This window comes from Periplaneta americana, chromosome 11 (assembly GCF_040183065.1).
Source record: "Periplaneta americana isolate PAMFEO1 chromosome 11, P.americana_PAMFEO1_priV1, whole genome shotgun sequence".
Lineage (NCBI taxonomy): Eukaryota > Metazoa > Arthropoda > Insecta > Blattodea > Blattidae > Periplaneta > Periplaneta americana.
This window is the reverse complement of record NC_091127.1, coordinates 35,148,444-35,292,622: the sequence shown is the minus strand read 5'-3', so window position 1 is coordinate 35,292,622 and position 144,179 is coordinate 35,148,444. Positions and strand designations below refer to the sequence as shown.

The 144,179-nt window shown below is 35.4% G+C and overlaps 1 non-coding gene across 1 annotated transcript; it reads left to right on the top strand.

Moving 5' to 3' along the window:
- Positions 1 to 57,251: 57,251 nt before the first annotated feature.
- On the top strand, positions 57,252 to 57,325 carry TRNAS-GCU (transfer RNA serine (anticodon GCU)). The gene has a single exon. It is a non-coding gene; the product is annotated as a tRNA-Ser (tRNA).
- Positions 57,326 to 144,179: the final 86,854 nt, after the last annotated feature.

Sequence of the window (144,179 nt, the reverse complement as noted above, 5' to 3'; positions counted from 1 at the left end):
TATTACTTGACTTACATAATTAACACGAGTAAGTTCCGCTAGTTAATCTATTACTTGACTTACATAACTAACACGAGTAAGTTCCGCTATTTAATCTATTACTTGACTTACATAACTAACACAAGTAAGTTCCGCTAGTTAATCTATTACTTGATTTACATAACTAACACGAGTAAGTTCCGCTAGTTAATCTATTACTTGACTTACATAACTAACACGAGTAAATTCCGCCAGTTAATCTATTACTTGACTTACATAACTAACACGAGTAAGTTCCGCCAGTTAATCAATTACTTGACTTACATAACTAACACGAGTAAGTTCCGCAAGTTAATCTATTACTTGACTTACATAACTAACACGAGTAAGTTCCGCTAGTTAATCTATTACTTGACTTACATAACTAACACGAGTGAGTTCCGCTAGTTAATCTATTACTTGACTTACATAACTAACACGAGTAAGTTCCGCAAGTTAATCTATTACTTGACTTACATAATTAACACGAGTAAGTTCCGCAAGTTAATCTATTACTTAACTTACATAATTAACACGAGTAAGTTCCGCTAGTTAATCTATTACTTGACTTACATAATTAACACGAGTAATTCCGCTAGTTAATCTATTACTTGACTTACATAACTAACACGAGTAAGTTCCGCTAGTTAATCTATTACTTATAATCAAGTGTTAAAAGTAGTGTACGCAAGATTCAAAATGGACCAAATAGTTTTGTTTCGTTGTATGTCTGATCATGCGCAATGCCTTCTTTCTCGGATTTACAAAGTATCTCTGTGACAAAACTTTTTCCTAAGAAAGTTCATGTTCATTAGAAACATTAAATCCAGACGTATGAGATGGGCAGGACATGTAGCACGTATGGGCGCATCTATAAATGCATATAGAGTGCTATCTGGGAGGCCGGAGGGAATAAGACCTTTGGGGAGCCAGAGACGTAGATGGGAGGATAATATTAAAATGGATTTGAGGGAGTGGGATATGATGATAGAGACTGGATTAATCTTGCAAAGGATAGGGAACGATTGCGGGCTTATGTGAGGGCGGCAATGAACCTCCGGGTTCCTTAAAAGCCATTTGTAAGTAAGTACATGTTCATTCGACTTGATATATTTAAGTCTCACTAATTTGCTTAAGGAATTTCCTTTCCCCATTTCGTATAGTCCTCTATTTATTTTTACTTTCTTACTTATGTACAATTTTTGTAGATTATTTTACGACTTTGTATCAACATATTAGGTTATTTAGCGTCTGAATGAGATGAAGATGATAATGCCAGCGAAAAGAGTCCGGGGTACAGCGCTGAAAGATAAGCTTTGGTTTTTCTGCCTTTAAAAATTACATAATGAGTATACTGTATTGCTTTAAAAATGATCAATATACGTTTAGATGCATAAAGTGCACATGTAAAAATAACTATGACCGTTCTTCTCTGCCTGCCTGCCTGCCTACTATTCGCAGCGAAAAAAATAGTTCATATATCAATGATTTCTTCTGAACTGTTAAACATGATATGTTCATATTCTATATCCAAGAATCAAGTAATAAGCACATAAATTATAGCTTGACTAGAGTTTGGACCTCGATACTTTGGAATATTTTAGAGCAATCAACAATTTTTATAGTTCCATTTCGTACAATATTTTGGTCACGAGACATGATCATATACTTTGTGCGAGATCGTGCGTATTTGCTTGGTTTCCGCACAAAACCAATCTGCGGTAAGTCTAAAATTCCACATTCAGTATTCCCAACCAACACACATAACAATTTCCCTCTTCTTACAGCTTAAGTGACATATTGATTTTACTGCTTTAGGCTTTTAACATATTATTTGTAGAGACGTTCAATATAGTAATAATTATAAATTGGAAACTTACCACTACAATTTCACCTAAATTGCACTGTTAATTATTGTTTTTAAATATTTGCAAAAATTAAGTAAACTCTACAACTCCACTAAAGTTACTGGATTCGTGATGCAAGTAACATTAAGGAAGCCATGAAAAAATCAACAAGATTCCAGATGCCGATGTTATTACTGCAATATGTTATATAAATAATATTGTTAAAATAATAAATTAAAAATAAATCATTACATAATCTTACCGTTTGTTTCAAGTTCGCATTTATAGACTGGGGGAAAAAAAAGACAGACGTATATCACGGCTTGCTGGAGTATAGTAAACACAGAAAACATTTTAAAGCAACAATGTTGAAGATAGATATTTTTGTTTTACAAATTTGCCGTCATTGAACAGAAACCAAGATGGAGAATTCATTGCAACTAATTAGAAATTCCTCTTTCAGGTATGTAATAAACGATCTTCGCACAAAATAATGTACGATACACGAGCGGTATGTTTTCTTTCAATTCTCGGAAATTAAAAAAGCTCAACTACGTTTCGCTTTTTCAAACTTTTCCTCGAACATGAAAACTTCAACATACCGCTCTTGTAACGCATATTACTATTCTCTTTTCGGGATTTACTTCCAAACCTATCACTTTAAAGTAGAATTCCCGTCTTTTCTTTAATCGTTGTGGATTTTCTCCTAACATTTCACGTCATCCACATAGACAAGAAGCGATGTAACCCGTTCAATTCCAAACCCTCTCTGTTATCCTGAATTTTCCTAATGGCATATTCTAGAGCGAAGTTAAAAAACAAAGGTGATAGTGCATCTCCTTATATTAGCCCGCAGTGAATTGGAAAAGCATAGGATAGCAACTGGCCAATACGAACTCTCCAGTAAGTTTCACTAAGACATATTTTAGTTAATCGAACTAGTTTCTTGGGAATATCAAATTCAATAAGACTATTAAATAAAAAACTTCTCTCTTAACCGAGTCATATGCGTTTTTAAAATCTATGAATAACTGATGTACTGTAACCTTATACTCCCATTCATTCTCCATTATCTGTCGAATACAAAAAATCTTATCAATAGTCTAAAACCACACTGATGATCCCCAACAATTTCATCTACATCTGGAGTTAGGGACTTAGGAAGAATAATTAACCGGGAGAAATCAAAGCCCTGCAAGTCAAGAAGCAACCTCATGGCTCGCTATGAATGCCTGTAACTTAGGTTTGACTCATTCTGTATAATATTTCTAATAGCAGGGTAGTCACATTGCAGCCGTTATCTTAGTCAATACATCATCACATTACTACATATGAGCGTATTCCGAATCTCAGCGCTGAGCAATCTGATGGCATCACGGTGTTCCGAATTTCACCGATGGCTTCACTGATGCTCCACCGGTGTCGCACCGGTGCCATCAGCTTGCAAAGGTGGTGGCAGTCTCCATCAGCCGCCATCAGTGAATCTGATTGGTTCTTGTATAGGGCGGGAATTAGCAGACGAATGACATCGTGCACTGTTGTGTCATGGCGATGTGTTCTGCTTTAGTTCTGCTGTATTGTTTGTAATGAGCACAACGTAAAAACAATATGTTAATGTCTTATGAGCGAACACGTCAACGGACCAGTTATTACTACCGGTTCAAGAAATAAATTGTTTATGCTCTCTTTTCTTTGAACGAGATGGCAGTACGGAAATTTCGCAAAATTTTGCTAGCGTAGCACAGACAACAAATTATACCCGGCCCCGGAACAATTTTTCTCTTAAAATTATTCAAATCTGCTTTACAGGGAACTTTACCTGAAAGACTAGATTTGCATAATATATACGTCACTGTGTACGTTAAGAGAAAACCACAATTCCAAGTCACACAGAGATTGTGTGCACTCGATGTGGGTCTCTGGCGTTTCGTCAGCCCACGCGAGTTGTGTGGATATAAAGGGAAAAGTTAAGACGGGTCGGGTGGAGTTCCCGGGTAGCTCAGTTGGTGTAGCGCTGGTACGTTCAACCAGAGATCCCAGGATCGATACCCGGCCCCGGAACTATTTTTCCCTTGAAATTATTCAAATCTGCTTTACAGGGAACTTTACCTGAAAGACTAGATTTGCATAATAACTTATACAGTCGCCATGACAGCCATCGATCCTTCCAGCAGTTTTGTTCCTATTTCGCTGCAGCGTGACGTCATTGTTGGCCACCGGTCCGGTGAGATTCGGAATACGCTGTATGTGTCAGGGACCAGGAGTCCAGAATAGGTCAGTCATTTGCCGACTTAACTGCAGCACCAGCACCATTAACAATATTTCACTTTGGTGCACACCCAGAAGTTTCCATACAGACCACATATAGCCTAACTTCAAGAAACAAAATTACAAAGAAAATCCCCTTTGTGGGAACATTAGAACGTGAGAAAACAGAATCGCAATGCTGTGGGATGAAGGCAAGATTGAAATTACAGAGGCTGCTGGAATCCAAATTCCGTTTCTGCAGACGTCGGTCGGTGCGTTTGAAGTGCTCGACAGGGAATTACCTGCTACCCCCCATTTAGTGTCGGAGAATGGCTTCCTAACGTGTATCTCTCTCTTTCTCTTCCCCCTTCTAACCCTTCGAGGAGGAGCTGATTGAGAAAATCCTTAGGAGACTCAACCCCTAAAGCCTTGTACCTTGGGGCTCCATCATGTGTGGCTGCAGGAACCCCTGAGGCAGGGAGTGAGGAAGGGTTGAGGGGGAGATATTGATTCAGCACCACTCTGCTTTCTCTGAGCTGTTCCTCGTCAACAGACATATTCCTGCTCTGGCTTCGATTCGCTGTACATGCCACTACCTGACTACTCTGAGTTCGACTCTCTAGAAGTCTATGTTTCTCATCAATTCAGACACTAAAGTTTCTTGTCAATTCATTGTCAACATCGAAACTTTTATGGCTTCTCAAATAGGCATCACTTTTATTTACACAGAGGTTAAGGATATGAATTGATTATTGCTCTTACTAATGCGTATCCACTAATTAGGTCGATTCTGCAGTGTTTTGACGTCGGCAAAACTCTGCACCACTTAGATGTTAGTTATTGTTTTCTTACTTACTTACATATAGCTTTTAAGGAACCCACAGGTCCATTGCTGTCCTCACATAAGCCCGCCATCGGTCCCTATCCTGTGCAAGATTAATCCAGCCTTTTGTCATCATATCCCACCTCCCTCAAATCCATTTTAATATTATCCTCCCATCTACGTCTCAGCCTCTCCAAAGGTATTTTTCCCTTCGGCCTCCCAACTAACACTATATGCATTTCTGGATTCGTCCATACGTGCTACATGCCCTACCCATCTCAAACGTCTCGATTTAATGTTCCTAATTATGTCAGGTGAAGAATACAATACGTGCAGTTCTGCGTTGTGTAACTTTCTCCATTCTCCCGTAACTATTAAAAATATGATAAATTCCATTAGAATTATCACCACCAACAATTGTTTTACTTCAACCAATACTGTGTTCTGAAAGTGTCGCGATTCAATTCGGAGTAAATCATTAAGAAAGTGACTGATTGCTTTTATACCGATTGAATAATAACGTTTACCACAATCGTATTTTGTTTCTTAACTTTCTGTTTGTTAAATTGCCAAAAATAAATAGCGTTACTTGCAATAATTACGATTATTCTTTGTTCGACATTACTTATGGATAACCAACGAATATAAATGATTTACGATAATTACCTGCACTTTTAGTTAGACACTGTGGAAAATCAGAAAATATTGATAGAACTGTGTTGAAAGGCTACTGGAGTCAAGTTTTTCGTGGAAGCACTAAATTAGAACGTGTAAATGAAACTATGTTTTAAATTTGTTTATTTTATGAATATTAATTAATTAACAAAGACATTCAGTACTACACAATGAATAATATGTATCATTATATATATATATATATGTTTTAATATATATTTTTAGTTAGGCCCTAAGTAAGCGCACTAAGGTAAATTGAAAATAAACCACCATCTACACGTGTCACCTCAAAGAGATTGATGAAAATAGCAGTGTATTTCCTGTCAAATTTTACTTTAGTATTGCCTTCACCCATACGCTTTCTTTCTACTTACTTTAGGCGAAAATAAAAAGTGGCTCAACGTCACATATTCCATTCCCAATATAATTATTTATTTACATTCTGAAATACGTAGCAGCTATTCGTCACTTTGAAGTGCTTTTTGTGAAATCAAGAGAATAACAACATTAAATAAAGTTATGGAATCATAGTTTCAAAAACAGGGACGACAATGCTTTGGTCGGCGGGAAAAAAAAATAATTTTTCAGGAGAGACTTTTACTCTTAACTGAATAGCCTATAAGTATAATAATGAAATTCGTGTATGTTAAAGTAAGAACCTTTTCAATTTAAAATACAAGAAATTTTATTATTTCAAAAATTAGAAAAAATATTAGACTTATGTGATTAGGTACAACAGAAAAATCGACTTTTTTTTACTTGTGTGCCTTTTCCCGCCGACCAAAGAATGATAACTCAATAATAAATTTATCACCTACATTTTATTCAGCATTCGTAGACCTAATAATGTTTTAGGAATAACTCATTTCACCAATAATAGTATTTCACAAAAGATAATAATAGGCTATCCATAATGTTAATTGTTCACCGTTTCCATAGCGCACTTTAAAACCAAACGCTTCACAAATCAGCTGATCGTTCTCTAATGGCGGCTAGGCTCAAGCGTGTATGCTACGAAGGCAGAGCTCTTAGGTAAATCCATGCTTGTGTCATTCGTTCATTTACATCAAGAACGTTTGATTCAGTCAGTGTTTGTAGTGATTTCCGAGTTATTCAGATGAATGTTCATAGTTTAGAATATAGAAAACGCGTTGACTACAGAAAGAGACAATATGTGTACGTATTCTAAAAACTTTTGTCGTCAGTAGTAGGCGCTGTGAACTAAAAAGGGAGAGAACAATTTTCAACGTAACAACAGAAAATTGAGTGTAGTGCTGTATGGTGTTTAAAAGTATTCCGATGTCATTACAGTGCGTAGGAATGTGAAGCATGAACTTTACTAATGAAAATGAAGGTAATTTCTTTATAAACATTAAGAACTGTTGCTAAAAGAAGAACTGCATTTCCAACCACACAGATTTGTAAGAGACAGATACAATCAACTTGAGACGAGGTAAGAAACAACTAATTATAATGATGTATCATAGATTAGACAATCTCCTAATTACATGATTATAAGCGGTGTACTGGATCCTAGCCATCGGGGATATGCGTAGGATCTGGGGGTTTTGTTTGGGACAACGCGTCATAACAGACGTCAAAATAAGTATAGTAGAAATACGAAATATTTATAATACTTTATTTCTCATCATTTCTCTTATTTTTACGCCATTAAATAATTGAGTGGTTAAGTTTAGCAAATGGGGCTAAACGCTGGACGAATTTATCATCTTTTATATAAATGAATAAAAGGCAATAGTTTTCATCCTTTCTTTCTTTCTTTCTTTCTTTCTTTCTTTCTTTCTTTCTTTCTTTCTTTCTTTCTTTCTTTCTTTCTTTCTTTCTTTCTTTCATCATATTTTACATTAATCTTTCCTACCGACTTATAATCCAATGCGGTTAGAGTAGGGTTTATATAACTATGTACCAAATATTTTGATTGATGGGCACATCGATGGGTAATAAGTGATACCTCGTATCTACAAAAATGGTAGGCCTAATTTAGTTTAAATACATTACTATTTAGATTAACTTTATTATTATTATTATTATTATTATTATTATTATTATTATTATTATTATTATTATTATTATTATGTTCAAAATTGGACACTCAACTAACATTTTGTCCTGGGACAATAATCATCTTGTAAAACAGAAGCAGAAGTTTGTCTATTTCGAGAAAAATTGATTCTTAAATCAGTTTTTTTATTCACCTGCTAATTTACGTATACAAGATATCATTTCTTAGCCATCGACATATTGCAGGCATCACTACTCGTGTGGTCAGCACGGTACAGGCCACCGCTGAGACAACACAGGACAGTACATGACAAGGATAAACACTCGGTACGGTCAGCGCGTCTGGCCGCGAAACCAGGTGCCCCGGGTTCGAATCCCGGTCGGGGCAAGTTACCTGGTTGAGGTTTTTTCCGGGGTTTTCCCTCAACCCAATACGACAAAATACTGGGTAACTTTCGGTGCTGGACCCCGGACTCATTTCACCGGCATTATCACCTTAATTTCATTCAGACGCTAAATAACCTGAGATGTTGATACAGCGTCGTAAAATAACCCAATAAAATAAAAAAAACTCTCAGTCCCTTGGACGGAAGGTAAATTTTTTTACCATCGCACATGCAAGAAATCGAACATTAGACATCTCACACGCGGCTCTCCCTTGTCATTACTCAGGGCCACCGCTGAGACATTACATAACAGACAAAAGACAATAGACAAACACTCAGTCCACTGGAAGGAAGGTATATCTCTTTCATTGTCAGCGGAGGAATCGAAATCTACGGTCGCTTTGTTGGGAAACTCGCACGGTATCCATATGGCCAGAAAAGCGGAAACCATAACAGTATCAACAAATGAAAGTAAAGGATTGGGTAAAATAACAATTGGAGAATAGGCTACATTAAATATTGAAAAAATGTTGAAATGTGAAGGCCTGTAAATAAAGACTCTTCCAATAAGAGTGTCCTACATTTATCATATAATAACTGCCGTGTTTATGAAAATATAGCAGCCATATTTTTCATGTGGTTGCAGTTGTTGAAAAATAATCATGGAACGTTACACCATTCCACAATGTGTAGAAATCATTAAAATTTATTATAAAGTGCTCATCCGCTCGCCAAGCATTCCGTGCATTACGTGAAGTGTACGGTGTGTGTAAGATACCGCGCTATGATAAGGGAATATTTTTGACCTCAATTGGAAGGTATGGACCTCAGAAACGTCTCGTTTCAGCAAGATGGCTCCACGTGTCATACTGCTCACGAAACAGTCGGCCTTTTGAGGGGGAAGTTCAGAGGTTTAGTACCGGTTTCTGGTGCACCTCAGTTAACTGTCAGTTACTTAACTGCACTTATAAATTTAACTGCACTGATAACTTTCATGAGTTTCCGAAAAATTAAATGTAGATTTATCAGATCTTGTAACTAGCAGTTGAGGTAACTTCAAGTTCAGTATATCTTGTTGTCCATAGATGTCTCCACTAATATTTGGTTAGTGATTTTTTTTAGTTATTTATAGTTATTTTTATTTGCAGAAGTTTCCAGTAGTAATATGACAGTGAGCTCTGTACTAGTAGGAGCAGGCTTTTTAATTAAGAAACCGTGTGATAAACGATAATGTACACTTCCATCTCAATCATAATATGATTAAGAAAGCAATAATTGTTAGTATTTGGCGTGATCATCGAGGTAAATATTACTAGTGGAGAGAGGGCTAGATGTAATTTCTGCTACAAAACTGCAACCGCATTCAGCTGTGGTGGTTATGGCAGCCATATTGGTAATGTAAAAATATGTTACATTCGTCCATATGAATGCTTTCATGTGTTCAAATGGACTTTTCGGAGACCGAAATACCATTGGCACTGGTAGAGCACCCAAGAATAAAATATTCCTTGACTGACGACATAGAATCTGAAGTTTATGACGAAAATTAAGCTAAAGATATTCGAAATTGTCTTTAGAAACACACATTATTATCCTAATATGTCGTAGAAAGTACAGAGTTGTGAAAATTATTAGAATAATCTTAATTTTAAAGGTTTTTTAATAGTTCCTTCACAAATATTAATTGAATTGATGAATATTGGTATATATTACTATACTGATGTAGGATATATTTACTACTAACAATGCCGGAAAGCATTGTTGTACATTGGTATTTTTCTTATTTTACAATTGTTATGGGAATTCAGAAATTATTATATTATGTTGGCGGAATTGGAAACATAAAAAATTATATGCACAAAACAGATGTATACGTTCATTTGAACCTTCACAACAATTTAAACGCAAAGAACAATTTGTTTAAAGCATTTCTTAATTAATTTTTGATGTTTCCAATTCCGCCAACATAATATAATAATTTATGAATTCCTATAACAATTGTAAAATAAGAAAAATACCAATGTACAACAATGCTTTCCGGCATTGTTAGTAGTAAATATATCCTACATCAGTATAGCAATATTATATACCAATATTCATCAATTCAATGAATATTTGTGAAGGAACTATTAAAAACCTTTAAAATTAAGATTATTCTAATAATTTTCACACCTGTAGAACATTTACCGTAAGTTACGTAAATAAAACGCCAAAATTTTTTAACTATACCGATAATATAGTAAATTAATTAATTCCGGTTTATATTATTATTATTTAATATCGGTTATTATAACTTACGAAACAGTAATGCAGTAGCGCCGCATGTCGGTATTTGTTCGAATCAGTACTAACAGCCAGGTAACTACAAGCTGAGGCACAGTTACCAGTTGAAGTACAGATAACTGTAAAGATGACGATAACTATTGTTTCGGAAACTCTTTTCAAACATATCAGAGCGTTAAATCGTAGATAACTATATATGTACAGGTAAACTGTCTTTCCAGAAACCGGATATTAATCATTTCGCGTGGTGGTGATGTTAACTGGCACCCGAGATCATGTGATTTAACGTCGCTGGATTTCTTCTTATGGAGTTACGTTAAATAACGGGTTTATGCCAACAAGTCATAAACAGTTAATGATCCAAGGAACAATATCAAGTGCGTTATTCGTAAAATTGAACCTGGTTTATGTTTGTCTTTTATTTAAAATTTTAAGACACATACGCGCAACCCAACGAAGTCGCAACGGTCATTTAACTGACGTTCTCTTCCATACGTAATGGCATTAAGTGTGCTTCAAAATAATAGTAATTCAATAAATAAACCTCTTTCATTTATAAAATTTATTTAATTTAAAAGTGTGACTCTCTTATTGGAAGACCTTTTATAATCCGGAAGATTCCTCATTTTTTTTATTTAAATTTAAATATACAGAATAAAGAATATAATTACAAAACAAACAAGAGAAATAGAAATAAAATAATACAAGCAATATAAAAAGAAGATACAGTAGTATTAACAAAATTTGAGACCGAATGAGCAGCGCTCGTGCTCGGTCGCAGTTCAGATATAATATTAAAATAAAAAAAATAATAGTAATAATAAAAATAAATAAGTAAAATAAAATAGGAACTAAAATATAATTACAGCGGCAATGGAATTACATAGGCCTAATATAATATTAACACTAGAGAAGAATAATATCGCACGTGAAAAGTAGGACTAATATACATTTCAAAATTATAGAATACAAATATAATATAGGTTGATTAATTCATACACATAGGCTATAAATTTATTTAATCAAATTGAAGATACTAACACGTTTCTAATTTTCTTGTTATGTGTTAGTGGGTTACATGTTAGAAGTTCTGGGTGTAATTTAGTTAAAGCATTGTACAACCGAGGGCTTATATTGTTCTTATAGACTATGTCCAAGTTTTTAAAACGTTACCATATTCTTTCGTTTCCACACGGTTCCGGATTTTAGTTCTGTGTGAAGATAAATCAGTTTCATTTTCTGCGTTCTTCCCAAATACTAAGCAAGTGCCGCATCCCAGCGCCATACGTCAGATCCTGGGATGTTCCGACGTGTGTAATTCCTCGCTCTTGATCCAATTGATTGCTATTGAGCCCCCCGCCCCCTTCCTATTCCAAACACAGGATCGCCGCTTCCAACTGAGCCCATTAGACCGGCCCCCTTTTCCATGGGATTGAAGAACAATTGCAGCCTGGCCATTCATCGCGCAGTGAGTGTGTGAGTGTGGGATTAGCCCGGCCTCTCTCACTCTCAATTACACCCCGGGACTAATTACATGGGTCCGGCGTGTTGGAGCGCTGGCTCGGCTCCGATCCTTAACAATAAAAACGCTACAGACTGGAAGGAATTTAAATTAGGCAACACGTCCTTAATCGCAATGATGCTTTAACAAGGACAGACTTACTTGACTTGGCATAGCGTGGAGGCAGTTCTGTTTCGTGAGTTCTGTAAAGAATTCTTCGTGTCGTGAAGTGCTACATGAACTCCTATAGGTGAAATTTGAACCAATCTTGTCGCGTGGTTTCCAAATTGTTTACTGAACTTGGCCAAGGCCAACAGTTGGTGCTGCACCTGAGGAGAGTATGGTTAAAACTTGAAGGCGATGTTTCAACCGGAAATGTTCATGAATAATTTCAGGAGAAAAATTGTTCTGGGCGGGCATCGAACTCGGGACCTTTGGCGGAGCGCGCAACGCTCTACCGACTGAGCTACCTAGGAACTCTACAAGCTCCCGGCTCAATTATTCCCTTTATATCCACATACTTCAAATGGGTTTACAAGATGTGAGAGACCCAACATTGAATGAACATTTTCTGTGTAACTTAAGTGTTTATGAAGGATGGGTGGAGCGGAGAAAAATTCTCTCCGGCACCGGAACTTTGTGATAATATTCTTTGCAGAAAAGTTATGAGACAACCAATTTTATAATTTTTTTCCCTAAAACTCAGATGTCAAAATTTAAATTACACTATGCAAGCAATTCCCACAGAATATGTTTATTAATATAATTTTTGACAAAATTTGTTTTGCAGTGAAAGACCTGCCATTTGGCAGAACACTGTGTATGTGTGTATATAATATGAATGTTATGCAGTTAACCTTAGAAACATTTTTTGCTGTTCCTGAAAAGTTTACCTTCTGTGACTCATCCCCTTTCTGAAATAACCGGTTTTTATCTTCGAATGACAAAATTTTGGTTTCTAATGCAGGTAATTGTATAAGTATTCTTCTTGAGATAGTTCACCAAAAGCTGACGAAGCCCAAAACCAACTGTCCGGTTGCATAAAGTAAATTGTCTTTTTAAATAATTTTAATACTTTTAAATATTTTAAGTTTTTTTAAGATTCATGTTCTACGGCAGTAATTTTATTAAAAAAAAAGCTATTTTCATTTTTAAAAGTATGTTATATCGTATAGACCTGTGTCATATATGCTTGTAGCAGATTATTCGATCTGAACTATAACCACAGTCTGGTATATAAAGTCACGAAGCTCAATACGTAGTAAATATGCATCAATAGATAGTTGCTCACTACTAGGATCGCTAATATCGCCTCATTACAGACAATGCAAAATAGTACCTGCACAGTCTATTGTTCCTAGCACCCTCACAACTCAAGCTTCGTGACTGTATACAGGGTGATTCATTATTACGTGTAAATATTTTTTGTGTGTATTGTAGAGGTGAAACTAAGACTAAAACGTTCTATACAACTTTTTCTCAAAACCTTTAATTCCAGAGTTCCAGTAGATGGCACCTACGTCATAGTAACTGCATAAGCATTACTGTTCTCCCACACATTTGGTGTGGTATTGTGGGGAATCAGTTACTCGGACCTCGAGTTCACCTCTGCGGTTGACTGGGGAAATCTACCGCGCATTCTTGGAATGCGAATTGCATGGTCTGCTACATGATATCCCTTTTCCAACGCGAGTGAACTTTTAGTTTATTCACAATGGTGTTCCTGCGCATTACTGCCGCAACGTAAAGGCGTATCTCAATGCTGCGTATCCAGGTCAATGGATAGGTCGCGCAGGGCCAACTCCTTGGCCAGTCAGATCACCGGACATGAACCCTCTGGACTTCTTCAAGTTGAGAGACAGCACTTTGAACATGCATTACACTAAGAATTGTGCAAATGTGTAAAGTCTAGAAGAAATTGCTTTACATTATTTACTGTGTTTGGTTTTAGTTCACAAAACGTGCATAAGTGGACTGCCGAGGATATGGATTTAGTGACTTTGGTTATTTTTGTATTGAAGTCCAAATGCACTGTACGAAAGTAATAATTAGTTTACATTTGGCGTGTTATCCTTTCTTTGTTCGGGAGCGCAAGTTCCACGAAAAATGGCGTTAACTCTGGAATTAAAGGTTTTAAGAAAAAGTTGTATAGAACGTTTTAGTCTTAGTTTCACTTCTACATTACACACACAAAGTATTTACACGTAATAATGAATCACTCTGTATACTAGAGTGTGCTATAACTGTAAAATTTCGTTGTTTTAATAAATTCTCGTGTCTATTGCGTCTCTCTACACAGAGTGCTCTTCGTTGAGATGGACACCAGTAACGCGAGTATTGCGTATTAGGTTGAGCTTGTTAAAGTGTCTCCACATTTGAGTCAGCGTACTCAACTCTTCGGAGTTTCTGTAAACTGTAGAATGATGAAGAGGGGACAACAAAAGAAGAAAAGAATCGAAATGTACGAAGGGGGAGGGATATTTTATGCATTAATGCTGAAAATGCGAGTTGGCGTATTCTTCTGCATAAAAAAAGAGAAGAAAGAATTGTATAAAATACATTAAGCTATAGCAGCACATCTTTATGAATACTCCATTTAGTAAGGAAGAAGGGGGAGTGGAGAATATACAATGTTGAAGCGTCTACTGCGAAGTACAATTCTCCACTCGTATACTGCGAACAATGGGTATGACTGGAAACGTTCATCTCTAAAGGAAGGTGACAAGTTTTAAGATACGTGAATATTTTTCCACAATAAAGACTATTGTTTGGAATTCGCAACTCTACCGCACAGCGAAGCTAATTTTGCTAGATTCACAAATAATCGTAATTTTCTATATTGTTATATATCAATATTTCAAGAAGTAGGCTAACTTTGCCTTGATACTTATTTAGAAATTAGTGAGCTCTATATGTAGAATCCTCAGTCGTATTGTCAAAGTGAGGGCGTTAGCTGCACCATTATATCTGGAGAACAAAGTGGATTCACTGCAGCCAGATCATGCCTGACAATATATTCTGTCGGAGGCAGATTGTAGGCTACCATTCCAGGTCAATTCGTCCACAGCATGATGTCCAATATACAGAAAGTCCACTACAAAAATATCTACAATTAAAATGTCAAATGAAATAAGGCCATTAGTCAAAATTTTCAATATGCAAGAATGCGTAGAAGTCAAAATATTAAAGATAACCTATAGCAGAGCCATCTTCAGTTACAAGCCGGAGCATGGGTAGGTTTGGCAACTCTGAGTGGAGGCGGGCGGAGGCGAAATAAAGGCATGACGTTTGACGTTTTAGTGCTTTGATTTCGTTGTCACATGTACATTTTCGACATTAATTGATACAAAACTAAGTGCATATGGTCAAGATTCAGTGTATTGATGTACGTAATTTATTACGGAATCCGAAATAATATTTTGAGTTTCAGAATACCGCGTAAGTATTTGCATACAACTTTTAAAAAATTTAAATGATACGTGTTTTTTATTGATGGTATTAGGGAAAATAAATAAATACTTAAAGAAATGTTACTTGTACCAAAAATAAATAAAATAACGACGTACTTTCGCAGTACCCTATTCCAGTCACTTAACCATTATGTGGGAAGTAAATTGACAATGTTTTGCCGCTTTATGTTGTTTCACCTCTGACATGAAAGGTCTAGGATATCATATACATTTTAATTTCATGTGATATCTGTCGTTCTTTTGTATAAATATTTCAGATGCCCAAGAAGCCAGTTTTAGTTTGAACTCGCCAGTCACCATAACAATACTGTTATCTAAATTAATTGTTACAAATTTTCTAAAATATAATTTTAAATAGGCCAAGGCCAAGTATAAAGATCTATGAAAAAGTGAAGAAACATACCTTCAACATAATACGTAACAAAACATATAATTATCTATTAAGTATGTGCCGATTAGCGTAAACTCAGTTAACTTTAATTCCTATAAATATGAAGTGAAAAGAAATATGTTTATAACTAATTTATTACAAAAGAAATAATATTAATAAATAAACCTTGAAAACCAAAAAAGTGAGTGTATGCATCTACAAATTATAGGTAGTTCTGATGTATAGCAGGCATTCCGAATCTTCAACAAAACTGCAACATTTATGGGATTACAATTAACTTGAAAATCAACGGCGTAACTTTATTGATATAGTAGGGGAGACCCAACAATTTGGCTAGAATTCTGATACACCACAAACCACAAGTAAAACTATAAAAGTGTAGTTTATACAATATTATTTTAATATTTAGAAAAATTGCTAAAGACTGTAGCCATATTTTCATTTATTGTCTTGTTTTATCGCCAACACGCACTTAGTTTATAATAGGCCTACATCAACAATAATTAACGTTAGGACGACCGCGAACATAATTCCATCGACACACACTTATATTATAACATTAATTTACATTGAAAATCGGCATTAGCACGAACACGTGTTCTGGATAGTAGGCCTCCGTTTGACAGTTAATTACAGTGTTGCCGACGTATGGCTCCGGCTTGCAACTGAAGAAGGCTCTGCTTATAGAAATGTTCACAAATCAAAATGTGCAATACAAAAATATCCACAAGTCAGAATACCCAATATGTGGTATGCACAGAGACGATTATTCAACATTCTTTTCGGACAGCTACACCGCCAAGATTCACACTTCCTATGTGGAATTCCTATGAACAAGCATTGCAAGGCGGTTATAGAGCCAGAGTTATTGCACTCGTCAAAATTAAGAAACTCACTTCGCTTGTTTCCTAAAAATTGACTCGTACCATAACATATAACATTATGAACTTGTTTCATGATATACAGTGAAACCTGTTCAAATCGGAACCTGAATAATCCGGAATCCTGTCTATTTCGGAACAATTTATTGGTCCCGGCGAAATTCGTATGTATTATGTGTAATTTTTGCTGAATAAAACGGAAACTGTCCAACGCGGAAACGGAAACTGTCTGCTACTGTTCAAAACGGAAATAATATTTTCGACACACTACTGTAATGTAAACTATATTTTGAAACAATATGTGCTTTCAAGGAATGTACGAAATACGTAGGTCACTAAGATAAAACAAGTTTTCTTCGCAAAATTTTTGAGGCTGCGAGGGTGTGTTGGCCTGGTGGTCATAAATTTTATTACCCTATTGACTAGGTAGGGAGTCCCTTCAAAGAAATTCAATGCTTCACCCCTGTATACTGTCGTAGCTGGGTAGAACGCAAGTCTATTAGTGATTTCGTGATGAAAAAAAGTTGCGTTAAAATGTTGCACTATCATTAACTGATGAAGTAAAAGTTATCGAGGAAAATTAGAAACAAAGTGTATGGAAAATAATGTTGAAATTTAGGAATGGAAATCTCAGGTGTAACTTAACACTTTCAAAAATAAAGGCCGCATCATGAGTGAGTGGCTTGCGGTCAATAATGGTGACATAAAAGGAAACAGAAAACAACTGGTTACATAGAAATAAATGAACTGTTGTGGGAGTAGATTGTTCTTTCTCTTTCAAAGATCATGTCAATTTCTGGATCTATTCTGCAATGCAAACCCTTGAACTGGAAAAGAAATTAGATAATCTAGAATTCAAGGCTTCTAATGAATGACTTCTAGTCCAATTAAATAATGTGTTGTGATATACAGTACAGTATTATAGTATAGGGTCAGATATTAAATTTAGTGTAATTAATAAACTTTATAGTGTTTAATGACTGAGTTACGATACAATTTATACAGGAAATGAGATTTTCATCAAGATTATTCACCAATTAAATAAGCGAAAGGAACCTAATTTAATGTCAGTAGTGTTAAACGGAATATTTTGTGATTCCTAAAATTTTCGGTATGCCATTTTGTTTTTTATTTATACAAATGATAAAATATTCAATTTTAACTTCACGTCTGAATAACACGGAAACCTGCCCACAACGGAAAAAAAATTAGGACCATGTCACTTCCGTCTTGAACAGGTTTCACTGTACTATTTATTCACTATTATGTGAAAACATATTTTTTTTAATTGCATATATGACTATGGATGCACATTAGGGTGAAGTGAAAATATGAAGTTTATGGACTCAAAATGTAATACCAGGGAAAAGTTGTGGGGTGATATCATAAAGAACAATGCAATTTTTTTTTCTCTAGCTTAATATTTAGAGGTGCCCAAAGAACGCCATATTTTGAAATTTTCACAAAATTTTGAGGTTCAAATTTTTTCATGAGAGAACGTTCTCCAGTGGTTTAATCAGAACAGGATACTAGGTAAATGTTTAAAAAATATAAGTTAAAAGACACTGCATATTTTTGGTCCCCTGTTATTTAATTTTGAAATGTCACAGAAACCTCAATTTATAAGAAAATTGGACATAATCACAAAACTCTTAGGTATGCTATAATAATCCGTGGCGCTACAGCCCGTGAAGGGCCTAGACCGACCAGCCGGCTGCTGGCTTCACGCCCACATACCGAAGCAGAGGTGGACGATCATCCGACCAGAATGGAGGTATCGTGTGGTTAGCACGATGATCCCCCCAGCCGATATAGCTAGTATTCGCAACCGGATTTCGCTACCTATTGTAGCTCCCCAAGTGCATCACGATGCTGGGTGGGCACCGATCCCATACGCTGGCCGAAATTTTATGAGAAAATTTCTTCCCCCACGAGGATTCGAACCAGCGCGCATTCCGTAACGCGAGTCCTAGGAGGTATGATATAATTAATATAATTAATGGAAATTCATCCTTCTGATGTTGCAGAGTGTTTAAATCAGAACAATGGCTCTAATTAAGACAAGAAATCTGATCTTTTGCCCTGCATTCAATAATGAAGGAGGCTGAACTCATCACAATTACCTACTATCATGACGTAATGAAATATTATCTATGGATAAAAAATGAATTAAAACCTGACTTCAAATCAAAAGAACCTACTGTTGGAGAGATTTCAGAAAGAGTTGCTATCAAAAGTAAGGAAATCTGGATAAAGGCATCTATTTCGACAGTCAGCCATACAAGAACATTAGAACTGATTCGTGCTTACCATGATCAATACAGAAAAATACTGTTTACTGCAAACCCAATTTAAAGTCTTCCAAATAAATTTTAAATATGTTATTTTACAGCATTTCACTAGCTATATAAAGAAAAACAAAATAATAGTACAAATATACAAAACGGCAAAAAAAATTATAAATTTAAGAAACTTCAAAGCCCTTGGGGTACCTCAAAAATTAAATATAGAAACTCCATATTTTTCACATTCGTAAGTTAAGTGAAAAGACAAATTTTTGCAACTATTACATTTGGAAAACAGATAAAAACAATTTCATGTATAGATTCACTCCACCCTAATGCACATATCTGATAAACGAATTACGTAATGACTTTAAATTTTTGCTGGTAGTTTGTAATCAATAACATAACGTTTAATTTAGTCTATTACATACAATAGGCCTAATATTTCTGTGACGTTGAGAAATATGTTTCTTTGCTTGTAAAGCCAAATTAATTAATATTAATCTCATTTTTCTTCCTCTACACATGAAAGCTGGTAGCTTATAGAGTGTCATTCACTTCAGCTCCTCCAGGGTATGATAACATTATTACATCGTGGCTGTGGTCATCCTAAAGGTCTCTTTATCCGACGTATCCAATCATGTACTCTTTTCATTAGTCTGTTGCTCTCCATTCTGTAGATGGGTTCGTTCCAATTTAGTCTCCTATCAGTCTTCCAAAGGTGCTTTGTTCAATTTTACATTCTTCTCGAATAACTACGCTGCAAAGTTTGTTTCTCAATGATTTCAGTGCCATTTTTTAATTTTAATTTCTATCCTTCCTTTGATTAAATTTGTTTTTTAGTTTCTGTTCGACATTAACATTCAAACGTTAATTCTGGTCTTAAAACAGATTTATATATTCTTACTCTTGTTTCTGTTCTCAAAATTTTATTATTCCAATTGTACTGTTTAGGCATCTAGATATTTTAAAATTGAAGACCTCCCTGGAATAAGGATGTAACCAACAAATCTACAGGGTGTTTCCGAAGTGGTGTTACAAACTTTCAGGGATGATGGCAAAGGGCACATGTATCAATTTGAGATAAGGAACCCTGGTTCGGAAATAACTGAGTCGAAAGTTATAAGCAAAAACAGTTGTGTGGAAATGGAATTGTAATTTGGCACCACGTGCCCTCCTTCCCTTAACTTTTGGAACAGTCGTGGAAAAATGGTACGGGCCGGATGTCTCCTACGTGGGTACTTGCACCGATACAATCTGTGAGCTTGTCTACTGTTCCCATTGGCTCATCCGTATTCGAAAATCAGATCTGCTTATTCCGCTCTCGTGTACTCCTCCATTTCACTAGGACTGATCGACTGGACACTGCAACTTGTACACATACACTGCTGTCTACAGACTTGCATATCAGGACCTACCATGTCCGTTACACATTACGCTCTCTGCATTGCTTTAGTGTAGTTTCCTGTCCCCATCCCTCAGACAGCGCACTGAATGGAATACTGTAAGTAGACAACGTAAACAACGTAAGATGAATACAGTATGTGTAAGATGTACAGATAAATACAAATAAATAGGGTGTACAGAGGAATAAAATTATTTCATTTCCACAGAACTATTTTTGCTTGTAACTTTCGACTCGATCATTTCCGGACCAGGGTTCCTTATCTCAAATTGATACATGTGGCCTTCGCCATCATCCCTGAAAGTTTGTAACACCATCTCGGAAACACCCTGTATAGTTAATGTTTGAAAAAAATGAAAATAATTTCAGGGGCATATATCATTAGGCCTATATTTACTAGCACAACCATTTGACTAATCAAACATATAAGTTTATTCATCTATAGCATGCAATAATTTATTACAAATAAATACTTCAAAATTACTTTTTCCAGCTAAATCACATAAGGTAAAGTTTGGTAATATTGTAAAACTAATAATATTGTGATAGTTCTTTTTGAGAATATTTTTAAATACTGAGCGAGAGAAGGACCGGTTTTGTGCAGAAACTTGTCCACGAACATTCCCTTAATAAACATCAAGAGACATTGATGCCCTATAAAAAATTATATATTCATTATTGTCAGTCCAAAATAGAAGGTAAAATAATGTTTAAATACGTGGGCACAAAGTGCCCACCCTTGGTCCAACATGGAATGGATCAGGGCATGGACCTGCTAGGGTTAATACGTTGACGCAAAAAACTGATCTTCCTCTCGCTCAGTAAAATTGTAAAATACTCTCAAAAAGAACTATCATAATATTATTAGTTTTACAATATTACCAATCTTTACCCTATGCCAATAATTTGATGTTACATCCTTTTTCAGGGAGGATATCAATATAGTAACATTAGCCTACTTTCAAACGTATCTGATTTCTAAATGTTTACATAAGATTTCAGGCTTCTAAAGTAATTTATTCTTAATATCTTCACACTTAAGACTATGTGTCAGATGTTATGTAATAGTGGGCAAGGAAAAGCCTATGCATCTAAAAATTGTTGCACTCTTTAGAATATTCCACTGTTGTTGAGTAACGGTTAGTACGTCTGAACGTGAAACGACTGCACTGGGTTCAAATCCTGGTTGGGACAAGTTACCTGTTGAGGTTTTTCAGGGGTTTTTCGTAAACTCATTAAGAACAAATGTTGGATAAATTTCGGCACTGGATTCTGGATTAATTTTACTGGAATTATCACCTTCATCTTACTCAGACGCTAGATGACAACAGCAGCTGATAAAGTGTGATAAAATACACCTTTAAAATATTTCTAAATTATTCACTATGAAGTTGAACAATGGTACACAGATTACTCAACATACCCATGAGCCAACAACACTACAATGAAGAAGTGAACACAATCAAATATATAGCACAAGAAAACGGTTACAACCCAAACATAATAGACAACATCACAAGGAAGACAAAACAAAAACTGAACAAACACAAAAACACACACAACACAAACACAAGGACACAAGAAATACATCACACTAACATACGAAAACAAAATCACACACAAGATCGCATCCTCATTCAGAAAACAGAAATACAACATAGCATACATAACAGAAAACATACTACAAAGACATCTCAACACACAAACAACACAAACAAATAAATACAACCACACAGGCATATACAAGCTCACATGCAATAGTTGCGACAGTTTCTACATTGGACAGACAGGCAGATCATTCCAAACTAGAACACATTAAAGCAATAACCAGAGGACACAATACATCTACATATCCCGAACACATAACTAACGGTAACCACACATACAATAACATAAATACAGACATGGAAATCCTATACATACAACCCAAAAACCAAAAACTCAACACACTGGAACAATATGAATTATACAGACACACTAAAACACACCCTAATCAAATACTCAACACACAGATCAATTTCAGAACATACACACTATTTGACACAACTCTTCTTCACACGAACGCACCCACACAACAGGCAGCGAAGTTGAGATGACGCCGAGACACAGAAGGCTCTGAGGATGGTGTGAAGTAGCACCCAAATAGCTGTAAGCCGCAAATGCTTACGTAATTAACACGAGTAAGATCGCCATTTAATCAATTATTTTGAAAAAATACTTTACTTATGGATGCAACTTTGTGCATTTTCAGTTCAATTATTATTAGAAAGTTTATAGTGACATACGAGTTTCATTCTACCCTTTCTTTTCGCTCTGCTTCATGTACTAATGTTATTGGATTTTGTTTGAAGCGTACAGGCAGCAAAGAGAAAAAAAAATGCTAACATAACATTTGGAAATTTTAATTTCTCGCATCAGTTATAAAGTAGAGGCAAACGAAGAAAAATAAAGTTCCTACATCTTCTGTTTATATTCTCAGAACATGCATCGAAGAAACACGAGGATCTTGTACGAAGTTGGACTGTAGTCATATAAACGGTGCGTTAAGAAAGTCAGATGTTTCTTGCTCCCTTTCGCTATTGGTAGTGCATGGGTTTTCGCTACACTGAACCAGAAAATAAAACTAGAAATATATTGATGTTCTTCTCTTTCAGGGAAAAAGAAATGTGTTGAACATCTTACATGGAAATAGGAAAGAACCAAAGCTACGTATATTCTCAGAAATATGTACAGCGAGAAGTGGTACACTACCGTGAACAGAGTTCGTGGAGATATGAAAACATTTCAGGAAACCAACCCTGTCAAGCGACCTCTGGACAAGAAAAAATATACTATCGAGAATCTTGGTAAAGAAATGTACTTTTTATTTCGTACAGCTTTGAAGGTGGTCATTTTAAAATTAACTGTAACGTTTTTACTTTTCAAAGACGAACTGTGAACTATGAAATTGATTCTAATGTTAAATGGAGGATAGAATCATCATAATGCATTCGTTTAAATATCAAAATACAGTAAGCGTCAAAGAAAATGTCATAAAATGACAAGTTGAAGACATCGGTATAAATGCTTTGATTAAGAAGTGGTTAACGGATACAACGTCGCTTTGGCGATACGCTCCTGAACTTTGCGAATGTGTGAGGATTTACAGAGCTTGAAAGATGTCGAAGTATCGTATATCATCCATGTGACGAAGTGCAAGAAAAAATGTGACAAGAATGAAGTAAAATTTTGTAACGTGTAAAATGTTTCTGCGTAATACTCGAGAAGAATATTAGTGTAACAAAGATTGTAACATTGCCACTTGTGGATGTTGGGTCAATGCTATCCGCAATGCGTTCGTTAGTGAACTTCATTTTTTTTTTAATTCATTGTACTTACTTCTTCTACAAGCGAGTTTGATGACGAGAGCAAACTATTTATTTAAAATGTTTTTGCTGAGATCAGAACTACCACTGCCCGACAAAGATCACTAGGTAGCGATGGAGGAAATAAATTAATTACCGATATATTGATATTGCAATGTATTGCAAACCTAATTTCGATAAACGATATATATCGCAGAAAATATATCGATATATCGAACGATTATCGATATTCCGTAAGCAAATTGCATTTTCAGGCGTACATTTACTGTATTATAGTGAAATTACTTAAATTTTAATATTCCTTTTCACCATTGAAATTAACATCATAACAGTCAAAAGCATAAATGTAAAATTGTAACAATAAACAATACATTTTCAATACCATATGATGTAGGTCCTAACTTAAATAAAAATTATGGTGGAGGTAAGGGAGCTTAAATGATATAGTGGGAAAGAGTTAAGTGAACTCTACATGGTTGAGTATTTGATATTGGAACACGATTCAATTATTCTAATGTTATATAGGATTCAGTCCAGGATACAGATACAATGCTTTTTTCTACCTAACAGCGTAGTCATTTTTAAACGTAAGTAAACAGAACATGTACTTATTTTTAAATGTAAATAAGCCGTACTTAGAATGTTACAATTTTCAACAAACTTCACAGTTGATTTGATACAACCCTTCTATAGTAAGTTCCCATTGCAAGTTATTGTTACACTCCAACATTCCAAACAACTATGATGGTGATTATAGGGATATAATTTTTATGCACTAAAAATATAAGAAAACAGAATGTCAGCACTAGGTAGTGCATAGAAATCATAGACTAAACACATGTCACGTCGATATTAAATCCTTGTTTCTCTCTTCATTTCAGAATATAGAAATAAAAGTTTTGATACCCGTTTTGAGGTCAGACGGTTCCCTTTCAGGGTTGGAGTTGCTCCTGCCTTGGAGAACATTAATAACAATATTAAAACAGTAGTGGATCAACCTCCCGTCTGTCTCACGTTCGCACACGCTGCATTTTGAATTTGGTGCTACTGCACATTAAACAGTTTGAATTCGAATTCCAGTCCAGCCAATTAGAACAAGGTATTGAGTGAGGTTGCACAATTATGTAATTGTCCACCTCCAATAGCGCCATCTCTCGGGAATTATCGGAGTTGTCTAGTGTGGATTTTGTTGTTGTTGATAATGATAATAATTCCACAAAAAATCGATAAATTTATGAGATAACCGATATAGCTATTATACAATATATTGAATCAAAATTTCGATATCGATATATCGCTATATCGAAATGAAAATGTCGGTTATCTCGTAAAATCGATATATCGTTCCCATCTCTGTCACTAGGCATTAAGAGACTTCTTTGTTTATATTAAAGGTTTATCTTAAACTTCGGTTAATGTGTCAGGTGTAGAAACCCCAAATCAAGATTTGTTGATTTTAATGTCGGTAAAGAAATACTAAATGGTGGACCCTACTATTTCTAACACAATATTGAAGAAATTCAGATACCCTATCACTTATGGTAACTGTCTGAGAAAATTTAAATTTCATCACTATTTTATGATGAACAGTTACGCCAACAAAAATGAGGATGGCGGGAAATTTGAATAATGAGGTGAATGGTGAAATGAATGACATTGTTTAATGAGTGAATCATGTATTTTATAATGTTTTTTTATTTTATTTTTATTTAGACGTTTTATATTAATATTGACTTTTATTGTTAATTTAGAGAGAAATATTGCTGATTTCATATCTATAAAAATAAATATATTTGTTGCATATGCGGTCACGTGGTATTATTTGAGCTAGTCAGCTTCAGTCACGTGCAAATGATTGCGCTCTGTATATATCTGGCCAAATTGTGATTATTGTGTATCCTTAATCGTTTTATATACTAATATTAATAAATTAAAAGCATCATAACACAATTCTTCTTGTTCTTCTTCTTCTTCTTCTTCTTCTTCTTGATGTAGGCTAAAGACCTGTTAGTTCCAGGGAGTCGCTCCATCTTCTTTCAGGACGACCGGGACTCCTCTTGCGGACTGGTATGCTGTCTCTTCCTATTCGAGTCATACGATGTTCAGGCATCCTTGACACGTGTGCTGCCCATTGCGATCTTCGTGTTTCAACTAATTCATCTGTTTCTTGTATTTGGCATTGGTTCCTTATGTCCGCATTTTTTATTTTATCCACAATTTTCCTTAATGTTTTCATTTCTACAGTATTTATCAATTGTTTTGATTTAGTTGTTTGGCTTTTGTTTCGGCACCATATGTTGAAATTGGCCGTACTACTGTTATATACATACGGGTTTTCGTCTCTAATTGTAGATATTTATTATTCCAGATGGTATCGTTCAGGGATCCTGAGATTCGTGATGCTTTCACTGTCTGTTGATTAACTTCAGCTATTAGATCTTTATGGCTTGTTATCATAACACCAAGACATTGGAAGTGATTCACTTGTTTTACGACCTTATCATATAATATTGCAGTTTACATCTGATTGGTTCTTTAGAAACAGTTAATACTTTAGTTTTCTTTTTAGATATTTTCATGTCGCATGTCTGAGCAAATTTGTAGATAAGTCGCTGAAGCGAATCCTCTGAATCAGCTATTAAAACTGTATCATCAGCATAACATACATACATTCACGTTCTTATTTCCCATTTTAAAACCACGAAGTCCTTTCAATTCTAAAATTATATCATTCATTAAAATGTTAAAAAGGAGTGGGCTGAGAGAGTCTCCTTGACGGATTCCCTTATTTGTTAGTAGTATTTTACTGAGTTTACCATCCAATTTTAGTTTACAAGAATTATAGGTATATATGTATCTTGCCCATTAGGTGTATTTTGTTTTTCAAGACTTTGTATGACACGTTTTAATCTAATATTGTCAAAGGCTTTTTCGATGTCAATGAAACAGATGTTTGTTCTTACCTCCACTATCATCCCTGAAAGAGTTGTGAAGGAAATTTTTTACTCTCTCTATTACATTTAGGAACTTTATTTCGTGCTGTTAAATGTAATATGGGATTTATCTGACAAAACACAATTTTTTATATTTTAAACCTCCATCGTGTTAAATTTAGTGAGAGAATTCTTATTGACTTCGTTAATAACAGCGTGTTACACTAGAAGTGTGTTGGTTACTGACGTTTGGTACTAATTGTGAACCAGACGATGCATGTTACAGTGGATATTAAGCGTATGCCCAGTCCCCCGTTGAATTAACTCTGATTTGTTCGAACTATACGTTAGCGTTCATTCAGTGAATCCGCTTCAGTATCCTAATGATCATTTCATTTCCACTAGAACACACATTCATTCCAGATAATATTCATTTGAAACCATTTAGAAATGCAATGGCTGGCTAGTTTACAATAACAATGCATAAACCGCCTTTAAAAGCACTTGTTTACCGGGAGAGGGATGCAGCTAGAATATTTGATCTAACAGAATTCCGATTCCCAGCGGTTAATTGGACATATTCGATGTTTCGCATTGAAACCGGCCGCGGCGGTATTAAGAACCGTGTCATTTGTCGTGTCCATGGAACATTGATATCGTCGGTCCGATGTCTGGATTAAAGTTGACGACTCAGTACGGAAACAGAAGTCTCCTTTAAGTCTTTCTGGGATTACATTTCTGTGCATAGGATGATTCTGAATAGCGGTAATGTTGGTTTTCATCTACATACCATGTTTAAAGTACACAGTAATACGAGTAATTCTTCTTCTTCTTCCCTTCAAGCATTAGACCATATTGCCTGTTACGATCTCACAGTTATATTTTCAATCCAGCGCTTTTTTGGACGACCGAGAGATCTCTTCCCGTTTGGACGATAGTGGAGCATGACTTTTGGGATTCTACCTCTACGCATGCGATGCAGTTGATTTTTTGCAGATGTTCCGATAATGTTTTACTTACTTACTTATTTACTTACTGGCTTTTAAGGAACCCGGAGGTTCATTGCCGCCCTCACATAAGCCCGCCATCGGTCCCTATCCTGAGAAGATCCCACCTCCCTCAAATCCATTTTAATATTATCTTCCCATCTACGTCTCGGCCTCCCTAAAGGTCTTTTTCCCTCCGGCCTCCCAACTAACACTCTATATGCATTTCTGGATTCGCCCATACGTCCTGCATGCCCTGCCCATCTCAAACGTCTGGATTTAATGTTCCTAATTATGTCAGGTGAAGAATACAATGCGTGCAGTTCTGTGTTGTGTAACTTTCTCCATTCTCCTGTAACTTCATCCCTCTTAGCCCCAAATATTTTCTTAAGCACCTTATTCTCAAACACCTTTAACCTAAGTTCCTCTCTCAAAGAGAGAGTCCAAGTTTCACAACCATAAAGAACAACCGGTAATATAACTGTTTTATAAATTCTAACTTTCACCACGGCATGGCGCGTCCTCAGGTTGCGGATCGAGGAGATGGCCTCCAGATTTGGAGGGTAGCTGTGAATATATTGAATAAGCAGTCGCGGACAGCCGATGAGGGGTGGTCCTCCAGCTTAGGGGTTGGGCGAAGGGCTAACATTCCATCACCGTAAAAAAAGAGCTTGTTACGAATCCTTCAAATAAACCTCGGAATGGGACTGATTCTCCGGTAATGTTTTACGTGATTAATTACAGGTTCTAGTTGTAATTCTTTCATTACATCTTCATTGCGTTTGTGATTCCATTTCTTATATCCCGCTGTATATTTCATAAATATCATTTCATTGGCCGTTATTCTGTTTTCGTCTTTCTTCCTCAATGTCCATGCCTCACTGCCGTAACAAAGTACAGGTCTCGCCAAGGTCTTGTAATTCAAGAATGAAAATTATACACAATACAGTAGAACCTCTATTACCCGTGGTAATGAAGGGGGTGGGCTGAACGGTTAATCGAAAAAATCGGATAATCCGTACCATAGAAGTCTTTTATAAATTAAGTGTTGCATAATTCAGTTTCATAATTTTCTCTGTGGTCATGTGTTTTAACACATTAGGTACTGGATTAGAACTTTTAAGTATAATAGTTCTCTTGGAAAGAGTGAGTGAATAAAGAATAATGCTGAAACTGATCAGGAAGAGAAATAGGAATTGACTGGGTCACTGACTGAGAAGAAACTGCCTACTGAAGGATTCACTGGAAGGAATGGTGAACGGGAGAAGATTTCGGGGCAGAAGATATCAAATAATAGAAGGCATTAAGTATGGATCATATGCGAAGACTAAGAGGAAGGCAGAAAATAGGGAAGACTGGAGAATGCTGGGTTTGCAGTGACAGAACACTATGAATGAATAAATTAGTGACTGGTTTCTAAGGGTTAAGGAAACTTCCTATGGTGGATTTCCGTGGAAAGATAGGAAAAGTATAGGTCTCATGTTATAGATTGAAGTAATTTATACACTTTATCCTTATTTGTTATTAAATCTCGCACAGTTGTAATTTCAATCTCGTATTTCGATGTGAGATGAACCACAGTTGCTCTTTTCCAAAACCACTCAATTATATGCACTTTTCTTCGGTTCTTAACACAGCATGTATTCTTTTGGCACTTCTGAAAGAGGTTTTGCAGAGAAATTAAACAGGTCACTCGAACAGTATATCATAATGTGTAAAGGGCAAAAACATGTAATATCACTCTCTATAAAAAAATATGTACTACTGTATTGTGCAGTACTCAGTATTTTTTCTGTAACAAAAAAGGAGAGAATGACAGCGGATAATCCAACAATCGGTTAATAGGGTTACGGATAATCGGGGTTCTACTGTAGTACTAAAAATTATAAAACATAATGGATACTGTCGGCCTGGTTGACTCAGTTGGTATAGCGCTGGCCTTCTATGCCCGAGGTTGCGGGTTCGATTCCGGGCCAGGTCGATACCATTTAAGTGTGCTTAAATGCGACAGATTCATGTCAGTAGATTTACTGGCATGTAAAAGAACTCCTGCGGGACAAAATTCCGGCACACCGGCGACGCTGATATAACCTCGGCAGTTGCTAGCGTCGTTAAATAAAACATAACATTTAATGAATACGTGTTTAGGTTTTTACATATAGGTTTACACATCTTGAATGCATGTATGTGTACATATATAAATACATACATATATGTACCGGGATATCATTTTATTTTTAGTAACATTTTTAATATTAACCTGGCTATACCTTTCTATTAACGATTGAAACAGGAAACACCGTTTGCTACCCCTTCCACGACTGGGGTTCGATGATACTGGCGTAAAATACAAATCACTTTACTAGGTATAGGAGGGAAGAAAAGTAGTTCATCCATTTATGTAAACTAGGAAATATCGCAATTTTGAGTTTGATAATTTTCATTAGGTTTTTGTTTAATCAAAATACAGTACTGTGTTAACACTTAGTGTTTTTACTCACGAATTGAGCTATCCATTCGGACGTATTAATTATGCAGTGTATATTGTACTGTTACAGCACATTAGCGTACAATATAGAGAATGAAGTTAAATTGAAAAATAATCATTATATGGATATTTAAACATATTTTTGAAAATGGTGGCCGTTCATTTCGATACAGACATCAGTTCTTTTGTGCATATTATCGCACTATAGACTATTGTACCTAATTCCAATTACCAGTTTCGTCCTTCGTACGAGCAACTCATGTTGAAATAATTCTATACCTACTCTATAAAATAGTACCTTACGTATTGTAAAGTCAATCTTCACTTCTGCCCGATCCGAAAAGATAAAATTACTCATAAATGCTATCTACTGTCCGTTCAAGTGGTTTTGTCGCAGGGTCGTAGAAAGGGGGGGGGTTCACGTGACAGTTAATTACTTAACGAGGCCCTTTTATTTAAGCCATTTTAAACACTTGTATAATATTACGTAGACGTCCAATTCCGAACAGAAATTAATGTTTTCAGAAAAGAGCTAAGATAGCCCAGCTACTAGACTTAACAGAAGGGCGAACAGAAGCAGGTGGGGGAAACCGGGATGCGACGTAGGCAAACGGACGACAGTACATGTACGAAAATATGATTCAATATTGAAAGCTTTTTCGTCACTGGAAAACGCGAACATATTTCTGGAACGTACTATACTCTCTAACTCAGTACTGCTTACGCGCCCTCGGCTCTGTGTCGTGAATGGTTGGAAGTTTACTAGTAGAAAGGGTGGGAGTGAAGTACATTCAAAAACTCAGGTACAATAAAAATTGAAGTAAAAATAAAATGATGTCCCTGTATAATGTACATTGTAGCATATATTAGGGCGTATCGAAAAAAAGCCTGAAATGCAGAACGTAAGAGTGCACGAAAGTTGTCTTGTAGTTTCTAATTTCATTCCATTTCTCGGGTCTTTCCACATACATTTTTTTGTTTCTTCCTTACAATGAGCGAAAAACCCTGATCATTGGGAAGGAAGGAATGCCCATACATTATTATATTATGATTTTTATATACAGAGTGATTCTCGAAGTTATACTGTCCCTTACGGAGCAAAAAATGCCATATAAACATTTGTCCTAATCTCAATATTTTTAAAGTTTCATTAATTTGAAGTTGTTAGTAAAATACCTTCTTTCTTTAGTTTTAAGGATAAAAAATATTACAAATAGAGACTGAACTATTCAGAACTATCATTTCTCTAATTGGCTACTGTTCTGAAGCTAAAAATGTGTTGCAAATCTAGTCTTTCAGGTGAAGCTCCCTGTAAAGCAGATTTGAATAATTTCAAGGGAAAAATTCTTCCGGGGCCGGGTATCGAACCCGGGACCTCTGGTTGAACGTCACAGCGCTCTACCGGCCCCGGAACAATTTTTCCCTTGAAATTATTCAAATCTGCTTTACAGGGAGCTTCACCTGAAAGACTAGATTTGCATAATATATACGTACGTTACTGTGTACGTTAACAGAAAACCACAATTCCAAGTCACACAGAGATTGTGTGCACTCGTTGTGGATCTGTGGCGTTTCGTCAGCCCACGCGAGTTGTGTGGATATAAAGGGAAAAGTTGAGACGGTGTCGGGTGGAGTTCCCGGGTAGCTCAGTGGTAGAGCGCTGGTACGTTCAACCAGAGGTCCCGGGATCGATACCCGGCCCAGGAACAATTTTTCCCTTAAAATTATTCAAATCTGCTTTACAGGGAGCTTCACCTGAATGACTAGATTTGCATAATATATACGTACGTTACTGTGTACGTTAACAGAAAACCACAATTCCAAGTCACACAGAGATTGTGTGCACTCGTTGTGGGTCTCTGGCGTTTCGTCAGCCCACGCGAGTTGTGTGGATATAAAGGGAAAAGTTGAGACGGTGTCGAGTGGAGTTCCCAGGTAGCTCAGTGGTAGAGCGCTGGTACGTTCAACCAGAGGTCCCGGGATCGATACCCGGCCCCGGAACAATTTTTCCCTTGAAATTATTTAAAAATGTGTTGTTAATTGTTTTGCACTGATTTTGTTTTTCAATTTTTAACTAAAAATGACATCATTCTTACCCACTTACCCAAAAAAATTGTTACAAATAATACGACTTTAGGAACTTGATTTTTTACAGTTTAATACGCGGGGGTTAAGTCAAATTGCAAGATATGTAAACTTCTCTCCTTTGGTACTGAACAAAACCCCTTTGTCACAAAATACGGAGCATTATAACTGCATCATAGATGGTAGAATGACTTAACCCCTTTAACACAAAAGAAAAGTAATTGTGGATAGTTCAAATCTGTACTTATTCCAATTTAGCCAAATCATACTTAACCCCCTTTACACGAGCACCCGCGAATTATGCATCCCAATGTACAGTCTTAAAGAATTTACAAGAGTGTCGTAATTTGTAACAATTGTTGTGATAAATGCGTAAGAAAATGTAATTTTGTAGTTAAAAATCGAAAAAAAAAAATTCTGTAAGGAGAAACTATGGAATTCACAACACATCCTTAGCTTCAGAATACTAGCTAATTAAAGAAATGATACTCCTGAATAGTTCATTCTTTATCTGTAATATTCTTTTACCCTTAAAACTCAAGAATAATGATATTTTACAAACAATTTCAAATTAGTGTAATTCTGAAAATATTGAGATTTTGGCAAAAGTTTATATGACATTTTTTGCTCAGAAAGTCATCGGAAATAAGCTCCGTAAAGGATGGTAAATCCTTGTGAATCACTCTTTATATCTTTCTTTTCACGAAATAAAAATATTGACTATAAGATGATATTTACTCGTATTGTTGTTGCTGGAATACAGAAAATTTCATATAATGTATATTTATCGGAATTATTTTCTTGCCAAGTTTCATTATCAGTATGTAGTTTTTGCCACTAGTGTAGTTCCTGCTACAGAACATCTTTCTTTTCACGAAGGAAAAATATTGAACGTTTGACTATTTTTACGCGTACTGTTTTTGGTATAACACAGAAAATTTCATATAATATAAATATTTACCGGGATTGTTAGTAGTGTAGTTCCAGATACAGACCATCTTCCTTTCAACAAAAGAAAAATATTATTGTCTATATTAATTTATATATTTATTATATCTTACTTACTTACTTACAAATGGCTTTTAAGGAACCCGAAGGTTCATTGCCGCCCTCACATAAGCCCGCCATCGGTCCCTATCCTGTGCAAGATTAATCCAGTCTCTATCATCACACCCCACCTCCCTCAAATCCATTTTAATATTATCCTCCCATCTACGTCTCGGCCTCCCTAAAGGTCTTTTTCCCTCCGGTCTCCCAACTAACACTCTATATGCATTTCTGGATTCGCCCATACGTGCTACATGCCCTGCCCATCTCAAACGTCTGGATTTTAAGTTCCTTATTATGTTAGGTGAAGAATACAATGCGTGCAGTTCTGTGTTGTGTAACTTTCTCCATTCTCCTGTAGCTTCATCCCGCTTAGCCCCAAATATTTTCCTAAGCACCTTATTCTCAAACACCGTTAACCTATGTTCGTCTCTCAGAGTGAGAGTCCAAGTTTCACAACCATACAGAAGAACAGGTAATATAACTGTTTTATAAATTCTATCTTTCTGATTTTTGGACAGCAGATTGAATGATAAGAGCTTCTCAACCGAATAATAACACGCATTTCCCATATTTATTCTGCAGTCCGTATAGGTCAGTTTCTATCTGATGCTTTTCCAATTCACTGCGGGCTAAAGCAGGGAGATGCACTATCACCTTTACTTTTTATCTTCGCTCTAGAATATGCCATTAGGAAAGTTCAGGATAACAGGCAGGGTTTGGAATTGAACGGGTTACATCAGCTTCTTGTCTATGCGGATGACATGAATATGTTAGCAGAAAATCCACAAACAGTTAGTGAAAACACGGAAATTTTACTTGAAGCAAGTAAAGCGATAGGTTTGGAAGTAAATTCCGAAAAGACAAAGTATATGATTATGTCTCGTGACCAGAATATTGTACGAAATAGAAATATAAACATTTGAGATTTGTCCTTAGAAGAGGTGGAAAAATTCAAATATCTTGGAGCAAGAGTAATAAATATAAATAACACTCGGAAGAAAATTAAACGCAAAATAAATATAGGAAATTTCTGTTATTATTCGGTTGAGAAGCTTTTGTCATCTAGTCTGCTGTCAAAAAGTCTTAAAGTTTGAATTTATAAAACCGTTATATTACCGGTTGTTCTGTATGGTTGTGAAACTTAGACTCTCAGAGAACAGAAGAACAGAGATTAAGGGTGTTTGAGAATAAGGTTCTTAGGAAAATATTTGGGGCTAAGCGGGATGAAGTTACAGGAGAATGGAGAAAGTTACACAAAGCAGGACTGCACGCATTGTATTCTTCACCTATTAGGAACATTACATCCAGACGTTTGAGATGGGCAGGACATGTAGCACATATGAGCGAATTCAGAAATGCATATAGAGTGTTCGTTGGGAGACCGGAGGGAAAAAGACCTTTGGGGAGGCCGAGACGTTGATGGGAGGATAATATTAAAATGGATTTGAGGGAGATGGGATATGATGATAGAAACTGGATTAATTTTGCACCGGACAGGGCCCGATGGCGGGCTTATGTGAGGGCGGCAATGAACCTGCGGGTTCCTTAAAAGCCATTTGTAAGTAAGTAAGTAACATTCTCCATAAGTTGGGGATCATTTTGGCGTAGGTCAATTTCTAATGGAGTTAAGTCGGTAAGAAATTGTATTATTTTTTTTGCAACAAATTTTTCGATTTTCAACCTTGAATTATATAAATTGCTTAGTTTGCTCCCAAGAATCATGCCACCAAAGTTTGAAAGACATTAAGGAAAAAATGTGTTTTTTTTTAATCCTTAGAGTCGATGTACACCTTAACTAACTGTATTAATGAGGAAGCTTGTAAGATTTTTTTTTTACACTGTTATTACATCCTATAATATAAAAGAATAGCATTAACGAGTTACTGAAAGATTTTCTATAGTAGAAAGAAAATAGTTCTTGTACAAAAGCAAGTTCACATTGATAAAGATGGGTAAATGTTTTCTTAGAAGCATTTTTGTAGGCATTTCTATTTGTAATATAAAATAGGCAAATTGACTCCCTCTATAGATTAGAATCAAATTAAAATCATGATTTTAGTGACTGATATTGTTTTACTACATACAACTGGTTTCGTACGGATTATTTTTTGTCTACTGCAATAAAATGTTCGAATTTAACTTCTCACAGAAATAATAATATACGAAGGATATTGAATACACTATATAGTACGTCCGCTCAAATGAGAGCCACTTGGAACGTGCGATTGGACACACTTACCGCAGGGAGCAAGTAAGCACGCGACTCTGAACAGGTTCCATGTAAACAACGCTGCGTTGCCATCTCTCCCTTCTGAAGACTGAAGTGAATCTTCGTGTGCGTCTTGTAAATACAGAACTAAAACACGAACACCTCCTGTTCAGAGTCCGTTGAATCACTATTTAAATCAATTACACAAGATTCCAAGCCAGCTTCTAAGGAGCGATAATCACTTTCTTCTATCTTTACATGTTTGATATACCCGCACTTTACCCAATGCTTTTTAATATTAATATCATCCATCACATTTACTATTAAATCACGTACTTCTTGAACAGATTTATTTCCCAATGTATTTTCTGACCGGACATTTCTCTTCAATTCCGACCAAACGAATTCTACGGCTTTGAGACAAGAATGGTAGGGGGGGGGGACAGTCGTATTACAACATGGCCGTATTTTGATTATAGTTCGTCAATTACATACATCTTTTCTCTATGATGGCTACGTTTTATCTCCTGTAACAGATGTAACTTAGTTGTTGGGTCTGGCGTGGGCAAAGTGATGTTATTATCACGTATAAATACTTTTAATGACATCTATTGTTGATCTAGTGGTAGGTATGGGATTCACAATACGGGAATGGTATGGGACATTATCCATAATGATGATTATGCATTGAGAAGTTTATTTAACCTTGGAGCTATTTTATTTTGACTATTACTCTCTTACTACGTCATACTACTTTTGACCAATAAAACGGTACGAAAGGACGTATTTCAACCAATCATGGCTGCTTATCGCACAATTTTATCGCGTCCCTAGCATTTGTTTAATTTTATCGCGTCCGTAGCATTTGTTTCTTTGTTTGCCAACATTTGAAACTGCGCTGGTCTGGACGTCAAAAATATATATAAAATTACAAACCACTCCAGTCGATGCACAGCAGTTTCAAATATGACTCGCATTGGCATTCAAGAACAAGAATTAATAAAAATCACTGATCATACCTATGCATCTTCTGAAATCCGATTTACAAATAAATGAAGAGCACCATTCGGAAATCCTGAATAAGTTGAATACACCATATAGGCCTAAATCAACGAGTTCCACTTCTATTACGCATACGTCCAATATAACATCAATTGAACCACCAACCACATTCAAATTTGAAAATTGTACATTCAATAATTATTCCTTTTAAAATTATTCATTCGGAAATTCTGAATAAGTTGAATACACCATGTAAGCCTAAATCAACGAGTTCCACTTCTATTATGCACACATCCAATATAACATCAATTGAACCACCAATCACATTCAAATTTGAAAATTGTACATTCAATAATTATTCCTTTTAAAATTATTCATGTTTATTTTTTATGTCATCGTCGTTAATTAAAACTTTTCTAACACTTGTGTATATTAGTTAGGTTATGTTGTAGCTTCTGCTCTGAGAGGATAAAAAGAACTTCTGCTATATGATATTATGGATAGTCACGTATCAGAGATTGTTTAATATTAAGATTTATTGAATAGTAATCATTACAATGTCTGTATAAAGACACTACTGCCATCTAGCATGCATCTAGCGTAATATTTGTAATGTTGAGATGGTACAATAATACATTTGAAGACGGTTGTATTTTCGTAAGTCAATTAATATTTTATTGTATTGGAATACTTCGTTACTTCTAATCTTTATATACTTTCTTCTAATCGTGTAATAGTCAATTAAATCCCACTCGAGTTTTGATTTTCTCTAGATAAATCAAAACGTCTAGTGAGATTACTGTTGATAAAACTCATACACAGTTCGTCGCAGTAAGTCCGTTACGAAACCATCGATTTCACGAAATTTTTCTTTCATATTTCGATCAACGTTTTCTTTTGTTGATTTACCTTCTCCAGAGACACTCCTGTAGCAGCACTGGTATTTTTCAGTGGTGTCCGGCACTTACCCTCACCGTCTTTGAAATACGTATAAATATTAATAATAATTAACTCTGTTCTTGTACAATCTTACCACGTTCTAATGGCGATTGTGTGGGTTTACGTCTACGACTATTTTATTATCCGTTTCCCAAGGACGTCACATTAAAAATACAATCACAATGTATGAAACACAAAAGCCACAATATACACTTACAGTCTTCTGCCTTGTTCTGAGCTAGCTGTATTATACTTGCGTGGTCGTCTGAAACCGAATACTATATGAACTTGTTCTCGGAGCACCGACTTAGATCTGTCAACAGCGCTGGCGTACCAACAACCAGCCGCGTGCTTCCAGACTGAAACACCTGACGCTTCCCGCTCAAGGTAGGTGCAAGTGGCTCTCATTTGAGCGGACGTACTATATAATACAGACGTGGACAAATTATTAACAAAATTGACGATTTTTATGATAATTGTGTTTACAAAATTTGACTTTTCAATTTAGACTACAGTTGACAATTTTGGACATTTCCATCATTACGGTAGACAGAAATATGCAAAAATGTCAACTGTAGTTTAAATTGAAGAGTCAAGTTTTGTAAAAATATATAATAAAAATCTTCAATTTTGCTAATAATTTGTAAATTAGCAAACATGTCAACTGCATTGAAGAGTCAAATTTTGTAAGAATATAAAACAAAAATCTTCAGTTTTGCTAATAATTTGGAAATATCCAAAATGTCAACTGTAGTCCAAATTGAAGAATCGAATTTTGTAAAAATATACAATAAAAACCTTCAGGTTTGCTAATAATTTGTAAATATGCAAAAATATCAAATGTAGTCCAAATTGAGGAGTTAAATTTTGAAAAGTATACAATACAAATGTTCAATTTTGCTAATAATTTGGAAATACACAAAAAATGTCAACTGTAGTCTAAATTGAAGAATCATATTTTTTAAAAATATATAATAAAAATCTTCAATTTTGCTAATAATTTGTCCACGTCTGTAATATTAAACTGCCCCCCCCCATTGAGGGTAGCCCTTACGGACTCAGTATATCCTCAAAAAAAAAAAAATTATTATACATATGTAAACATAGATATTAAATTTTAAAAAAGGGAAACAAAGAAAAGGGCGTGAAAAATTGCGATTGCTATTAATGTGGCACCATGGGATTAATTAGGATTTGGCAGGATTTAACACAATTATCACGATGTCATCCCTCAGAGATGTTGGCAGAGCAAACTGCCGTCGAAACTCAGTAGATGGCATGTTATCTCTTTCTTTTTCAAAGAAACTATTATATGCATTACTTAAAGAAGCAGATACCCAAAACTTATTGGTGTTTGTAAGAAAACTATTGAGGAAAATATATGGGCCAATCATAGAGCAGGATGGGAGTTGGAGAGTTCGGAGAAATAAAAATTATATACACTAAATAAACATGGAAACATCATTAACTTCATTAAATCACAAAAATTAAAATGATTTGGCTATATAATAAGAATATCAGGTGACAGATTAAAAGGAAACCAGTAGGACCAAGAGGACAGCGAAGACCAAAAATCCGATGGGAGGATGATATAATCACAGCCTACTATGTACAGTCGCGAAGCTCAATATGTAGTAAAAATGCAAACATGGGTAGTTGCCCACCACTAGGATCACTACTATCGCCTCATCATCGCAGATCTCTCTCCTAGTAAACGACAAAATATGTTACACTTTCGTTGTGTTCTTTTGGAAAAATTAATACCTTCCTTCCATTATTGAAATATTAAATGCATAAAGTTAATTTATTATTTTAATGAAGTATATTAAATTCCACCATAAACTCGAAGATACCTGCAAGAAATAGGTTAATATTATTTTTGTTTGTGCAAAACGAACTGAAATTTACTATAATCGCTTCACTCATTCAAGATTCTAGCGATAATTAACTATGAAACCAATAAATATTAATTTTCATTTCCCTTTACAATAATAATAATAATAATAATAATAATAATAATAATAATAATAATAATAATAATAATAATAATAATAATGGAAATATGAATTAATGGAGTAACTTACGTGTACCGCTACTTGTAGTGTAGGCTTACGTAGTTAACAAAGTGGGATGAGGTTAAGCAATAATAATCACACCAGAATTGGAAATAAAACGTGATCAATAAATTTCTACGTCTCTAGTAAAGTAACAAATAAAAATAACAACAAAATTAACAGCTATATTAAAAACGTATCCTTTGAAAAAAAAAGTAGGCCTAAGCAATTATAATCCCACCAGAATTGAAAATAAAAGGTGATAAATAAATTTCATTAAAACAAACTTAATTTTTCTACGTCTCTAGTAAAATATTATTATTCCAATTATTGTATTTTAGCCATTAACATTTTCATTACAACCAATAACGAACATTTCACAAGCATCAATGTGAAATACGCAACGAGCTAGCACTCGATGGATATACGACACAGTCCAAAGTCGACCGTGGACAGTCTATTGTTTCTAGTTGCTAACCGCTTGGAGCGCTTTATCACGAGATTTGTAAAAAATCACCTCAAGCTTCGCGACTGTATATAGGAGACTGTGATATAATAAACAACCTAAAATAAATTAAGATTAAAAATTGGAGGGTAGACAGGGCGGAAAACTGTGGAGAATGCCAAAACGTTCAGCAAATGAAGCTGTAGAGCCTAAGAAGAAGAATGTCTAATCTCACTCTCGGAGATTATTTTAACAATGAAAATATCAGAAATATTTAAACGTATCTAGTTTCTACGGTTAAATTGAAACTTGGCACCAACACATCTTACGTATAGATGAGAAAGAATTAAATTTAGAGAAGATATCTCTTCAAATCAACAGGATTTCGAAATGTTGGACACCCAAGAAGATTAGAGTTGTAGTCTCTTGAGTCGAAACATTCCAACTGGCCTATCATGAGCATTATGCCTATTATTATTATTATTATTATTATTATTATTATTATTATTATTATCATCATCATCATCATCATCATCATTATAATATGTGTTTGTCAGATCCAAGCTTGAATATGCATCTGTTATATGGAACTCCATTACTTGCACTGACTCGGCTCAATTGAAGAATATTCAAAGAAAATTTATTTCCTTGTGTTCTTATTGACTTTTATCTAATTCTGATTATTATAAATATGAAATTAACTAAAAATATTTCAACTGCAGTAGTTTATTTCCCAGACGTCAAGATCTTGATTATTTATTATTTTTTTTGTAAACTAATTAATGGTGATATTCATTGTGAATTCTTCATAAGCGATAGGCCTATCAGTCTTCGTATTCCTGCTGGGTTTAAGATTTCATAACATGTTTTACAATAGAAATTTTAAATCTCTCTCTCTCTCTCTCTCTCTCTCTCTCTCTCTCTCCGGTCTGCAGATGTATAAAATATGCTAATTTGCATTGATTGAACTTGGATCCATTTAATGTGCAGTAGACTATAATATTATACTTTTTGAAGTTTTACGTCAGTTATTAATTTATGTCTTTTGTTTAGATATGTATTACAATATTATTCTCGTTATCTTTTATATCATTTTTATTATATTCAGATATATGATTCCATCCTTTCATTTTCAATTACAATTATTTTTAATTATCATTATTTTAATAATTATTTCTATGTACTTTTATTGCAAATTCTATTATTATTAATGTTCTTGTTATGAAATTGTCAAGTGCTGAACTGTTATTGGTCCCTAGCTGTTGTACAGCACATTAAATATTAGTAAATATAGTACATTATGCAACGAGCCTATAATGGTAGTAATTAAGACGCAAGCATGATTGTTTATGAAACGAGCGCAAGCGAGTTTCATAATTTTCATACGAGCGTCTTAATTACTGTTACAGGCAAGTTTCATACGACTTTTTATGCTCGACCATATTTCTAACTTGAAAGTATTCAAAATTATGGTTATGTGCGAACTGACCTGAATTGTGAGATGTGCGCAGACGCGAAAGTATTGATTTTTTTCCGAGGCCGAATTTCATTGACCTTGGCACAGAATAAGATGAACATTACTTGGTATAACCTGAAAATTGATTTAGAATTGAAAAACGAGATGATAAATTGAATTTATTTGAATATTATTTACAATTAACTCTAATTATTATAGTAACAGAACATAGCCTTCTGCGACAGTATTGGATTTCCAGCCTCCGTGACTTTTCGCTAATTGTCTTTCGATTGCATATCCGAGAATAATCGATACTTGCGGTTTTATAACGGTACAAAGCTGACTTGTCATTGGCTGAACACCTGTACTTTAATGAGTAGGTGTACTTTAATGGCATGTAGTAAGGGACTGCTACCAGGTGTATAATTACTACATTTCGGCATGGTCGAGCATAAAATAAATAAAATTATCTTCTTCTTCTGCCTGACAAGTGTTAGGTCACAAGGTCTGTTACGGTCTCACATAAAATTTTCACGCCATCTCTTAGCAGGACGACCCACAGATCTTTGGCCATGTGGTACATAATCATAAATTGCCTTTGTGAATCTACTATTACTCATTCTTTCCAAATGGTGTTTCCAATTAGACTGATATTGAACAATGTAATCTAAAACTGGTTGAGATTTTAGTTCCTTTAAAATTTCACAATTTCCTTTCGGATCCCATTTAGTATAGCCCGCTGTTCTTCGCATGAATCACATTTCACAAGCCGTTATTCTGCTTTTATCTGCTTTCCTCAGTGTCCAAGCTTCGCTGCCATAGCTGAGCATCGGTCATGCCAATGTGTTGTAGAGACGTATGCGGCTGTGTTTCTGAACCAAGGATGGTTTCATCACACTATTTATAATGCCCATAGCTCTTGTATATTTATTAATTTTGTGCGAGATCGTGCGTATTTGCTTGGTTTCCGCACTAAACCAACCCGCGGTAAGTCTAAAATTCCACATTCACTATTCCCAACCGAACACACATAACAATTTCCCTCTTTTTACCGCTTAAGTGACATATTCATTTTATTGCTTTAGGCTTTTAACATATTATTTTTAGAGACGTTCAATATAGTAATAATTATCAATTGGAAACTTACCACTGCAATTTCACCTAAATTGCACTGTTAATTATTGTTTTTAAATATTTGCAAAAATTAAGTAAACTCTACAACTCCACTAAAGTTACTGCATTTCGTGATGCATGTAACATTAAGGAAGCCGTTTGTTTTAAGTTCGCATTTATAGACTGGGGGAAAAAAAAGACAGACGTATATCACGGCCTGCTGGAGTATAGTAAACACAGAAAACATTTTAAAGCAACAATGTTAAAGGAAGATATTTTTGTTTTCCAAAATTGCCGTCATTGAACAGAAACCAAGATGGAGATTTCATTGCAACTAATTAGAAATTCCTCTTTCAGGTATGTAATAAGCGATCTTCCCACAAAATAATGTACGATACACGAGCGGTATGTTTTCTTTCAATTCTCGGAAATTAAAAAAGCTCAACTACGTTTCGCTTTTTCAAACTTTTCCTCGAACATGAAAACTTCAACATACCGATCTTGTAACGCATATTACTATTCTGTGATATGTCCAGTTCTTCAAAAATGGAAAGATTGTAACCTAAATATGGGAAACTATTATATCTTTCTAATATTTTATTATCGAGACAAATTTTACTTTTCATTGGGTATTTTCCACAGAATGCCATAATTTTTGTTTTATCTGTTGAAATTTTCATATTGCATGTGGTAAATAAAATTATTATTATTATTATTATTATTATTATTATTATTATTATTATTATTATTATTATTATTAGGTCTATGTTATGTAGGTTACGCAAAAACAGTCCATTTTGAGGAAGAATACTAAAATATTGTTCTCACTTCAGCGATCTTATTGCATGTGGTAAATAAAATTATTATTATTATTATTATTATTATTATTATTATTATTATTATTATTATTATTATTATTAGATTATCAAACACTTCAATGTGACATTAATTCAGTCGCTAAATGGTCGGAAGAAAATAGTATGAAAATTAACGTATCCAAAACTAATTTAATAACCTTTTCTAGAAAAACTTCTTCACTGAAATTTAATTATTATCTAAATAATGTACTAATTAACAGAACGGATTGCGTAAAAGATTTGGGAATATTCTTTGACAGTAAATTGTATTTTCATAGTCACGTTGATTACATTTACAATCACGCAATCAGAATGCTAGGAATAATACTGTCAATAACTTATTCTTTTTCCACGCCCGATTCTCTTTTTAATGCTATACTATACATTGGTGCGATCGAAACTCGAATATGCATCTGTAGTTTGGAACTCGATTACAACTACGGACTCGGCTAAATTAGAAAATATACAAAGAAAATTTATATCCTTATGTTCATTCAGATTTCTGCCCATTAATTCCGGGTACAGTTATGAGAGAAAATGTGAATATTTTAATTGTCAAAATCTATATGCTAGACGCCATGAGCTAGATTATCTGTTCTTTTGTAAAGTCCTCAAAGGTGATATATCCTGTGACTCTTAAACAATATTACCTTACGTATTCCAACAAAAGATATGAGAGCCCACAAACTTTTCTATATTAGAAATTCGAAATTCCTTTCACCAGTCTCCAGATGCATTAAAAATGCCAACATGCATAGCTGCGAATTCGATCCCTTCAATGTATAGACTTAGTTTGCTCTTGGCAACGATTTATCATTTATGTATTCTTTTAGGCATTATACTCAATTATCATTGTCTCATAGTATTCTTAGTTATCCATTCATCTTCATTATTATAATTAATTGTAATTATAATTATGTGTAATAATTATTTTTGTTTTATGTTTTTGTTATATTTGTGCTGAACTGTAATTGGCCACTGGCTGTTGTACAGCACATTAAATAAATATAAATAAATAAATAAATAAATTATTATTATTATTATTATTATTATTATTATTATTATTATTATTATTATTATTAGGTCTATGTTATGTAGGTTATGCGAAAACAGTCCATTTTGAGGAAGAATACTAAAATATTGTTCTCACTTCAGCGATCTTATTGCATGTGGTAAATAAAATTATTATTATTATTATTATTATTATTATTATTATTATTATTATTATTATTATTATTATGTATATGTTATGTAGGTTATGCAAAAACAGTCCATTTTGAGGAAGAATACTAAAATATTGTTCTCACTTCAGCGATCTTATTGCATGTGGTAAATAAAATTATTATTATTATTATTATTATTATTATTATTATTATTATTATTATTATTATTAGGTCTATGTTATGTAGGTTTTGCAAAAACAGTCCATTTTGAGGAAGAATACTAAAATATTGTTCTCACTTCAGCGATCTTATTGCATGTGGTAAATAAAATTATTATTATTATTATTATTATTATTATTATTATTATTATTATTATTATTAGGCCTATGTTATGTAGGTTATGCAAAAACAGTCCATTTTGAGGAAGAATACTAAAATATTGTTCTCACTTCAGCGATCTTATTAGGCTATGTAAGGAATTGGTGCTCTAGATCTGTAGTTTCGCAATGGATCCAAGTCAAAAAGCTAGAATTGACAGTGCGGTGTTGGAATTGTCTGACCAACGAGGCCCTCCAGTCTTTGCCGAAATCCCATATCGATTTATGCAACTCACGACTGCAGCCTGCCACGGTGGGCGAGTGAAAGACCATATTGAATATTGGATATCAAGAAAACGTGCGTGAACCTCTGGAGAATGAACTGCGAAAAGCTTCAGTCGTCCTCCTCCTTCATCTAGAAGCTGCAGCAATACACTTCACCGCGGGTTTACGGCGTATGGAATATTCCAGAAGGAACACACTTCATTTCTTAATATATCTTTCAATTCTTGCCTTTGCGTAGGTCTGCGAAAGTGTGAGATAACCCACAAATCAAATTCCTATGATTTATGCTGCTTTAAAAGAAAGCGACATTTTATAATATTGTCGTTTCCAGGTAATGGAGCCTGAATTGGCTCTGGGTGTTACTGTGGGCAGCGGAGGAGAACTAACGAGACTACAAGTCTGTAACATATACCATCTCTTTTTGAACTATCTGCGTCTCAGTGTGACATTTATGTGTAGATATTGAAGAAAACTATCAACAGTGATCGCACTAGAGGTTTTGATTTATAATAGAGAAAATCAAAACTCGAGTGGGATTTAGTTCACTGTTATACGATAAGAACAAAGTATATAAAGATTAGAAAAAATAATGTATTCTAACACTTACTTACTTACTCACTTACTTACTTACTGGCTTTTAAAGAACCCGGAGGTTCATTGCCGCTCTCACATAAGCCCGCCATCGGTCCCTATCCTGAGCTAGATTAATCCATTCTCTATCATCATATCCCACTTCCCTCAAATCCATTTTAATATTATCTTCCCATCTACGTCTCGGCCTCCCTAAAGGTCTTTTTACCTCCGGCCTCCCAACTAACACTCTATATGCATTTCTGGATTCGCCCATGCGTGCTACATGCCCTGCCCATCTCAAACATCTGGATTTAATGTCCCTAATTATGTCAGGTGAAGAATACAATGCGTGCAGTTCTGTGTTGTGTAACTTCCTCCATTCTCCTGTAACTTCATCCCTCTTAGCCCCAAATATTTTCCTAAGCACCTTATTCGCAAACACCTTTAACCTATGTTCCTCTCTCAAAGTGAGAGTCCAAGTTTCACAACCACAAAGAACAACCGGTAATATAACTGTTTTATAAATTCTAACTTCCAGATTTTTTGACAGCAGACTAGATGATAAAAGCTTCTTAACCGAATAATAACAGACATTTCCCATATTTATTCTGTGTTTAATTTCCTCCCGAGTGTCATTTATATTTGTTACTGTTGCTCCAAGATATTTGAACTTCTCCACCTCTTCATAAGATAAATTTCCAATTTTTTATATTTCCATTTCGTACAATATTCTCGTCACGAGACATAATCATCCTATAAAATATTAATTGACTTACTAAAATTCTATTCCATTTATGTTAGCGTCACCAAAACATTTGAACGGAGCTGCCTTTTTCAGTTCACTACCTATGCGGTAAACAAATGACGATCGCAAAGCATGTTTAATGATACCGTAAAGAATTTGCAGTTTCAAAAGTCACGAAGACTTTATTTTTCCCTTCTCGTTTACCCATGCACCTATGACGTAATGGATATGGAAGAAATGCCGTTTGAAAAAGATGGCGTTGATGAATATGGACCGACTTCGCTGAATGAGCCGGCGAGCACGGCTCACCAAGTAATGAGCCCAAACGGGAATCAAACCCACGCCCGAGTCCAGCTCCGAATCGGGAGGTAAACACCTCTGCCAACTGAGCTACTCCGGTGGCTTTCCGACTATTTTCAACGTCAGATTGTGATACATGAAATATGGAATTGAGATATTTGTCATACCATGAGATCAAGTTTTGTATCCCTGTGTCGTAGATGTCTACCGCCTGAGATCGGAACCAGCGTTTGACAGCGGTCTACACCTCTCTGTTTTCCCACGGTATGACAAATGTCTCAATTCCGGTGGGGAATATGATGAAAAATTAAAAATGGCTCAACAATTATTGCTGTATATTTCCAATTAATAGTTCCATGAAATTGTGTTTTCTTTCTGTAAACGGTCCCAGGAAAACTTACAAGTACTTTCTGGAAAGGCCTCGTAATTGCGCTCGAATGGCTAAAATTTATATAAGTACTTGTTTTGTCATTCTTAACATGGTGGAAGAAAAGAATAAGTTTTTGTATCTGCCTCCATGAGAATATATGCTTGTTACTTTTGTCAATCATTTATATTTCTATAGGCTTAGACATTAAAATGGATTTGAGGGAGGTGGGATATGATTGTAGAGACTGGATCAATCTTGCTAAGGATAGGGACCGACGGCGGGCTTAGGTGAGGGCGGCAATGAACCTCTGGGTTCCTTAAAAGCCATAAGTAAAACTAAGCTAGCCACACCTACAGAGACATCAACACAGACATGGAAATTCTACGCACCCAACCAAAAGGCCAGAAACTAAACACTCTAGAACAATACGAAATATACAGACACATCCAAATGAAATTCTTAATATACAACTCAATTTCAGAACACACACACTCTGTGACTTCACATAAACACACCTCCACAGGAAGCAAAACAAAAGGCGCCAAAACAAGGAACACCAGTTCTGAAGAAGGCCCATAACAGGCCGAAACATGATAACCAAGTATGGTAGAATTTAACACGAGCAAGACATATAATACATATTCCGAAGTGATAGATGTTTGGAAATAAATCCCGAAAAGACAAAGTATAATTATGTTTATGACTCGTGACGGGAATATTGTACGAAATGGAAATATAAAAATTGGAAATTTTTCTTTCGAAGAGGGGGAGAAGTTCAAATATCTTGGAGCAACAGTAACAAATATAAATGATACTCGGGAGGAAATTAAACACAGAATAAATATGGGAAATGCCTGTTATTATTCGGTTGAGAAGCTTTTATCATTCAGTCTGCTGTCAAAAAATCTGAAAGTTAGAATTTATAAAACAGTTATATTAACAGTTGTTCTTTAGGGTTGTGAAACTTGAACTCTCACTTTGAGAGAGGAACACAGATTAAGGGTGTTTGAGAATAAGGTTCTTAGGAAAATATTTGGGGGTAGGAGGGATGAAGTTAGAGGAGAATGGAGAAAGTTACACTACACAGAACTGCACGGATTGTATTCTTCACCTGACATAATTAGGAACATTAAATCCAGAACTTTGAGATGGGCAGGGCATGTAGTACGTATTGGCGAATCCAGAAATGCATATAGAGTGTTAGTTGGGAGGCCGGAGGAAAAAAGACCTTTAGGGAGGCCGAGACGTAGATGGGAAGATAATATTAAAATGGATTTGAGGGAGGTGGGATATGATGATAGAGAATGGATTAATCTTGTTCAGGATAGGGACCAATGGCGGGCTTATGTGAGGGTGGCAATGAACCTCCGGGTTCCTTAAAAGCCAGTAAGTAAGTAAGTAAGATATAGTGTTAAAAGTTGTGTAATCAAGATGTATAAAACTAAGTAATAGTCCTAGACATAAGTCCTTGGTAGAGAGTTTGGCTTTTGCTGACAAGTTCGTTATTGTCTGTGATAAATAAAACAATTAACACAGTAAAGATAAGTGACCAACCAAATGAAACGAGTGAATCGGGTAGTAATAATGGAAAAGTATAATGTGCTTAACATTTGAAATCCATTTGGTAGATTAAATATATAATAACGAGCGAGAATGGGACGAAATTGGTGTAGTTGAATATGGTTTGGAGACAATCTAGTAACTGCAGTATGCAGTGCTGTAATTGATGAACCGATGGGAATTGTATTCAGTCTCGGTCACAAATAAATTACAAGTGCATTTGTGTGCGCTGTGCATTTTCAATTCTAACCACAGCCCATGTTCGCTGCTGATAACCGACCATGCGATGCAGCGACGCTCGAGATTGATTCGACATGAACAAACACTTGTCGAAGAACGACAGCGAGGGCCAGTGCTAATGCTATAATGAACAATAAACAAATTAATAAATGAAATGTCATTGGCCAAAAGGGAATAAGATTTCATTTCACAAATTTAAAATTTCTCTCAGGGTGATTAGATAATGTTATCTATTGGAGCGAAATAAAAAAATAGTTTGCAGCCGACAAATTACTCTTCAAGGAACGACCACTCATATAAATTGAGGGAAAGAAGACAGAGGACGGACACTGGAAAGTTTTCTTTTCTCAATCGTACTATCAGGGACTTGTCTCAGTGAAACATACAGCAGAGTCCGTATAGGTCAGTTTCTATCTGATCCTTTTCCAATTCACTGCGGGCTAAAGCAGGGAGATGCACTATCACCTTTACTTTTTAACTTCGCTTTAGAATATGCCATTAGGAAAGTTCAGGATAACAGGCAGGGTTTGGAATTGAATGGGCTACATCAGCTTCTTGTCTATGCAGATGACGTGAATATGTTAGGAGAAAATACACAAACGGTTAGGGAAAACACGGAAATTTTACTTGAAGCAAGTAAAGCGATCGGTTTGGAAGTAAATCCCGAAAAGACAAAGTATATGATTATGTCTCGTGACGGGAATATTGTACGAAATGGAAATATAAATATTGGAGATTTATCCTTCGAAGAGGTGGAAAAATTCAAATATCTTGGAGCAACAGTAACAAATATAAATGACACTCGGGAGGAAATTAAACGCAGAATAAATATGGGAAATGCGTGTTATTATTCGGTTGAGAAGCTCTTATCATCCAGTCTGCTGTCCAAAAATCTGAAAGTTAGAATTTATAAAACAGTTATATTACCGGTTCTTCTATATGGCTGTGAAACTTGGACTCTCACTCTGAGAGAGGAACATAGGTTAAGGGTGTTTGAGAATAAGGTGCTTAGGAAAATATTTGGGGCTAAGCGGGATGAAGTTACAGGAGAATGGAGAAAGTTACACAACACAGAACTGCACGCATTGAATTCTTCACCTGACATAATTAGGAACTTGAAATCCAGACGTTTGAGATGGGCAGGGCATGTAGCACGTATGGGCGAATCCAGAAATGCATATAGAGTGTTAGTTGGGAGACCGGAGGGAAAAAGACCTTTAGGGAGGCCGAGACGTAGATGGGAGGATAATATTAAAATGGATTTGAGGGAGGTGGGGTATGATGATAGAGACTGGCTTAATCTTGCACAGGATAGGAACCGATGGCGGGCTTATGTGAGGGCGGCAATGAACCTTCGGGTTCCTTAAAAGCCATTTGTAAGTAAGTAAGTACTATCAGGGACTGGAATGCTTTACCTGCAGACTTACTAAAGGCTTTACCAACAACCAAAAATGTATTTGAAAATAGGCTTAAGGACTTTACTAATAGACGGCAATTATACACAGTATCTAAAGGGTGTAAATGATATTTGTTATTGAAGTGTTGTATCAGTGAAGAATTATGTTGTGTCAGTGAAGTGTGTTGTGTGAGTGAAGTGTGTTGTGTAAGTGAAACGTGTTCCTGTCAGTGAAGCTTTATAGTTTATAGTGGCAGTGCAAAGTATTTGAACAGTGAAATGTTTTTGAAGTGTTAGTGAAATCAGGATAGAATCAGTGAAATGTGTCGTAGTTCCAGTGCAGTGAGTGAGTTGACAGCGAAATGAGTGTAATGTTGAAAGGTACTTGTGCAGATATGAACATATCATACTCGTGGGTTTTAGTTCGAACTTAGGTTTAAGATACAAATTAGATTTATTTTAAATGTTATTTTAAGTGATCGTGCTTCATTTAGGATATTCCCTGTTATTATTATTATTATTATTATTATTATTATTATTATTATTATTATTAGTTATTAGTATTATTAAATGTATCTTTAATTAATAAGTTTATTATTGTCATTATTGAGTGTAATTAGTTACCACTGCCACCAGGTATATACCCATTGCAGTGTGAATAAATACATACATACATACAGTTTATAAAATTAAGCGTCCTTTCTATTTGAAAACGAGGTTTTATTTTTCCAAATAAAAATTACCAGCGTCACAAGACATTCCAAAATTACTGTATAAGTTGTTTCCATACTGTAACAAAGGTTTCAGTTTTCCAAATTTATACTATTTTCAATTTCAGGAAGTTTACTGGCTGGCTTCAGTCAATTACTTACCTGTAACTTGTAAACATACTGAAACTGAAGATACAGATAAGTTTATTGACTGAAACCAACTTGTAATAATTATTTACGATATGAGTATCGTAACGTTTCATATTACAATACAAGTTTGATAACCAGTCGAGTATTGTAATATGAAGTTACGATAAGTATATCGTACAAGGTTTTATCCATTCTGATAAAAAATAATTTTTGATAAAATTAATTGGTATTATTATTATTATTATTATTATTATTATTATTATTATTATTATTATTATTATTATTATTATTATTATTATTATTATTATGACTCAGTTAAGAGAGAAGTTTTATATGATATTCTTATTGAATTTGGTATTCCCAAAGAACTAGTTCGATTAATTAAAATGTGTCTTAGTGAGACGTACAGCAGAGTTCGTATAGGTCAGTTTCTGTCAGATGCATTTCCAATTCACTGTTGGCTAAAGCAAGGAGATGCACTCTCACCTTTACCTTTTAACTTTGCTCTAGAGTATGCCTTTAGGAAAGTCCAGGATAATAGAGAGGGTTTGTAATTGAACGGGTTACATCAGCTTCTTATCTATGCGGATGACGTGAATATGTTAGGAGAAAATACACAAACGATTAGGGAAAACACGGGAATTTTACTGGAAGAAAGTAAAGAGATAGGTTTGGAAGTAAATCCCGAAAAGACAAAGTATATGATATGTTTCGTGATCAGAAAATTGTACGAAATGGAAATATAAAAATTGGAGATTTATGCTTTGAAGAGGTGGAAAATTTCAAATATCTTGGAGCAACAGTAACAAATATAAATGACACTCGGGAGGAAATTAAACGCAGAATAAATATGGGAATTGCGTGTTATTTTTCGGTTGAGAAGCTCTTATCATCCAGTCTGTTGTCAAAAAATCTGGACGTTAGAATTTATAAAACAGTTATATTACTGGTTGTTGTTTATGGTTGTGAAACTTGGACTCTCACTTTGAGAGAGGAACATAGGTTAAGGTTGTTTGAGAATAAGGTGCTTAGGAAAATATTTGGGGCTAAGAGGGATGAAGTTACAGGAGAATGGAGAAAGTTACACAACGTAGAGCTGCACGCATTATATTCCTCACCTGTCATAATTAGGAACGTTAAATCCAGACGTTTGAGATGGCAGGGCATGTCGCACGTATGGGCGAATCCAGAAAAGCATATAGAGTGTTAGTGGGAAGCCGGAGGGAAAAAGACCTTTGGGGAGGCCGAGACGTAGATGGGAAGATAATATTAAAATGTATTTGAGGGAAGTGGGATATGATGATGGAGACTGGATTAATCTTGCTCAGGATAGCGACCCATGGCGGGCTTATGCGAGGGCGGCAATGAACCTCCGGGTCCCTTAAAAGTCAATGAGTAAGTAAGTATGATTATTGTAAATCTACTTTTTTTAATTTATTCTGGTGAAATGAATAAGTAATACTTTGGTAGTCAATTAATATTCAAATTAAAATCATATACAGAAATTGTTCATGAAATTCATTTCAATTCCTTGTTGTTATATGGACTTGAATATCTGTTTTCAGAGTCATTTGACTGTATCCTAGTGTGAATACCATCAATACAGTCTATGATATTTGGAGCCAGAAATCTCATGAAATTCATTAAAGATGGTCTTACCTTCATCTCCTGTGGACATTATAACGTATTCATTGGTCACATCTGCAATTAAACATTAAATTCTTTTTGTAATTCTACATACTGTTGTTTTGTGAATTTGTAAATCATCTCCAATTAGTATTTGAAACCAATATTAGATTCAGTTCTTTCTAAAATATTGAGGACTGTAGTTTTTGACAAACGATACCAAAATAAAAACTTCACTTTTGAACATGATTCCAGGTGTTACGTAAGAAAAAATATATGGAATGTATGGTAGAAGTACATAACCAACTAGGAACTTAAAATGAAATCATAAAAAATGAAATAATTACATTTCGCATCTCTCTCGAAATGTTATCTGTCGGCTCCACATTATTTATTCTTTTAACTATGTATATAATTTCATCGGAATATCTAAGAAAATACCTATACGGAAAAAAGAAACACAAAATCTACATGGTACTTTGCCTAACAGCTGCTTTATGTTCGCCATGTTGAATAGTTATCCAACCATCAGTGACTGGATAATTTATCCAATAATTTACCAAAGGATAAAGTTATTTTGGGTTAGTAGAAACACTTTTACAGTAATTTTTATATTTAATATGAGGATAAAAGATATCCAACTTCTATAAACCGGCCTTAAGTGTACAGGGATATCATTTTATTTTTACTAACATTTTTAATATTAACCTGGCTATACCTTTAGAGAACCGGAAACACCGTTCGCTACCCCCTTCCTCGGCTGGAGTTCGATGATACTGGCGTAAAACACAAGCAAATCACTTTACTAGGTATAGGAGGGAAGAAAAGTACTTCATCCATTTACGTAAAATAGGAAATATCGCGATTTTGATTTCGATAAATTTCATTAGGTTTTTGTTTAATCAAAATGCAGTACTGTATTAACATTTAGTGTTTTTACTCACGAACTGAGTTATCCATGCGAAGGTATTCATTATGCAGTGTATATTATACTGTCTACAGCACATTAGCGTACAATTTAGAGAATGAAGTTAAATTGAAAAATAATCATAATATGGATATTAAACACATTTTTGAAAATGGTGGCCGTTCATTTCGATACAGGCTTAAGTTCTTTTGTGCATATTATCGCACTATAGACTATTGCATCTACTTCAAATTCCCAGTTTCGTCCTTCGTACTAGTAACCCATGTTGAAATAATTCTGTACCTACTCTATAAAAGAGTACCTTACGTACTGTAAATTCAATCTTCACTTCTGCCCGACCCGCACAAATAAAATTACTCAGACATGCTATCTACTGTCCGTCCAAGTGGTTATGCCGCAGGATCGTAGAAAGGGGGAAATCACGTGACAGTTAATTACTTAACGAGGCCCTTTTATTTAAGTTATTTTAAACATTTGTATAATATTACGTAAACGTCCAATTCCTAACAGAAATTAATGTTTTCAGAAAAGAGCTAAGATAGCCCAAGCTTTTACAGAGGGGCGTGCAGAAGCAGGTGGGGGAAATCGGGATGCGACGTAGGCAAACGGACAACAGTATCTGTGCGAAAATATGATTCAATATTGAAAGCTCTTTCGTCACTGGAAAACGCGAACATATTTCTGGAACGTACTATACTCACTAACTCAGTGCTGTTTACTATATGCAGCCTTGATTCTGTTTGGAGAACAGTTGGAACTTCATTAGTAGAAGGGGTGGGAGTGAAGTACATTCAAGAACTCAGGTACAATAAAAATTGAAGTAAAAATAAAATGATGTCCCTGTATTATTAAACATTTTTGTAGCTTAAATGCCTTGGGTACTTGTATGAGAAATTAAACTTACTTCAGATTGTTTCTTGTTAGAATTCTTAACGACGTAGTTTACATTTTTATTACGAACACCCCGTATATATGTACACGTTAAGACAACCCGACCCTCACAATCTTTTCCCATGACTCAACAAGTTTCTTGTTTTGTGGTCGACGTTGTTGTTATGTAATGGACGAGTCGTAATCTTATCAGGACAAAAAGAAAATATCCCTCTCTTTTATTCCATCATGCAAACAAAATTTCTTTTCTCATCTCAGAATTCTTTTTTATTTTACCCGTTGCAAATGGGAAATAGAGAGTTGTGAACAACTCTGAATTCATGATTCTTTTCCCTTCTCAGCTTTCCATCATACATTTTTTTTTAGTTCGTCTCTTCTTTTTGTTTCAGGCGCTTTTTTATCCATCTTCCCCTTGGCTTATTCGGTTTGTTATCTCCCACCGGACTGAATTCTCTTCTCAATATTCCTAGTTTTTCTTTGTGAAGATTCCGCATCTGTATGCCACATAGAAAAGTCATTTCAGAGTGTGCGACAAAGTACTGACACCAAAAGTTCTTCCGCGGTTCAATATTAGCTAACGTAGACTGTCAGAAGCTCCTATTACTTATAAATAGCGTGTGAAATTCACTCTTATGAACAAATTTTAATTACACGATAATAATAATGATTTATTTTAGCTGGCAGAGTTAAGGCCGTAAGGCCTTCTCTTCCACTTAACCAGAAAAAAGTATACATACATATGTATGAACTTACAAAGAATTCAGGTCAGCGCGTCTGGCCGCTAAACCAGGTGGCCCGGGTTCGATTCCCGGTCGGGGCAAGTTACCTAGTTGAGGTCTTTTCCGGGGTTTTTCCTCAACCCAATACGAGCAAATGCTGGGTAACTTTCAGTGCTGGACCCCGGACTCATTTCACCAGCATTATCACCTTCATCTCATTCAGACGCTAAATAACCAAAGATGTTGATAAAGCGTCGTAAAATAACCTACTAAAATAAAAAAAATATAAAGAATTCAACAATTTGATTTAGATAAGAGTTACATGTATACAAGAGTTATTTACGAATTAAACAACAAAATACTATGAACTATTAATTAAACACTGAAATACAAACTATGTAGCAGAATTTAGCTAAAATACATAGACTGTTAATATATTTCAAATAATGTTACATAATAGAAAGAGATTATTAACGAAATATATTGGGAATAACTATGAGAGAATTTTCAATGAGTCGCTGTCCCAAATGGCATCAACAACAAACGTCACACAAAGAGCAAGCAAATTGAAGTGGAAGTGGGGAGGCCACATCGCGCGGATGAAAGACGAAAGATGGACATACAGAGCCACCATGTGGGACCAGCACACAGGAGACCGGCACAGAGGCAGAGCAAGGAAGAGGTGGGCAGACTTCTACACAACACATGCAGGTCAGCAATGGTACAGAATTGCAAGAAGCAGGGGAACATGGAGAACAATTGGAAGTCGACTACAAATGAAGATAGTGCCAGCCACAAACAACATCCCAAGTTGACTCAGTGATAGTGCATTCAATATAATCAAAGTGTTAGTGAAATCAAATTAATCAAAGTGACAGCGAAATCAACTCCAACCAGACAAAGAAACACTAGACACAACCTAACGCGGAGTAGCTCACCGCGTTAGTGAAACAGAGCTACCCTCTAGCAGGAGGCCTTTGCCCTTCAAGGGACACATTAGGCTATTATTATTATTATTATTATTATTATTATTATTATTATTATTATTATGAGACAATTTTGAAAATATAGCGCTATCAGTATGCATGTCTAAAGGAAGGAGTAACAATGTAGACAGTGATAGTTTAAGTCAGTATGATTGGAGTGAAATGCTAAGAAGGTTATCTTTTAAGCTGTTTTTAAAAGTGTTTATTGTCTTGCAGCCCCTAATACTTTGTGACAGGGAATTCCATTGTCGCGGGGTGGATACTGTAAAAGATGATGAATAACGAGATGTTCTATGAAGAGGTTTACTTAACGCGCCACAGATAAGTGATCTGGCATTTACATCGTGGTTAGAGTATAGATAAGAGAAACGAGACGAAAGGTAATTTGATAATCTTCTACTATAGGAAATTCTTTAGTTTAAAGTTAATTTAAAAGTTATATATCGTGTCTGATTTAATCTATCCATTCGGGATGAAGTCGGACACCCATACTTTTATACAGGAAACGGACTTTCTCTTACTGGTAGAGTAATTTCGAAAAAAAAAAAATAAAATAATTTTTATTGGTTTCAAACTGAAAATATAATCACAAACATACAAATTCTAAGGAGATCATACAGTATATTTAAGAAATTTTGAACAAATATGTCTATGGTTTAAGGGGAGTGGGTAGTGATGTCTGTGGAATTAAAGAAAATCAGTAAAAACGTTTAGTACAATATTTTTGGGCTTTTAGAGTACAGCGAAGAATAAAAATTTCCATGGTTATACAATCAACGATTCTGAATTCAGTGGTATAAAAGACAACTAATTAGTTGCTTATCCAAGTGCAAAAGAAGGGCCCTAACTGATAACCTGTTTTTCCACTTTGCTAAATGTACCTCAAATCTCAGGTGCACATTACTTGCTGCAATTTTCACTCATATACCTTGTATTTTTTTTAGCTTATCAAGTAATGTATATTGTAAATTCTAAAGCAAAATTTAGTTGAATATTTCACTTAGCGCGCGAACGCTCTACCGACTGAGCTACCCCAAAAACTGTACACGACACCGTCACAATTTTTCGTGTATAGTTCCTGGGGTAGCTCAGCCGGTAGAGCGTTCGCGCGCTAAGCGAAGGGTCCCGGGATCGATACCCGGCCCCGGAACAATTTTTCCTTGAAATTATTCAAACCTGCTTTACAGGGAGCTACTACCTGAAAGCCAGATTTGTATAATACATTTGTTACTGGAGGTACGTTAACAGAAAGCCACAATTTAAAGTCACACAGTAATTGTGTGCACTCACAGTTGAGTTCTGGAATCTTGTCAGCTCATGTGAGTTGTGTGGATATAAAAGGAAAAATTGTGACGGTGTCGTGTATAGTTCCTGGAGTAGCTCAGTCGGTAGAGCGTTCGCGCGCTAAGCGAAGGGTCCCGGGATCGATAACTGGCCCCGGAACAATTTTTCCTTGAAATTATTCTAACCTGCTTTACAGGGAGCTACTACCTGAAAGCCAGATTTGTATAAATATTTCACCCTTATTGAAACAGAAAAATTATTGAACTTTTATTAACCAGTTTTGCCATTCTTTCAATACGTATAGTTTTTTCCTCGTGTGTGATATTCATAAAACCATAGGTCTACTTTGTAGAACACTGGCTGCAAAAAATACTGTAGAGATTTAATGTAAATTGATTCAGTAGTTTTAGAGAAAAATGCAATTAAGTTTGAAATATATTAACGTACGGAAAACTGCATTAAAAGAAGGAAAAATATGTATGAATTATATACGCCGCCAAATTTAAAGAGACAATTTAAAGGGCTTATCTGTAGAGATACCCCCATAATAAAATATTATTTTAAAGAGCAAGTTTTGTAATTTTTAAGCAGATAATAAAAAATCGGATTTTTGACCCCGAATCACTACCTAGTCCCCTTAAAATGAGCTTCCTATTTTTCTTATAGAAATAGCTACAAGTCTAAGAATAAAGGAAAATTACATAACCGATCAAATTGCTTTATTCATGTTCTCTTACTTGTTTCTGAAGACTGACTAGGCTCTGACCTCACAATATACTCGTATTTATCAGCAATGATCGACTTCACCTGTCACCAGATGAATAATCTTATTAGTTTCTCTGCACTCATGAAATAGGGAGACTAACGTATTGACAGTGCACATAGAGAGAAACGTTTTCCAAGGCAATTTACAGATTACACTTAATGGTTAATCGTACAGAGTCATGTCCTTCCCGAAGCGCTTCCAGGACTTTTGTACATAGCAAGTTGTCCTTCCGGTAGGACAGATTCTTAAACAATATTTCCCATATGCTGTCCTTCTAGCAGGACGTATTTCTGTAACGTCCTACCGGCAGTACGCAAGTTATAGGTCCTGCAGGTAGTATCCCTTGTCCTGCCAGAAGGACGTATTGTTTATTTTGTATTTTATTTATTTATTTACTTATTTATTTATTTATTTTCAATACAGTTTACATTAGTTTTATTGACTTTGTAAATAGAAAGAGAAAAGTAGCAAATTAATAATTTTATTTATTATTTTCAATACAATTTACATTAGTTTTATTTGTAACATTAGGATGAGAACTGAATAAATACAGTTTTATTCAATACATATCAGGAAAGTAAATAATGTACACTCGTGTGAATCATAACATTTTCTTATTTAATTTTTTTAACATATTGTTTTTAATACTTGCTTGTGAAATAGAATACAAGGACACATATTACTCGAGATTATTTAAAGAAATTTGAAAGTAAATAATTTTAAAATGTCATTTATATGATTTGACTAGGTCCCATGAATACTAACTTTAATGAATTATGCAGGAATTCCATTCTGAATGTGAAATGAAAAACAGTCACGTTTAGTTTGAGACTACTCATAACTGCTCTTGGGCCACAAGCAACATAAATGTAACTAGCTTTTTGTTGTATCTTCCTGATTCTGGAGCAAACAATATAATATTTTCTCTGGATTCTTATTCTTTCTTGTCAGACTTCGAAGAATTATTGAAGTTAATAGAAGTGCCATTGTTGGCTATATTAGTAATGTCTGAGGCACGAATCCACGTTATTCTGTTTTCAGTATTCCATTTTATTTTAACAAGTTTCCCACGTACCTTCGATACATTTCTTTCACAAACACTTTCAGACCATGTATCACCAAAAACAGACTTACTCCAAGTGTTATTTTCATCTTCATAAAAAAAAAATGCTTTAGCGAAAACTCGCGCACCGTTACTGAAAGAATCCGCCATATCTCAGCAAAAATATGTTGTACCAGCTTTTTTTGCGCTAATAGAGAAAGAAACTCTCTTGTCAATGGTCTAGGTGGACATTCTCTCAGCAGGACAGGAAATCCTATATAATCACTTGAACTTGGTAGGACGATGAGGACATCCTGTCCTGCCGGTAGGACGCTGTACGATTAATCATTAAGCAAACCTATTTTTACACTTAACCCTGAACTGCTCACCTGGGGTAGGCTCTATGATGTCACCTTACAACCTTTCTCTCCTCCCTCACTCCACTACAGGTAATTGAAACTTTCATTGTCTTTGAATAGCCCAAGCAATTATTAGACTATTCGACTAAACTCCAGGGAGCATTGTAATGTCAAAGCTCACAAACTTACCTACTGCAATATGATGATAACATATGCAGTGCGTGATCTCTAGAGATGGAACAATTCCTTCGCAGACAAGATATCAGTATAACCATGACGTGAGTTAGGATACATAGCGATACGGGGTACAGTCTCGTTTCTATAACAGTACTGAAGAGTTTTCTTAAGTGAATGGAGTGATATTTACCGAATGAAGTTACGAGGCGCATCCAGAAAGTAAGTTTCCCTATTAAAAAAAAAAAAAAGAACACACACTTTCAGGAAAACATTTATTGGCAACAGGTACAGCAATGTTTCAGCTATTTTTCAACATAGCCACCATCAGAATTGAGACACTTGTCGTATCGTGGGATCAACTTTTGTATCCCTCTGTCGTAGAACTCTGCCGCCTGTGAATGGAACCAGCGTGTGACAGACGTCTTCAGCTCTTCGTCGTTGCCAAAACGCTCACAGGAGGACAGGAATTTCTTGAGGTGCAAAAAAAAAAAAAAAAGAGAGAGAGAGAGAGGCGAATTTCAATTGGCGCAATGCTTTGTGCATTAAAGAACTTTATCAACGACCGAACCTTGTAGGCGGCGGGAGAAGGAATAAGAGCTTCCATTTCGGACCACTGCTGCCACGCTACTGGCACCAGGCGGGACCTGTCCGGCTGGCATATGATTGATACGTCATAGATCTGTTACGCATGCGCAATTGACACGGCTAATTACGTTTACTTTTAAGGAGAAAAAATCAGGAAACTTACTTTCTGCATGCGCCTCGTACATACAGTATCTTACGTGTATTGCAGTTTTATTAGGATGTAACAAGCAGAGTCAGATATTTAAAAATTGATTGCGGTTATTCCTTCTGCTACCAAGGGGGGTAACAGGAGTACCCCACTGATGATTTTTTAATATTATTTTCATTTTTCTCCATATTTATTTTTGGAATTCCATGTATTTGCTACTTATACAGAGTGTTTCCGAGGTGGTGTTACAAACTTTCAGGGATGATGGCGAAGGGCACATGTATCAATTTGAGATAAGAAACACTGGTCCGGAAATGACTGAGTCGAAAGTTACAAGCAAAAATAGTTGTGTGGAAATGGAATTGTAATTTGGCACCACGTGCCATTCTTCCCTTAACTTTTGGAACAGTCGTGGAAAAATGATATGGGCCGGATGTCTCCTACGTGGGTACTTGCTACAGTTTCATGGAACTCCAGTACCGACAAATATTGTCGATATTAGTCTCAGCTGCCAACATATCTGTTACAAAATCACTACCATTTGCAGTATTTGTCAGTATCGAAATTCGAAACGAAGTTGGCAAAAGAAAATTCAACCTGCAAACTAGAAAATCACCACAATCCACTAGCACAGGCATGTCAAAACCTTGCACATTGTGCAGTAGTGTCTGTGCGATGTGCACTTTCTATTCCCCTACCTGGAGGGAGTGAATCGCCTTGGGGGGGAACGCGACAGGGCTATACAGACCTGCAACAGCATATCAGCTTTTTCTTTCAGTAACTCAGTTTCAGTGCGGGTGCTGATTTGGCTGTCTGTGAACGAGTTATGATAAATAAAGTGAGTAGTTCACACATAACGAAGAAGGGAAATTATAAATCATATAACAGCCAACAATAATTATTTTAAAATGAAAGGTTTTGATGAGCCTATGTCGAGGTAATAGTGTTGTGACAGTTTAGATCAGATTAGTAAAGTTAATCAGTACTCTCACGGCAAAAGGAACTTGGCATTGGCATTGTTTTAGAGTCAGTACTAACACAGCCATCAAAGATTAGACGACTTACGACTTTCATTTCATAACCTGGTAAGTGATGAGAATATTCTGAGGAATACATTAAGGTTCTTGAGGTTGTAAGCAACTATTTGCAAGGCTGAAAAATTTTCTGGAAAAATATATAATGGAAAATTTTCCGTCTCACGTCATTATATTATGTATGCTAATATACTCATATTAATAAATCTTTAAACCTGACATAAATACAATATCATGGCTTCACAGCTTATGAACTATACTTTTAATTTCTTTCAGTAACGCTTCCAACTTGTCGTTACTTGCTGTCAACGTTTTCTAAATAAACTATATATGAATTTAAATTCTAAGTTTAATTTATATCATTTATTAATATTAATGTTAATTTATATTGGCATACAGCAAGGAAATTATTTCAGTGTAAAAACTTCATAATGTCCTACTGCATGTAATTAATTGGGAGTATATTTTCTTTAACATTTGTGTACCAATGGTCCCAATAAATAATAATGCTTGACGAACAATGAAAGGATAGGGTCTATTATTTAAAATAATTAGTACCTACTACATAAAATGAAATACTGTGTTCGTTTTTTGTTGTTTCGAAAATACTGCAATATTCTTTTTCATCAAATACTACTCATATATAAAAATCATTTTAATAAATTATGCTTTGCAAACCACTACTTTGTCAAATATAACTGAGTAAGCTTATAGTAATATACGTTACAAGAGCGGTATGTTGACGTTTTCATGGTCGAGGAAAAGATTGAAAAAGCGAAACGTAGTTGAGTTTTTTTAATTTCCGAGAACATGAAAACAAACATACCGCTCGTGTATCGTACATTATTTTGTGCGAAGATCGTTTGTTGCATACCTGAAAGACGAATTTCTAATTAGTTGCAATGAAATCTCCATGTTGGTTTCTGTTTAATGACGGCAACTTCGGAAAACCAAAATATCTTTCTTCAACATTGTTGCTATAAAATGTTTTATGTGTTTACTATACTCCAGCAGGCCGTGATATACGTTTGTCTTCCCCCCCCCCCAGTGTATAAATGCGAACTTAAAACAAACGGTAAGGTTATGTAATGATTTATTTTTCATTTTAATATTTTAACAATATTATTTATATAACATATTGCAGTAATAACATCCGCATTGGAATCTTGTTGATTTTTTCACGGCTTCCTTAATGTTACTTGCAATAAGTTTCGTGGAGTAGTAGACTTTACTTAATTTTTGCAAATATTTAAAAGCTATAATTAACATTGCAATTTAGGTGAAATTGCAGTGGTAAGTTTCCAATTTATAATTATTACTATGTTAAACGTCTCTAAAAATAATATGTTAAAAGCCTAAAGCAGTAAAATGAATGTCGCGCATAAGTGGTAAGAAGAGGGAAATTGTTATGTGTGTTACGTTGGGAATACTGAATGTGGTATTTCACACTTACCCCGTATTGGTTCTGTGCGGAAAACAAGCAAATACGCACGATCTCGCACAAAAGTTTTTTGTATTGCAATTGTCAAATGTAGACACTGATAATAACCGTGTTTTTTTCTTCTGCTAAGTGTATTTGTAATGTCCAAATGCCTATTTAATCCAACCCTAGAAGCGCAGAATAGATTATTGTACACCCCTCCAGCTAACAACTGGTAAGAGCAACCCTTGAATGATGCAGTCCACACAGACCGGCGATCCGCGCACATAACTACACATTTAAGCTTCGGTTTTTCTGAACCGACGCATGCGACGTGCGAGATGCGAGATCCGCCTCCCACAAATCCGGACTACACGAGAGATAGTGAGTGGTTTCTATAGGTTCGTTCCAACAACAGTCAGGAACCGTCCGTAACCATCGTGAGCATGCGCAGTACAGAAAAAGCGTTCCAACACAATCCGAACCAGTCCTGAACCGGAAACATGTACTGCAGTCGAGCGTTCCAACAAGGGTTTGACACGGGTTCGGAACGGTCAGAAATAGTCCGCGGATTGAGGCATGTACGGAAGAGTACGCGAGACGCGCATGCGCATAAGCTCACCAACGTCTCCTTAATACTGAAGAAAGACATGATCGACTGTTCACATCAATGAGGTTAAAGATGAAAACTGACAGTGCAGACGAATAATAAAACTAGAGATTTAATTTTAATTTTCGCCAAAAAGAAAGGGAATGGAAATTGTTTGGGTATTGAAATAGTTAATTACAATTTCAACATGCAGCTTTGATTAAAAGTATAATAAATAACGTACATACATTAATAATTTATAAAGTACTATTTTAGATGAGAGTCCCCCAGTACAAGACATTGAATTATCGGAATTCTTGCCTTCCATATTTTTTGTCATTTTTTTTATAGAAAATGATCGAAATTCTATTTTCTGCAATTAGAATTAGCTGCGAAACGATAATAATAAGCATCCCGTTCTTAGCAAAGATGATCACAGTTATAGCATCCCTGGATTTAGTACATAACGATCCGTGAAAGCGTTCCAACAGCGTCCAGTCCAGTTTCAATCCCATAGCACAGCCGTGGCGAGAACGTGACTCGCGAGACATTGTGGCTCGCAGTGATAGCTGTGCTTCTAACCTCCGCCAACCCCCACCCTCTCACTCACTGGAGTCAAACTCCGTTCCATTTGTATTTGCATATGTCTCTCTCGAAATCATGTACGAAAGTTCCATGTAGGATGGGAGGACGCATTTTTTTGCTGTCAATATGATGAGTATATTAAATGTATGATTTGTTCACAAGTATTACGGTTGTATAACATAAAACAGCATTATACTACATGTTACTGATGAAACATTAAAAGGTTAAGTGTTATTGTTGTTGTTACCTTCACCATCATCATCATCATCATCATCATCATCATCATCATCATCTCTGTACGTCGACCCTTTTACAGCAAATGTACGAATAATGCGGTTAGCTCTTCAATTTGAACTCACTGATTTACTATGTGATGTCAAATAAAAGCTAGATGTAAGGACTTGACAATTGTTGAACTTTCAAATCTTTGCCAAAAAATAAATTTCCGAAGCTTCGTTCTTTCGTTTGCTCTGTTGAAGCCATGTTCACTACAACTTACGTTTGTAAAAAATTATTTTCAACAAATAAAATAGTAAAAACCAAATTTAGATCACGACTGACAAATACCTTCGTGATCAACTACGACTGGCAGTAAGTGACATAATTCCTGATTTTGAAACTTTGTTGCAGAGACATTCTGAAGACAGTTAATTTTAGGTTGTGATATTGTTCATTTATTGTTCATTTCTTTCTTCGTTACACGTACTAAACATTAGTTTTTAGCCTCGTGAAAATGAAACTCCGTTAATAAGTCAGACAGTTTCTTCACTTCCCCCTCGGGTGTCCGCCTCCCTCCACAGGTGCTATGCACGTTGCAGGTTACACAGCGCACGATTACATTTTCGCCACCGCTGCCATAGCAGAGGCTCAACTAGCGCATGCGCATAAGATGGTACAGGAACCATACATGAACTAATCCATGAACCGATTGTTGGAACGAACCTTATAACTGCGAGATGCGAGGTCTGCGTACCTCGCAACTATAGAAACCACTCACTATCTCTCGTGTTGTCCAAATTTGTGCGATGCGGGCCTCGCACGTCGCACGTCGCATGCGTTGGTTCAGAAAAACCAAGGCTTTAGAGTCTGATTTCTGACATGCCTGCACTAGGGGAAAAATGGTTAGGATTCACCCTTCGGGTATGAAATAAGCTGACCCGGACTATATCTACCTGCCCACCAGCCTGCCCGCTGCCAGCTTCTCTGTTTGCGTAACCGCCCACTACCCTTCTTTTTTCCTGACTGCCTGGCTGTTAGCCTGCCCGTCCGTCGGCCCATCAGTCCACCTACATCAATCTGTGTTTCTTTTATTTTAGTTTATGTAACTTTAATACACTTCCTTTCCTTTGTTAATGTACTTTAATCTATTTCGTTAAATTGATCAGTGAAATACACTTCTCACAGTTGCTACTTTTATCAGTGTGTTTAAGTTAAACTGTTAAAACAGGAAATAAAAAGTTCACAACGTGAACTGCAGTCTAAATAGAGTTGAGGAGCTAGATTTTCCGATGAATGATTAATAAACCGTAACAGACCGTGCACAGTGGAACGTCTCATTGAAGTAACATAGTTGCTATTCCATTAAGGCGTTATATTAAAGTTCTTACTTGCAGAAGCAACTTGCGCTGTGAGTCTGATCTTGATCTGCTACTAGCATGCAAGTCGACTGCTGTTATGAATAACTCGAAAGCTGATAAGAGCCCGCAGAGAGGGAGTTGTGTTGCATCAGACTTATTCAGACTCGAGCTCCTTCCTATATCGATCTATATCTATGAATGACTTAAGCTTCTGTTGCTGCATATTTGAAGTGATCATGGTCTTAGCAATATAGAGGTTTTGATATAGGTGCTCTGTGCAATGTAAAGGATGTATTTTAAAATTGATTACGCAGTACTCAATTAGAAAATGTGTTTGTTTGTTGACTTAATACACAGGGTCCAGCAGAATGATCTCTCCTGTTTGAATTGGCCGCCATACAAGTTTCTTGATAGTTGCGATTGTAGCATATACAGGGACATCATTTTATTTGTCCACACCTGTGGACTAACGGTCAGCGCGTCTGGCTGCGAAACCAGGTGGCCCGGGTTCGAATCCCGGTCTGGGCAGGTTACCTGGTTGAGGTTTTTTCCGGGGTTTTCCCTCAACCCAATACGAGCAAATGCAGGGTAACTTTCGGTGCTGGACCCCGGACTCATTTCACCGGCATTATCACCTTCATTTCATTCAGACGCTAAATAACCTAGATGTTGATACAGCGTCGTAAAATAACCCAATAAAATAAAATCATTTTATTTTTACTTCAATTTTTATTGTACCTGAGTTTTTTAATGTACTTCACTCCTACCCCTTCTACTAACGAAGTTCTACCGTCCTCCACACAGATCCAAGACCGTATATAGGCCTACAGTCATAGTAGCCTTATAGACATAGTAAACAGTAAAAAAAAAAAAAGTAAAGGTATCCCCGTAACATGCCATGAAGGCACTTGGGGGACATGGAGGTAGAGCCCCATGCTTTCCATGACCTCGGCACTAGAATGAGGTGGTGTGGTCGGCACCTCGCTCTGACCGCCTTTTACCCCCGGGAAAGACCCGGTAGGTACTTAATTTTATAGGAGGCTGAGTGAACCTCGGGGCCGTTCTGAAAGTATGGCAACGAGAAAAAATCCTGTCACCACCTAGGATCGAACCCCGGACCTTCCAGTCCGTAGCCAGTTGCTCTACCAACTGAGCTACCCGGCCGCCCATAGTAAACAGTACGTTCCAAAAATATGTTCACCTTTTCCAGTGACGAAAGAGCTTTCATTATTGAATCATTTTCGCACAGATACTGTCGTCCATTTGCCTACGTCATATCCTGGTTTCCCCCACTAGCTTCTATTCGCCTCTCTGTAAAGAGGGCTGTCTTAGCTGTTTTCTGAGAACATTATTTTCTGTTAGGAATTGGACGTCTACGTAATATTATACAACTGTTTAAAATAACTTAAATAAAAGGGCCTCGTTAAGTAATTAACTGTCACGTGATTTCCCCCCTTTATACGACCCTGCGACGTGACCACTTGGACAGACAGTAGATACTATGTCTGAGTAATTTTATCTTTTCGGATCGGGCAGAAGTGAAGATTGAATTTACAGTACGTAAGGTACTCTTTTATAGAGTAGGTACAGAATTATTTCAACATGAGTTACTAGTACTCTTCTTTATTTATATAAATGGAATTTCTAAATCATTTAAGCACTGCAGATATCAAATATATGCAGACGACGTTCAATTGTATATTTCAACCCGTCCTGATGCACTAAATGATAGCATTAATAGTCTTAACGAAGATCTTGATTCCATCTCTTCCTGGTCTCAACAATTTGGGCTTAACCTAAACGTATGTAAATCACAGGCTATTCTGTTCGCGAACCGTAGATTAATTCCTGATGCCAACGACCTGAACATTCCACCTGTGAAACTGAATAAAACAATCATCCCGTTTAGCTCTACCGTAAAAAAATCTCGGAGTGCATTTAGAATCTAATCTCAATTGGGATACGCATATTAAATATACATGTAAGAAGGCATTCTCTATTCGCTAAAAAGGTTGTATCATTATCCATTTAAATTAAAACAGACGCTGGTACAGACATTCATTCTACCTCACTTCGATTATTGCGACGTTTTGTTCAGTGATCTCAGGACTGATTCCGCTGAGAAACTACAGCGTGTTCATAACGCGTGCGTCCGCTTCATTTGTAATGTTCGATGCTATGATCATATCTCACCTTCTTTCAAGAAGTTATCATGGCTTAGGTTACATGAGAGGAGAAATCTGCACTCACTTTCTCTCTTATATCGAATTATGCACACTTCATCCCCCTATTATTTATTCGCTCGTTTTCATACTCTCTCTCGCTATCATAATATTAATACTCGATCACAACGCGATAACACGCTAGAAATTCCACTTCACACATCATCTTTGTATTCCTCATCTTTCACTGTTGCTACCTCTCGTCACTGGAACTCCCTGCCGCCTGAAGTCAAGGGCTGCCGAACATTGAAATCTTTCAAATCCAAGTTAGAAAATTATCTTATGACGAGTTGCCAAAATAACTTACTATTATGACAAGTGTTGTATTGCATGTTTCCACGTATTTTCATTTTTTTTTGTGTGTTCTAGTGATATTTAACTTATTATATATTTTTGTTTTCATATTTTCCGATAATGGTTTATCTATAATGTGATAAGTTGAGCTATATATAATCATAATTTTCCTTACTGTGTGTACTTAAAAATATTGTATTCATTGTATGCTTTGTATTGCACTATTTTATTACTACTACTATTATTATTATTATTATTATTATTATTATTATTATTATTATTATTATTCCTATTCTTATTTTTATCATTATCATTATTATTATTATTATTATTATTATTATTATTATTATTATCAATAATTGTCTTATTTTTTATACCTTGTATGTCTCATTTATTTTGACCCGCTGTTCCTATTTTATTATGGTTTTTTCTTTCTTTCTGTATGTTATATATTATGTCTGATTTCTACTTACTTGTTGTTTACATTTTATTATTATTATTATTATTATTATTATTATTATTATTATTATTATTATTATTATTATTATTCAGTTTTGTGTGTAAAATTGTAGTGTACTTTGTAAATTTGTAGTGTTTTTTGTAACGCAGTTTTACTCCTGGTTGAGTGTTAGAGAAGGCCGTATGGCCTTAACTCTGCCAGGTTAAATAAATCATTATTATTATTATTATTATTATTATTATTATTAGTAGTAGTAGTAGTAGTAGTAGTAGTAGTAGTAGTAGTAGTAGTAGTAGTAGTAGTACGAAGGACGAAACTGGTAATTGGAATTAGGTAGAATCGTCTATATTGCGATAATATGTAGCTACATTAGAACTGAAGCCTGTATCGAAATGAATAGCCACCATTTTAAAAAATGTGTTTAAATATCCATATTACGATTATTTTTCAATTTAACTTCATTGTCTATAGTGTACGCTAATGTGCTGTAGACAGTACAATATATACTGCATGATGAATACGTTCGCATGGACAGCTCAGTTCGTGAGTAAAAACACTCATTGTTAATACTGTACTGAATTTTGATTAAACAAAAACCTAATGAAAATTATCAAACTCAAAATCGCGATATTTCCTAGTTTACGTAAATGGATTAACTACTTTTGTTCCCTCCTATACCTAGTAAAGTGATTTGTATTTCACGCCAGTATAATCGAACTCCAGTCGTGGAAGAGGGTAGCAAACGGTGTTTCCGGTTCTCAGCCGATCCAAAGGTATAGCCGGGTAAATATTAGAAATGTTAGTAAGAATAAAATGATGACCCTGTATCTTGAAACAGCGCAAGCCATGCCATTTCAGTTACCATCATGGCGTGGACAGGTAAACATCGTGCATTTTGTTGTTGAGTACTGTATAAAAAATGATGACTGTGATTGCAATGTTATGGCAATTTCGTACTCATTTTAGAGTAGGTCGACACGAAAGAATTCCTGATAAGAACACCCTACTGATGTGGGTGAGAAATGTCAGACAAAATGTTCAGCTTTCAAACAGAAGTCTTCCGGTAGATGTCGTAACGTTCGGGCTCCCAAGAATATCGCAGCAGTGAGACATGCTGTTACCACATCTTCACGACGTTCAGCCATTAAACATGCTCTGGTATTTGATCGGAGTGTCAGACCAACCTTACACCTAGACCTGAAGTACCATCCCTACAAAGTTACGGTGGTTCAGGGACTAGCCACGCAAAGGGCAGACGTTGGACACTTTTCATCCCTCTTTTCTCATTTCTGTTTTTATGGAGTGAATAGTTCGCCATGGCCAATACAAGGAAAGTCACAAAATCAATTTGTAAGACGGTAAATAAAAAAGTTTTTAAAGTAACTTTTGGACAATATTTAATTTGTTTTGAGTTTTATTTCCAAGTTCTAAAGTCATAGGTTATTTTGATTTTTTTTTTAATAAGTTCCTTCATATTTCCATAATTTTTAGGGCATAGTATCTGATCTTCTATTATGATACCTATGATGAAGCTCTAATTGTTAATATTTCTAATTTATTGTATTGTAACCATCTGATCGATTCTCTCTTATCTGCCAGTTGTTCATCTACATTATTATTATTGTTATTATTATTATTATTATTATTATTATTATTATTATTATTATTATTATTATTCATGCAATAAGAATGTTAGGAATAATTCTTTTTCAACACCTGACTCTCTTTTAATACTATACTATACATTAGTGAGATCGAAACTCGAATATGCATCTGTAGTCTGGAACTCTATTACTAGTTCTGATTCGGCAAAACTGGAAAATATTCAAAGGAAATTTATTTCATTATGTTCGTACAGTTTCCTGCCTAATAAGTCTGGATATAACTATGATAAAAAATGAGAGCACTTTAAATGTCGAAGCCATTGTGCCAGACGTCATGATCTCGATTACTTATTCTTATGTAAGGTCCTTAAAGATGACATTAATTGTCAATCTTTCTTAAACAGTATTAGCCTTCGTATTCCTATGAAGGACATGAGACATCACAAACTCTTCTATATTAGAAATTCTAAATCTTCCTCGCCGGTCTCCAGATGTACAGGGACAACATTTTATTTTTACTAACATTTTTAATATTCACCTGGCTATACCTTTAGAGAACCGGAAACACCGTTCGCTACCCCCTTCCACAACCGGAGTTCGATGATACTGGCGTAAAACACAAACAAATCACTTCACTAGGTATAGGAGAGAAGAAAAGTACTTGATCCATTTACGTAAACTAGGAAATATCGCGATTTTGAGTTCGATAATTTTCATTAGGTTTTTATTTAATCAAAATGCAGTTTGTATTAAGAATAAGTGTTTTTACTCACGAACTGAGTTATTCATGCGAACGTGTTCATTATGCAGTGTATATTATACTGTCTACACTACATGAGCGTACACTATAGAGAATGAAGTTCAATTGAAAAAAATCATAATATGGATATTTAAACACATTTTTTAAAATGTAAGCCGTTCATTCCGATAGCCTACAGGCTTCAGTTCTTTTGTACATATTACCGCACTATAGACTATTGCATCTAATTCCAATTACCAGTTTCGTCCTTCGTACTAGTAACTCATGTTGAAATAATTCTGTACCTACTCTACAAAAGAGTACCTTATGTACTGTAAATTCAATCTTCACTTCTGCCCGACCCGCACAAATAAAATTACTCAGACATGCCGCAGGATCGTAGAAAGAAGGGAAATCACGTGACAGTTAATTACTTAACGAGGCCCTTTTATTTAAGTTATTTTAAACAGTTGTATAATATTACGTAAACGTCCAATTCCTAATAGAGATTAATGTTTTCAGAAAAGAGCTAAGACAGCCCTGCTTTTACAGAGAGGCGTGCAGAAGCAGGTGGAGGAAATCGGGATGCGACGTAGGCAAACGGACAGTACCTGTGCGAAAATATGGTTCAATATTAAAAGTTCTTTCGTCACTGGAAAACGCGAAGATATTTCTGGAACGTACTATACTCAGTAACTCAGTGCTGTTTACTATAAGCGGCCTTGATTCTGTCTGGACAACAGTTGAAACTTCATTAGTAGAAGGGGTGGGAGTGAAGTACATTCAAAAACTCAGGTACAATAAAAATTGAAGTAAAAATAAAATGATGTCCCTGTATTAAAAATGCTAACTTACATGTAGGCGATATCGATCCATTCAATGTATAGAAATATTAGAATATGGCAATGTCTTTGCTAATATTATTTGCATAATCCTTATACACAAATCGGTAGTAAGAATCAACTCCTTTCCCTAATATTTTATAGTATTAATTCTTGTAAATTAATTTATGTATTTAATTTGTACCATAGTTGTTCATTTTCATTTATTAATTGCATCACTGTGCTGGACTTTTATTGGCCAATGGCTGTTCTCCAGCACATACATATCAGTAAATTAATTAATCAATTAATTATTATTATTATTATTATTATTATTATTATTATTAGTTACTAATTTATTACGGATATTTAAAGCTCTGTATTCTGTGCCTTCTGGTACGCAAACAAGATATAAAAGTGGAAAAGTATTTTTCACACAAGCCACAATCCCACATTTAACAGAATCGACTGGCCAGGCGATTCAGCTCTATTGGGAAGACATGAAAACCTCACGCCGTACCAACCAGCCCGGCAGGTTCCCACGTGAGCAACGCTATGTTAAACCTGCAGCACCTTCTCTGCCGGCCGGACAGCCAGCCGTTCCTTCTTGCAGTAATCCCTCCCCCTTCCCTCCACACTCTCACACCACCTCGGTTTAATTTAATCTGGTCCGCTTAATTCGTCTTGTGGCTCTAACTCTGCAGTGCTTAGGACCGCTGCCGTGAGCAGTGGCGGCTCTTCACACACAGACATAATAATAATAATAATAATAATAATAATAATAATAATAATAATAATAATAATAATTAAAGCTCGGAACTTGGGGACTTGTGTCTTTGAACGTGGCTAAGCGACCGGACTTCATTGTCAACAAACTCCCGCTTCCAGCACAGAGGTACTGTAAGGTCTGCTATAAAAGTGGTTCCTGGCTGGAACAACATAATGATAATATTATGATAGGTTGAAACAAGTAATTTTATACATATATATTAATAAACATGCAAAATATATCAAATTTACAGTTCTGCTCTGTATATTTTATTACAGTGTATGACTACATACATTCGAATATTTTTGGAACCCATACCTTCTTGGTCTGTTAGTTAAACATGATTTGAAACGAAAGAAACTTATTTCCACGTCACAAGAAGTGACGGGAGCAAAATTATTTTTTTTATTTTATTTATTTTAACTAGCTACCTACTGACTACAAATTACATTTATAAAACAAAAATGTTTCTAGCCACTACCGTAATAGCCAGGTTCGTGTACGGTGTGGTCTTAGTCAATAATATAACATAAAATTTACAAGGACACCTTACTAAATACAGTAAGTAACTTAATTCAAAGCAATAAATACAACACAAGAGCAAGAATAAAGAAGATAGAGAAAAAGAGAGACAAATGCACATTTAATATAAATTGACAATTCGACAGAAGCCAGTGATATTCAATAAAAACAAGAATATAGTAGACAGAAATAAAAGGTAAAAAAAAAATGCATTTGTTGATATTATATTATATCGTGGATAATTTTACAAATTTATTTTTTAAAAGCTTCAATTTTTAAAAATTTCAAATTTGGAAAATGGTTTGTAATTGTATTATAAAGTCTTAGGCCGAAATAAAGTATTGAATGTTTTCACTGTCACTGTTTCCTGTTCGAATTTCAGTAGTTGCTAGCTGATCTCGTATCTGAGAAAGATAAGTATCCTAAATTTGTCTCGAAAATAGTTTTCAATTTCTATGTCACTACTAGGGAAGGTTCCACTACGACTTGATCCATGGCTATGGACAAATTTTCCACCGATTTAAGGGACTGCAATGTATTTCAATGAATGCCCGTTTCCAATCTCTAGTTTGTGTTTGACAGAAGTTACAAAATATAAACTCTCCATTCGAAGAAAATAATGTATCTCCTCAGAATTCCTCCACGAAATTCTGTACCTAAATTTTAAGAAACATATTTTCAAACGTATACAATACCCATTCGAATAATACGTATTTTCTTATTTTCAAACAAACCGTTTACCTCTAATTAATTATCTGAATGTCATTGGCTTCGACACGACACAGTTTCCTCGTCCGTCTTCCTGTCATTCGATGTGACCACTTTCTTAGTACACACGACTGTCCCTGAGCACTTGCAGGGTGAGCTTTGTGTACGTTGTACCTGTAACCTTACTCATGCACACGACACACAAGTCCCCAAGTTCCGAGCTTTGATAATAATATACAGACACACAAAAACACACCCCAACGAATTCTCGGCACACAACTCAACTTCAAAACACACACACTCTTTGACTCTACACTATACCACAGGAACATACCCTCACAGGAAACAGAACAAGTGGCGTCAAGACCAACAACGAGCAGTTCTGAAGATGACCCATAAATAGGTCGAAACATGTAAACGAGGTACGTTGAAATTTAACACATGAAAGTGTTACCATACATATTCCGAAGTGATACAGTGTTAAAAGTTGTGTAATCAAGATGTATAATAATAATAATAATAATAATAATAATAATAATAATAATAATAATAATAATAATAATAATAATAATAATAATAATATAATTAGGAAAGTTCAGGATAACAGACAGGGTTTGTAATTGAAAGGGTTAAATCAGCTTCTTGTCTATGTGGATGACGTGAATATGTTAGGAGAAAATCCACAGACGATTAGGGAGAACACGGAAATTTTACTTGATTGGTAAAGCGATTGGTTTGGAAGTAAATTCCGAAAAGACAAAGTACGAATATATGATTATGTCTCGTGACGAGAATATTGTACGAAATGGAAACATAAAAATTGGAGATTTCTTCTTTGAAGATGTGGAAAAATTCAAATATCTTGGATTAACAGTAGGCCTAACAATTAATATAAATGACACTCGGGAAGAAATTAAACGCAGAATAAATATGGGAAATACCAGTTATTATTCGGATTAAGAAGCTTTTGTGATCTAGTCTTCTGTCAAAAAATCTGAAAGTTAGAATTCATAAAACAGTTATATTACCGGTTACGTTCCAACAAAGAATTTCTTAACCTGATAGGAGGTCAAGATGTTGTAAAATTTATGAAAGCTCAAAGACTGAGATAGCTAGGACATGTAAACAGGATGCCTGAAATACGCACTCCTATTAAAACGTTAAAGAGTAGACTATATAACAGGAGGAGAAAGGATAGACCAAAGTTAAGGTGGATGGATGGGGTATCCAAAGATCTTGAAATTATGGGAGTGAGAGGATAGACTAACATGGTAAAGGACAGAGTAAGATGGAAGGCTGTTGTTAAGGAGGCCAAAACCCGCCCCGGGTTGTAGCGCTAACTGATGATGATGATGATGATGATGATGATGATGATGATGATTATGATGATGATGATGATGATGATGATGATGTTACATTACCGGTTGTTCTGTATGCTTGTGAAACTTGAACTCTCACTTTGAGAGAGGAACAGAGATTAAGGGTGTTTGAGAATAAGGTTCTTAGGAAAATATTTGGGGCTAAGAGAGATGAAGTTACAGGAGAATGAAGAAAGTTACACAACGCAGAACTGCACGCATTGTATTCTTCACCTGACATAATTAGGAACATTAAATCCAGACGTTTGAGATGGGCAGGGCATGTGGCACGTATGGGCGAATCCAGAAATGCATATAGAGTGTTAGTTGGGAGATCGGAGGGAAAAAGACGTTTGGGTAGGCCGAGACGTAGATGGGGGATAATATTAAAATAGATTTGATGGAGGTGGGACACGATGATAGACACTGGATTAATCTTGCACAGGATAGGGACCGATGGTGGGCTTATGTGAGGGCGGCAATGAACCTTCAGGTTCCTTAAAAGCGATTTGTAAGTAAGTATTATAAAGCTATGATGATAGTAGGAAAAATTTCTTGCTGGTTATATTATAATTAAAAGATGGGAGTTTCCATATATGACAATCAACAATACATATTCTGAAAAGACAGTATTTTCAGATGACATAAGTATCACAATACAAGACAACAATTTTCCCACATTCAAATATAAGATAGATATAACTTTCTTTACATTTTATGACTGGTTTACAAACAATAAAGTAGTACAAAACATTAATAAAAACTAACACAATTCAATTTAAAACCTCTTCATATTTATTCTCTGGAACGTTAAATGCAATTATCAACAATATAGCCTATTCCTAGTGAAAACATCAACAACCAAAATTCATTGTTTGCATATTAATAATATATTAAACTGGAAAAATCATATTCAAGAAATAACCACCAATCTTGACTCAGAATTTTTCCCGATTAAGTCGTTACTGCAATTAGTAAACAGTAGTATTTTAAAGATAATATTTTTCTTATCTCCTTTCCATTATATCCTATGGAATAAACAGAGGCTACCTTCTTCCTCTGTCATTGGCTTAGGACAGTAAATTTATACTCTATACCTGAGATACGTTCCATTTCATCCAAATTTTTTAACAAGTTTACAACACAAATTTGTGCAATTGACAAAATCAAATAGGCCTAATACATATAAAATAAACAACAAAGACATAAAAAACAATAAAATTGTATCAAAGCACTCAACAACATTAACATTAAAAAACTCATTATTATCATAAAAGGGTTTGTTGATCAACCAACCAGAGACAAGTCTGTTAAAAGACTTCCTTTCGAGATTGAAAACATGTGTCAGAAATTTATTTGCAATTTTTAAAAACATAATAAAATATTTATTCATTGTTTTGTTTAGCCTACACTTAAGTATATCAAAAAGGTCACGGTTTCTGATGTTGTATAGGTGAACATCATTTCTATGTGCCAACATTTGTGAATTATCTTTGACAAAATTTAGGGCTTGATAAATATACAGTGATGTTACAGTCATTATTGTGTCATTCACAAATAACGGTCTGCAGTGTGCCTTCATTGATGAATTTGTTATAATTCTAATAGCTTTTTTTGTAACATAACCTTATTAATATGAGTACTATTACCCCATAAAAGTAGCCCTTAAGAAAGTATACTATGAAAATAAGAAAAATAGACAACTCTAATGTAATTCTTCGAAACACACGCTTTCAAATTTCGCAGAAGAAGTATTGCTCTTGACAGTTTTTTACGAACAAAATCAACATGGTCTGCCCAGGTAAGTATGGTGCCCACAGTAATACCAAGAGTGCCCAGTTTGCTACCCCTTAAATACGGCAATGCACGGAGTATGCAGGAATTAATAAATAATTATTTTGCTAATTAGCCATACAGAACTATCTGTAAGGTCTGAATTTCTTTTTAGTAACTCGTTTCCCTTTGACTGCTAACGAGTCAGCTATTCTATGCCACAATCTAGTACGTTTTATAGTTTAAACTAGTGGCTTGTGCAGCAAATGTTGCAAACTAAGTCCATTAGACGTTCAAATAAAAATTTTTCAGATTTATTTTCAATGAAGAATACCAGACATTTTGAAAGTTATGTGCTCCAAAATAATGAAACATACTCCCTCTGAATTGTTTTTTATGCCAAATACTTTCTCTTGAACCTATGCAGCTTTAGTTTTTGAGTTTCAACTCTAAAACGCAAGTAACAATGTCAGGACGATCAGTGAGTTTTTCATGTGGGAGTAAAGCAATAGCTATTTCAGATCATTGTGGATTGTAGACGAAAGTTAAAAAAATGTCAGGTTTGCTATGCTTTCGAACAATAGACATAGCATCTTGGTATAGCTGCTGCATGAAGAGCTTGAAATGTAGAGGGTAAAGTCATTTTATCCTGCTAAGAGATCTTGCTGAAATGATCGGGAGACTACAAAACTTTCTAGGCCTCTTATTTCATTAGCAAATAATACCTTTCGGTCTTTCCTTAGGAACTGTAATTTTTGCGCTCTCTCGAGCCAATACTGAAGAGAATGACGCATATAAATATCTACACCACACCGCCATTAAGTATATGAAAAAGACCCAACTCCACTTGAATAATAACTATAAAAATATTTCATTTGTAATAACAATGTTATTAACCTACGTAAGTTTTGTAGTTATATATATATATATATATATATATATATATATATATATATATACTACATAGCCGCCACTCAGTAAATTATAGATATTCTCTACATCTGTTTATATAACCCCAAAACGTTTTACTTTCATATCATCAGTATAGCATTAATATGTATAATTAATGAAAAATAATCACATCATGGCTTTAACTATAATAATATTTAATGTCTAATGGTAATAATATCATCAAATCACCTCAAGTTTTATATATTTTAATATCCAATACACAACTATAGGCCTACTCATAAAATTAGTAACTAATTGAATTTGAGCTATAAATATGTCAGCAATCCTGCAGGTCATGGCCTTCGTATAATAGCCTATTGTTTAGACTATTGTAGTCTGTGTTTTGTTTTATATTGAAATGCAGTTAGTTCTCAAAACTGACGAAAGATGGATTTTGGAAAATAGGAAAATTATGTAGGAAAACTAACGCTTCACTGAAAGTTACTATTTTTCTGAAAATCGTTGGATGCCAAGCTTCAAAATGACGGGTCATTCATTAAAATCCGTTCAGCCGTTTTGCCTGCCGTAATATCCATTACCAATTCATATTATATATATAGATTGTGAGGTAACGGAAAAGATTGGGGTGCATATTGCCGCCACTGCGGGTTGCATACCGTGACACAGTCCACTCATCATGTCGTAATGGTAGAAAGAGATTACCGCTCTCAGGTCGCGGGGTGTCCACATGCAGGCCTCGTCTTCCATATAGCACACGCATGCTGCAGGCCACGTCGTTTTAATCTTAAGATAATTCCATTATCTGCGTCCCTTATCTCTACACTCCACTATCGTATGCACGCAACTCATCTGCAACTTGAAGGGCCACGATAATCCGACCCGAACTGCTGTGACCTAATTGAAACTAGGAATGCGCCGTCTACTTTCGTATGGCTCATGAAAAGTCTAACCTCAAGTGATGCTTAAATGGGTGTGTTTACAGGGTGTAAAGTAATTGAGTAGGCCTACCTGGGTGCAATAGTGTGTTAGAGTGTTAGTAACAACTTGTTCTGAGAAAAATGAGTTTAAACTTCTGAACGTACTTGTAAGGTTACCAGATATTTTTTCACATTTTCCGGGGACAGATATAGACATACAATAGTACATTATGCAACTACCTATAATGGTAGTAATTAAGACGCGAGTATGTTTATGAAACGAGCGCAAGCGAGTTTCATAATTTTCATACCATTACCATTACCATTATAGGCTAGTTTCATACGACTTTTTATGCTCGACCATATTTCTAACTTGAAATTACCGGTATTCAGATGTATACATTTTATTTGTATCTGACAAGATCGGAAGTGACCTTGTTCCAGGTCGTCAATTGTGAGATGTGCGCAGACGCGAAAGTATTGATTTTTTCCGAGGAACAATAATGTCATTGACCTTGATGTAATCCCGTTATACTTGATAATATTATAATATTATAACCTTGATTATTGAATTCGACATTGAAAAACGAGATGACAAATTGAATTTATTTGAATATTATTTACAATTAACGCTAATTATTACAGTAACAGAACATAACCTTCTGCGACAGTATTGGATTTCCAGCCTCCGTGACTTTTCGCTAATGCTCTTTCGATTGCATATCCGAGAATAATCGATACTTGCGGTTTTATAACGGTACAAAGCTGACGTGTCATTGGCTGAACACATGTAAGCTGAGTTATCATTGGCTGAAGACCTATACTGTAATGAGTAGGTGTACTTTAATGACATGCATTAAAGGACTGCTACCAGGTGTATAATTAGTACATTTCGGCATAGTCGAGCATAAAATTACTTTTAACATATCTGTTAGTTTGCCTTTCACTTATATTGTTTATTACACAATTTAAATAATTAAAATCGTCGTTGTTCCTGTAATAACTCGTATGTGCAAAATATGAACATTTTCAGTAGGAAGAGAAAACATTTATTCTTCTATGGCAGTAGTGCATAGGAGATTGTGAATTCTTACATTTTCGAAAGAAAGAAATGTAATTACAGATAAGAGATTTTATTATTTGCTGTATCACTATTTAAGTTATTTCATAGAGAAAAAATCTGAAAATCGATAACTATGTCTCATAGGAGTTATTGCCGGAACAACGACGAAATACTGATATTCAATCTTGGGTTCCTGTAGCCAATATGGCGTACCTAAGATTTGAAAATTTATTGTGTTTCCGTAAAAAGACAGAACTGAAAAACGAAAGTACGCATGAAAAGAGCGGACTTTTCGGTACAGAAAAAAGTTGGCAAAGACTTTTTAAAATGTTGCCATTAAAGGTAGGCATCTTGGTTTTAAGAATATGCATCTAGGTCATGTTAGTTGTAGTATGTAACCAATATTGCCTATTGTTTTATTAAAATAAAAGGGGTCAAGAAATTATGATAAACAGAAATTAATTACTGACCACTTTTCAATATATTTTACTATAAAATACAGCAAAGAACAGGTTTTAATTTATTGGAACATTTTTAACATTTAAATTTACAAAACTGAAGATGATATGGACTTTTGTTTACAACGTGGGCACATGAAAAGTTTTTTGTCTTTCCGAGTGAGTTAACTTTTTATGTTTTACAACTTTCTTTGTCTTTTCATTTTATGTTGTGTTTGGGGGCAGATCGTCTTTCTTTCGACTCACAAATATGGTTTTCTTTAGAATAATACCTTTGATGTTTACAGAAAACTTTCTTTTGATAAGACTGGTTGATTTTTTTTAACCAAGAAGTAAATCTCTTAAATGTTTCTGCTTCTTTGTAGGCAGAAAATTAAATGAAGCGACTTCTACTGCTTTCTATAATGAATCTTGGGACCAATTATCTCTTTTCTTCCCATTTCGGGGTGGTGCCATGACTAAAACAAAAGAAAAGATATGAAATATATTGGAAATTACGCAACGCAGAACTGTACACATTGTATTCTTCACTTCACATAATTATAAATATTAAATCCAGACGCTTGAGATGGGTAGGGCATGTAGCACGTATGGGCGAATCCAGAAATGCATATAGAGTGTTAGTTGGAAGGTCGGAGGGAAAAGATCTTTGGGGAGGCAGAGACGTAGATAGGAAGATAATATTAAACTGGATTTGAGAGAAGTGAGATAAGATGGTAGAAACTGAATTAATCTTATGATGAAGGATGAGTGGAACAGAGAAAATTTCTCTTCGGTACCGGGTTTTCAGCTCTACGTGCCACTAATCCATCATCATATGATGACGCAGAATTTCTGTACGGAAATATCATATGTACTTCGGTACATTGTAATAATATATGATATGCGAAAAATAAGCACTTTGTGGTTTAAGACGGCGCTTACTGCGTCGGATCCCGGCCAGTTAGTCAGGCATAACGAATGCACCTCTGCACATGGTATGGACATTGTGCCACTGTCATACATCTATGACGCAGTGCATAAGGGTAGGCCGCTAAAGGGAACCCAAGAGGTGGAACTTAAACTGAGAGGATTCAATCCAACATTGGGATGGGAATCCGGTGTGGCTTAGTGAATAGAGCGTCAGCACGTAGAGCTGAAAACCCGGGTTCAAATCCCGGTGCCGGCGCGAATTTTTCTCTGTTCCACTCATTCTTCATCATATGATGACGCAGAATTTCTGCACGGAAATATCATATGTACTTCGCTACATCGTAATAATATATAAATTGATATTGCTCAGGATAGAGACCGATGGCGGTTATGTGAGGTCGACAGTAAGATGCTTAATGTACAATTGAAACATAATTATCTGCTAAATTAATTGAACGAATCTGTTGACAGTTTGGGTTCTGATAGAAAATAATATATTTACCTTACAAACTCGTATTAAAAACGAATTGAATTACTTATGATTACTGAGATACATAATTTTCTTTTTTTTCTCTATCTCAATATCTGAAATTATGCATTTAGCAGGTTTTGAATGGGACCCCTCCATGTTAACATGGAACCTACTAGAAGTAGCTTGTCACCAAAAATGCTACTTCTGATTGCTATGATTTGACAAAGAAAACAGCGGTTTCTTCCGTCTTTTAAGTCTATTATTGCTGCATTTAATTCGGTTTTGCTTACTAACATCGTATCGTCCTGTGAGTAGCCTTTATAGTCGGAAAGACATGTTACAATAGTACATTATGCAACGAGCCTATAATGATAGTAATTAAGAAGCGAGTATGGATGTTTATGAAACGAGCGCAAGCGAGTTTCATAATTTTCATACGAGCTTCTTAATTACCATTATAGGCGAGTTTCATACGACTTTTTGTGCTCGACCATATTTCTAACTTGAAATTACCGGTATTCAGATGTATACATTTTATTTGTATCTGACAAGATCGGAAGTGACCTTGTTCTAGGTCATGAATTGTGAGATGTGCGCAGACGCGAAAATATTGATTTTTTCCCAAGAACAATAATGTCATTGACCTTGTGTAATCCCGTTAAACTTGGTATAACCTTGACTATTGAATTCGACATTGAAAAACGAGATGACAAATTGAATTTATTTGAATATTATTTACAATTAACGCTAATTATTATAGTAACAGAACATAACCTTCTGCGACAGTATTGGATTTCCAGCCTCCGTGACTTTTCGCTAATTCTCTTTCGATTGCATATCCGAGAATAATCGATACTTGCGGTTTTATAACGGTACAAAGCTGACTCGTTATTGGCTGAACACCTATAAGCTGAGTTGTCATTGGCTGAAAACACCTGTACTTTAATGAGTAGGTGTACTTTAATGACATGCATTAAAGGGTTGCTACCAGGTGTATAATTACTACATTTCGGCATGGTCGAGCATAAAGTAAATAAGAGATTAAAAATCATTTTAATACGATACTTCTTGTGCTTCGGCCATGTTTAATCCTCATTAGCTGCATAGTTATCGTGGATTTAGGGAAAAGGACAGCTTTAACGCGACTATTAACACAGCCACTGGAACTTTAAAAGGAAATAAAGTCCCGCGATAACATCTGACAGACGCACTGCGCTCTACTCGTTTGTATCTGTGGACAGACTCAACGAGCAGGTATGCAGATACACAGACGAAGCTGCATTCCTGGACTCACTCACCGAGAGTACTCTAGTTCACGTATTCATTAATTCATTCATTCACTGATACACTAAATAGACTTAATTCAATCAATTCTTTAACCTTGCATCAAATGAAGAATAGTTGTGGCTCCATACATTCATGTGCTGATGATACAGTGGTAGTCATTTTATTATGCCGAAGTAAAATCGAGGTTATCATATGGCATATGCGTCTAGGGGTCAAGCTCGAAAATATGTGATGTTTTCATTGCTCAGAAGCGTGTTGTGAGATGCATGGCAGGTTTTGATAATCGTACATCATGTAGGGAATATTTTAAGAGTTTTAATATTTTAACGGTCTTGCTAATAAAAACTCTATATAAAGACGTTTAACTGCCTTATACTTATACAATGAGTAGCTCGTTTATACGTCGTGTATAAATTTCTTACTAATAGTCACTACTGTTCTCCAATCAGGAGATAAACCGTGAAAGGAATGTGCTTACTATTGCGTCATCTATTGGAGCGAAGTAGATAGATAATATTAGAGTTATAACGTCAGTTTAAAAATCATGATCTCTCCTCCATATGTTATTTCCTGTATGGAGGGATTAAAAGACCAAGGGATTAACAGTGATCTAATTTTGTAACTAGGGTAGTATAAAAATGTGTTATGGTTTGTGCTTTGAGAGATAGCCAGTAGAGATATGAGTACCCACGTGTGTGACCTTATGACATCAACATTCATTCACAGCATCACCCCGCTTCCCTTCATTACCTGGAGACTTTCTCGTGGTTTGAGTACAGTACATGCGTCGTGTATAACAGTATAACTGTTACACAGCTACGTCATAGTTTCGTCATTAGTTCGTTACGAAAGATAATAGAATAACTGAGATTTTCTTTTGCGTCCGGTAGAGCGCTCTAGTGTGGCGTGTTAAGTATCGACAGTACAACTGGCTCTAATCGATTACCACACTATATTTTGGTCAAAGAGTACAAGCTACAGCAATATTATTCTAATTATTCTGTGGTCTTTAGTTTGTTCTTCTGTGGTTACAAGGTAACCATCATCATGAAATGACAGTCGATACGAACAGCTGTTAGAGAGGCGACCATTTGTTCTCTATAGGCTATACAACTCTTAAACAAGGGGTTTCGTGTATATAACTACTGCAAAGCAATTCCCATGTATAGTTACAGGCTGTTTATAGGCCAGGGGCGGCTTTAGAGGTAGTGCCGTTGTGCCATGGCACTACCAGAATACAGAAGGAAAAGGAGAATTCATATTTTCCGCTCAAAACCTGAGAGAAACAAGTTACGCTTATACAATCTCTACCGTCAATATGATCTTTTCAGGGAAACACTTTGTAACCAGTGTTTGGAGGATGGATCTGTGCCAGGCACTACATCCCATAAGAAATATAATGGGATGCGCGCGCAATCTTCATGTTCGCTCGTCCTTTTCAGCATCTAAAAACATGATCTAAAATGTGCCAGGCACAAATTGCCGCTGGCTTTTGCAATGCTTGTAAAATTGTATACATCCCCATTTTCTACGCCGATCCCTTACTACCTCTCGCTCTGTCTGCCCTTCCACTTTGTCGGAACAAGTTTCGTAGAGCGAAGACTGCAACAACAAGATAATAAAATCTCTCCCGGTTTCTTGAAAACTTGCTTGAGAAAGTTTTCACTTTATTATTCCTACAACAGTACCAATTGTAGTGTGAACGTGTTAAGTCGTGAGGTTGTCATCGTAATAGTGGTCGAGTTATCGTGTTATGTACTGTTAAAAAATGAACTCGGTTGGCGCTTTATTGAAATCTCCGTTTTCAACATTAACATATGAAAACAAACTTCGTGTTAAAGAATTAGGCAGACCTACACCGCACTTAAATATTCATCAAAAGCAGCAAAGTGCTAAAGTTAATAGATCTCGCAAATTCAACCCAGATATTTATTTAAAAACAACTGGTTGTGTGGATGTGATGTGAAAAATGCGTTCTTCTGTTTCCCGTGTGTTCTGTTCCGAGGTGAACTTAGCTGGTCAAAAGTGGGTGTGACAGATTTAGTACACATATGGGGTAAAATAAAAACACATCATAAGTCAAAGGTTAATATGAATAACGTCTTCAGTTTGTCTATGCTGGGTAAAGTGAATATTGAAAATCAGTTAAATTCACACTACAGACTCGCGATTGCAAAACACAATGAGCAAGTTGATAAAAACAGATATGTGTTAAATTTAATAATAAATTGCATACGATTTTGTGGGGCACTAGATTTAGCACTAACAGGGCACGATGAATCTGAGGAGTTTTGTTTGCAAAATAGACAACTTCAACAAAAAATGATGGATTTATTTTCAAGTCAGAAGAATCGCCGAATGGGTTTTATCTATCGCGCATATTAACCTGGTCAACAAAAGTGCTCAAATGCTCCAGTTGTATAAATTTTGGTGAGTGATTATTATTATTATTATTATTATTATTATTATTATTATTATTATTATTATTATTATTATTAGAGACGAGAATTTCATCCACTATAAAATCCCAAAATATGCATGCATTCATGCACTATCAAACAATGAAATATGCATGATCAAGCGAAAAATACATTAAAATATGCACTTTTATTTTTGTTTCAAATGTCTTATTTCACTTCACTTTTTTTGCACAGTTAAAAACCTAACAACATTTTTAAATTGGTTTCTGTGAGGTTCCTGCACTTGTCAGTCAATATGTTTTTGTAGGCAGAGAATGACCTCTCTATATTGCAAGAAGTTACGGGTTTAAACTTGAATGAACATATTTGTGACAGTGTCAGGTCAAATTCTTCATTTAAGTTTTCGCCACAAATAACCTTCTTCACTGAACAAAAGAATCAGCAGTCCGGGTTAGCATTTATGACCCTGTCCAATTTGTTTTTCGCCGCTACATCCACTTTCCCATGGGCATATGTGAGGAGGTAAAAGGTAAAGGTATCCCCGTAACATGCCATGAAGGCACTTGGGGGGCATGGAGGTAGAGCCCCATGCTTTCCATGACCTCTGCACTAGAATGAGGTGGTGTGGTCGGCACCACGCTCTGACCGCCTTTTACCCCCGGGAAAGACCCGGTACTCAATTTTATAGGAGGCTGAGTGAACCTCGGGGCCGTTCTGAAAGTTTGGCAACGAGAAAAAATCCTGTCACCACCTGGGATCGAACCCCGGACCTTTCAGTCCGTAGCCAGCTGCTCTACCAACTGAGCTACCCGACCGCCATATGTGAGGAGGGATCTATGAAATTCTTTGCAGATTCTTTCTTTTGTTCTATTCTTACAATATGTGAAACAGATGCGACATGCTGGTCGACTTGAAATTTTTTAGTACATTTCATCTGAAATTATAATAGACCTTACGGTTACCTAGATACGATTTAAAAACGGACATCGTAATTTAATAATTATTTTAAACAAGTTTTGTGATTTTTTTACAAAGAACAATTGTCATATAAAATGTTCGGAAACAGAACAGCATTGCTTAACTCTTTACTCCAACAGTCGCAAAATACGACATCCTCGTCTGATCTAATAAAATCTTTTCCTTTACAGTTATCCACTGTGCAAAGAGTACACTTTTGGAATCTTTAAATTGGAAACATATTAGAACCACATTAACACGCGCAAACAGAATAAACAAGCACATTAACAACTTACGATATTCACACACAGCAATCACAGTTTAACGATGATTCCAATTTTAGAAGAATCTAAATTGCTACTAGTACTAGAAAAGGAAGAGAATTTACAACCTTCCTGAAAGAGGATGCTTTTGACCTAAATTATTTGTCGGCAATTTCCTTGAACCCCCTATATTTGCTCTCTACTTACTATTCTCAAAATATCCAACGTAATAAATTCATTTATGACACGCAGTGTATAGAGGGTCATCGGTAAAGTGTTGTAAAAGTGGACTTCCGTCCAGGGAAAGGTCCTCTAACACCTTATTGTAAAAATCTTAACATTTTATTTAATTTTTCTGTTATTTAGTTTTTTTTTCTTTTTATTCTTCAATCCTGATTCCTGAAGCTAAAATATCGGATATAAAATCGAGAAACTGAGGTGTCCACACAAAACCATTAAAACATGCATTTAAACTGAATGTAATGTATATTATATGCATTGTTAAGCTAAAAATTACCTAAATATGCATTATGCATGTTTTTATCCCTAAAAAGTCGAAAAAGAATTACCCTCCCCCTTAGGGTATCCTGGATCTACCACTGATGCCTAGTACCAACTAGGCATTAAATATGTATGAGCCGCCACTGATACTTATTGTATTTTAACCTCATGATCTGATGATGCCGAAAACGTTCATCTAACATTGTTTTAATGTATTAAACTTGAGAATAATTCTCAGTGTATTAAGATAAGCTAAAAAAGACGGCAATAAACTTGACATATCAATTTCATTATTCAGCTTATCGGTTCCTACAAACATGACTATTAAATCAGAATATCTTGATATGATTTTAACCCTTAAAAGCCTGAATTATTTTTCGTCAAGTTTTTCGTTTATTTCGTTATAGACTAATTAAATGGATGATTGAACACAACAATGCTTTTGTTTCTATTGTTGAAGCAAATATGTGGAATTACAGGGCGTTACCATATGGTAACGCTAGGTCATTATGTTGTCAAATCTTAAAGAATGAGTTATTACCGTATAAACAGCCTGTAACTATACATGGGAATTGCTTTGCAGTAGTTATATACACGAAACCCCTTGTTTAAGAGTTGTATAGCCTATAGAGAAAAAATGGTCGCCTCTCTAACAGCTAAAACTTTATACATCTATCGTTTAGTAGTAGTAGTATTTATTTATTTAACCTGGTAGAGATAAGGCCGTCAGGCCTTCTCTGCCCCTCTACCAGGAGATTCCAACTACAATATCAACAATAAAATTACAATTAGTATTAAATTTACAATTACAATTACAAATAATATTACAGTTAGTATTAAATTTACAATTACAATAAAATCAAAGTACGAAAAGATTACCTGAATAATTAAAGCTAGATAATTTATCATAGAGAAACAAAGAATATTTTATATTTACTGAATTACAAATTAAATCTAGAATAACAAAATTGTATAGTGATGAAATTACTGAATATTGAAGTATTTTGTGATAGATTAAAGGAACTATTTACAAGTAATCAATTACTGACCAAGTGCCTAGTAAGTTTTCGTTTGAATTCAATTTTATTTCGACAGTCCCTGATGCTAGCAGGTAGCGAATTCCAGAATCTTGGCAGGGCTATTGTGAAAGAAGATGAGTATGAGGAGGTGCGATGGGATGGTATTGTTAGTATTGTTTCATGACGAGAGCGTGTGTTCAGATTATGGTGGGAAGAAAGGTAAGTGAAGCGAGACGACAGGTACGAAGGAATAGAAGAGTTCAAGATTTCGAAGAGAAAGAGAAGTGAATGTAAATTTATTTTCTTATCTAGTTTAAGCCAACCTATTGCTTCCAGGGATGGGGTAATATGATCATATTTACGAACATTGCTTACAAAACGTACACACAAATTATGAGCACGTTGAAGTTTCATTTTGTTGTCGCTGGAGAGGTCAGTCAGTAAAATGTCCGCATAGTCGAAATAGGGAAATGCAAGTGTCTGTACAAGGGACTTTTTTAAGCAAGAGGGGAGATGAACATTTATCCTTTTTAGCACATGGATAATAGAATATACTTTTCTGCAGGTTTCTGTGATTTGCATGTCCCAGTTGAGATTATTATCCATGTGAATGCCAAGATTTTTTACTGAAGAACTGAAAGGGATATGCACTGTACTTACTTTAACAGGGGAAATGTCGAGGTGTTTTACAGCGTCGGTTTGCCGTTTGTGTCCTAATATAATTGCTTGTGTCTTTCCAGGATTGATTTTAAGACGGAGTTTCTTTGTCCATGTCACAATCGAGTCAATGTCTTCGTTCAATTTATCTATAGCGTCATTTACTCGGTCTAAGCGGGAAGAGATGTAGCATTGAAGGTCGTCAGCATACAAGTAATAGTTACAATGCCTTACAAGAGATGTAATATCATTGACATATATTGTGAACAACAATGGTCCAAGTACCGACCCCTGTGGTAGACCTGATGTTATGTCAAGCCAGGAGGAGCTTCGATTCCCGGATACAATACATTGTTGTCTTTCCCGTAAGTAGGATTCGAACCAACTCACAGCAGTCTCTGACAAATACATATTTCTCAATTTATGGGTGAGCAGGTCAAAATTTACAGAGTTGAAAGCTTTGCTAAGGTCAAGAAGTGTTAGTATTGTTACTTTATTAGAGTCGATTGCTTCACGAATGTCTTCGGTCACTTTAAGTAGAGCTTATGCATGACTTATTAGTAAAGTTTTCTGTCTCAACTCTGCATAATTCTCGTATAAAAACTATACACGGTTTATTAGTGAGACTGTAACATTTTATGCTTTATATATTTTTAAGCTTATGGAATTAACACATTCTAATAAGAACTATTTTTATCGAAATAGTGATTTTCATTATTACAACACTCGTTTTAAGGAACATTTTAATATTCCAGCACATCGATTGACAAGTTTAAACAAAACGTATATGGTCTATGGCTTAAAAATATATAATGGTTTGCCTCATGAAATTAAAAATAGGAATGATTTAAGATATTTTGAAAGATACATCAAAAGAATTTTAACAAACCTCTGTCCCTACAATTTAGATGAAATACTAGTGGGTTTACATTGGTCCTAATTTATTGTATTTTTATCTATTTCAATTATTGTTTTTTTTTTGTTTTAATTATTGTTTTCTCTTCTCTCTCTCTCTCTCTCTTTGACAAGTCCTATGGTTTTAACTCTTTTATGAACAAATAAAAATGAAATGAAATGATATTTAGGGTTGTAATAATAATTGCAGCACTTGTCACAGAACAGGTCTTGCCTCCTCTACTATACCATCGAAATTCCGCGTAAGATATGAATGTTTATACGCGCCTGAGTCAAAAAAGGAACCTTAAAATATAATACCCAATCAGAGTCACATATATATATATATAACATCTGTTATAACAGGAACACTTCCATTGAACGTAGTGGGGACTATGTTGAAAAGTGATTAAGTCTTTGTAGTCTTATTTGACATATTCAATTATTAAAACAATAAATTATTAAGGTTACTTTTTGACTGTCCCTCGTAATAAAGTCAATTACATTTTATTTTATTTTATATGTCGTTCACATTACTCAAAAAGTTAGGTAATAGCAGTATCATTACCTAACTAGTTACGTAATAGAGGTATTACCTAACTAGTTTCGTAATAGAAGTATCATTACCTAATTAGTTGCGTAATGAATGTTTTACAACATTTTTATTAGTGACGTAAAGTCCACATTACATAATCAAAGTGGATATAGGATTTTGTGCGAGATAGTGCGTATTTGCTTGCTTTCCGCACAAAACCAATACGCGGTAAGTGTGAAATACCACATTCAGTATTCCCAACGTAACACACATAACAATTTCCCTATTCTTACCGCTTAAGCGTCATATTCATTTTACTGCTTTAGGCTTTTAACATATTATTTTTAAAGACGTTCAATATATTAATAATTATAAATTGGAAACTTACCACTGCAATTTCATCTAAATTGCACTGTTAATTATTGTTTTTAAATATTTGCAAAAATTAAGTAAACTCTACAACACCACTAAAGTTACTGCATTTGTAATGCAAGTAATATTAAGGAAGCCGTGAAAAAATCAACAAGATTCCAGACTCATCATAGACTGGGGGAAAAAGAAGACAGACGTATATCACGGCCTGCTGGAGTATATTAAACGCAGAAAACATTTTATAGGAACAATGTTGAAGATAGATATTTTGTTTTCCAAAGTTGCCGTCATTGAACAGAAACCAAGATGGAGATTTCATTGCAACTAATTAGAAATTCCTCTTTCAGGTATGTAATAAACGATCTTCGCAAAAAATAATGTACGATACACGAGCGGTATGTTTGTTTTCATGTTCTCGGAAATTAAAAAAGCTCAACTAAGTTTCGCTTTTTCAATCTTTTCCTCGAACATAGAAACGTCAACATACCGCTCTTGTAACTCATATTACTATTACATAGCCTAACTGAAGTGCCTCATTACAGTACAAATGTAACATTCGGAATTTTATTCCCCAGAAATTACATTGTACGTGAATTTCTAGATTATCGTTGAAATAAAGCACCAACTTCTGATAACTTAAGTTACATTGCTATTCATAAACAAGTTTTGGTATACCTATGCAGGAGGGTAGATCGTTGTACTGTTTTCGATTCACCCGATATAACTTCCAACTCTCACAATTTCGTGCACACGCCTCCTCATTCAAAAGCAATAGCTCCATCCATAGCATATCAGCCACAGCCAGTCTGTTGCTGCGTCACGGGATCGATACGTCATGAAGAGGGTTTGCAACAATATTGTTTCTAAGGTGAACAGGTGGCTTCCTGAGGTGGGATAAGAGCCTGGATCAACAAGCATCACGTTCTAGTAAGGAGAAGGTTGTACTGCAATATAACGGGAACACAATCAATACTCTACTCTATTTACCCTATTCTATTGTATTTTACTCCGCTCTCCTTCTTCTATACTGTTCTCATCTCTTCTTTGATCATAGATTTTTATTCTCTCCTCCTTGTTCTTTCCTGTTTTATCTCTGTATTCTCACTTCTTTTTTCATTTCCTCGTTTTTCTCTATTCTCACTGATCTTTTTCTGTAATATAGTCCGGGCCAGCGTAATACCCTAACGGTGAAACCTAACATTTTTTCCCCCATTACTAAATAAGCTAGTGGATTATGGTGATTTTTTAGTTTGGAGGTTGAATTTTCTTTTGCCAACTTAGTTTCGAATTTCAGTACTGAGAAATACAACAACTGGTAGTGATTTTATAACTGTTATGTTGGCAGCAGTGACACAAGTTGTCAGTAGTTTAAATTCTGAAAATTCAAATTGTTTTAGATTTCTGAGCCTATTACTGGAAGCTAGTGAAATTTGAACATATTAATAATCAATTAATATCAGTATTAATATTAATACATAATAGTTATTGTATGTGTTGCTTTGTGTTGTGGTTACAATTTCAAGGTTAGAGTCAGGTAGGCTGCGTGTAAATAAATAGCCTATAACATATTTCGTGTGATACATGCCCTTGAGTAAACGATAGAAATATCATTTCATATTTTAATTAATTTCTTTCGTATTTAGACTTTTATTACAATAATGGAGTAAATATTCTAAAGCATACATTTCAAAGTGGCATTCGTTTTCGGAATTCATACTAATCATTTCACGTGAACAAACAAAATACATTTTAGGTTAGGTCTCGTGATTCGTAAACTGTTTAGTCAAAGCAATGAATTTCATATTGTCAGACAAAATACATTTTAATAGTAGATCATACACTAATGTACTAACTACTAACATGATGTGCGAGAGGTGTAGAAGAAAAATATACTCTTTCACAAATTATTGAACCTTTTAGAAAACACCTCCCCAACATAAAGATGAGATGTGGTAAATAAGCAAGACATCGTTATTGTTAATACTATAATTATTATTATAGTTAATACTATTATTATTATTATTATTATTATTGTTATCATCATCATCATCATTGTTATAGTACATGGCATTGTATGATTTTATCCTCTTTTGGCGATATATAGTATTAGTTGGCAACACTGAATAGACGGCCAAATTAGTCTTTTAGGAATTAAGTTACTCTTAAGTGATCCTCAGTATTCTTCTCTTCTCTTCTCTTCTCTTCTCTTCTCTTCTCTTCTCTTCTCTTCTCTTCTCTTCTCTTCTCTTCTCTTCTCTTCTCTTCTCTTCTCTTCTCGTATATAATATTAACAAATGTGTGTATTTTTTTACCCTTTATTTCTGTCGACTATATTCATGTTTTTATTGAATATCAGTGGCTTCTGTCTGATTGTCAATTTATATTACATGTGTTTTTTTCTCTCTTTTTTTTTGCTCCTGTGTGTTATTTATTGCCTTCAATTGAGTTACTTACGGGTATTTAGTAAACTGTCCTTGTAAATTTTTGTTATATTATTGGCTAAGACCACACCGTACACGAACCTGGCTTTTACGGTAGTGGCTTGAAACATTTTTGTATTATAATTTTAATTTGTACTAGCTAGCTAGCTAGTTAAATAAATTAAATAGATTACATAATCTCTCGTCTTCCTCCATTGTGCTCTCTTCTTTTTTTCTCCACTATGATCTCTCCTTTCTTCTTTCTTTTCTGCTCGCTTCTCTTTTCTCTCTGCTCTCTTATCATGATCTCTCCTCTCTTTTTCCTGTTCTCTCTTTCCTACAATCTTCTCTCTATTCTCTTCTCCCTTCACCATGATCTTTCTTTGTTCTCACCTTCGTACTCTTTCCCTTCTGTTCTCTGCACCATGGCCTCTCCTCTCCTCTTTCTGCTCTCCTCCCTACTCTCTCTTCTTTTCTTTCTGTTCTTTCCACTGTGATCTCTCCTTTCTTCTCTCCCTGTCTTATTTTTGTTATCTTCTTCATGATCTCTCCTCTTTTATCTATGTTCTCTCTACCATGATGTTTCTGCTCTTACTCATCTTCTCTTCTTTCTCTGCTTACCGCCTATGTATCTACTTCTCTATCACATTTTTCTCTCTCCCTTTCTGTCTTACGCAATATTCTGTTACATATGCTCCTGAATTTAGATGTACGTAATAGATAGTCCCAAATGTTGGAAATGCTGAAGTTTTTGTTCAACGTTGAAGTACATTCCAAACTACGGCTTTATGCCTCACTATAATAACGATTCTTCTCCAAAAGATTTTCTCACTACACAGTGATATTTCAGTGACGAGGGGTTGCTACATCCTGGATCTCAACTGAGACAAACAGGACATGGTATGGCAACGATAGAACATTATATTTCCTGTGAGGTAATTGAAATCACTTTTGCGACTTCCCCACGTCATCACAACTGCGTTTCGTCATTGCGTATTCTACGATCTGTTTTGTACCTATAGGCCTATAGAAACCTAAAATATTTCGCCCTGGTAGAATACAGCAATGCTATCATGCCTTCTTTTTCCTCATACATTATTTAATTTATGCTCGACCATGCCGAAATGTAGTAATTATACACCTGGTAGCAGTCCTTTAATGCATGTCATTAAAGTACACCTACTCATTAAAGTAAAGATATTTTCAGCCAATGACAACTCAGCTTACAGGTGTTCGGCCAATGACAAGTCAGCTTTGTACCGTTATAAAACCACAAGTATCGATTATTCTCGGATATGCAATCGAAAGAGAATTAGCGAAAAGTCACGGAGGCTGGAAATCAATACTGTCGCAGAAGGTTGTGTTCTGTTACTATAATAATTAGCGTTAATTGTAAATAATATTCAAATAAATTCAATTTGTCATCTCTTTTTTCAATGTCGAATTCAATAATCAAGGTTATAATATTATAATATTATCAAGTTTAATGGGATTACATCAAGGTCAATGACATTATTGTTCCTCGTAAAAAATCAATACTTTCGCGTCTGCGCATATCTCACAATTCACGACCTAGAACAAGGTCACTTCCGATCTTGTCAGATACAAATAAAATGTATACATCTGAATACCGGTAATTTCAAGTTAGAAATATGGTCGAGCATAAAAAGTCGTATAAAACTCGCCTATAATGGTAATTAGGAAGCTCGTATGAAAATTATGAAACTCGCTTGCGCTCGTTTCATAAACATCCATATTCGCTTCTTAATTACTATCATTATAGGCTCGTTGCATAATGTACTATTAAAGAACCTGTTGCCTCACTAAAATGTTCATTGTCAACTGAAGTTCGCCTTAAAGTAATATAATGTTGTAATATTCGTTAACAATAATTTTACATTATAGCGATGTACCGAAGTACATATATTTCTCTGCAGAAATTCTGCGTTATCATATGATGAAGAATCGGTGGAGCGGAGAAAAATTCTCTCCGGCACCGGGATTCGAACCCGAGTTTTCAGCTCTACTTCCTGATGCTCTATCCACTAAGCCCCACTGGATTCCAATTCCGTTGCCGGATTGAATCCTCTCAGTTTAAGCTCCACATTTTAGTTTTCCTTTTAATGCACTGCGTCACAGATGTGTGACAGTGGCACGATGTCCAGCACACTAATGTGCAGAGGTGCACTCATTACGAGTGACTAAGTGGCCGGGATCCGACGGAATGAGCGCCGTCTTAAATTACTAAGTGATTATTTGCGCCGGAGAGAAATTTTCTCCTCTCCACCGATCCTTCATCATATGATAACGCAGAATTTCTGCATGGAAATATCATATGTACTTCAGTACATCGCTAGAATATGATTTTTTATTTTATTGGATTATTTTACAACGCTGTATCAACATCTCAGGTTATTTAGTGTCTGAATGATATGAAGGTGATAATGCCGGTGAAATGAGTCCGGGGTCCAGCAAAGATAGTTACCTAGCATTTGCTCGTATTGGGTTGAGGGAAAACCCCGGAGAAAACCTCAATCAGGTAACTTGCCCCGACCGGGATTTGAACCCGGGCCACCTGGTTTTGCGGCCAGACCGTTACTCCACAGGTGTGGACGCTATAATATGATATGCGTATATAATCACATAGTGATTTAAGACGACGCTCATTCCGTCGGATCCCGGCCACTTAGTCACTCGTAATGAGTGCACCTCTGCACATTAGTGTGTTGGACATTGTGCTACTGTCACACATCTGTGACACATGAGAGTTGGCCACTAAAAGGGAAACTAAGAGGTGAAGCTTAAACTGAGAGGATTCAATCCGGCATCGGAATGGGAATCCGGTGTGGGGTAGTGGATAGAGTGTCAGCACGTAGAGCTGAAAACTCGGGTTCGAATCCCGGTGTCGGAGAGAATTTTTCTCCGCTTCACCGATCCTTCATCAAATAATTTTTATGATAAGTTTATATGTCTCTTGGGCTGCTTTCGTTCTCGGAATCTCGTGTCATTGCCGTATATACAGTAGACATACGAGTATTCATACATTATTATCTTCCTATTACTTTATCCTCCATTTCAACACGAGTTTATCACATATTTGCAAACTAGCGACCGCGCTTTGTTGATATATTCAGCGAGTTGCTGTTATCTAAAAAAATTGATTTTGCAATTGCAAACACTTACGGAACGTTGTAAAATGAGTTAATATTTGACATGTAGGTAGCGTGACCATTAACGGTACTAATTCAAACACGAGTCGTCATTATATAATATGGACTCACTTGTTTTTAATATCCGTTTACAAATGACATCAATAATTTATTTGTGCAAATAGGAGCTGATGCCTGTTAACTTAATGCGCAAATATTATGTATCTCCATATTTCTCTAACGTTTTGAAAATTGAACTTCACATTGAGTGCTTGGCTTTTAATAAACTAATTGGGCACTGATAAAAGTAGTTAATAAATAAAGTAATTATTTTCATAATTTATCTTTCTATATTTAAAAAGAAAGGTACTGATTCATTCATTCATTCATTCATTGTTCTGTCCAAAGACAGGTCTTTCACTGCAAACCCAACTTTCTCCAATCTCTCCTATTTTCTACATTCTTCTTTGTCTCCGATGCCATATTTGCAGTTTATCTTGGGGAAAGAAAAATGCGATAACTACCCGATGCTTTCCGCACACCACACTCTCTTTCGCATCTTGTAAGATCCCAGGGGGTCCCAGCGTGGAGGTGAGGAGAGTGGATTTGACTAATTAGGCTTTCCGGACTTCACCGAAATTCACTGCAAAGGTTAAATATCAGTACTATCAGGGTTTTTGACCCGATATAATTTTGTTTAATAATGTGTTAGTATTTCTGTTGTTATTACTTTTATAAGTGTCCCTACAAATTTAGTAGTTGTATAGACTGCAGACAACACGTTTAATCATACTTATACGTTGACACATTTACACATAAATATTTATATATAGGCTTGTTATGTAATATATTATAATAATTGCGGGGTTCTAAAGGAGTTCGGGCTTCAAAACGAAGCAATTTATATGAAAGTAAGGGTGATAAAATACTGGTTAAAATTATATTTGGGGATCAGTCGCTTCTACGATCGAGTTGCTACAAAGTTCAACAAAGAGAGGGTTGGGAAAAGAGGTGGATTTATAAACTGCAGAGGGGGCTGCATCATATAGGAATGGGATGGGTGTGGGAGAAAGGAGAGAATAACAGAAGGAATGTATGGCGTAATGTGAAGATGCGATTAATTGATATCGAGAGGCAAGAGATTGAGCTCCAATGTTCGGAAAAGTCCTCACTACATTTACAATCAGATCTCATGCTTAACTGGGGGAGGTGTGACTACATAAACTCTTGTAACAAAGACAGAAGAGCAGGTTTAGCGTGGCAAAGATTGAGGGCATGGAAGGGTAATAAAATTGTCAACTAAGAAGGAGAGCGCCTTTGTCAGATTTGCAGAGAAAAGGACTCCTATAAACATGTTTTATTACAGTGTGTCGAATTGGAACATGTACGGAGAAAATATCTACCACCGTCGATGCTAAGTCAGAATAGGAGTTCGCTTGCATGCCTTGACCTCATGGAGAATAGAGAATACGAACAAAAGATTGGTTTGTTCCTCTTGAAGGCGAAAAAAGATTAGAACTTCAGCTGTTGAAGTTTGTGACACGAACTGAGGAAGGGATAATAGTATCTACCCAACTATACACTTTTATGTCTGTTTTAGGTTAGGATATATTATATAATATGTTTTGTGTGCCATTTTCATTTTGATATGTGTGTTCTTTTAGAGCAGGTATGCTCAAAATTGTAAAAGCTCCGATTATACAGATGGTGCTGCACTGCATAACACACACAGTGTACGAACTGGGCTCCGCAACTACATTGCAGCACCGCCCGTGGCATCGCTCTCATACTCTTACACATATGGATAATAAACTGAATTTGTAAAAGGAAAGAATATTCACTGTAATATTCAGTTATTATATTGTGTATTATATTTAATATAGTTATGATATTATTATTTCATAGGTAATGTTATTTTCGTATTCCGTCATACTTTGCGATCTGTTCAACATGTGGATTCATTTCTGCAAGTAATCGGAAATCTATTTCCAACAAATTTACTGCACTGCGCAGCTGACTCGAAAGATGCTCATCTGTTAATCGGGATCTATGTTTGGATTTAGCAACTTTCATTCTCTAAAATAATTCTTCGTACAAGTAAGTCGAGGCAGAGGTAGCTAACATAGTGATAGAAAATATGCTCATCTTGGGATATTTAGTTTTGTTAATTTTTTAATACTTCTATGCTTGTCAAGTCATATTCTTTGCATTTAGTTCTGAATTCTACGTTAGTTTGTAAATCAATTAACTCGTCCTGGAACTGCACTCTCACGGATTGTACTAAATGTACTACGAAAGGATTAACAAAAAGATTAATATCACTTTCCAACGTCTAAAAACACTAAATCTATGTTGTGTGAATTCAAATTTGAGTTGTTCCAGTACAGAGATATAATTAACTATATTTTGTTCAGGCACCATACATCTCTTTACAAATTCACCATCCGTGAAGGATTTTAGTGCCTTAGCTAATTCCCAACACACTACATAACTTGCTCCTAAAAATAGATTCTAAATTGTAATCTTCATCTTACGATGCTGGATGACGTATTCTAAATTGTTCGACTCTCTTCAATGTTTGGCCTTTCATTAAGTGCTTTCAATTCTTGAAACTGTAATGCCTCTGAAAAATTATTTTATCATAACATGTATTTTTGTTGGAATAAAATCACCACTATAATAATAGTAATAATCAGGGAACGGATTTATATGGACTAAAAATATATGAAATATGTAAATATATATGTAGTTATTTTTACCAAAATATGGAATTAAATATGGATTTTTACCAAAATATGGAATTAAATATGGACTTAAAATTATAAAAAAATGACTATGTACGTTAAATATTGGTACATTTTAATCAAACTAAACAAAAAATATAATGGACGTACCTTATCTTCCAATGTAGTTTCAACAAAACACAATTTTTATTGTCTGTTACCATAACAATAGGTTACAAACATTTCTTTCAAGTGCTGAAAAGTGAATCTTCTTCTATTGTCTCTGAGGATAGATTTATACTGACTAAAAGAGCGTTCGACGTCACAAGAAATAACTGGTACATAATTCAATTTCACAATGTCTGCTGGGGATAAGTCCAAGTTAATCTTCACTGTTGATTCACCACTCATCACAGCAACAACCTTTTGTAGTTCTTCATATCCAGGGTTTTTTGAAAGTACAGTGTCCACCTTAGCTCTTACTGCATCTGCAACTTTACCTCTACCACGATTCAGTTGTTCCACAGTACTATTTATAATTTCAAAACTTTCAGATAGTGAAAGGTGCCTATTTTGGAGACTTTTGAGCGTTTTTATGATGCATGAAAATGTATGCTGAATGTGAGCTAAGTCATTCTTCACACTTATGTCACAGATAACTGTTTTCGCAGTATCAATTGAGACTGCATCTTCAGAGTCCAATGCAAGGAGAACATTGTTAATAGAGTCTATATGTTCGGCATAATATTCAACTGCTTCTAGCCATGTACCCCATCTAGTTAAAATTGGCTTTGGTGGCAATGGAATTTCAGGGTACATTTCTTTCAACACGTTAACTCTACTGGGAGCTTTGAGAAATACTTTTTTCACTGATGAAATCAACAAATCTACTTTAGGGAAATTGTCTCTGACCACTTCTGCCACACGATGAAATGCATGCGCCACACAAGTAAAATGAGTCAATTTAGGATATACAACAGATAATGCTTGTCCAGCTTTGACCATATAAGGGGCAGCATCGCTAATAAAGAATAACACATTATCGTACATAATACCCTTTGGCCACAGGATACCCATAGCTTCGTTGAACAGTTTAACTATAGTTTTGTTATTGCACTTTTCTAGAACATCACAATGTAAAAGAATTCGTTCAGAATATTGTTCACTTAACAAACCGATAACTACATTACCAACAAGTCTACCTTCTTTGTCGGGAGTCTCATCAATGGAAACCCAAATTGAACTATCTTTAATTTCATCTCTTATCTTCTGTATTGTCTCATCGTAGATGGATGGAGCATACGTCTTCCTAAGTGTTGACTCATCCGGGATTGTATGTTGAGTATATTTTTCAAGGAATTCCCTGAAGACCTTATTCTTTAGTTTGTAGAGAGGAATATCAGCAGAGATGAGAGAACGGCACAGGTCGATGTTAAACTCAGATCTTACATTCGATGTTGTTGGTTGTGTTAAAAACAATTGTCTCTGCTTGGAATTTAGTTGTTTGTTGGCCTGATGTTTACTAGTTGTAATGTGTTGTTGCACCAGGAACTTTTGTGTAGATGATACTGCACACTGACACAAATTACAAAATAATATTTTATTGTCAGTTGATAAACCATCTTCTTTAAATTCTGAAATGTAACTTGTTAGTTTTGATTTTAAATTGACTGAATGACGTACTTTTGGCATATTTACCGTCTTTATAGTATGATTTACAAAACTGAACCTATGTGTACTCTGACTGGCATTTAACTGTTGAGCTGCACAACTGAAGTCTGTTAAAAATTTTAAATTAAATTAATACAGTTTTGTAACTTACTTTCCCATTGTTGATAGGACTGCTAATTTTCAAATAACTCTGATGTTAAAGGGATTACTGAACATGTGTTTAAATCTCTATTGTTGAAATGTATTTTTAAAAGTTAATGGAATTTTGTTTTGTTTTATTGTTAAACCTAATATAATATGGACTGTTTTATATGAAATATGGAAAATATATGGAAATTAACGAAAATATGTACTAAACTCTAAAATATGGAAAAATATGGAAAATAAAAGTAGGATTTTTCAACCCTACACATTGTGAAACATAAAGATAATGCAAAATATAAATTATATTAGCTTTATAAGTAAATATGTATTTACATATAAATCCTTTCCCTGGTAATAATAATAATAATAATAATAATAATAATAACACTAATAACGTTGGTATATGAATACGTATTACAGAAAACTGCTTCCCTGTCACTTCGGCATGTTCTGGACGGCAGAGCGCATAATGTCAGTTTATGTTGCTCAGTAGTACTCCTGACAGTACCTTACAACATAGTAAACACTTTACGTTTTCACAACAAAAATAGTCTTCCTCCCACACTGTACGGAATGATCGTTTGCTTACAGAAGGTTTTGACTGTGTCATTGTCCCGCACTGTTCGTACGTTACTAAGTACTTGAACTGCCTTCCGCAGTCATCCGTCGAGCTTCGAACGAGGAACAACCCGCTCTACATTCGAAGGTTGTGATTACAGAACGTAATCGGGAGTCAGAGAATGAGCATACCTGCTTTAGAGAGTAGTGGATATAATCATTGGTGGGGGGGGGGGTGAAACCTACAAAGTAGGACTTGTTTTATGTACAAAGCAACTACGGTCAGAAGACCCGTGCATTGGATTTTAGAGAAAGCTACGATAATATAAAAATCTGTATGTATAATATTACTCAATAAATCCATCTATCTATCTAAATATATTATAAAATATCAATGACATGTTTGCAGAGTGTAAATTTGTAAAATACCAATGAAGAAAGTTAAGAAAACTAGATACATTAATGTACTTTTTATTTTATAGAGTGACTCAGTCGTTCTTGAGCCGCATGGGAACACTGACCCATTTAAAAAAACCTCCTCCCGCTACTCGAATTTCTTCCTCTGAAGCAATTTCTATAATTTGTTTTCAGCAGTGAGAAACTGTCGTAGCTACCGTTGCTTGAGTGAGAAACGTTTAAAGAAAGGGAGAGAACTTCTATCATTTGTGAGGTATCTTTATTTGCAAGTAAATTTTTTGTAATTAATATAGTATCGTAATAGAAACTGTGTTTTATAGAATCTTTATATACACTTGTATTTCGTTATGTTACAGTTATTAGCTACAAAATGACGTTTCTATTGCTCTGTTTTTCAGAATTTTTATGACCAATGAAATTATATTTATATAGAAACATTTATTCTTATTATCACTTTAATATTACTGTTATTATAAATATTATTTCTATAATGATGATGATGATGATGATGATTATTATTATTATTATTATTATTATTATTATTATTGAGAGAGAGAGAGAGAAATAACTCGTCCGGCCTTACTGTAATTAAGGATGACCACGAGGACCCGGAAATTAATAGCAAATAAATATAATTAATTAAATATGAATATTGTTATAAAAATAAAATGTAATAATTAAGCACCATTGATCATCAATTATAAAATAAAATCTTAGAAAATGACTATAAAATTATACTTATAAATCAAAGATTTTATTTAAAATTAGCATATCCTTAATTAAGGCCTTCTGAATGGTATAAATGAAATTGTATAATCTGCAGGGAATCTTCAAGAATTTGCGAGATGATGTTTTGAATTTCAAAAGATGATATTGATAATTCTTTAAAAAAATTATATGTAAATTTTGGTAAAGAACTCCAAGCATCAAAAAAATAAACCTGTGACTGACCATTTGAAGAGAGGGATGTTATACTTGGCTCTAAGATAGGGAATACAAGGTTCATAAATGGCCCTCTTTTCCTGATCAACCTGATGAGCTTGGTTTAGATCTCTCTCCATGCGTATAGTTGGATCTATGATAATAGCCTTTTGTTGTTGCCTGTTTATTGTTATTATATCCGCTCTTCTGTGAAAGTCGTCTTCAGAAATATAATGGACCTCTTCATGAATTTTCCATTAATTTTCTGAAAACACAGAGTAAATTTATGGCAATTCTTAAATATACAGGAATAACAGTCTTTGAGGTATTTCAAACAAAAGTTCAATACATATTTACTTGTTTTTACTTCTTTTTCGAGAAAAAAATTATTTTATATGAAATATTTCATGTCGTATTTTGGGAAAGCTATTGAATTAATTCCCAATATGCTCAGTAAATTTTTAAGAGATATTATGATAATACATTGTTGAAAGAATTATTTTAGTTTTGTCCTTAAATCATGCAGAAATTTGATCGTAACTAATGTAAGTTTTCGTTCTGCAAAGAAAATTTAAAACGTGATGCATTGTGACAACGCTACAACGGATATTGCCTGTAGAGATCATCTCGCATGTGCGAGAAATGGGTGAGACAACGAGAAATGTAAACTTAACATAAACTTAACACAAAAAGACGACTCGGAAAATTTTATTCCTTGTATGTAAGTTTTTCTCTAATAATTTATCTGTTGAATACTAAAAATCTGATCAATAGTCCATCTTTTACGCCAAAACCGTAAGGGAGTAGTGGGTACAGTGAGACAAAATATTAAGACATATGTATGCAAGTGATAATACAAGTATTTTTAAAATCAAGTGCAATAGAAATAGACATTAAAACATAAAGTACAATAATACATAAACAAAAATGTTAATAGATAAAGGACATAATATACAATACGTGTTTGTCAAAAAAATGCAAATGTCTCACTGTTCCCATTCAGGAGCGTAACGTGAGACATCACAGAGTCTATTAACGGACATTGAAATGATTTACATTTATTTCAAAAGAAAAGAAAGCTTGTTGTCTCTTTATCTTGACATGTTCTGTAGGCTTATTTAGAATCATTTTGATGTTTGACTTCGAAACCATTGAAACATCTGGAACATTTGGAAAAGTGAATTTTCCATGACATTTCGAACTTTTGTGAAAAAATGAAACGAATTTTTAGTGACAACAAACCATGTAATTATAAGAATTTAATTTAATTCTTTGTTATTTTTTAACATTTTCTTAAATTTTGTGAATAATTTTTTATTTATGAAACCCTTAAAATGTAATGTATCCATTATTTTAAGCTATAGTTCCTAAATTGGTTACTAGTATGTTCATTTTTAATGTTAGTTACTGGTAAATGTATTATAATTACAGTATGTTTTGCAAATCATTGATACATAGGAACAGTGTACCCTTCAATGGCATGTCTCACTGTTCCCTTACGTATAGTTCGTTTAAAAATTACGCCATCACTTCAAAATTAAAACAAGAAGAACGAAACTTTGCCAAATATAACCTCAAATACCATAGTATTAGGTAACAAAACATTCATATGTATATATCATTTGTATCTATCCAATATAATCTTCATTAAACACAGCCCAAAATTTTACTTCCAGAGTGAAAAATTACGAATTATTTTTTCATCACTCACCTTTATAACTAGAATAAAATCGAGTTTGAAAATACTGTTACTTTTCTCATGCAACATACAACTCCACTGTTACTAGCATCTCAGCATCAAAATTTACCATCTAATAAAAATGTCTCACTTTTCTCCCTGTCTTACTGTACCCCCTTCTCCCCTACTGATGAGCCCCAATAATTTCATCTTCATATGGGGTGAATCATATTGTACGAAATGGAAATATAAATATTGGAGATTTATTCTTCGAAGAGGTGGAAAAATTCAAATATCTTGGAGCAACAGTAACAAATATAAATGACACTTTGAAGAAAATTAAACGCAGAATAAATATGGGAAATGCGTGTTATTATTCGGTTGAGAAGCTCTTATCATCCAGTCTGCTGTCCAAAAATCTGAAAGTTAGAATTTATAAAACAGTTATATTACCGGTTCTTCTATATGGCTGTGAAACTTGGACTCTCACTCTGAGAGAGGAACATAGGTTAAGGGTGTTTGAGAATAAGGTGCTTAGGAAAATATTTGGGGCTAAGCGGGATGAAGTTACAGGAGAATTGAGAAAGTTACACAACACAGAACTGCACGCATTGTATTCTTCACCTGACATAATTAGGAACTTGAAATCCAGACGTTTGAGATGGGCAGGGCATGTAGCACGTATGGGCGAATCCAGAAATGCATATAGAGTGTTAGTTGGGAGACCGGAGGGAAAATGACCTTTAGGGAGGCCGAGACGTAGATGGGAGGATAATATTAAAATGGATTTGAGGGAGGTGGGGTATGATGATAGAGACTGCCTTAATCTTGCACAGGATAGGGACCGATGGCGGGCTTATGTGAGGGCGGCAATGAACCTTCGGGTTCCTTAAAAGCCATTTGTAAGTTTGTATGGTGTTAATCTTCTCAAAAGAATATTGGACAAATTTTGTACGACGTCAACAAAAGTGATATTCCTTGAAAGCTACTACAGTTAATCTTTCCCTCCTTCTTGAAGATAGGCACATTGACTCCTTCCATTGTTCTGGTACAATTTCCTTTTCCCAAATAGCAAGTACAAGGTTATAAATTTCGCTAGATAGTGCGTTTCCAACCTTTTGTATTGATCGATACTGGAGACTAGTTCTTTTTCAGCTTTTCTGAAGGTGTTGATGGTGAAATTGAAAATGAAGATGGTGATGACGACGACGATGAACTTCAAATGATACTCGGAAACTCTCAGTTTCTGAAGAAATTATTTTTAATTGTTAAAGTTAGAATAAAAGTAAACCATTTTATGACAGTTGAGTTTCGTTATTTCATAGAAGTTAATGCAATTTTATTTTAATCCCAATTCATTAGTAGGCAAGGACGTAAGCGAAAATATAGAGAGAAAGTCAAACTCCGTGATCTTTCTATACTTTGCTTCTCTTCCTGCAAGACTCTGGAAAGACACAAGTTAGGGAAAAGCTCCGAGTTGCAGAGGTCGATGTGAGTTTAAGTGTGCCTGATCATCGGCGTTTAATTGGCTTTTTGGTAATCCCTGAAGCAGCCGAAGCAGATGACACAGCAGAACATAATATTGCTTTCAGTAGAAGCTCCGTGACGCCGCCTGACTGTGGGAAAAAGCTTTTCTGTGTCGGGACACTGAATTGTGAAAAACAAGTTAGGAGTTAGCATCTATTCCTGATATTTATTCCCTTTTCAAATATAAAAAGTGATAAAACTGACACGTAATGATGCCCATTATTTTCAGAAAATATTGCAGCTTCTTTTTTTTTTTCGATCATCGCAGTTTTTGGACTGCTGTTTTATTGCATTATTAACTTGAATAACTGGACTCTTTGTTTAACGTAATGAATACATACATGAAAACTGTATTTTGCTACACGATTTATGGACTTATACACACTGTACACAATGTAGTGAAAAGTGTTTAGGTGTGTAAAACTAAAAGCCCGAAATATAGCTGATTTGTTACCCTGCATTGTCCTTAAAAAGACTATAGATTTTAAATCTTTTAGAAGAATTTAATTATTGTAGGAAATCTCAGTTAATTGTCTTTGAATACTAATATTATTATAATGTACCGAAGTACATATGATATTTCCATGCAGATATTCTGCGTCATCATACGATGAAAGAGTAATGGAACGGAGAAAAATTCTCTCCGGCGCCGGGATTTGAACCCGGGTTTTCAGCTCTACGTGCTGACGCTTTATCCACTAAGCCACACCGGATTCCACCCCGGCGTCGGAAGAATCGGACGGTGTGGCTTAGTGGATAAAGCGTCAGCACGTAGAGCTGAAAACCCGGGTTCAAATCCCGGCGCCGGAGAGAATTTTTCTCCGTTCCATTACTCTTTCATCGTTTGAATACTAATACAATTAGTTTGAAAATAATTTGTTGCCATGTAAATTTCAGTGTTCTAAAACAACTAAAATTTGATTTGGTTAATATGTGAAATTAATTTTTAAGAGGTAATGTTCATTCAAAATCATTCCGATTTCGTGTAATTGATAATTTTTTTACGTTTACTTAAAATCCCGACAAGATTAGTAGGTCTGTAGTCGGAAATTCATTTATCGCTGTTATGATTTTTCTTTGGCGCTTTAGTTTATGTCGTCATTGGCGCTAACGTAACCTCCTACTATGGTCTGTCCCAGGAATCTGTAGAGTGACTTGGCTCATATGGAGGCGGAGTCTATCTCTGCCGGAGTGTATTGCGGGCAGTATCAGTTCGAGGTCGCTAAGGGGTAAGATGCTATTGGTAGAGAGTTCAGATAGAAATGATCCGCAAGCATTTGGTAGCTTCATTCAACCAATGCCTCCGCCCAGAGCGGCCATTGGCCCTAGCCCTCCCACATACCACTTGCGCAGAGGTCTTGTTTCGTCTTTCTACTCTACAGATTCCTGGGACAAACCATACCTGCAACACCTAAATGTCATTGACCTGATAATCCGACCGGTTTAAACCTTTTGGCGGGACGATTCCCTCCGTACAAAAAACATACTATAACACTCTTATTGCATAGACGGCGGTTCTTAAATATTATATTTTTTTTTTTTATTATCGGTGCGCATATTGGCGTGTAGCCATTTGCGTCTCCGCCTACTTATATTATATACTATAAAAATCTTCAATTTTTAAATGTATAACCCCTTCACATAAGATTAATCACTACGAAATGTAAAAATTTTACTCCCAAAAATTTTAAAATTACTATCAAACTTTCTCAAAAGCAATTTTTTACATTAACGCTGTTGTTACATCCAGATCCTCAATTTTATTTTAATATTAAAGCCACACATTGACGTTCGAGTTCAAGAATCATCAGACGATTTTCTTCATTTATCATGTATAATAGATTTAAAATGAGATGAGCGAGTTAGTATCCATTTAGAAACGTTTATTACAAGATTAATTATTGTTTGAATAATTTGTACTTTCCTCTACAAATTTATCAAAGCCCAAATATCTGAACAGATAGAAGAAGAAAAGGTCTCTTACCCTTCAATTGTTAAACGAATTTCAGTTCGTATAGTGAAAACATTATTTACTCGTCGGTAAACTTCTAAACCTAGAGAGGCTCCGTATGAACTATAAATTTTTTAGTTTTCGTATAAATTTTAAGGGGCGATTTTCGTAAAGGCGAAGGCAGTATTAAATATTATTAGTATATATGTGTAGATATACATAATATTATGTATATTTGTTACAATTTATAAAATAAACCGAAATATCTTACTTCTAATATTACGACGAATGCCTTTTGCATCTCATCCAAAAAACATCTCTGTCTAATTTGCATACCGTACACATTAAATGATTTCATTTAGGTATGGCTTTTGAATGGTAGTTGAGGGAAATAGAATAGAATTAATAATATTATTCACATCATGATATGGGCACTGAAGTTTTGCTAAACGTCTTGCTTTGTACTCATTTTTAATATTTAATAATGATTTTCCACGAGCCTGCGCTAGCATAACATAGTTAAATGTTAATACGGTGTAAGAGAGAGATTGCAAACCTATAAGACAGACTTGGCTAATTTCGTAATACTACGGTTTTGGTGCAAAAATAAGGTTCAAATTGAAAGAAAATAGTGTATTTAATATACGTATTGTACATTTTTAGGTTTCAGGACGTTACATGTCAACAATTTTACCTCAAATAAGTTTATACAATTATAAACAAACAATACAAATAAACAAAAAAATGAGTACTCTAGAATTGTTGGTATAATTTCGTGATACTACAAGGGTATTATCGTGATAGTTCTTAAATTAAAAATATTTATGAATATTCAGTCAAATTTTAAATTCCTCAGTCAGATTCATACCTACAACCCAAACAATTTAAATTTTCTTTCATGAAACCACTGATCTCAACTTACGCATCTTTCACCATGCTTTGTGTCCTCGAAATTCCCTGAGCAAGATTAGCACAAAAATCATTAGGCTTTTCATTCGGCTTTCCTTTAAAGATAGATCTTCTTTGTTTCGCTCCTGAAAATGTTGCTGTTTCGTTGTCTACCTTTTTTTAACTCACTTGAAAGGCTAAACGTCATTCTCATTGACTGCTGCTTTGGTCCCTTTTGGTTCTTGTAGGATATACCACGAAAAATACGAGCTTTCTATGCGCAGTTTTCATTTTTTAAGACGCAATAAATTCTCTCTCTTTCATATCATTAGATTATATTTCTTTCCACATTTGATTATCTGCCACCTGCAACATTTTCGACATGTGCAATATATCAGAGATACTATGAATACACACACAAATATTTTACATTTCATGCATTTGATATTTCTTCCACTAGAGAGTGTTGTTCTAGCATGTAAAAAATTAAAGAGAAAAAAAATGGCATCGTGGAATGAGAAAAACGTTAAGAAAATAACCTCCTATGGTAAGCTCTGTTACATAATCAGTGCTTTGATAGGCATATATTTTCCACCAAAACGTACAGGTACAATGTCAGTACTTACCATTGAAAACAATTTCGACATAGATAAAAACTCTTCTTTTAACAAAGGAAATCGGATGGTGTATTCACTCACAAATTCAAAGCTATACAGGGTGTAAGGGCCACTATTTTAACTGATGATTATTCATGTCATAAGGAAGAAAAAATGTCCTTACACTTTTTTTCTAATTTAAATATTTAAATAATTATTAAATTTTACAATATTAGACGTTTTGCAACGTTGCTGGATGGGGAGGAGGGGGTTTAGAAGTACACGGTACAGCTCAAGCGGGTACAGACGTGCCGGTACAAAACATATGATCTGTTCTAATGCAAGGGCGGATCATGCCAATAACGTTGTTTACATAAAACGAGCAGCAAATGCAAAGTTTCAATCTCATTAATAGAACATTATGGTAAATTTACATTTTATGTAATAGTATTGCTGCATTTTTATTGTACGTCTAAAAAATAAACAATGGTTTTCTGCCCAAAATCACACGAACTTTTTTTTCTAATGAAAAATTTTAATGTCTCTTGCTTCTGTAAAGCAGTATCATTTTTAAATAAATTTCTGGTTGTGTGATTTTCGAAACGAGGTAAGAGACTCCTAGTTTCTAATAATCTTTGAGAAACTGCTACAAAACTTCACCGATTAGACGACCTTCTTCGAGGAAAACGTTGACAGTACATCCGTCTTGCCTCATTTGAATTACGATGACTTTCTCCATAAATTAATAACATATAATATTCCTAAACTGTGAATCACAATGTAAATTATTTATCGAATACCCTGTACTGAACTGCCATCCGCTCGGCAGTAGAGCTATGGACAGGGAACTCGAACTCAGCTGACTCGCACTTACGTCTGCTGAACGTTGCCACGTCTCTGACGCCAGAATATTAACAAATTTAAGTATGCATTTTTACTTAATTTCAGAAAACGTAATTGAACACACAAATATTTATTTAAAACAATATTAACTCTTTGCTAGATATACCTACTGATGTAATTGTTTTCGTAATTTTACTAACGATAAATAAGCAGTATAAAGTAAATAAAATAAGAAAAAATATATATTTTTTTTGGGACAACGACCAAGTTTTGACCCTATGTTATATGGATATTTTTGGTCTTGTAGACCGTTCCCAACGACTGTGAAAAGGACGGCAATTATACCCGTTACTCAGCGCGTCTGGCTGCGAAACCATGTGGTCCGGGTTCAAATCCCGGTCGGGACAAGTTACCTGGTTGAGGTTTTTTTCGGGGTCTTCCCTCAACCCAATACGAGCAAATGCTGGGTAACTTTCGGTGCTGGACCTCGGACTCATTTAACCGGCATTACCTTCATATCATTCAGAAGCTAAATAACCTAGATGTTGATACAGCGTCGTAAAATAACCCAATAAAATAAACTAATATACCCCTTACAGCCTCTAGATCACACAACTCAAGTAATTTCCAAACAATCTGCTCACGCTGCTGTAAGAGCGCAGTGAACAAATAGTATATCTTCTTCCATTTAATTATACTATTATACCATCAGAGAGGAACAGAGATTAAGGTTGCTTTTGAGAATAAGGTTCTTATGAAAATATTTGGGGCTAAGAGGGATGAAGTTAAAAGGGAATGGAGAAAGTTACACAACACAGAGCTGCACGTATTGTATACTTCACCTGACTTAATTAGGACCATAAAATCCAGACGTTTGATATGGGCAGGACATATAGCACGCATGGGCGAATCCAGAAATACATATAGAGTGTTAGTTGGGAGGCCGGAGGGCAAAAGTCCTTTGCGGAGGCCTAGACGTAGGTGGGAAGATAATATTAAAACGGATTTGAGGGAGGCAGGATATGATGGTAGAGACTGGATTAATCTTGCTCAGGATAGGGGCCAATGGCGGGCTTATGTGAGGGCGGCAATGAACCTCCGGGTTCCTTAAAAGCCAGTAAGTAAGTATTATACCATTAAAGTTACCTTTGTCGCTGGTATAATTGCGTGGTGAATTTAAAAAGAAATATGTTACGAAATTAGCCAAGTCTGCCCTACTTAAATTAAAAGATAATTGAACTTCCTGTGAATTTATTTTGTTCTATAATGAATATTTTACACTTTGTTACAGAAATACTGGAAACTTCCAGCAATTTTCGCTCATTTTCTATCTTCAATCGCTTGCGCTGCCCAAAATAGAAGACTTGGATCATATATATTGCGAGTGAAATACGTAAGTAAAAACGATATTTTGTAATCTGTATTCAGAACTTAGCTGGCTTAATATGATTTAAGAGTTTTGGTATAATATGTTGTTAATAAAAGTTTGTTATATGGAAGAAGACTTACATAGTCCGGATGACGTCACTTACAGATAAGAGATATAAATGCGAAGAAAGCGTGCCGACACTTGAGCGAATATTGGTGTCATAACACAAAAAAAATCCAAAACATACATACACAAGTAAATATATTACATAACGTTCTTCGACGGAAACTTGAAACAGAAGTTCCCCCTGTCTATTTCAGTTATTGATTTTATTCACATGCAGGCTACCATGTGATTTTTTTTTAATTGTTTTCATCTGACAACATTTATTGTAATGCTATTGAGTCTACAATTTTCTTCTAGCTGAATAGTGGCATCTTTTTTTTTGCCAATGCATGAATGTTTGAAACATTCCTCCCGCTTTGACTTAGATATAGGATGTTTTAAATTTTATTTTGCTAATACTTGTAACATAAAATATAGTATATACCGATAACATTTTAACTCACCCCTGAAAAAATAGAACTCGTGCTCAGGTTTGGATTCCTGATTTAAAAATACTTCTTCTTTATCTCTTATATTAAGTTATTTCATTTTTTTATATGCCTTATGTTAAGGTCCATACACATCAAATTAGTAATGAAACAGATCTATTTTTCTTGTTTTTGTCTATTAATTTCTTTCACTTTCTCTTTCACAAATGCATCCGATAGTATGCGCTAGTGTGCCGCGCTAAGTATGATAGTACAACTGGGCCTGATCGATTGCTACGCTATATTTTGATCAAAGAGTACAGCTACAGCAGTATTATTCAAATTATTCTATGCTCTTTGACTTGTTGTTCCGTGATTACAAGACGATCATCATTATGAAATGACAATCGATACGAACAGCTGTTAGAGAGCCCGGTATTTTTTCTCTGTCTAAACATTTGACCAAGAAGTTTCGTGTGTATAACAGCAGCAAAACAATTTCCATGTATAGTTACAAACTGCTTATACATGGTTTATTAATAACATTTTGTGTCTCAGCTCAGCATGAGTCTCGTATAAAAGTTATACCGTCAAACCGTCTAGAGTCGACCGCTTTTTTTTTTTTTCGTACTTTTAACGCTACTTCACAAACAAAGCTTATCTACTGTTTCACTTAAAATGGTATGTTATAGCGCAGAACTCAGAGATTTTTTTCTGTTATTTTCATTATATGAACTTCCACGGTCACTGAGGAAAACAAATTTTAAACGCCAGTCGACTCAATCCTGTACATGGTGTTAAGTCGACCACCACATTAAAAATACATGTAAATGAACGTGTGCTCTCATTCCGGTCGATATCGACCTCCTTTTGGTTGCTTTTATTGTTATTTGCTTTATTATTTTTTATTTTAAGTTATTTGGTATAGGAAAATGCGAACTTTAATTCAGTTATTTTAATGTGCATACATTAAATAAGTTAAGGCTCATAAATTTAATAGAAAATATTTAATTAATTATTAGAATAAAATTACGTGTAACTACACACAACATTATCACATTATTAATGTACTAATTAATAAAATAGACCTGAAAAGTACAGAAAATACAGTTTCCATCTCCTAATTAATGTCATAACCCTGAAAATCAACACCAAATTTTAAGAATCCCTTTTTCTCCATAGGAACAGGAGCACTTAGTTTTCTTTCTACCTGAACATAGTCAATAAGACTCACATCCTCCACCTCAGGATATTTGAACTGGAATCCACTCCAATTTCTAACAAAACGAAGTTCAAGTCCTTCTCATGGAACCAGTTCCTCAATGCAACCGACATAAAATTTAATTGTATTTTTAGTTGGGAACTTCACTAAAAGCCGATCCCCCGTTTCAGGATCATCGAAATTTTCATTATCATTATTATCTTCCTCTTCAACCCCCTCATCTGACGAATCTTTAGTGGAATGTTGTCCGTCTTCATCATTATCACTGGACTCCTGGTATCCTCTCTGTTTTCTTTTCTTGGTGGTTTTCTTGGCTTCTCTTTTTCTGGTCTCCTTAGTTGAGACAGGATGAGAGATTTCTTCATTAGACTGAGATGTTCCGCCTTCAGTAGGCCTACTGATACAATACTTTTTCCTGATTCAATTTCAATTTTCCTTTTCCTTTTCTTGGCAGCTAATTATTTTTCATATCTCATGCCCTGGAACACTTTGATGACCGCTTCTCCCACCAGTGCCGGTGTGGACTGAGATTCTGGAGACTTTGTCAAACCAGATTGTGTTGGTTTATTAAGGACTCTTTGTGGCTGGAATGGATAAATTCCACAGGCCTGCATGGTCGACTCTACTGGAATACAACTTCAACTTCTGACATCTCTTAAGGACTCTTTGTGGCTGGAATGGATAAATTCCACAGGCCTGCATGGTCGACTCTACTGGAATACAACTTCAACTTCTGACATCTCTTAAGGACTCTTTGTGGCTGGAATGGATAAATTCCACAGGCCTGCATGGTCGACTCTACTGGAATACAACTTCAACTTCTGACATCTCTCAATAATATGGAAAAATATTTTTTGTTGTAATATGTTGTTAAGCTTAAAATTCTGATTACAGAAATACAGTTATTTTGTATTGCATTACAGTTAAACAAGGCTAAATTGTTAAAAGTTAGACAGAGTACTTTTTTCTTACTATTTTTGCTATTGGCAACAATGAATTTTACATAATTAAGGACGCACAATACGTTTGGCACTACCTTGCGACATTGAAAGGGGAAGTGTTATCAGTCAGCTGGAAGCAAGCAGTGGCGGCTAGTAGGCAATTCTATTGGAATAAACACGTGAAATTAGAAAGTGTACACAGTGGTCGAATCTAGACCCCCAGGTCGACTCTAGACGGTTCCACGCTACACGGTTTAGACCTATAAGTCAGACCGTTAATATATTTAGTATGTAGTAGTAGTAGTAGTATTTATTTCATATTTATAAACCCTATTTTACATATAGTATATTAGGGTTATATTTTAAACTAATCATAACAAATTGAAACTTACAGACTACCATACAATAAATATACACTTGTAATAGTGTAACATATAAATTAATTAGATTAATGTCTTGAAATTACAGTCGAAAAACATAGAGAATTTAACATGAATAGCATGTTGCACTTATAGATAATATTATGACACTTAGCTAATATACACACATACACACATACACATACATACATACATACATACATACATACATACATACATACATACATACATACATACATACATACATACATGCTTACTTACGTATGTAGAGACATAACATATAGATACATACGGTGAATAAATATTAATTTAATTGAAGGCTTGAAATTATAATCGAAATACCTAGAGAATTTAACATGAATAGACATGTTGAACTTGTAGATCATATTAAGACATTTCGTTAAAATATGTACATTTGCAGACATAATATAACAACATGTAGACATATATTTATAAATATACACATGCATACATACATACATACACTCACACACAGATACATATATATATTATATATTATATATATATATATATATATATATATATATATATACACACAGCAAGATGTACGTCAGTAACAGATAATTGGAAAGGATGAACAATATTAAATACCTTGGACATTCATTATCACTTACACATGACTTTGATATACAAAATAAATTTACCAAATTTATAAAAACATAATGCATAATAAATACAATTTTAAAACCATCATTTACATGTAATTTATTATGTTATATTTTTGGAGTAATGTCTATTAATCCTGTTAGATTTTGTGTAAAATTTCAAAATGTGGTATTAACTTTGTACTCACCTTGTCGCTAGTATATTGTATCACGATTTGGCTGCACGAAATATCACAGCATAACGTTGTTTATACTGCCATTATCTACTATGCCTCTACCAACCCCTCAGTCATTGCCGGTGCATTTTCCCCACACCACTTTCTACTCAGTTCAAAATCCCTTTCTTTCCTTCATGGGAGTCAATTTTAAATCCACAATGACAAACACGTCAGCGCAGACGGCGGCGAAAATTGGAAATAGTCGCACTGAAGGAAAGAAATAAATCTTTAATAAAGGAATTTCAAAGGCATATTGTTCCGTTAAGTTTAATGTTAATTGAAAAATGAGTTCTATTCAGTCAATACTTAACATAAACACAATAAAACATGTTATAATAACATTTACACAGATTTAAAAACAAACGTTTTCGCCACGAGTCGTGTCGCCGTCCTCATGGATTTCAAGACGTTCTTCCATTTTTTTATTTTCCCTGCTCTCCATAACGGCCACACGACCGACCTGTTCGTAGCATCTTCAAATCTATCTTGAAAACTGTATCTGCAATGACAGAAGACTTTTGCTGTTTCCTCGGTTCACACACGCCTCTTTCAACACAGTGATTCTACACACATCGTGGAGGCTTTTTGCTATATTCTATTCTCTGTTTTTAAGTGATATTACAGTTGTAGCTTTGGTTTTTAACGTCATATACCAAGTGTTCACTTTTTATAACATGTTCCATTCGACCTACACAACCTGAAGATGCCAATCAAAATTGGCGAAAACGTTTGTTTTTAAATCTGTGTAAATGTTGTTATAACATGTTTTATTGTGTTTATGTTAAGTATTGACTGAATAGAACTCATTTTTCAATTTAATAAAGGAGTTATGTATCGGAGATTCCCTGGCTGTAGAAATGACAGTAAATTTGACTTTAACTCACATTTACTCAGGAATGGCTGGTATCTTTTCTGTATTGAATGTCTTTTTAAACTATTTTGTATCTTCTATAATTGAGCTTGGATTTCCAGCCAGTTACAGTTGGCCTATCATAAATCCTGCTCTCTTACCCTTCTGCATCTTTTCGAAACAATTTTTCCCTTTCGTTCAGACAAGAACTTTTTTTGCCAGTTTCTTTAGTATTTATTGCCTTTTTGTTATCATATTTGCATATAATTGTTGTATGTTCATAGTTCATCCACAGTCTAGTACAGGCCTGCACAAGGTTTGCGCTCTCCGAGCCGGCTCACAGCTCATGAGCGGAATGCAGGTATTAACTGCGCTCTGTATAAGGGTGGACTGGAAGAAGGGATGATCTCGTACGAAATATACACAAAAGGAAGTACTATTACGAGTGCTTATGAAATGAATTCCCGTTCAGTGTTTGCAAAACTATCTTGGACTATTATTAATAAATAAATAAAATATTTATTTTACAAAAGTAATAGAAATTCTATAGCTACTTAAATGTACAATATCATTTTGTTATATTTTTATTTATCAGTATATCAAAACGAGGTTTTATGCTGTTGGCAGCTGAAAGGAACAGTAGCCTACTGATCGTAATGAAACATCAGTTACAGATATTCGATGTTTGCCTTTATTAAAGTTGATTATAGAAAACAGTTGCTCACAAATATAAATGTTGAGCCAGACATAGCAATCATTTTCACAGCCAGCCTGTATAGTCGTGGATATCATTGCTAATGTTTAGTCTTGTAAAATTCAACCAGGCTAGTAATATTATTCAAACGATCTTTAGCCCTTAGGTCACATTGAAAATCAATAAGTTCGAGCTGTAAATCGTTAAAATGTTAAATTTTATGTTCCGTCTTTTAGATTCCTCCATACTGTACTGTAGCAGTAGGTAAGCAACGTGAAACAGTTACTGAGAATAGGCTTACACACTGCACTCCACTAGATAGCTGAGTGGTCGTTTCCCTCTCCTCTACCTATAGCAAGTCTATGTCATTCTGACGTATCTTCCTCTCCGTTTCGGCGAGCGGTAAACACTGTTCTCCAGCTCCGAGGGAGCGCGCGCGCTCGTTGAGCGCCGTTTGTGCAGGCTTGGTCTAGTATATGCAGTCACGAAGCTTGAGTTGTTGAGGGTACTAGGAACAATAGACTGTGCCGGTACCATTTCGCATTGTCTGTGGGGGCGATAATAGCGATCCTAGTGGTTAGTAACTATCTATGGATGCATATTCCCTACGTATTGAGCTTCGTGACTGTATATACTAGACTGTGGTTCATCTCCAAATTGTCTTCCTTTTTATTTTATTTTATTGGGTTATTTTACGACGCTGTATCAACATTAAGGTTATTTAGCGTCTGAATGATATGAAGGTGATAATGCCGGTGAAATGAGTCCGGGGTCCAACACCGAAAGTTACCCAGCATTTGCTCGTATTGGGTTGAGGGAAAACCCCGGAAAAAACCTCAACTAGGTAACTTGCCCCGACCGGGATTCGAACCCGGACCACCTGGTTTCGCGGCCAGACGCGCTGACCGTTACTCCACAGATGTGGACTATATCCTCTTTGAGATATTACAAGATAAAATAAAAAATTAATTGTATTCAAAATATAATATAGGCTAAATCTATACCGACAAGAAAATATAAATGAAGATAATCAGACATCAGAGAAAATATAAGTCAATAATAGGGTCATACATGACTTCTGTCGTTGATTTGCAAAAGGGGACATGTCCAAAATAGTTAAGTGTTGGAAAAATGCAAAAACTATAACTAAACTAACAAATTAAAATGTTCATATTTTTTGTAATTAGATCACTATGCATACATACATTCGGGATCTATGAACATTTTAATTTTTTAAGTCTATTATGGTTTTCTTGCGATTTCCCAACAATTTGTTATTTTGGACTTGTGCCCTTTTGCAAATTGACGACAGACTTATTCCTTCACTACTATTCATTCATAGTTTTCTGACCTAGGACAAGTCCTTCACTGCAAACCCAATATTCTCCAATCTTCTCTGTTTTCCGCCTTTCTATTTGTCTCCACATACGATCCGTAAAAGTTATCATAATGTTGTCTACCATCTGATAGCTTCTTCTAACCTGAACGTTTCTCACATTCACAATTCCTTTCAGTGCATCTTTCAGCAGGAGTTTCGTCTCAACCAGTGACCCAGCCAATTTCTATATCTCTTCCTGTTCAGTTTCAGCATCATTCTTTATCTGCCCACTGTTTCTAGCACAGCTTTACTTCTTATTCTATCTGTCCATTTTACGGCTTTCATTATTCTCCATATCCACATTTGAAATTCTTAGTCGTTTGTCTTCACTTTTTTCAATGTTTCTGTCCATAAAATGCCACACTCCACACAAAGCATTTCGCTAGTCTCTTCTTTAGTTCCTTTTCCAGAGGTCGGTAGATGATGTTTCTCTTTAAAGAATTATCAATCATCTTTACAAACTTTGAATAGCCTACGCATGAGAGCTTTCATGACGACTCTAGAATGAGAGGGTGTAATTTTATTGTACTGTGTTTATTTACATTCCTAGAATATGGAACATATAAAAAACTCTTAATAGTACTATAAAATTTTTATTATAGTCACAGTCTAGTTGAAATATATACAGAAGAGTTTTACAATATAGTCTACTAATACAACACAAAGGTTTAGTATCAATACTTAATACAAGACAGAAATATTCATGAAGCGTTCTTGAATGTCATAAATTCACATACAGAACAGAAGGTGTGAGAAATTAGGCACTTCTTTTAATTTGTCCCTAATTAATGACGAATTTTGAGTTTGATTTTTTTATATCCATAGGAAGGCTATTGACAATTTTACTACCACATAAAGCACTCCTTTTTGGTAGCACAATAAATTTGCCGATTGAATATTAAAGTCATTTTTGTCGCGTATTTATGGTATGAACTGTTGAATTAGTTATAAAATTGTCACGATTACACACGAGAAAGTTTAATGAAAAAACATACTGACAAGCCATGGGCATTATTTGTAGTTTTTAAAATGATCCTACACGATTCCCTAGATTTGGCACCTACTATTATTGTAATTACTCTTTTTTGTAGTAGAAATATTGTTACTATCTGTAGAATTTCCCCAGAATATTATTCCAAAACTAATTACCCAGTGGAACTTTGCAAAGTATATTGTTTTTAAGGTATTGATATTTACCATCTCTTGCATAGATCTAATATATATTTTTTTTATTTTATTGGGTTATTTTACGACGCTGTATCAACATCTAGGTTATTTAGCGTCTGAATGGTATGAAGGTGATAATGCCGGTGAAATGAGTCCGGGGTCCACCACCGAAAGTTACCCAGCATTGGGTTGAGGGAAACCCCGGAGAAAACCTCAACCAGGTAACTTGCCCCGACCGGGAATCGAACCCGGGCCACCTGGTTTCGCAGCCAGACGCGCTGACCGTTACTTCACAGGTGTGGACTAGATCTAATAGCAAAACATGCTGAATTTATGCAAATCTGGCTTTCAGGTAGCTCGTATAAAGCAGGTTTGAATAATTTCAAGGAAACATTGTTCCGGGGCCAGGTATCGATCCCGGGACCCTTCGCTTAGCGCATGAATGCTCTCCTGACTGAGCTACCCCAGGAACTACAGACGACAGCGTCACAATTTTTCCTTTATATCCACACAACTCAAATGGGTTAACAAGAGGCCAGAACCCAACTTTGAGCGCACACAAATTCTGTGTGATTTAAATTGTGGCTTCCTGTTAATGTACCTCCAGTAACGAAATATATTATGCAAATAAATAAATAAATACATAAATAAATAAATAAATAAATAAATAAATAAATAAATAAATAAATAAATAAATAAATAAATAAATCTGGCTTTCAGGCATTCGTTCGCTAAGCGATGGTCCCGGGATAGATACCCGGCCCCGAAACAATTTTTCCTTGAAATTATTCAAACCTGCTTGACAGGGAGCTACTACCTGAAAGCCAGATTTGTATAATACATTCGTTACTGGAGGTACGTTAACAGGAAGCCACAATTTAAGTCACAAAGAATTTGTGTGCACTCAAAGTTGGGTTCTGGCGTTTTGTCAGCCCATTTGAGTTGTGTGGATATAAAGGAAAAATTGTGACGGTGTCGTGTATAGTTCCTGGGGTAGCTCAGTCGGGAGAGCATTCGTGCGCTAAGCGAAGGGTCCCGGGATCGATACCCGGCCCCGGAACAATTTTTCCTTGAAATTATGCTGAATTTAGTTTCGGGATAATATCTTTAATATGATTTTTCCAATTTAACACATTATAGATTTGCATGTAAGTCAAGAAATTTGGCTGTTGTTGTTTCTATTAGGGACCTATTGTTAATTATTGCGCTTGAAATTTATTATTGTGATTATTAGCGCACTTCGATCGCTTTTTACAACCGCGAAAGACCTGGTACTCAATTTGACGAAATGTTGAATGGAGACAGTGGCCGTTCTGGAAATACTGGCAACGGGAAAATTCCCACCACCACTCGGAATTTTCCAGTCCGTATTCAGCTAAACTATCTGGCCGCCATTTTTTCTTTACAGGTCTACTTTGGATAATATCTCAGTAAATAGATCATTCGTATAACAACACTGCCTTTCCATTTTTGAAACGTTTTAAATAATTCTGTATTATACAGGGACATCATTTTATTTTTACTAACATTTTTAATATTAACCTGTCTATACCTTTAGAGAACCGGAAACACCGCTTGCTCCCCCCTCCAAGACTGGAGTTCGATGATACTGGCGTAAAACACAAATCACTCTACTAGGTATAGGATGGAAGAAAAGTAGTTCATCCATTTACGTAAACTAGGAAATATCGCGATTTTGAGTTTGATAATTTTCATTAGGTTTTTCTTTAATCAAAGTACAGTACTGTATTAAGAATAAGTGTTTTTACTCACGAGGTGACTTATCCATGCGAACGTATTCATTATGCAGTGTATACTGTCTACAGCACATTAGCGTACAATATAGAGAAAGAAGTTAAATTGAAAAATAATCATAATATGAATATTTAAACACAATTTTGAAAATGGTGGCTGTTCATTTCGATACAGGCTTCAGTTCTTTTGTGCATATTATCGCACTATAGACTATTGCATCTAATTCCAATTGCCAGTTTCGTCCTTCGTACTGGTAACTCATGTTGAAATAATTCTGTACCTACTCTACGTACTGTGAATTCAATCTTCACTTCTGCCCGACCCGAAAATATAAAATTACTCAGACATGCTATCTACTGTCCGTCCAAGTGGTTATGCCGCAGGATTGTAGAAAGGGAGGAAATCACGTGACAGTTAATTACTTAACGAGGCCCTTTTATTTAAGTTAAATTAAACTGCTGTATAATATTACGTAAACGTCCAATTCCTGACAGAAATTAATGTTTTCAGAAAAGAGCTAAGACACCCCAGCTTTTACAGAGGGGCGAGCAGAAGCAGGTGGGGGAAATCGGGATGCGACGTAGGCAAACGGACAGTACCTGTGCGAATATATGATTCAATATTGAAAGCTCTTTCGTCACTGGAAAACGCGAACATATTTCTGGAACGTACTATACTCAGTAACTCAGTACTGCTTACTATCTGCGGTCTTGGTTCTGTGTGGAGTTGGAACTTCCTTAGTAGAAGGGGTGGGAGTGAAGTACATTCAAAAACTCAGGTACAATAAAAATTGAAGTAGAAATAAAATGTTGTCCCTGTATTTTGGTACAGAATAACAAGCATTACTTAATAAAGATAAAGCTATTTAGACTCGTTAATTACCTGCATATTGAAGGCATTCTAATATCCGTAACATCGCATTATCTACCTGAACTATTTACTTAATTAATTAACAGAACACCTCCGATGTTAAATATCGTCAGATGTGACGTGCAGCTACGCGAATATCAGCGCTTTGTAAACATCTTTCCCCTTGATCATCGAGGCGAAAGGGAAGCATCAGAGAGCAGAGGGATCCAGAGATCTTGAGCGGCACCGGTGGAACCCCCATCAGACCTCCTTCAAAGTCCGCTACAAGAGGCGAGAGGGTTGGAAGTGTTTACCTTCCAGCACCGTTCCCAAGGGAGGAAACTTAGAGATGGATAGAGGGAGCGAGGTGTTAACACACAATGGCTTCTGTTTACACCGCGCCAGAGCCCGGGTTTCGAGCACAGGTGCAATATTTACAACTCTGTAAACAAATGATTTCGTATGTAAGTGTCAAAATCGGCATCGTGACAATTTAAAAATATTGTAGATTATGTAGGCCATGTAATAATAATAATAATAATAATAATAATAATAATAATAATAATAATAATGACTTGTTTAACCTGGCAGAATTAAGGCCATACGTCCTTCTCTAACACTCAACCAGGAGTAAAACTGCGTTACAAAAAACACTACAAATTTACAAAGTACACTACAATTTTACACATAAAACTGAATAAGATAATAATAATAAAATGTAAACAACAAGTAAGTAGAAATCAGACATAATTTCCACGAACTATTTTCTTTCACAGACATTAATTTTCACAATTTAGAGTTGCCATCACTGATCGAGTGAGCCAGGAAGGAGAAATATCAAAATAAATCCGAAAATGGGAAAGCTCCTGTAGCATTGTTATTGTCTCATAATGTTTAGATAATCATACACATTGATTCAGCTGGCTATAATCTACAGCAATATATAATTTTATGCCCACGTGCATCAACGTCAGTTAGTGTAACCACCGGTTAAAATTGTCACCTAACCTCTGGTTCAGCATTTTTACAGTGGATCGACCTTGGTTACGACTTAAATAGGAGGTTAACCACAGTAATCTCTAACCGGCCATATTGGAGCGGTTAAAAGAGATAACCAGTGATTAGTAGAGCAAGTAAAGCAAAGTGGCGGCCAGAGCCACAGATGTTTATTTCGAAGACGATTATTATTGTACAGTACTTGAATTGCTTGGATAGAGCGTGAGCGTGAAGGTTCTTTAGTGGAAAGAGAGAATTCTTACGAGGAATTAGGTGACAGAAAATTTCAGGAGGGATTTCGTTTATCAAAATCTACAAATGGATCACTTGAAATAACACAAAAAGTCATATTTCTCCTATGGTGCGGCTGCTTGTATTACGATTCTATGTAACTGATATTTTCTGTATTTTAAGAGGGAATACTCGAATGTCTCTTTCTCTATGTCACTGGCTGAACAAAGAGAGGTTATTTATGGATCTTAGGATAATGAACAGTTTCCTCGTGTAAATGAGGTGCTTGATCGTATACACATTCCTATTAATCTTCTGCATCCTTTTCCTTTATAGATATTCCATCTTTTTATATAATACATTTAAATTCTAGTAATTAAGTCTAGCGACACTTCAACCATACATTGGGATATAATCATTTTTGCATTCAATTTTCTATTTTGTACGATTTTAACCTAACAGCAAAGAAATGCAACTCGCAGATATAACAGCGCCCAAAGGCAAACAAATGCAAAGCGAAAATGTTGGACACGTTCATTTCGATGTAGAACGGAGTGAGTTCAGTCATTTTTAGACGTTGACTATTATCTTTACAGCGGTATGGACGCTTTCCTTTAGTCATTTTGTAGAAACAGTACACCAGCATAGACTTTACTCTGGTTAAATGAGGTGTCAGCTAGCCATGTTTAAGTAATCTGTGATTATGAATGGTGCACACAAATTACATTTTAACCACTGTTACTGTTTAACCGTCGTTTCATAATCTACGATTACTGCGTTTTTAACCGATGTTGATACACTTCGCCATTATAATGCTATATTAATTCTTACCTCAAATATAAAATGTTTCTTCGGGAGTGGTCACAAGAGAAAGAAAAACTTACTGGTCAACTACCTCTCACTGAACAAAAGCTTCTTCAGTCGACTGTTAATTGTAATTTTATTGTTGATATTGTAGTTGGAATCTCCTGGTAGAGAGGCAGAGAAGGCCTGACGGCCTTATCTCTACCAGGTTAAATAAATAAATACTACTACTAAATACTGCTTCTATTCAAAAGGCGGGTAGTCAATAGAATTGAAAAGACATTTCCTGGAATCTGTTAGTTATTTCAAAAACTTAAAAAGTCAGAGACCACAACTCCATGGCAGTCAATTGAAATTTTATCACGGGATTAGGGGTATCACGGGATTAGGCACCTTTACCCTAGCCTATACCTTTTTCATTCATTGTTTATTTCGCTCGCTCGCTCACTCACTCACTCACTCACTCATTATTATGTAAAGAAACAAACTGTAAATGATACGGCAACCAACACCACTAACAAAATTATCGCACGAAACTTCGTCTACCCTTACAGAGTGCAACGACCTTAAGGTTGTTTGTAGCTTAATCTAGATGCCACTGCAAAATATTTTTCTCCTGCGAAGGCACGTAGCTTAATCTCATAGAAATGTACCATAATATGATTATACCACCACAAACAGAAGAATTTGTGTAAATTAAAAACTTTTCAGTTAGTAAAAAGAATTTTCTTGTTTGCGGGAGAGAGAAAAAAAGAATATGGTCTTCGTCGCTGCATACTTCCATCAACCACGGGAGCCGACTCATTCTTCTTTCCCTTGTGTGTGTATGTGCGCGCGCTTTTTTCTCCCTTTTTTTTTTACGAAAAGTTGCTGGGAACAGAGTCATGAGGGTATAACAGCTTTATTATCTCATCTACAGAAAACTGTAGCGGGTTTTCCACTCTGTCTCACGTCACAAAAGCCTCTGTAGAAAATGGAACGAACATTTTGGATTGAATACTTCTCATACGGCTTTGCGTCAAATTGAGGTCAAGTTATTGTTACGAAAGTCTCAGTAAAAAAGTCGATGTGGCATTATTAAATTATAGTATAAAGAATTACCACATACATTAATTATAACATTAATGATTAATGAATAACTATAATAACGCATGTGATAATTCTATTAGACTAGTGGCTTGTGCAGTAAATGCTGCAAACTAAGTTCATTAGACGTTCAAATAAACATTTTTCACATTTATTTTCAATGAAGAATACCAGACATTCTGAAAGTTATTTTCTGCCATAATAATGAAAGATACTCTCTCTCTCGAGCCAATACTGAAGAGAACCACGCATATAAATATCTACACCACACCGCCATTAAATATATGAAAAAGACCCAACACCACTTGATTAATAACTATAAAAATATTTGATTTTTAATAATATTATTATCTTAAGTTTTATAGCTTTCAGTAACATATACTATATATAGCAGACTTCTCCAAAAGCGTACTCGCGAGTAAGCCCCTGAACGGGACCGAAGCCAGTTCGTAATGAGCGCGTTCCGCCTCACCCATCCCCACCTGTACTGTACTCAATGTTTATGCGCAAACGAAGAGCAGTGGCGGACTGCCATTATCACTGTGTTGGAGTGTTCGACCGTTTCACAATGTCTTCTAATCATAGACGTAGTACAGTCAAGGATGAATAGGAAGAGAAACTTTTTTTGTGTTAGTGGGGAGAATGTGAAATGCTTAATTTGTTCCAAAATTCTTAAGGGTGTGTTAAAATTCAACATGTGACGACACTACTCGACTCTGGACAAAGAATATCATACAATTACAGGCATGTTGGACATGTGAAAACAATTCATTTTGGGGCTATTTGTATAACTGTTGGTTCATAATAATCAGTATATTATAATACGTTTACACTCAGTTCCGCATGACAAACATATAGCTTTTCGTCCATACCTGTGGAGTAACGGTCAGCGCGTCTGACTGCGAAACCAGGTGGCCCGGGTTCGAACCCCGGTCGGGGCAAGTTACCTGCTTGAGGTTTTTTCCGGGGTTTTCCCTCTACCCAATACGAACAAATGCTGGGTAACTTTCGGTGTTGGACCCCGGACTCATTTCACCGGCATTATCACCTTATAACATTCAGACGCTAAATAACCTAGATGTTGATACAGCGTCGTAAAATAACCCAATACAATAATAATATAGTTTTTCGTTTAATTTTAGGTGAAATGCGTAGGCCTACAAATATTTTGATAAATAAAAAACAATAAAATACAAACAAAAATCACACACGTGTCCTCAGTCTTAAACAAAAAAAGCTTCTTGCTATCTATGTTCTAGCTTGGAATATTAGAAAATCAATGAAGCCCTTTACAGAAGCATCATTTGTAAAATCGTGCATAAAGGACGTTACTAAAATACTGTGTCTAGAACAAAGTTACAGTTTAAGAAAATTAAATTGTTTACAATTAGAGTTCAGAGAAAATTTTCAGATAGAAACGACAAAGCTCACCTTGTCATTTTCTTCCGAGGAGTTAATGAATATTTACTGTGTCTGAATGTCTTCTATATGTAATTACAAAATACAACTGGAGAAGAACTTTTGCAGGCACTGAAAGGCACCATAGAACAGAAGAGGTTGAATTTGCAATGGCTTGTGTCAATAGCAACAGATGTGGCTCCAGCTTCATAGTATGTCAAAATAATATACAAACGTATGATATTTTTTTATTATTTTCATGTTATTATTTGTAAACATAAGCAGACCGTTGCCGCGATCCCCCACTGATCGCTTCCATCTGTTGAGGTATGAGTCCCTTCCTCTGCTCTAGCCTTACAGCACACTGTGTTCGGCGGGCAGCATCGAGAGCACGAATCACGATACGCTTTTTGGAGACCTCTGACATATAGGTACTATATAGCCGCCACTCAGTAAAATATAGAAATCAAAATCTAATTTAAGTTATTCTCTATGTCTACTTATATAACCCCAAAACGTTTCACTTCCATATCATCAATATAGCATTAATGTGTATAATTAATGAAAAATAGTCACATCACGGCATTAACTACAATAATATTTCATTTCTAATGGTAATAATGTCATCAAACCTCTTCAAGTTTTGTAGTTTTTAATATCCAATACACAGCTGTACCCAGAAAATTACACACCACAGAATCGAACCTGTAAATTATTTTTATTATTAAGTCTTGAAGTTTTTAATAACCAATTTAATTTGAGCTCTAAATATGTCAGCATTCTTGCAGATCATGGCCTTCGTGTAATATTGTTTTCTGTAGTGTGTGTTTTGTTTTATTCTGAAATGCAACACGGCCGACTTGATGCTCGCTTCGCTTCTCCTGAATGCAATTAGCTAGTTCTCAAAACTAACGACAGATGGATTTTGGAAAATAGGAAAATTATGTAGGAAAATTGATATTTCACTGAAAACTACTATTTTTCCGAAAAACTTTGGGTTCCAAGCTTCAAAATGAGGGAGCATTTATTAAAATCCGTTCAGCCGTTTTCCCGTAATTTCCATTAGCATTTCAAATTATATATATAGATATTTGATTGGCTTAGCCTACATTGTATCATATTTCATTCTTGTCACGGCCTACTGAATTCGTAAAGAAAAATGAAATTATATAGGGTGTTTCAAAAATACGGGGCATAATTTCAGGTATGTATTTCCCACATGTAGACAATCAAAATAGTTCATTACAACATGTGTCCGGAAATGCTTCATTTCCGAGTTATGGCCTTCACAACATTGAAATTCACCGGAACGTTTTTCTTTCCGCAGGTCGTTGTCATTACTGAAGATGTTCAAAATGTCCACCTCCTGCTTGAATACAGACCTCACATCGATGTCTCATTGACCTGCGAACACGATCCCAAACTCCAACGGTATTGCGTATGTCCTCAGATCATGCCACAATTCGATTCCGAAGGGATTCCAAATCAGGCACCGGAGACGAATAAACCAATGATTTTAAATGGCCCCACAAGTAGAAATCGAGAGTCATGTTCACAGCCTCCAGAATCTCCTCCTGTACTTCTGGAGTTGTAGATCTTGGTCGTCCCCTTCCCAAACCAGGAGAGTTAAATTTTCCTACTCGCACAGACGGTAATGGAAACGTACAAATGTCTTCCGATCTGGACATTGTCGCTGTGGGTACCTCTCCTGGTACAAACGACGAGCCAGCGCAGCATTGCCGTCCACCTTACCGTACACGAAGTGTATCTCTGCCAGCTCTTGATTTGAATACATGTCGCACAGTCTAATGCCTACACAACACTGAATGTAACCTTCGCCTCGGAATGAACTGTCAGAGTGCCCTCTTAATGTCTCCTTTGACGGCAACGACCTGCGGAAAGAAAAACGTTCCGATGAATTTCAATGTTGTGAAGGCCATAACTCGGAAATAAAGCATTTCCGGACACATGTTGTAATGAACTATTTTGATTGTTTACATGCGAGAAATACATACCTGAAATTATGCCCTGTATTTTTGAAACACCATATATATATATTGTACCAAATAATTGTGTATACGTACCAGGGGACAGATCACTTAAAATTGTACCAGATCCGTACAATTGTACCAAAAGTGGCAACACTGCTTACTGTATTCTTCATTGGTTTGTACGTATACGGGACATACGAGTTTCCATTGTCTTTTAAATACCTACGTAGGGGATATTTGCGAATCATATGCGAAGCGACAAAAGTGACAATATTGACATTATTACAGTGATGGATGGCTCTGACTGGCTGAAACTCAATGACACTATTGGTGAATAGTTACAGGATCTAAATACACTGTGTTCCAAAAGTCATGATTATTTATATTTGTTAATTTTGCTCCAAGATATTAGAATTTGCGGCATTAATCACGATTGGAGCATGTCGAGTAGGATATGACAGAGTCTGTGGTTTCCATAAAAAAGAAACATGAGCCATACAGTTTATCGGTTGGCAGTGTGACACGGCACGCCATTGTTGTATGGCTGTAGTAAACTAGGGAAAAAAAATGAAAACAAAGCAAAACCAGACGGGTTATTTTTACACATGTCATCTAGTTCATCATAGTTTATCCGCCAGGCTCTGCGCTATAGGCTACATCACTGAAAGAGGGACTTACTTTACATTAAGACACGGTGTTTTTAAATACATTCCTGTCATATACAAAATACAAAACGTTTCAGTCTTGTAGCTTTGGGTTATACAGGGACATCATTTTATTTTTACTAACATTTTTAATATTAACATGTATATACCTTTAGAGAACCGGAAACACCGCTTACTCCCCCCTCCAAGACTGGAGTTCGATGGTACTGGCGTAAAACAGAAATCACTCTACTAGGTATAGGATGAAAGAAAAGTAGTTCATCCATTTACGTAAACTAGGAAATATCGCGATTTTGAGTTTGATAATTTTCATTAGGTTTTTCTTTAATCAAAGTACAGTACTGTATTAAGAATAAGTGTTTTTACTCACGAAGTGAGTTATCCATGCGAACGTATTCATTATGCAGTGTATACTGTCTACAGCACATTAGCGTACAATATAGAGAAAGAAGTTAAATTGATAAATAATCATAATATGAATATTTAAACACAATTCTGAAAATGGTGGCCGTTCATTTCGATACAGGCTTCAGTTCTTTTGTGCATATTATCACACTATAGACTATTGCATCTAATTCCAATTGCCAGTTTCGTCCTTCGTACTAGTAACTCATGTTGAAATAATTCTGTACCTACTCTACGTACTGTGAATTCAATCTTCACTTCTGCCCGACCCGAAAATATAAAATTACTCAGACATGCTATCTACTGTCCGTCCAAGTGGTTATGGCGCAGGATTGTAGAAAGGGAGGAAATCCTCCAGTTAATTACTTAACGAGGCCCTTTTATTTAAGTTAAATTAAACAGCTGTATAATATTACGTAAACGTCCAATTCCTGACAGAAATTAATGTTTTCAGAAAAGAGCTAAGACAGCCCAGCTTTTACAGAGGGGCGAGCAGAAGCAGGTGGGGGAAATCGGGATGCGACGTAGGTAAACGCACAGTACCTGTGCGAAAATATGATTCAATATTGAAAGCTCTTTCGTCACTGGAAAACGCGAACATATTTCTGGAACGTACTATACCCAGTAACTCAGTACTGCTTACTATCTGCGGTCTTGGTTCTGTGTGGAGTTGGATCTTCTTTAGTAGAAGGGGTGGGAGTGAAGTACATTCAAAAACTCAGGTACAATAAAAATTGAAGTAAAAATAAAATAATGTCCCTGTATTAGGAATATATTTACGTGGGATTTAGAATAAATCCATTGCGAAATAGATAGTAAAATAAAATTTAATTACAACTAGAAGAAATATTTGCATATGAGGATTCCAACGCAAGACTAATTGCTACTACTACTTCGTGACGTTAATCATTCAGAAACAACAGTTGTTAATGTAGAAATCATGATAATAATGTTTAAACGTTACTTGGTAAGAAAAATTACTGATCGTTTCAGCCTAGATAGCTTAAAATCTATTGATTGATCTCGATAACAAATACGGCATTCAATAAATTTTCGCATTACCATTTATTGTGACCTCTTTTATGATCATCCAAACAATACAATGTTAGAAGCGGTATTATGTTCTTAAAAATGAACGAATGCAATATTTACAAACTTTGAAGACTACACTGTGTTTCAAAAGTTTATTCCAATACACTGTATCAAAAGCCTTTTGTAGGTCAACAAATACTATATACACTTCTTTATTCTTCTCTAAGAAAGTAATGTATGTTGGTATTTATTTAATTTGTGCATAATTTGTTGCACTATTAAACTTTACACACAAAGGAGATGTGCTAGGTTTACAAGTAAAATTTACATATGTTTAAACTTGCTCCGTCATTGTGAAACAAAATATTTGTAAAAGAGTGTGCAAAATATAATTTGTAGAGAATTGACTTTATTCGTGAATTTCATCTTTACAAGCTCAGATTGTGAAACAGAAGTTTACGCTTTACGATGTTTACAATTTACAAATATTGGTAAATGGATGACTGTTCTTCCAACGGGATTTGTAATCACTAAGAAGCGGATTCCTATGTAATTAAATATTTTTCTTGCGTGTGATAAAACACTATTAACAAAGTTAAAAATTCCGAATGTCAAGTTTCAAGTTTAAAACCCGAATTTTAATTCACATAAAAATACATAAGCTTATTTTCACAAAAAATGATGTAAATACATATTTTAAGGAAATCTATTATAAACACATAAATCTTGAAGTTTTTTTTTACTTAAATAATTTTTTACAATAACTTTTAAATATTTTAAAACTAAATCAATTATATAACTCAGAAATACTTTATCTTTTTAAGAATTCTTGGTTGCTTCGTGTTTCCATGGGCTGTGTGGTGTATCCGTGATCCATTTTTGTAATAGTATCGCCTCAAGTTCTGAGAACTGATAGGTAGCATATCAGCGTTGTTATATGAGAATAAATTAACATGGATAAGAAGGTGAGATTTTGCAACACATAATTAGGAATGTTGATTGTTGCTGAAGATGATTTCATTCAGCGCTTTGTTTGTGAAACACAACGGATAAGAGCTCGGGTATAAACATTATTTAATTTAAACAAATCTCTCGCCTCTCGCTCATGCCTATGAAGTGAGGAAATACATCTTGTGATTCCCCATTATCAGACCATAAGCATAAGCTGCGTAGTGTAGACGTGGTGGTGTCGCTATAGGAAGCTTTTCTCAGACATTGTCAGTCAGTAGCTAGAAACATTTTTACGTTAAGACGTGTGTATACTAGCCTCTTAAGATGCCTAAAATCAAATCGAGTTTAAAATCGCGTCTACAGCAATATGTAGATGAATTTAAAAACATTTTTACTACCGACGGAAAAGTGTTATTTTGCCAACCATGTGGTAAATCAGCAAGTGCAGATCAGAGCTCTCAGGTAACCCAACATTTATATGGAAACAAGCACATTGCCGCTGCTTCACGTGTGCATTCAGACAAAACAGTGGATATAAAAAATGTGTAAAGTTGCTCAAGTATTGGAGGGGTGCCTGTAGGTGAAATTGACTATGTAGGTGTTTATGACATTCCTCTCTTTAAGGGGAGTTGGTCATTATCGCATGCAAAATAATGGTACAAATAGCCTATCTTCTAGCAATCATAAATATAATAGTCTACTATTTATCAGTGGTCTTTCATTTTCGTTAGCTATGTGTGTATACATATTAAGCTTTAAAATGAAAAAGAATGGTGACTCTAAAGTAAATCTGTATCCTTAAATTAATTTTTTTAATTAAGCACAATTTTTTAAATGAATTCACTACATGTCTGTGATTAGGTACACTCTATTCACTTATTATAACACATATTGAATTGAAAATTTGACCACTTACTGCTATTAGATACTAAAACATACCCTACTAAAATTATTCATATATCTGTAATATTATGGGCATAAGGCTTATAGTAATCATCACCGTCAATAAATTAAAAAAAAAATTGAAGATTAGTAAAAGCCTTATGCCCATAATATTACAGATATTTTAATAATTTTAGTAGGGTATGTTTTAGTATCTGTTAGCAGTAAGTGGCCAATATTTTAATTCAATGTGTGCTATGATAAGTGAATGGAGTGTACCTAATCACAGGTATGTAGTGAATTTATATAAAACATATGTTTAAATTCAAAAATTAATTTAAGGGTAAGATTTACACTAGATTAGCCATTCTTTTTTCATTTTAAAGTTTAATGTGTATACATATATCACTAAAAAAAATGAAATAGCTGTGATAAATAGTATTACATTTATGACTGCTTGAAGATAGGCTATTTTTACCATTACTTAGCATGCGATAACGTCCAATTCCCCATAAATATACACGTCTGACGTCCTGTGATGTGGAAAGATCGTTTTCACAGTATAGGCCTAAGTCGTTGTTCAGAGATAATGGGCATGCATTTGTGATGGAGAATTTGGAAATTACCTTTGTTGTTCACTGTAATTCTCGGACAACTACTAGCAACTGATACTCAAGTGTGATTGGTGAGTACCTAGTAACATTTTTTTTCAAGCTAAGTAAGGTATTTTTGTCATATTTAAAAAAAAAAATATTTTTTTTTTTTATTTTTAGCAAATATTTTCGTACTTTCTGCACATAAAAAATAAATATATTTAAATTTTTATCACATAAAAATCCGCTCCCTAATAATCACAGTAAGAATACGATGAAAGTAATCATAGAAATCTGTTCGCATACAGAACGGAATCTTACATGTTTTCTGATATCCTGAAATCAAATTAAACAATATTCACGTGTTGGAATATCATCTCCAACATTCCGCTTGGGAAGTAGCAGCGTAATAGAGAAATATTTCCTTGACGGTTGAAGCGATTGGCTCGGATATTATAATAGCAAGGAAATGTATTGTTTCAGCAGGCCTCCTTCGAACAGTGATTTATTTTATGATAGGAACGTTGTACAAGACGGGAAACTCCCTGAGAGCCTATAAACATGGGGGAGCCTGTATTAATCCGGAACGGTACATCACCAGGGCGCTATATGCCTCGATAAATCAGGAATAGCTTGGTGATCAATGGATTTTCCTAAACTCAATCTCCAGGAAACCCCCCCCCTCTTCCCCCCGAACCATTGATCCGGCCCTCCTCGTGCACACTGCGTCAGAGCTCGACATGTCGGCAGCGTGGCCGAACAGATGACTTCTGTAATTGAAGGCAACGCGTCCACTTCAAAGGAAAACAAGCTCTGCGCGCCAGCCTTACGGAACGGCGAAAGAAAAAAAAAATAGATTTTAAATCTTTATTTAACGCCCTCTTTGAAAACACAGGCTATTCATAGACGATTGCAACGGTGCAAGACTAATACATTAGTGTCGAAAATGAGTAAGATTCCAGAAGCATGTAGAACTGCAGAAGTAATATCTGTTTAATAGAATGTTCACAAAGATTGCAAAAATTACAGAGGAATTAACCTACTCAGTTCACTGTACAAAATCTTTACAAGAGTAGTAAATAAGAGAGTTTACACAGTTTCTCGAACACTGAGGTATTGTCGGACCATCGGATCTTTGCCCCTTCAGCGCTGTCGTCGTTCTTGGAAAAGTTAACGCCTCTACTCACCCCATTCCACCCGTTTCTCTCCCACTACGTCAAACAGCAGGCCACGAACCTTGCCGAATAGGGATGTTGCTAAACTTCCGTCAAACAGTGTCATGTCTCTTGAATATTACTTTTAATACTGTAAGGTTAATTATTACTTTCTCATAATTTAATTTAAGTAGGTCTAATGACGCTGATTGACTTATGCAAAATGCTATTACTTGCTTAATAATATTTCTTTCGCCACTCCGTGCTACAGTATTCGTGTTGAGTTGACAACACTGGACTGCAAGTGCAAATAAACTGTCCCGCAAGAAGGCTGAAAATTGTGAGTAGTGGGGGAGAGAAAGGGAGAGGGATAGAAAAGAGAGAAATAGGAATACAGGGGGAGAAATGAATTGCCGAGGCTGAAAAGGAATTGAAGTTCAGTTCGCATATCTTATGGGGGCACAGATCCAATGGTCGGACTATACTGTTCTCCAACCAGGAGATCAACCGTGAAAGGAATGTGCTTACTATTGCGTCATCCACTGGAACGAAGTAGATAGACGATATTACCGTTTTAACGTCAGTTTAAAAACCATGCGCTCTCCTCCATATGTTATTTCCTGTGTGGAGAGATTAAAAGACCAGGAGATTAACCGTGATCTAATTTTGTAACTAGGGTAGTATCAATATGTGTGATCAATGTTATTGGTTTGTGCTGTGAGAGCTAGCCAATAGAGATAAGAGTACCCACGTGTGTGACCTTATGACATCTAATGACATAAACATTCATTCACAGCATTATCCCGTTTCGTCTCAGTCCCCGAAGACATTCTCGTGGTTGGAGTACAGTATAGGTCTCGCAAGCACGGAAGGAATGCGAATGAAACAATGCGATAAGGAAGAGCGGGCGAGAGGAAAGGTCACGAGATAACTTGAATGATATTCAAGAGTACAGTCGGAAGAGAAATGACATCGATAGAATCAGTCTTGCGTTGAGATAGTTACAACTTTAGTTTCTTCCATTGCATGTGAATCCGTTTCTTGTATCGCATGGTATTATTATTTCATTCGTAAACATATGTTGAGCGTGTAATTAGTTTCGAATTTTTCTCTTGCTACGTTCTTTATTTCCACAGCGATGTCCTCATTTGTTCATCTTCTTGGAAGAGACAGTACTTCCATCGGCTCGTACCTCTCCCCCCTCGGTGTGCCAACATACACACGTCAAAACAGACAGCAACGCCACCATTGCTTTTCGGTAATCGTTTCTTGCGCGAGCTATATCTATTCCGTTGCTAATGATTTGTTAAAGTTGTCGATTTCTTTGTCTTGTTTCTTGAACAACGCAGTATCTGACTACAGCCCATAAGCGCAAATACAGCTATATTGGAAGCTCAAAAGCGCAAAAAATACGAGGGCCGTTCAAAACGTACGTTTTCCTGGGGCCGTTTAAAAAATAAAACACAATTTCACGAAAATATTTATGGGAACAGATAGAACAATTGTTGAGCTATTTTTCAACATATTTCCCAACGGAATTGAGACATGTCATACCATGGAATCAACTTTTTTTTTTATCTCCGTGTCGTAGAAGAAGTCCGCCGCCTAGAATCGGAACCAGTGTGTGACAGCCGTCTGCACCTCTTTGTTGATCCCACGGTATGACAAATGTCTCAATTCCGGTGCGGAATGTTGAAAAGTAGCTCAACAATTCCTCTATTTTTTCTAGTAAATCTTTACATGAAATTGTGTTTTCTTTCTGCAAACGACTCCAGGGAAACTTACTTTCTGGACGCACCTCATAACAGAGCAGAATCGCGAAGATTTTAGGTGTAATACAGAACCCACAATAATGAAAACAAAGTACTAACGTCTTTGTGAAATGTGGCAACGTTTATATCTTACTGGATTGAAAGGTGGGGTTCACCATTTTTAGAAACTGCAATCTGATTATATTTTTATTTGTATAATCATTCAAGGCTTTCTTGACGAACTGTTCTCTTGTCCTTTGTTGCGTTCTTATTATCCGTGTTCGTTGTAATTTTATCTTCAAGTAAATTTTCGACTGTGCTTTCATTTAATCCGTTTGTAAGCATGTGTACAGAGGGATGCGATACAAGGAAAAGTCAAGCGTTCATATTCGTAAAATGGCGGGAACCGATTCATTTCCACATAAAAAAAAAAATTTGGAGCGGTCTCAGAGACCGCACCGCTGTGTTTGAGGGTTAATATTATTTCATTCACACCACTCGCACATACATAAGCGAAACAGAAAAAAGACGTGAAGCAACTACAGGGACATCATTTTATTTTTACTAATATTTCTAATATTAACCTGGCTATACCTTTGAATTAACGGTTGAGGATCGGAAACACTGTTTGTTACCCCTTCCACGATCGGAGTTCGATGACACTAGCGTAAAATAAAAACAAATCACTTTAGTAGGTATAGGAGGGAAGAAAAGTAGTACGTCTATTTACGTAAACTAGTAAATATTACGGTTTTGATTTTTATAATTTTCGTTCGGTTTCTGTTTACTCTAAATATAGTACAGTATTAACAATAAGTGTTTTTTTATTCATTAACTGAAATATCCAGGCGGACGTATTCATTACGCAATGTATAGTATACTGTGTACAACACATTAACATACAAAATGGAGAGTGCATTTAAATTGAAAAATAATCAAAATCTGGATATTTAAACAAACTGATGAAAATGGTGACCGTTCATTTCGATACGGGCTTCAATTCTTTTGTGCATATTATCGAAGACGTTCTGAAGCATATCTTCGGAAATAGAATGCATTGTTTCTTGAATGTAATTCTTTAATTCTTCTGTTGTTGTAGGATGTTTAGCAAACATAACTGTTCTGCAACAACCCCAAAAGAAATAATGCAAAGGACTCAAATCAGGCGATATGTATGTATTGTATTTATTTACACTGCAAGTGGGCGTGCACCCGGTGGCAGTGGTATACACAATATAAACAATACACAATAAAATTACAATACACAATACAATTATACAATACACAATAGGCCTACAATTTTATACACAGTACAAAAAGAATACACAATATAATTTAACACAATAATAATAAAACATAAATAAAATACCTAATTTTACATTACAACCTACATTATTATGTATAAGCCCTACATAAGTTTCAATAGTCTTTCACTTTACTCTCATCTCACTCACTGTAGTGGCACTATGACGCATTTCACTGACACTTTAGCACTTTAAATCGGATAACGCGTGTAATTACAGCCCCTTCTCGAAGTTGACTGTGCACCCGAAATTGTACTCCAGCCATCCGCGCGCCCTACCCATCCCGTGCGCTACACCTCTCCCACATGGCACAACCAGTTACGTTTTGGAGATGTGCCCCACACATTGATACCTGAATGAACAACCATCAGGAACTTTCTATCGTTCGAACGCTTTTAACTCCTACCGAATTTCTTTACGTCAACTTTTCTAGCCTTTACCCGTACCGGCAGACGGAATTATAAAACAGAGAGCTGGAAGTTCCTACAGATTTGCAATAAAGTATCGTAACTTGACCAGTTTGTGAACATGTTTGTTGCATTATTCAATTTAATTCTTTGGCAAGAAATGAGCTGTGGGACACAATACAAATTCTCAGTGTTTCCCACTCATTACGTTAGCCCCGCCATTGACCAGCACAATTAATTCATGTGGTTCAATTATGACTGAATTTCCGTTAAGCCTATATTCCATTAAGATAGATATGCGGAGCCATAATCCTGCTCATGTTGAAATAGTTCTCTACCTACTCTATAATAGAGTACCTTACATACTATAAATTCAATCTTCACTTCTGCCCGATCCGCACAGATGAATTTACTCAGATATGCTATCTATTGTCTGTCCAAGTGGTTATGTCGCAGGGTCGTAGAAAGGGGGAAAATCATGTGACAGTTGCTTAACGGGGTTCTTTTATTTAAATTATTTTTAATATTTTTGTATAAAATTACGTAGCCACTAGCCTTTAAAGAGAGGCCAGTACAAATGGGTAAGGGAAACCGGGATGCGACATAACCAAACGACGTAACAGTACCTGTGCGAAAATACCCATGATTCAATAATGAATGATCTTTCTTCACTTGGAAAATGCGACCATATTTCTGGAACGAGCTGCACTCACTCACTCAGTACTGTTTAGGCCTACTATGACCGAACGTCTGTGACTGCATGTGCGGCCTTGGTCCTGTGTGAGGACGGTTGGAAGTTTACTAGTAGAGGGGGTGGGAGGGAAGTACATTAAAAAACTCAGGTACAATAAAAATAGAAGTAAAATAAAATGATGTCCCTATAGGCCTACTACAGTGATATGGACAATGAACATACTTACTTACTTACTTACTTACTGGCTTTTAAGGAACCCGGAGGTTCATTGCCGCCCTCACATAAGCGCGCCATTGATCCCTATCCTGAGCAAGATTAATCCAGTCTCCACCAGCATATCCCACCTCCCTCAAATCCATTTTTATATTATCTTCCCATCTACATCTCGACCTCCCAAAAGGTCTTTTTTCCGCCGGCCTCCCAACTAACAATCTATATGCATTTCTGGATTCGCCCATACGTGCTAAATGCCCTGCCCATCTCAAGCGTCTGGATTTAATGTTCCTAATTTTGTCAGGTGAAGAATACAATGCATACAGCTCTGCGTTGTGTAACTTTCTCCATTCTCCTGTAACTTCATCCCTCTTAGCTCCAAATATTTTCCTATTATTCTCAAACACCCTTAATCTCTGTTCCTCTCTCAAAGTGAGAGTCCAAGCTTCACAACCATATAGAACAACCGGTAATATAACTGTTATATAAATTCTAACTTTCAGATTTTTTTACAGCAGACTGGATGACAAAAGTTTCTCAACCGAATAATAACAAGCATTTCCCATATTTATTCTGCGTTTTATTTCCTCCTGAGTGTCATTTATATTTGTTAGTGTTGGTCCAAGATATTTGAATTTTTCCACCTCTTTGAAGGATAAATCTCCAATTTTTACATTTTCATTTCGTACAATATTCTGGTCACGAGACATAATCATATATTTAGTCTTTTCGGGATCCAACCCTATCGCTTTACTTGCTTCAAGTAGAATTTCCGTGTTTTCCCTAATCGTTTGTGGATTTTCTCCTAACATAGTCACGTCATCCGCATAGACATGAAGCTGATGTAACCAATTCAACTCCAAACCCTGTCTATTATCCTGAACTTTCCTAATGGCATATTCTAGAGCGAAGTTAAAAAGTACAGGTGACATTGCATATCCCTGCTTTAGCCCGCAGTGAATTGGAAAAGCGTCAGATAGAAACTGGCCTATACGGACTCTACTGTAAGTTTCACTAAGACACATTTTAATTAATTGAACTAGTTTCTTGCGAATACCAAATTCAATAAGAATATCATATAAAACTTCTCTCTTAACCGAGTCATACGCCTTTTTGAAATCTATGAATAACTGATGTACTGTACCCTTATACTCCCATTTTTTCTCCCATATCTGTCGAATACAAAAAATCTGATCAATAGTCGATCTATTACGCCTAAAACCACACTGATGATCCCCAATAATTTCATCTACATATGGAGTTAATCTTCTCAAAAGGATATTCGACAAAATTTTGTACGACGTCAACAAAAGTGATATTTCTCGAAAGTTACTACAGTTAGTCTTGTCCCCCTTCTTAAAGATAGGTACGATTATGGACTCCTTCCATTCTTCTGGTACAATTTCCTTTTCCCAAATTGCAAGTACAATGAACATAGACATATTAATTATTTCTATATTTGTAAATTAATTTGTGATTTTTAAATGTTGCAAAATGGTTCCTCGCTGAGGAAGATGGAGTAAGGGTTTCTAGGGTTGAACTCTAGTGGCGGTGGGAATATGTGAGGATGCGTGCACAGTGTTTACCCTCATGCTTCATAATCACAACTTCATACCACTGATCTACGGGTGGCTGAACGCCTGCTCAGCTGTGTGCTTCATCCATTAGAGAAACCCTTTAGGGGATTCCGATTACCATAACACCCTAACCACCACACACCTGCAGAGATAAATGTTATGATTAGCTAGGTTTCCACAACAGAGTTCCATTCCAACATACGGATATTTCACCCTTCCTTGCGAGAAAAAGTATAATTTTGTATCAAAAGAATGAAAGAGTGAATTAAAATGACTGCAACGTAATGTTAAGGACAAAATTAGAAGGGGCCTCGAGTTTTATTGAAAGAGTTTCTTAAGTTTAAGCCCTAAGGCAGTGTCGGCTCCTACTAGTGTCCTTAGGTGCTATATTACTTTGGTAATTTATTCAAATAAAATTTATTTTATGCTCGACCATGCCGAAATGTAGTAGCAGTCCTTTAATGCATGTCATTAAAGTACACCTACTCATTAAACTACAGGTGTTTTCAGCCAATGACAACTCAGCTTACAGGTGTTCAGCCAATAACAAGTCAACTTTGTACCGTTATAAACCCGCAAGTATCGATTATTCTCGGATATGCAATCGAAAGAGAATTAGCGAAAAGTCACGGAAGCTGGAAATCCAATACTGTCGCAGAAGGTTATGCTCTGTTACTATAATAATTAGCGTTAATTGTAAATAATATTCAAATAAATTAAATTTGTCATCTCGTTTTTCAATGTCGAATTCAATAATCAAGGTTATACCAAGTTTAACGGGATTACACAAGGTCAATGACATTATTGTTCCTCGGAAAAAATCAATACTTTCGCGTCTGCGCACATCTCACAATTTACGAGGTATTGCTCAAGGTCAGTTAGATACAAATAAAATGAATAATTTCAAGTTAGAAATATGGTCGAGCATGAAAAGTCGTATGAAACACGCCTATAATGGTAATTAAGAAGCTCGTATGAAAATTATGAAACTCGTTTGCGCTCGTTTCATAAACATCCATACTCGCTTCTTAATTACTATCATTATAGGCTCGTTGCATAATGTACTATTATGTTACGAATATCCAATTTACCGTCTAACACTAAAGAGACAAAATTGTTTAATTCTTTACTATTCTGGTCGGTTTTTGTATTAGGTCTATTGGTGCTAATATAATTTGTAGCACATGAGAAAGTGAAGACATTTTACTCCTGCACGTGCTCTTGGATCATTTCATTGCCCCTAGCTTCTCGCACGTTATGCCGTGTAGCCAGGAATTAGTGTACTGGTATTATGCTAGACTTTGCTGCGCCTATGTTACAAATTCTAAACTCTCTACACATAATTAACTAGATAATATATATATTTTTTTCAAAAAGTAATAGTGACAAGGTTGCGGATAGAGGAGACGGCCTCCAGATATGGAAGGTAGCTGCGAATTTATTGAATAAGCAATCATGGACAGCCGATAAGGGGTGGTCCTCCAGCTTGGGGGTTAGGTGAAGGGCTAATAACCCATCACCGTAAAAAACAGGTTGTTACGAAACCATACAATAAGCACGTATGGGCGAATTCAGAAATGTGTATACAGTGTTAGTTGGGAGACCGGAGGGAAAAAATCTTCGAGAAGGCCGAGACGTAGATGGGAGGATAGTATTAAAATGTATTTGAGGGAGATGGGATATGATTATAGAGACCGGATTATTTTTGTACAGAATGGGACCGATGGCGGGCTTATGGAAGGATAATATTAAAATGGATTTGAGGGAGGTGAGATATGGTAGTAGATCTTGCACAGGATAGGGACCAATGGCTGGCTTATGGAAGGGCGGCAATGAACCTGCGGGTTCCTTAAAAGATATTTGTAAGTAAGTAGTATACTGTTTATAAATTTAAAAAATGTGTTAATGATGAGTTTTCTTCATTTGAATGTGTCCTGGTACGAAAACTATATTATCGATTAAAATGAAAACCTTCGTTTTACTAAGTAAATCCAAAGAGCAACAATATGAAAATATTTGTTTTGTCCAGTAAAAGAGTAAGTGGACGCCATCATATTGACTACAATATGAACTATTAGTGAACGCAAACAAAGGCCCACACAGTTGGGATATGCCATTTATTCACTGAGAAAACTTTCTTTCTCATTAAGGACTAATTTTCAATGTGAAATATGAGAGATTTGGCATATTCCAATTAATTTGATACTTCACAGTATGAAAAGTAATTGAAAGGATTATACAGTCGTACATATATCTCAAAATTCTGGGATCTGCCGTTGTTACTTTAAGCGTCTCAATTATAGTTGTAATTCATTATTTAACGTTAAATGTCTTTAACTGATGGGGAGTTTTATAGGTAATTTAAATATTAAATAATAATAGAGCGATATTGAAACAGAGGGACATGTTAAATCTAATTATGTTGAAAATTTCTGTTTCACACAGAATTTTTAATCAGAAAGCTGAAAGATATACAGTATGTTCGCAGAAACATTCCGGGGCTATAAGCTGCTATAGCGTCTCTGTCAGTTGCCGGATTTATACGAAACTGGTATCATTACAAACAGAAACTCAACAGAATGTTTGTACCTACCTCAAAGACACTGTGTGCTCCACGTGTCACGCTGCAGACATCAAGGCGATATTCCCACTCCTCAATTAGTGTCAATAAATTTTCACAGAAAAGACGTTGTTTTGCTTGGTCATCAGGTTTGAACTTATGCACTGATTGAAGTTTGTAGGGATAAAATCGCAGACGAGAACGTAGGACCTTGGAAACGGTGGATTTAGAAATGTTTAACTGCAGGCTAGCTCTACTCACAGACTTTTGAGAACTATGTACAAACACCTCCCGCACTGCTCAACAGTTTCCACACTGACAGGCCGTTTTCCTGAATGACCTTTCCTTTTATCACATTACTCATTCATGGTCTACAAAATCTCTCTACCCCTTCAGAATCGTTTTGTCGGTAGAAGATGAAAATTCCGTCTGAAAGTACTCTGTACTCTTACTACACTCCGAGTACTATGGTATTCCAATCACACCAACTACGTTCAAGTGGATTCGCCATAACCTAAATAACCCTCTAAATGCTGCAGAATTCACACAGACTTGAAAATTTAACATTCAGATCATGTATTATTGCCGCGCTCTCATGGTTAACATGTCGGCATCATACAATAATTTTGCCTACCGATTGTTGCTCTGTAGGTTTCACTCTAAGCGTCACGTTGTCACGTCTACTTCCTCGATAAGAATAAGCACTAGTTTGTTATATTGTTAAATGGCTATAATAATAATAATAATAATAATAATAATAATAATAATAATAATAATTATTATTATTATTATTATTATTATTATTATTATTATTATTATTTTAATATTATTATTTCATATACGAGTACGTTGACATTCTTAACTCTTAATAATAATTTTTTAATCACATACCTTAATGTTCGTCCTCACACAAGACATTGCAACATCGGTTGTAGTCCACATGGATTAGACAAGTAGGTGTCATAAAGTTGCCTCGTTTAATTATTAGGCAGCGGCATTCCTTTTAAGATTTGTAGGTCTTTATTGCATGCACCGATAATAAAATGAAAATGCGACGTTGTCACGTCTTGTTTGTTGCTGCTATATATTAATATAACATGGATATGGGTTAGGCTTAATTGCTCAAAGCATGAGTTAATTTGAAGAATATTTATATTATTTAGATTATTTATTTTAAATTAATTATTTACATAAATAATTAAATGTTTCTCCATAAGGAAAACCGGAAATTTTTACTTTTTGTAGTAATTCTTTTATTGTTAAGGATTGGCCCTTATTGTAAGAACTATATATTTCACGGCGAATGTAATCACACGTAAAACCATCTACTTTATTAAATTTTGTGACTTTGTGTCCACGCTTTTTAG